At 38.1% G+C, this 144,179-nt stretch overlaps 3 protein-coding genes across 11 annotated transcripts; 1 reads left to right on the top strand and 2 right to left on the bottom strand.

The window, feature by feature from the left end:
• Nucleotides 1-44,044: 44,044 nt before the first annotated feature.
• CLHC1 (clathrin heavy chain linker domain containing 1) lies at nucleotides 44,045-100,521 on the bottom strand. Of its 6 annotated transcripts, none has more exons than XM_072635542.1 (12): nucleotides 100,434-100,521; nucleotides 88,244-88,511; nucleotides 85,079-85,266; nucleotides 82,965-83,098; nucleotides 76,436-76,637; nucleotides 76,220-76,335; nucleotides 75,731-75,815; nucleotides 69,718-69,824; nucleotides 65,085-65,259; nucleotides 58,350-58,552; nucleotides 47,877-48,056; nucleotides 44,045-44,354 (listed from the first exon to the last, which is right to left on the bottom strand). In XM_072635542.1, exons 2-12 carry the CDS (start codon nucleotides 88,424-88,426, stop codon nucleotides 44,161-44,163), a joined length of 1,767 nt encoding a protein of 588 aa, XP_072491643.1. In that variant the 5' UTR covers nucleotides 88,427-88,511; nucleotides 100,434-100,521; the 3' UTR covers nucleotides 44,045-44,160. The 6 variants fall into 6 exon arrangements, with proteins under 6 accessions (XP_072491643.1, XP_072491642.1, XP_072491646.1 ...); XM_072635541.1 differs by having other exon boundaries at nucleotides 100,188-100,442; XM_072635545.1 differs by lacking the exon at nucleotides 85,079-85,266.
• RPS27A (ribosomal protein S27a) lies at nucleotides 100,439-103,366 on the top strand. Its single transcript, XM_072635547.1, has 6 exons — nucleotides 100,439-100,910; nucleotides 101,005-101,069; nucleotides 101,595-101,649; nucleotides 102,338-102,423; nucleotides 102,634-102,765; nucleotides 103,185-103,366. The coding sequence occupies exons 2-6, from the start codon at nucleotides 101,022-101,024 to the stop codon at nucleotides 103,332-103,334; spliced, it is 471 nt and encodes a 156-aa protein (XP_072491648.1). The 5' UTR covers nucleotides 100,439-100,910; nucleotides 101,005-101,021; the 3' UTR covers nucleotides 103,335-103,366.
• A 1,808-nt stretch (nucleotides 103,367-105,174) lies between these two features.
• MTIF2 (mitochondrial translational initiation factor 2) lies at nucleotides 105,175-142,735 on the bottom strand. 4 transcript variants are annotated; one of them, XM_072635537.1, is made up of 14 exons: nucleotides 141,789-142,735; nucleotides 140,425-140,656; nucleotides 139,681-139,801; nucleotides 134,820-134,991; nucleotides 133,841-134,001; nucleotides 132,729-132,905; nucleotides 130,321-130,460; nucleotides 127,167-127,291; nucleotides 123,880-124,084; nucleotides 122,670-122,922; nucleotides 122,106-122,246; nucleotides 120,580-120,744; nucleotides 106,848-106,988; nucleotides 105,175-105,378 (listed from the first exon to the last, which is right to left on the bottom strand). In XM_072635537.1, the coding sequence occupies exons 2-14, from the start codon at nucleotides 140,647-140,649 to the stop codon at nucleotides 105,206-105,208; spliced, it is 2,199 nt and encodes a 732-aa protein (XP_072491638.1). In that variant the 5' UTR covers nucleotides 140,650-140,656; nucleotides 141,789-142,735; the 3' UTR covers nucleotides 105,175-105,205. The 4 variants fall into 4 exon arrangements, with proteins under 4 accessions (XP_072491638.1, XP_072491639.1, XP_072491637.1 ...); XM_072635538.1 differs by having other exon boundaries at nucleotides 141,829-142,735; XM_072635536.1 differs by having other exon boundaries at nucleotides 142,402-142,735.
• Nucleotides 142,736-144,179: the final 1,444 nt, after the last annotated feature.

The following is a 144,179-nucleotide window of genomic DNA, read 5'->3' as shown; positions in this document are numbered from 1 at the left end:
CTCTAGGCCCTGCCCTTTCCAGATCTCGATTACTTTCAATCAGTGTTTTTTATTTAGTGAGGAAAAAATGTCTATTCAATTTTAAAGTATTTCTCATTTATCTCCTATGTGAGAGGCGCTGCCTGTGCATAATAAAGACAAGCCCTAGCACTAAGATCTCTGCTTCTTGGCAAACTACCACTTAACAACTCCCAAAACAATTTCCCACAACACATGCTCTGACACAATCAGTCCTGTTTCAAGCTCTTCTCATGTTCCCAATTCATTCTCTAAAGATGGAAAGAGAAGTACACAGTGATGAGTCCAAGCAGTATCCATTTTATACAAGGTCCTCCAGCATGATTTAGCAGTCTCCATTCCTGCTCTGTGCCTCATTTGGCATGCAAGGCATCCGTATTTGCTCCTCTAATTCTGGTTCCTTTTGAAGCCACACCTTTCCTATTAATCCAGACCAAGTGATGAAGTACAAATGAGTGAATTAAGCAATGGGGTTATTGCAGAAAATAAGGTATCTTAACTGTGAGTGTGCTGAATCTCCACACCTTCACATTAGTCTACCTTGTTCCCTATTTTATTTGGTAGATTATAAAACACGTTCCCTATTTGGTAGATTATCCCTCTCTATTTTCCCTCCTAATCCCTTTTATCATGCAAATCTGTCCTTTCAAAATAAGACGAATTGTGGGAAAGAGGTTGAAACAAGTAGCCAGGTAGTAGCTCAAAAACATTGCGGACTTCAATTTTACATTCTCTATCTATTCCATTGAACAAATAATACTGATGGTTGTGGGTGTCACTATAGAGAGTATAAGTGGCTGGGCAATACTCATCACTGCCCTTTCCTCCCTACCCCCTTTTTCTCTGGGGATTTAATCAGCCGTGCCCTATTACAACATTGAGCTATTTTTTTAACCTAGGGGCAATATAATGACTCCTCAAAAGAATACCGCCATTTTCTTTGCTGTTTTATGGACTTTGAATTTAAAGAAAAGTTAAAAGTACAATCACAATAGTTCAGAGCCCCCAGTTAGCAAATTCCTAACATTAGTACAGAGATTTGATTCACCATCCTAATTTGAATTTATGTTTATCTCTGAGCTTATCTTTATGGTTGAAGAAAAAAATACAGACTATCAGAAATGTTAGGGTAAAGGAAAAAGTAGAATACGTTGACAATGTCTCTTAATGGACACTAGAAGGATAAATTTCTCCTTAGTCTTTGAAGGGGTAAATACAATCCATAGCTTCAGCCTGAGTCTTCTGCCATGAAATGTCTGTTAAGGAATGATGGCCTCAATTTCTCCTTCTTTGCCAATACTTGGCTCTTACTTTTTCTTTCTTCTGATTGTTGTCACCCCTTCTGATATCTTCTAGCCCTTCTGCCTCCCTGTCTGTCTCTTCAAGGCTATATGTGTCTAAGAACTCCAGGTCATCCCTCAACCAACTCTGCCTTCTAACTCTGAGATCTCTCTAATCCCAAAGAACTTTCAGGGCTAAAAGAGAATGTTTATCCCTTTGGACTACAAATTTCAAAATGCCAATGGGTTCTCAAAGTACAGTTACACAGATCCATAATCTCTGTCATGTAGAGATAATCAAGAGTAGAGTACAAATCATTACAGAAAACCTAAATGTGTGAAATTGCCTCTTTAATCTGTCTTGATAGAACCCTGATCTGCTGAATTTAAGAGAATATATGTGGGTTTTTTGAAACTCAGCATTAAGTTTACATTATTCCTTGCATGTAGTAGGCGCGTAGCAGAAATTTAATAAATGCTTATTTTACTGATCCCTATTACAGTTGTCTTTTGTTATCTTAATATTTTCCTATGTGTACCTTGGTGTATTGATAATGCATTTTTTGTTTTAGTATAACCAAGTACCTCTGATTGAATAGTGTGATTAAAGATCTTCACCACCCATTAATGGGTCTGGGAAGATTTGTAGGAAGGCCCACACTTTTTGTTAATGACTAACTGGTTCTCAAGGGTTGTGATATCCTCTGGCTCTGAAAAATGTACAAATACGCTGAGGTGTGGGGTTTTACTTTGGGGCTGAGTTTTGGAAGAAAGTTTGTGTGCCAAGGAAACTGCCAAGCAGCTCCCCCCACAGCTTTGAAAACCCAGCCATTGGTGCTTCTCTCTCTGGTAATTATGTATGGTTAGACAATTATCTATTGATTTGTGATGTATGTATTGCTTACTGTCAGACATCTGGAAGTTCTGTCTGTTGATTTTGATTTCTCTGTATTTTCTCTGAAGTTCAGGGTGCTGACTTTTGTCCCTGAACTAAGTCAATGATACATATGCTCGATTAAAGTGATTGTTGACCCCCGCCAAGCTGCCTTTCCTTTTAGAAATGAAGATCTAAGAACCTGTCATAGCAGGCCCTTCTGTGTATGCCAGGGTCCTTGATGATACACTTGGGTGATGGCATACAAATATGTGCAATTTTAAAGAACTCATATTAATATTTAAAGTTTATTTAGAGAACTTTTGGATTTTAGTGCTGTTCAGGGCCAGCAATGGGAACTAATATAGGGGCCAAAATTCATTTAACAAATGGCACAAGGATTCCAGTTGCTGTTAGAAAATTCAGAGAAAAGAAAATAAAGTGCCTTTTTTCCCTAAAGTTCACATAAGTCATATGTCAAAAACAAATAAACCACACCGCCAAAACTATTAGGTTGCAAAAATTCCCCCACCCTCTTCATAGTCACAAAGCCCATAGTTATAACTAATGGTAATGAGTATCAGATACTAAAGGAAGTATAATCTTTATACTGAAGAGACTTATTTTCAATTTGCCATCATTGAAATAATTTCTTAATCCATATATGATTTCTTGGAGTTCTTTCTAGTTTTTCCAAGTTGAACTGGCTGCAAACAGTATGGCTCCTCTTTCCTACACATTCCTCTTGACAGTGCTCATTGCAAATGTTTTGCTTTGGACTTAATCTGCAGCTTTACAAAGATTATGTCCTGAGCACACGTTTGTTTTCAAATGGGTCGCTGCGTTGGTTGGACCAATTTTTTTTATTACTATTTTTATAATTGTCACCATTGGCTTCTCTTTTTCCATTCTCATAGGTTTTTGGATTAGGGTTTTTGGGGGGGGTTCTTGGGGAGAGGCAGAGAGATGTGGAGATGGAGGTAGGCAGCAAAGCGTCTAAGTCTCTTAAAAGCAAGCATCACGTCTTAATATTTTTGTACAGATGCCCCCACCCCCACTCCACAGGGCCTAGTAAGTAAGCATATTATACAGAGCTGGTGCTAAGTAAATGTTTGTTGCTGCTGAATAAATAATTTAATGAAAAGTAATGAGCAAATAAAGATTTTTCAGACCAAGAATGGTGAAGACCCGGCATAGCACTAGGGAAGAGATTGTTATTACCCTGATCAAATATCCCCCAAGCTAAATCTCATCAAATGCTTTGTTCCTATTCCCAAATCCTTATCATGGGAGTATATATTCTGCCTGCCAGAGAGATTTGCAGTTTTTTCAAAGAATATCTGCTATTTTTTTTGTATGCTTTGTACACTTGCTCCTTGCCCCACCATGCCTAGAATAGACCTGCCCAGAGTAGACATTCAATAAATAGTGTTTCAGTGGTTCTAGGATACAAACTCTGGAACCATATTGTACTACTTGAAATACCTTCCTGGTCTGTGGAGACTTGGAGATAGAGCTAACTGGGGTTGGGTGATTGGAGTTTTGTCTCAGACACCAAAACGTGGAGGGTGTTGATAATGCAGCTTTGGGCTGATTCCCACTCATTCCTCAGTTGCTACACTCAAGGGGAACTCTTCCTGATCTAGCACCACCCTTGACAGGCAATGGTTTCCTCTTTCTTGCTCTTATCCTAAGTCCTGTTTCCTTCACCCATTAACTGCACCCTCCTCTGACTTACCCTGCCCCCAAATCTCCCTGGTAGCCAGGGAGATCTCTCCTTCAGCATGTGAAACGAGGCACCTGTAACACACAAGAGCAGACTGCCCCCCGCCCCCTCACCTTCTCCTGTTTCTCCTTGCCCTAGGAACAATTCCTTATTATAGCTCTGCTTGGAGTAATTTCCCACTGTCATTCTTAGGAATGAAGCCAAGAGCTAAAACTCTCTTTGGATTCTATCATTTTTGTCTTTGACTGTGTGTCTCTTTCCTGCCTGCCCAACCATACTGTGAAGTGGATGAATTTCTAAATCCTGGAGTGTCTGCTAATTTACTAACTGCCTGGATTTTCTCTTCTCTAGCTGAAAAGAAAATGCAATTCTATAAGGGCAATGTCGTACTCAATTAGATCTCAAGTTATAATCAACCTCTTCTCAATTAAATGAATTCTTAGACTGCTCAACTCAGATAAAGTGTGAACCAAGCCTCACCACTAACTACTTAACTCCTAGAGGCTTCACTAATATAAAATTCCCAATCTAACAATACACATAGGCCAAAAGTTCTCCTACAAAGGGCCCTGTATTTAAATTTTTTAATGTAAACTTGTTTTTAATAATAATTACTCTTATTTTTAATATTTTATTATCTTTTTTACATAATCTAGATTTTCCCTTATACCTCTCCTACTTCACCCACCTCTTATCCAGAGAGCCTTATCTTATAACAAATAATTTATTTTAAAAAAGATGAGAAAAATTTCAACAAACTGATCAATCAATACATTGAAAAATTCCGACATATGTAATATTCCACACCTGTGGACTGACACCTCTCCCTAGACATATCTCTGCAAAAGAGTTGAAGAGAGTTAAATTTTCTTTGAGGGGTCTGTCCGTCTAAGGACATAAAAATACAGCCAAGGGTATCTGGGACCCAGCTCAAATCGCTGATCCTTAAATTTTCAGTGCAAACATTACACTTCAGAAATCAGCAAATGCTACAAATCAGAATTAATCTATTGTTTTTGTTGATTGTCCAGCCTTAAGAAAGTGATGGGAAAAATGTCAAATATGCAAATTAAACTTGAAAGGCACATTCCCCCTCCCCTGCCCCAGCTAAGAGTTAAACTTCTACCAGCACACTCCCAAATACCCTGAGGCACAGAGTGACAAAAAGACCTTGACACTGGAAAGGGTATAACAAACACACAGACATGGGGAAAAAGTCCCCATGGCTACAGGGGCCATGTGTCTTTCAAGTTCTTGCCTCTGCCACAATCATTGCAGGCCGAGCCTAGGCTAGTCTCAGCATCAATACATTGAATCCTCTCTGATCACCAGCAATAGGTGGGACTCATCTGGAGGTCTTTACTGTGTCAGTTGTTGGGTGAATAAGCAGGCACTACCACACTAGATTTTGGTAATAGGTATCACCAACCTCCAAGCAGTACTGCCTACAGACTGACAACTGCAGCTGTCTGCCAGGGTGGCCAGATGTCCAATGGAGTCATAAGAGCAGGCTCAAACCTGTCAAGTTGAATATGTACCTACTGATATCCAAAGTAATAGTGCCTGGAGCACTGTTGGGCAGGGAAATTCTTTGTGAAGCTCTTTGTCGGAGAGAAAATTCTGGGCAACAGGAACGTAGCATGAAAACACAGCTCTCATCATAGTAGTCTTATTGGATTTCTGTTTAGGCAAAACCGAATCAAGTCCAAGGTATCTCGAGGTTTGTTCTAAGATTAGCATGTCTTCCCATAAAATTCTACCTGCTTCCTGGTGGGAAACTGCAATTCCTCAGACATTGTCCTACCATCTACATTGTAGTGAATTAAGCTAAGATTTAGGGCTAATGGAGCCTGATGCCATCTGTCCTAAGCTTCTGGGGCATTTTGGTGGCACTATAGACAAACTGTGCTACTTAGGCTTCCCTTCTTGGATTTCCAGGACATTACTCTCTCGGTTATTTTTCTAAACGCATGGTCACTCTATTTCTAGGAGTCTAGATTTAAAGCTGTAAAGAACTCTAGAAGTCATCTAATCCAACCCTTTCAATTAACAAAGAAAAAATGAAAACCCAGCTAGATTGTGACTTGCCTAAGGTAACACAAACACAGCAGAGCTGGCATTTGAACCAAGGTTCTATGATTGCAGATCCAGAGAATTTCCTGTATTATTCTGCCATGCTACCTCTCTGCAGTCTTCTCTGTTGGTTCGTCATCAATATCTCACCCCCAACTGTGGGTGTCGTGAGCCCTTTTCTTTCCTCTTTCTATACCCTTTATTTTGGTGAACTAATCAACACCCATAGGCTCAATTAGCAACCCTAAATAAATGACTCATCAGTCTATAAATCCAGCCCCTATCCTTGTCTTGATCCCTAGTTCCAAATCACCTATGTCTTCTGTATGTCTTCATTAACTGGGTTTGCCATAGGCATCTCAAATTCAACATGTTCAAAACAGAACTCAGTATCTTTTCTCCAAACCACCCTTCTGCCTAATTTCTCTATTTCTGTTGAGGGCACCAAGGACTTCTTTCTGATCTTCCTATTTAATCTGGCTTTTCATGCCCAAATCTGTTACCCTTAACCTAGCCTAGCCTTTCACCCCATTGCCTCCAGCTCTTTCCCACCCCTGATCACATCAAAATCCAACTCTGTGGTTCTGACCTCTACTCAGCCCCATCCCATTAAAATCATCCTTAGACTCCTCCTCAAGACCCTCCCTAAACCCCTCTTCCCATCACCCCAGACTACTAGACTACCCCCAGATCCCTCCCAAGTCTTTCTGTATATAAGATCCTTCTTGCCTCCATGAAGGTGCTGTATCAGTAAGCACCTCAACATGCACGAGTGGGATGGGGGGAGGGGGTGCTGCTATCACAGGTTCTTAGATCTGCATTCATAAAAGGAAAACAACTTTCAAGGGGTTAACAATCACATTAATCAAGTGCATGTATCATTCCTTTAACCAAGTACATATATCATTCAGTTAGTTTGAGTCAGCACCCTGAATTTCAAAGAAAATACAGAGAAATCAAAAAATCAACAAATATGACTTCCTCTGCCTGAATTCAACAAGACAATTAGACCCCAACTGCCTGACCATTAGAAGCACGATCACAACCCTTGAGAACCAGTGCCTCATTAACAAAAGGTTTGGTCCATCCCACAAATCTTCCCTAATCAAACCGCCCTTAATGGGCAAGCCCATTAATGAGTGGGGAAGATTTTTAATCACATTAAAATAATTAACAATATAAATACTATACAATATTTAACAATATTGTATTGTGAAACAATACAAACATATTCTATTTCTAGTTAAAGAAACTCTTGTTTCTGTACTTTACTCCTTGTAAAGATTCTTGATTGATAAAGGCAAGATTCAATCAGAGGCACTTGATTATACTAAAACAAAAACAGCAAAAGATCCTGTTTTGATTGCCATTACAGGTGCTCGGATTCAATCTAGCTCAGATTCTATCTGACGCACTTGTGAATACAAGCTTTATAAATGGTGAGGCTTCTTAAGAGTCAACCCAATATAGCAGATCTTAAATAGACTTTGTTTTTCTTTGGCTAAAAGAAGACTTGAGTTGAATTGACTCAGGCAGGACCTGAGGTGTTGATATTTTGGAGTTCCAAGCACCCCAAACTTCAACATGATGGTTTCCTGATCTCAACATTTCCAGTCACCTGGGTTCACAATCTTTATGTTATCCTAGACTCGATTCTACCTTACCCCCTCTCATAATCAATTTGGTACCAACTCTTACTGAGTCTACCATCACAAGTTTCTGAATTCAACCCCCTTCTCTCCATTCATATGACCAGCAACTTAGTTTAGGCTTTTGTCAAGTCTAGACTGGACTATTTCAATAGTCTCCAAACTGGTCTCCCTTTTTCTCTCCAAGATCTCCCCTCTCCAAACCCTCTTCCACATAACTCACAATTATACTCCTAAAGGATGGATCTGAGCATTCCAATACCCTGCTCAAGAAGGTTCAGTGGCTCCCTATTACCTCTAGGATAAAACATGAACTCCTGTTTAGAATTTAAAGTACTTCATAGTCTGGCTCTGACTGATCTTTCTAGATTGCTTTCACAATATTCCCCCTACTTGCTGAATAACAGGTATGTGATACTTCCCTTCACTCTGGGTCTTTGCACAGATTGTCCCTCATTCCTGAAACATATTCATTCCTCACTCTTGCCTCTTAAAATTCCTAACTTCATTTATAGTAAAATACAAAGACAACAAGGAAATTCAGAGGAAACTCAAACAAGCAGGACAATTTTAAAAGTAATATGTTGAATTTATTATATGCTTTTAAAAATATACATAATAAGATTCATGGTTTCATATGCAATCTTCTTTATCTGTTCTATTTGGTAAGTGAGAATTTTCTTTTGGGATGAAGTGTTTGTTAAATGCAGAATTTCTTTTTTAATCACAAATGTAATCAATCTTCATACACAAAACCTTTCCTGAATCCCCCCTGGATATTAGTGCTATACCCCTCAATTGCTTTGTGTTTTTAAAAAATTTTACTTTGTATTATCTTATCTACCACATATTTTTCCCCAATAGAATGTAAATTCCTTGAGAGCGGGGATTGTTTTGTTTTCATCTTTATATTCTCAGCATCTAACACACAGGGACTACTTTGTAAATCATTTTTGAATGAATGAATTATTCTGCTAGCTGCCAATGGAGTGATCAAACTCTTTGTCCCAGACCAAAGGAAGAAATCTACCAAATCCAAAACACTAAGTTGCATCCCTTGTCCCTCCTAAAAGGGACATAGTATACACCTGACCTTGATAACAGAACAATATCTGCTCTTTTCCCTACTGTGTCATCCTCTGACACATCCTCACATGGAGGGAAGAGACTAGGAAAGAAGGAAAGAAGTTTCTTTCTCATTACTCGTTTTGGAACCTCTCAGATCACAAGGGTGGGGATGGGGTGGAACCAGAGATATCCAGGTGAATCCCAAAAGGCTACACAAGAAAACAAACAAAAAATTGTCACCAATCATCAACTGAAAATAAAAATTCTTCTTGTCAGATGAAACCTGTCTGGTTCCAAAACTCTTTAGCCTAAAGGAAGGGAGGGGGTAAGAACAACTCATCCCCCAATAACCTGAGCCAAACCAGCAGAACAACAAGATCAGAACTGTGGTTGTGTGTGGTTGTATTAAAACACATCATGAAAGAGGGAAATAGTATGGAGACACAGAAGCAAATCTTTCCACAGTAGTGAAGAAGAGTCACCTACCCCTGAGCAGGGGTCTATCTTTCCAGACAGGCCTAGGTTTTATCTCTGAGTAAAGAGAAGCTTCAGAAAATCTAGTTTCCTGTGACTTGCTGTGAACATGTCCCATGCTGACACCTGCAAAAATGACCACAGCAGTCTTCAGGCTTTAGGACTTTTGGCTTGATTCCCTTCAGGGACAGTCCCTGGTGGATATACTTCATCATTAATTCATTAGAATTTTTTCAGGGCTTACTATGTATGTGCCAGGCACTGTGCAAAGTGCTGGGGATACAAAAAGAAAACCCAAGGCAGTCTCTGCCCTCAAGAAGCTTATATTCTAAGGGCGAGAGATAACACATATATAGGGGAATGGTGACCTCAGAGGGATATTTATTTTGTTTTGAGAAAAGTCTCAGAAGCGGTGGGTGGAGCTATAGGGAAATGGGTTGACATACCCTTTCCAGTAGAGTGTTCCAAGGTCTCCTCCTTAGGTCCCTTTTTAAACGCAAAAGGAAAGCAACAGCTGAGTCCCCAAATCATAAAAATCCTAAATTTGGAGGGTAGGGGACAGTGGTTGAGAGAAAACAGAAAAGAAGCATCTATTAGATCAGTAAATCCCCTGAGAGGGGTGGATAGCTCTTAAAATCTTCTAACATAGGTAACAGGGCTTCACAGTGCTGGAAACTAGCAACTCAACAGACTCTCCAAGCAGCTTCAAGGTCTTAGGGCTAGGGGAGTTCATTGCATGGATTCCTCTGAGGAAAAAAAAGTCTCATGCATAGTTCTTAAGGAGAGAGTGAGAAGATCTTTCCCAGTACCTTAGAAGATGCCCCACCCATTGGAGCTAAAGAAAGAGAAAGAATGAACATGATGTCTATTTTAGGAAATCTCTCTGTCAGGGTAGGAGCTGCCCTTGAGCCTCAAGCCCGCCTTGCTCGGGGTGAGGGTGAGTGGGATTACATAAGGAGTTTTGTAACTGGAGAGTATTTAGGTTGTAAGAGCCAGAAGACCTCAGCCTTTCCTTGGAGTTTCTATACTTCCCTAAGGCAAGACCATCAAGTCTGACAGCTCTATTTTATACTCTGATCTGATTTTTATTTAATCTCTGCAGAGAAGTAACACTACTCTTAGGTGTAAACCAGCCATAGCATTATTATTCTGAGACCCCTGGAGTAGGAGTTCTTAACCTAGGGTCCATGAACTTGGATGAGAAGAAAAGAAAACCTACATGTTTACTTTTACTAAGTTTTGGTTTCCTTTGTGATCCCATGTATTTCATTTTGTGCATTTAAAATCATTAGTCGAGATGGAGTCCAGAGGCTTCACCAAAAGGAGTTCAACACACACAAAAATTAAGAACCCTTGCTCTGGAGAGAGAGGGATGATAACAGGTGTGGCTTTCCCTCCACTTTAACCATAAATCTATATATTAAGGAGAGAATAGGTTCCAATTCACTCTCTCCCCAAGGGGTATAAACACATCCTAACTTTGCTCTTCTATTTTCCCTTTATCTCCCCAGTATTCGAATGAGTAAAGATTGAGAAAGGAAGCTTAGTATATATACCAGGTTGGACCAGATCACCCCTGCTCCCCATAAAGACCATTTCCTCCTCCCATTCCTTTGAGCAAGGAGAAGGCAGCTACTCTAAATCCAGCACTACTATAGAATTCCTGCCTTTCATCTTCCCTGTGTGCTGATCACGAAGGAAAGCCCTGATTGTACCCCAAGAAACACATATGCCTTTCCTTTTTGCTATGGAATGTGCCCATTGCTGGATAAAAGAAAATTTGAGCAAGCTAATCTGAGTTTGTGGTGTTTCTTAGGAACAATAAAGAATGGGGAAAGAGATCCTCAAGTCTGGAATAAAAAAGCTACAGACTCATTCAGTACCTCATGGGGAGGTTGGAAAAAGAGGAAGCAGCTGCCCAGAAAGTATGGCCCTGAGAAGTTCCCACCAGTTGGCATTCCCCAGGCAAACAACCTTTATCTAGTCCAATGTGAGAAGGAAAGAGAAATAAAAGCAGAGAGACCTTAATTTGAAGCTTTATAACCAAAACAAGTAAAGAATATTTACTGTCAAGTAGAAGGTTATATTATTACAGTGTCATACTATATAATATTGTATTATATTATGTTACATTATATTTTGTTGTTATAGTGTAGTATGTCATTATAATGTTATGTCATGTTATGTTTTAGTATAGTATGTTATATTATTACATTATGTAATTATGTTATCATATATCTTATGTTACATTGTTTCATATCATAATGCATCATATATTTTAATGAGTCCCAAAAACAAGGACAAAACAGGGCTAGAAGAGAGGTAACAAACCAAGAAGGCTTTCCTGATCTCTCTATGCTCAGCACTTAGGCCTGGGCTACACTTACACAGGGTGTCCAAAAAGTCTTAGTACAGTTTTCAGCTTCAATTACAAAATTGTACTAGGACCTTTAGTACCCTCTGTATATATCCTCATTCACTCTCCTGTTAAACTGCTTTCAAATACATTTTGTTTCATGCATTGCATTTGAATTCCCCCGTACCTAGCATAATGCCTGGCACATCATATTCACTTAATAAATACTTATTGATTGGCCACTGACTCCTATATGGCTCAGTCCTGTGGCTCTCCTTTGCTGTGGATAAACTGGGGGTACTGTTTGAGGCCAGGAAAGACCTAGATAATTAGTCAACTTTGGAAATGTGGGGAAGAGTGATCATTAACAGTGTTATTTAGTGTGATAACATATTACTCTGTCTCCTTTGAGGATGACAAAGGTAGAACCTGTTTCTTACCTTATTTTTAACATGCAGAAGTTACAATGAAACAGATTTAGGCATGATGAAATAATAATGGCTAGTTTTATATAGTGCCTACAATGTGCCAGGCACTAACAAATTCTTTACCATCATTATCTCATTTGATCCTCACATCACTGGGATGTAGATGCTACCCATTTTACAAATGAGGAAACTGAGGCAAACAGAGGTCAAGAGACTTGCCCAGGGTCATCTTGCTAATAAGTATCTGAGACCAGTATGAATAAGACTTGGGTCTTACTGACTCCAGGCCCAGCACCCTCCCTATGTAGCTTTCTCACGGAGCTATTCAGATGTGGAATGGGCTGCCTCATGAGAGCTGGTTTTCAAGAGAAAGCTGGATGACCCCTTGTTGGGCTTGTTATAGAAGGGATCCTCATTTACATATCATATGGACTAGACAGACTCTGAGGTTCCTTCCAGCTCTGACATTCTTTGATAATGTGGCCCATCTAATGTCATACAAGTTAGTGATAGAACCCAGATGTAGCTCCCAACTGTCTCTGTAGCGTTCTACGTACCATACAGCGTAATCATAAATCTATGGCAGTGAATGAATCTTGAGGTACGCTCAGACACCTCAAATATTTTGTTTATCATCCCTTATAATTTTCCCAATACCCCCCAAATACAGACCAACAACATATATTTAGAGTACAGTACAGAGTACTCATAATAATATACATTTAGAGGCAGTAAGCAACATTTGTTAAAAAGACCCTCAACCCTCTTGGCTAACTGGAAAAGAAACAGGTCTCCAGGGAAGAGAAGCCTCTTCTTTTGTGGGCCACTTGGGTGAAATCTGTGCTAATTTGGGGCATAGGTACACTCTTGACCCCTCCCTGTCTGTCTCTCACCCACATTTCCTGTTACACTGCTAAATTCACATGACTCAGCACACTCTCCTTTGTTCTGCAGGATCTCTCAATTTTCAGGGATGCATTGGGTCATTTTACTACCCAGAGGCCTCTGCTTCAGGAAACCAGTTACTGTCCACAGGCCCTTCCCCCTCAGCCTGCAATCTTTAATTCTGCAGGGCTTTAGTTCCGCTGTACGCACAACCCTGAGAGTTTTGGTGCAAAGAAGAAAGCTGCAGGGCTGGGAGGGGCAGCTGATATCTGCAGCATTTTAGAAAATGTAGTGGGAGGACAAGCAGAGCATGTCCCTGGAAGGAATTGTTGGTGCTTAATAATCATGATATTCATTAACCCTCACCAACATTATTCATGAGATACTAATTTAGCAAAGAAAGATTTAGCTGACAGACCTGAATTCTATATCCCAGAGTTTTTTGTTTTCTTCTTACTGACACGAGCTCAGATTATTATTAAGCAAGTTTTATGTCTGAGTGAGTTAACTTGTTTAGGGAAGCTCCACAGCTCCAACAGTTCTGCCATCAATTCCCCTAAGATCAAAACTGATCCAGAATTGCCAGGCCATGGAGTTGTCAGTGCAGGCATTCTTTGCTTCGTGGCCCTTTTAAAAAGCTCTGCAGCAATCATCAGAAAGGATATCAGTGACAGCCTATGGACCCCTTGCAGATGCCGCAGGTCCACCCCAAGGAGAAGCATCAGCAGATTCCAGAGAAGCCCCAGAGGTGCTTAAAGCCAGAAGCTCATAGCAGGGCACTGGGCCAAATCAAAGCATAATGCAGTGTAATCACAGAGAACAATTTAAAAATCAGTCTCAGCCAGGCAGCTAATGCAGTGTCTATGAAAACGGGTGCAAAATGGGACTCTCCTCTCTTATGCTGTCAACCACTCCCTCTAACAACCCAGTCAGGCAAATTTACTCACCCAAAGTGGTGTCCCCTAAAAGGGAGAGGAGATCATTAGGTGTGATACGAACCAAAATTCTGCAAATCCTAGAAGAAATCTTTATAAAATATTTGAGGTGTCTGAGTGTACCTCAAGATTCATTCACATTTAAGATTTATGATTATGCTGTATGGTACATGGAATGCCACAGAGACAGTTGGGAGCTACATCTAGGTTTTATCACTAACTTGTATGACAGTAGATGGGCCACATTATCAAAGAATGTCAGAGCTGGAAGGAATTTCAGAGTCTGTCTTTATAATGGTGATGCTGAAGACGGTGATAAAAACAGAATGTGTATTCTATGTTGGGCAACTATCTAACTGAACCCAAACTGCTTACCATCTAAAGGAGTTCTTAATCTGGAGGGGTCTATGAATTTGATTTTTAAAAAATACTTTGATAACTACATTTCAATATAATTGGTTTCCTTTGTAATATTAAGTATTTTATTTTATGCATTATTCTGGGAAGGGGTTCATAGGCTTCACCAGGCTGCCAAAAGGTCTAAGACACAGAAATGGTTGAGAACCTCTGTCTTAGGGTACTGAAACAGTCAAGACATACAGATCTGCATGGGGGCAAGTGGGGGGAAATGGAGGATAAGGTGACGAAAAGAAAGGCAGAAAAGAGGGGAAGAAAAAAAGAGAAATTCTTTCATTACTGTGGGAAACAAGGAAGCAGTTCTGTTTCCACAGCTTTGAGTGATCCAAGTTGCGTCCAAAATTCGTAACAGTATAAAGCAGCTTGGGTTGGTCTGAACAAATTATAGTCTTCCTATAGCCTTACTTGGAAGCTACTCGTTCATTCAAGGGGAATGAACGTAGAAGGCACTCCCTCCTCCTCAAGACAGGTGGAGTCAGCTTTGACCAAAGTGTTCAATTCCTCTGAACTCTACTTTAATAAATTTTCCTTGATACCTTTTTGTGTGTCAAGAGGGTCTCTAATATTAGTTAGCAGGACATAATTCAGAGCAAGCTAGACCCTATTATCAAATAATGTTCCAGGACCTTGTGCAGAATCCTGTTTAAAAGATGATTGTTTGGACCTCTGCAGATTTCTTTTTACTGGCAATCAAAGGAGAAGAGGTCATTTTTAATGAATCAAAGGAGAAATCAACACTGGGGCAATATAGATTTTTGAAGGTCTAACTTTCCTAGTACCCAGCCCAGACCCTAAAGCAATGACTTCCATTCCTGTAATCTTTGAGCTGAGAACACATTTTTTTTTTTTAAGTTCCCATCAAGAGGTTAGGTGGCATAATGGATAATATGCTGGACTTGTGGAATCAAGAAGGACTGAATTCAAATCCAACCTCAGGCACTTAATTGTGTGGCCACAAAGTCATTTAAGCCAATCTCTCAGCCTCATCTGGAAATTGTAGATTAAAAGCACCTACCTCAAGGGCTGTTGTGAGGATCAAATGAGATAACTTATGCAAAGTGCTTTACAAACTTTAAAAGAGCTATATAAATGATTAATGTGATTATTGTTATTTTTACTCAGTAGCACAGTAGATAGGGCACTGGACCTGGAGTCAGGAAGATCTTACTTCAAATTTAGTCTCAGATACTAACTATATGACACTAAGCAATTCACATTACCACTCTGGGCCTCAGTTTCCTCATCTGTAAAATAGAGAAAAATTATATCATCTACCTCCCAGGATTGTTATAAGGACCAAATGGCAAAATATTTGTGAAGTATTTTGCAAACCACAAAGCAATTTATAAATGTACATATAAGTAAATATACTTTAAATAAAAAAGAATATATAAGTAAATAAAGCCCCCAGCAAGTACTCAGATACTAAAGGGGATAGAAGGTTAGCCTTGGAGTCAGGAGGACTTGAATTAAAGTCTTGCCTCTAACACATAAAAGCGTGTGATTCTAGGCACGTCATTTAACATCCCCGTAGCCAGGCAACTGTCCTAAGCTAAAAGTCATTGGCGGATTGCTTCTCTGTTTCAGTGGAGAGAATCTATACCAAGAGTACGCTATGCCTCTGAAATCACAGGTCTAAACAATACAAAAAAGAAAAAAAAGGCAGCGAGAAGGGGCAACCAATCTTCCCTGGGATCTGCCAATTTGGAACCAGCCTATTTTCACTTGTGGTGATCCAGACTCTGTACCACCCTTCCCCTCTCCTTTTCTCCTTCAATATTCTATCAAGAGGATTAATTATCAGTTGAAACGAAAAATAAAAAAGCAGATTTACAAAGTGCAATTATAATGGATACAAGGCATAGGAACGTTGCACAGCTCTCTAATACCAGGTCAGAAAGAACACTCCTGAACTCCCTACTCCCTGAAAGTCCAGAATCCTATCCTGCTTTCAGTTCACTTGAAAACAATGTCCCAGACTTCAGTGGTTCCAGGCAGATGGCTTATGTCAGACTACATGTTGGGGTGCCCTGACAGAAGAAGCAGAGCCTTCCTCACTCCCTGCAAATTGAGATTCAATTCAAAGTGAGAAATCATACGCAATGCAAAAATCCATACCTGGAAGCCTATGCTACTGATCCCCCTCTTTCTCCACCCCACCTGCTTTCCTTCCTCCAATTTAAATTGTAGACTATGTCTTCTTTTTTTTGCTGAGCCTCTAGGAATGATAACTGATAGGACTGAGCTGCAACCTGGCGTGCGCTGTGCTATAGGAGCCGCTCATCGGTTGCCATGGCGCCCTGCAGGGCTGTCTCCCTGCTCAGGCTCCTATTACACACCAGACCTTCGGCTTCCAGAAAAACAGAATGCCCATCAGCCTGAGGGGATAAAGGAGAGACAGCTGGAAATCTTACTCTGGCTAATCATGTCAACCTTGTAGCTCAACAACCATCTCACTAAAGGGACTAGCTAAAAGAACTGTTTGTTGAACATCAGTTGCACCTTATTTTTGCTAAGGGTAGGAATCAAAGATTCCAAGGGCCCAGACAGCCCTGTGCAGCAGAGATGAGATTTGTGCATGATCTTAGGACCCCAAAAGATCTTTTCTGACAGAAAATGATTGGTAGTAATAATAAGGCCCTTCATTTATTTACATGACAAAGGACACTTTTCAAAAATGCTTTATGTTACTTCATTTAATTCTCACAACAACCTTGTGTGAGAGGTAGGGCAATATATTATCACATCCACTTTAAAGAGGAGAAAAACAAGCAAAAATGGTTTAGCCACCTGCCCAGAGTCACACTTTTAACAGACCAGGGGTGGAATTGAGGAGACAGCTCACATTTCCTGACTATTAGCCTTGGGCTTTTGCAGACTCTATTTCTTAAGTATAAGTCGTTAAAAGGAAACGAGCTCTTCTTGGTGGCTTAACCAGTGATATCGTGCTTCCCCTTTTCACACTGGAGGGGACAGTTGGAGATCTGAGAGCTGGGCCACAGGATTCAAAGACAGGCACAGTAGTCCTGGGCACATGGTTTGCTCAGCTGAGACCCAAGTGTTGCAGTATTTATGCAGTGATAAGAGCTTAGCATTCAGATTAAATGCCCTCTTCTGCATAGATTATTTTACAGTAAAATGGGCCTAGTGTCAACATGTGTCTTCCTGCTGCCCCTCAAGTTACTGGAGTATACATTATCACGAAAGGTTCATTCATTTCTGTTTTCAAAAGGATCCCTGTTTGCCTTCCTCTACTTCTGTAAGAAACTTGTGCTGTCCTTGCAGCTGGCTGATGGAGGGACAGGGAAAAAAAGATTATCATCTTATTTTAGGAGAAGAAACTAAAACCCAAAGGAAATACCTCTCTGGCTCTTTCAGCAGTATTGTGGCAGGATAAGGACCAGGAGTTCTGTCAGTGGTATCAATTCCTGCATTCTAAGCAACCAAAGGAGCCAGCCTGTGGCTCTTTGGGTGATGCTGAGAGCTAGGAAACAAAGCTTTTCCACTTGAGCTCTCTCTCAGCTTGTTTCCATGTTCCCTTTCCTTGGTCCAGAAGCTAGGTGAATGAACTCAGCTTTCTTGTCTTCTCTTTTCATCTTTCCAGAGGCAACCCCTTGGCTGCAAGTTGCTTGAAAAGTTCCTCCGAATAGATTGCCAGCAATCTGACCTCAACAATGGAAGAATACTGAGACCTAAAGGTTTTGCATTTGCTGGAATCCAATGATTCTATTGATTCTCTGATGCTTGATGATAGCCATTTCTATTTCAAGATGGTTAAATCACTCTTCTGTTCATTCTGCCTCGTAACTAGGGCACGTGCTAAGATGGTTGTTGGGGGTAGGCGTCCTTTCTTTTGGCCCTGTGGAGTCAATCAACCCACTCAGAAAGGGCTTGGTCAGACTTCTGATTAGCCTAGTCTCGAAATGGCCCCATCTCTAAACCTCATTTCAGGAGGCACTCAGAATAGCATAGCCCCCAGCAGTTGTGTTGTGGGGTTTTTTTTATTTGACATTTTTGTCTCCCTCCTTTATCCCCTTCCCCAATTGAAGAAAAGAAGAAAAACAAAAACCTTGCAATAAATATGCACGATCATATCTAAAAATATTTGTCTCCTTTTGCATCACCTCCCAACAACTCTTACAGTCTCTTACAACTTCTGATCTCCTTTTATTTTACTCACTACCCCCACGCACAAGCCAGAGATTCATAGCCGGCTGTCATTTAGGGTGAGGCAAAGTTTCTTTCTTTCTCCTCCTCCTCCTCCTCCTCGAAAAAAATCTCCATCTTCCCAGAATTCCAACATTAGTTTACTTGATTCAATCACCTAGCAACAACTCTGATGTTCCTTTACTTTCTCACACCTGGCTCTCCTTCCTAATCGTAAACTTTCTAGGGCAAGGATCAGGTTCTGGGCCTAACCCATTTTCCACACTGTGGATGATTCATGAATAAATAACAGCATGTTGAGTCACCATGAGAAAGTGCTTTGATATCCTCTCAATCAGATCCTTTCCTCCAGCAGCCTTTTTGTTCCATCTTTCACCCCCTTGGTCCACATGAACTGCCAATTTATTATGAACTTCCAATTTATTATGAACTTATTTATTATCAGTTTATAATTATTTCCTATGACTGCCATCATAGGGCCTTTTTTAAATTCCCTAAAGTTCATAATATTTTTCCTTTTAAAAATATGTTTATTGATTTTCATTTTTATTGATATCTTTAACTTTTTATGTCATCATCAGTTTCAAATATATCCTTCACTCCTCTCTTACCCAGAGAGTTTCCTCTATAACAAAGAAGATCAAAATGAAGAAAGAAAAGCAGTTCAGCAAAATTAACTGATGCCTCATCTAACTCTAACAATATATACACTGTTCCATGACCAGGGTTCCTCACCTCTGCAAAGGAGAGAGGGAAATGCATTTTCTCTTCTCTGTGGTCAAGACTGACCATGATAATTACATAGTGTGTGCTTCTGTTTAGATTTTTCTTTTTCTAAAGAACTACCTTATGCAAGTCTGCTCAGTGCTCACTTGGTTCTGGGTTCCACAAAAAGTAGCCTTGAAAGTTCCTCACACTACCAGCATAACCCAAACCCTTATTAATGGCTTAGATGAGCAGGGTAAAATGGAATGATGCCTTCTGCTTAGTTTCTCCTGCAAAGGAGAGGGGGCTTCCCTCTCCTTATTCATCTCAGACTCATTCTCAATGTAAAGATTAATTCAGTTTCTACCACCTCATGCGGGAACCTCCTAGACACAGGTCAAATACAGTAACAGAACTGACTGCTTAAGAAACCCCTTCTGGCAATTTTCAATTCCCATAGGTTTACAAACTGTTCAGGAATCCCACTCCATTCCCAGAGAAACTTTGGGGCATGATATGACCAAGATTCTTTTTTATAACCTGTTTTTCCTGGAAAGGAAAAACTGGGGATTGTTTGGAAGAATATCATTGTTACATAGCAAGCAGAGATTCTAAATAAAAATCTAATTATTATCATTAACTATAATACATTTAAATAATGCTTTAGGGTTGACTACATGCTTTCCTTACAACACAATTAGGTAAGTATTACTACTATTCTTCCAATTTTACAGATGAGGAAAATGAAGCTCAGATAATTGAAGTGACTTTAATAAGGCCACATGATTAGAAAATGACAGAACTAGGTCTCAAAGCACATCCAAGTCTAATTTTAGTGCTTTCCACTCTGCCACTGTAAGTGGGCAGAGATGTTCCCCCTACTGCTTCCTTAATCATGAACTCCCAGTTCCTTCTTCAAAAAGTCTTTCCCTGGAAATTCGTTAATAATGTATTTGCAGATGAGAGAAGGTCCCATGTGACTACTAAGGAAATAATGGGATGACTCCAAAGAAGAAAACAGTCACCCTGGCACTTAGCTTGTTATCTAGGGTGGTACTTAAAGGGATCAAATCTTTAAGGGGCAGGTGAACCAAGCTGACTGAAGCTACCACAGGTGTCTGGCCAGGACTTTAGTCCCAAAAAGAAGAAAAGGAAACTAGTTTAATCAAAGCAGATGAAATTGAGTCTGACTGTGTCTCTTTAATCTTTATATGGAGGAAGAGGAGAAGAATTATTGGAAAAGTAGAAAAGAAAAATTTTAAATAAATGTCAAAGGCAAATCTTAAAGTCTAGGGAATAAACCTTAAAGTGGACCTCCCTTGTCTTAAGTCTCTCTCCACTCCAATCCGTCCTCCGCACAGCTGCCAAAATTATTTTCCTAATGAACATGTTGTCAGCCTGCTCAGAAATATCTAGTGACTTCCCGAGGCCCATGCTCTAAAATATAAATTCCTCAGCCTGACTTTTTAGGGCCCTCCACGATCTGACTCCAACCTAACTGCATGACTTCCGTGCACATACTATACATTCCAACCAAAGTAGACTAGTTATTCCCTGAACTCAATGTCCTATTTCCTACCTCAATACATTTTAACAAGTCATCTTGCAGGTCCCTTCTCTGTCTCCATTTGTTGAAATTCTTTTCCTTCAAAGACCAATTCAGGGGTCATCTCTTCTGGGAAGCCTTTCTTGAGACTTTCCCCCAGTTGAAAATGATCTTTTCTACAGATGTATTATCACATTCTGCTTTGCAGCATATATTTATTTGTGTACTTTGTAGTGTTCCCCCAACGCCACCTCAATCCCTCTACTTTGGGGCTTCTCATGCAGCATTCCAGGCAAGTGCATGGAAGTTTGGGCTGGGGAAGGATCCCCTCTCCCTGCTCTCACTTCAAAACACACATAGATGTTCTCTAGCATAGATTGCTAGCCTTGATGAGTCAGGGGTCCAAATTATGTTGCTATGAAAAGCCTTTTTTATTGACTACCAAGTCAGCCCTCTGAGGGAACACAACAGTGGACATTCCCCATCCCCTCAGGTCTCTTATCTGGTAACTTTTAAGGGAGGACTACTGTGAACCACTAGGTGGGCAAGGGTCAGCATCTGCCTTATCTCCCTACCCTGCCTGTAGACACACAGTACTCTCCATTTCTGTTGTCTTTTTTGGATTTATTCCTTCCTAATCTCAGATGAATGAGTGTCTGGAGATAGAACTGACCAGCTCATGACCTTGTGAGTTTCAAAAGATCAAAAGAACCATCAGAGGTGCCTTTCAGAAACTAGTCAATAGTAGAGACCCTCAGAATCCATAGCAATGGTACCAAACCAGGGAAAGAGCTAGTGTGGTAACTGAGAGTCTTGCTTGACCCAACTCAGCTATGGATTGACTCATTAGATGAGACATCACATAGTGAAAGAAAATAGTCTAGCTTAGCAAGGAAGAGATTTGTCCATCACCAATACCATTCCCTAAAGTGAACTTGGAAGGGACTGAGCAGAAACAGGAAAGGGCTCCTAGGACCAGAAGTTTCAAATTATTGGCCCCATATATTACTTACATGTGTCTTATGACTCCTGTTATAATGTAAACTCACTGAAGGCAGGGCCTATGTCATTTTTCATATTTGCAATCCCAATGTCTTGCTAGTTTCATACTTCAGGTATCTGTAATTTAATCACAATGGGCCCTACCTCCACTGGCAGATCACAGCTGCTCTACATTGTGATAGATATCCTTTGTGAGTTGCTGAGACTAAAAAAAAAACAAAACTGCTTAGTAATCAACCCTCTTGTGATAATCCACTCCAAATTTGGCACGGCTGGTCCTTGGACAAGAGACATATAATGACTGAGGTGGTATTTGGACCCTTTCTAGCTTATTATTATTAGGAATATGAGAGTTAACATAACATAAGCCTTTGAAAACCCAGGACTACCATTATCCCATAATGAGACATCACAGAAAGACTATGAACATAATAGAAACATAATAATGGTTTTTGAATTGAATTGAAGTTGATGGGGAAGCAGGGAGGTTTCAAGTTTGTGTATATACCTGTACTGTGCTATATATCTAAGTTAAGTGACACAATGGATAGAGAGAGTGCTGGGCTAGGAATCAGGAAGACCTGAGTTTAAATCTAGTCTCAGACACATATTGGTTGTGAGACCTTGGGCAAGTCACTTAACCTCTGATTGCTTCAACTTCCTTGAGTATCAAATGGGGATCATATAACCATTACCCTAAGAGTTGTTCTGAAGATCAAATGAGATATTTGTAAAATGCTTAACACAGCACCTGGCATGTAGTAGATGCTATATAAATGCAAGCTCTCATTATTGTTTCCCTTTCTTAATTTTTGGTTTTTTTGCTTTTTACATTTTTCACTTTCAGTTCCAAATTCTCTCCCTTCCTCCAATCCCTCCCCCATCCACTGAGAAAATAAACAATATAATCCCCATTATACATATCATGATTATTATTACAAGAGTCCCAGCAGGAGCGGGTGTCTGTAGAACTTGGCCAAGTAACATTAGCACCTGTGAAAGCAGCTGCTAGATCTGTCACTTGGGTTTTCTCTAGAGTTAGCAGAATGTCAGGATATAGATTCTCATTCACTCTGCTAATCATCCCATGCAGTCTGTGCTCTGAGAAACACAGGAGTGAGTATAGAACAGATTATTATAGTCTATTCTATCCTTATAACCAGTGTCAGCAAACTATGGCCCAGAAGCTAAGAATGGCTTTTTGCATTAAAATTGTAATGCACAGACATTAAAAATGTAATGTAATTTTTAATTTACAGGCCACATAAAAACAAGGAGTGACCCAGATTTGGCCCATGGTCTGCCAACCCCTGCTCTATAGACCTATACCTAACTTAAAGCAGCCTAGCAGATAGATACTCCATTTCAATGTTTAAATGATATTTTGACTCTGATCCTGAGGCAGGTGAATGCTCCCTTCAGTGAGACAGAGGACAACTTATTTATGACTTCTGATGTGGAGTGACTCTTAGCCACATCCTCCCCTCAGTTTGTTCCTTGGGCTCTGTCTGCTGGAGCCCTTCTGGTCTTTTCCTGACATAGCAAAGGTAGGAGTGGGGGGTAGGCAGGCTGTCCGCTGGCAATTCCTCACTCTTACACATGATTAACCCATCTTCTTTGTGGATCATACATTTCTTTGATCTCCTTTCCTTTGATTCTTCTCTGTGGTTCCTTATTTGTGTTATGTGTTGCAGCCTGCTCACCCTCATCAAGCATCTCTCCATTGCACTCTGAGTTGTACTTATTTTTAATGTTCTGAAAACTGTATTGCTTCATGGCTCCACCTCATGCAACAACACTGGTAGACTATTGGTGTTAATTTACATACATATGTATATGTGCATGTATATATATACATATATACAATGTGTATGAGTATGTATATGTGTGTGTATGTGTGTGTATATATGTACATATATATTTGTTTCTAGAGGCATTAAAAGTTTGTGGCCATTAAGAGAGCTTTGAAATTACCCAAAGGCTTTCTGGACCTCTTTCTCTTTTTGTTTAATTCTGGACCCAATTCTCTGTCCATTCACACTGTTTATGCAATTTATAAAGGCCAATGGGTAAGCATTATGAGCTGTCCATATAACTGCATGTTAAACATCAGGCATTCTTCAACTAAAGTTATCCCTTCCATATTGCAACTTTTCCCATTGAGGTTTCAATATATCACAGGGCAACATAAGAAATGAAATGGGAATTTTTGGGGAGTTTTGCAAAACCTACAGATGATACAAGAAGGCCCACAGACAACACAAATATTATTAGAAACTCAGAAATGCATAAAATATATGTATAGTATTGCATAATATAACATATTTTATCTTCTAACACCATAATAATTCAGACTTCTCTGGTATGAAGGGAGGGCCAAAAAATATTTTACACAAATTTTTCAGATTGGGGGTTGGGGGTGGAGAGAGTGCTGCACCCTAACCCTCATGATGTGGAAGGGATAACTCGGTTTTTCCTCTGTTCATGTCAAACCACTCCATTGAGGGGTTAATCAATCACCTCTTCCTAAAGGATCTCATTGTGTTTATTGCTTAGTGATTATTTGAAAAAAAATTTTAGGTGGAGCCAAGAAGGCAGAGTTGAAAGATGCATATACTCTAGCACTTCCCCCACAGCCCACAAAATACCTTTAAAAAATTGCTCTCAACAAATTCTAGAGCAGCAGAAGCCACAGAATAACAAAGTGATAGAGGTTTCCAGCCAAAGGTAACCTAGAAGGCTGACAACAAAGGTATATCTCATGGGACTCTGAGGTGAGCAGAGCCCAGCCCTAGCTGTGAGGCACTGGGAGGAACAGAATCTGAGCAGACCTCCAGGGCAGAATTCCTAGCAGAGAGGGTCCCAGATCCCTCAACCCACAAGCAACAAAGAAAGCTCCAAAGGTCAGGGTGGGAGGGCTTTCCCAGCTCGGAGAGAGGGAAATGGGGGTTCCCCAAGCACTGGCATCAGGTGGCAGCAGCAGGCGGAGGGCAGCTACGATGGCCACGGAAGCAGCCTGAGTCCATTGTCCAGGCAGCTCAGCTTAAAGCCTCTGGGGAAATTGAGCAGCTGATCTGAACCTCAGTCTTGAGCATGGTACTGGAGAGAGGAGAAGCACTAGGACCCTCCTCTTGACAAAGGATTCAGAAGTCAAGTAACTGGCTGGGAAAATGCCCGAAAAAGGAGGAAAAAATAAGACCATAGAAGGTTACTTTCTTGGTGAACAGGTGTCTCCTTCCATCCTTTCAGATGAGGAAGAACAAGGCATACTGTCAGAGGAAGTCAAGGCCTCTGCCTCTAATATCTTCAAAATGAATATGAAATGGGCTCAGGCCATTAGAAGAGCTTGAAAAGTGTGTCAGCAGCCTCCTAAAGGAGAACCAAAAAAATGCTGAGGAAAATAACACCTTTAAAAAGAGGCTAACTCAATTGGAAAAAGAGGTCCAAAAAGCCAATGAGGAGAAGGAGGCTTTAAAAAGCAGAATTAGCCAAATGGAAAAGAAGGTTCAAAAGCTCAGTGAACAAAATAGTTCTTCAAAAGAGAGAATCGAGTTCAGGGAAGCTAATGACTATGAGATAAACCAAGAAGTTAGAAAACAAAACCAAAAGTTTGAAAAAATAGAAAATAATGTGAAATATCTCATTGGAAAAACAACTGACCTGGAAAATAGATCCAGGAGAGACAATTTAAAAATTATGGGACTACCTGAAATCCATGATCAAAAAAAAGAGCCTAGACATTATCTTCCATGAAATTATCAAGGAAAACTGCCCTGATATTCTACAACCAGAGGGCAAAATAAATATTGAAAGAATCCACCAATCACTTCCTGAAAGAGACCCGAAAAGAGAAACTCCTAGGAATATTGTGGCCAAATTTCAGAGTTCTCAGGTCAAGGAGAAAATATTGCAAGCAGCTAGAAAGAAACAATTCTAGTACTGTAGAAATACAACCAGGATAACACAAGATCTGGAAGTTTCTACATTAAGGGATCAAAGGGCCTAGAATAGGATATTCCAGAAGTCAAAAGAACTGGGATTAAAACCAAGAATCACCTCCCCAGCAAAACTGAGTATAATACTTCAAGGGAATAAATAGTCATCAAAGATATAGAGGACTTTCAAGCATTCATGATGAAAAGACCAGAACTGAATAGAAAATTGGACTTTCAAACACAAGAATCAAGAGAAACATGAAAAGGTAAACAGGAAAGAGAAATCATAAAAGACTTTCTAAAGCTGAACTGCTTACATTCCTACATGGAAAGAAAATATTTGTAACTCTTGAGACTTTTCTCAGAATTTGGGTAGGTGGAGATATTATACACACACACACACACACACACACACACACACATAGACAGAGGGTACAGGTTGAGCTGAATCAGAAGAGATAACATCCATAAAAAATAAAATAAAAATTAAGAGGTGAGGGAGGAAAATACTTGGAGAAAGGGAGAAATGGAATGGGGCAGGCTATAACTCACAAAAGAGATAAGAAAAATCTTGTTCAGTGGAGGAGAAAAGGCAGAAGGTGAGGGGAAAAGTGAAGCTTACCCTCTTCACATATGGCTTAAGGAGGGAATAACATGCTCACTCAATTTGGTACAAAAATCTATCTTGCACTACAGGAAAGTAGGGGAGGAGGGGACAACTGGGGTGAGAGGGATGATAGAAGGGAGTGCAAATGGGAGAAGGAATTAACTAGAAGTAAACACTTTTGGGAAGGGACAAGGTCAAATGAGAGAATAAAAAAAAGAGGGGGGACAGGATAAGATAGAGGGCAATATAGTTAGTATTACACAACATGATTATTATGGAAGTCTTTTGCAAAATGACACATATATAGCCTGTATTGAATCGTTTGCCTTCTCAGTGGGGATGGGTAGGGAGGGAGAGAGGGAGAGAAGTTGGAATTCAAAGTATTAGAAACAATTGTTTATTATTATTGCATGTAACTAGGAAATAAGAAACACAGGTAATGGGGTATAGAAATTTATCTTGCCCTACAAGAAAAGAGAGAAGATGGGGATAAGGAAAGGCTGGGGTGTGATAGAAGGGAGAGTACATTGAGGGAAAGGATAATCAGAATACAAGGTATTATGGGGTGGGGGAAGGGGAGAGATGGGGAGAAAAATTAGAATTCAAAATTTTGTGGAAATGAATGTTGAAATCTAAAACTAACAAATACAATAATAAAAAAAAAGAAATTTTATTTTGTAGAGCAAAATACCACCTCTTGAAGGCTTTCTTCTAAAAAAGTAGTCTCCTATTCATACATCAAAGTTATTCTATTCTATTGCTATTGAAAGATATAACAATAACTTTGGTGATCTTTGGCCATTCATCCCAGGTAAGGCATGACCCAGGGAAATGGATATCCACCAAATATGTTTGTTGTCATCGTGGAGAAGATTGTATGCTGAGTCTGAATTAAACAGACAGTCCCTGTGCATGGGGAGGTTCTCAAAATACTGTTGTCTGGGGACAGCACTATGCTGGTTGTATCAGGAAGCCCCAGCTCTTTAAAAACTACAGCCATCCTCAGCATCCCCTTGCAATGTTTAAAAACTTTCCCTATTAGAAATTTTGCCCTGAACCCAAATCAACATTTCCTATTCTTCTGCTTATGCCCCTTTCCTTTTGCTGTGTCCTAAGCAAAGATAGAATTAAATTCAGTTAATAATAATAATGATAGTTAACATTTATATAATGCCTACTATGTGTCCAGTGTAGTGCTAAGAACTTTACAAGTATCTCATTTTATCTTCATAACAACCCTGAAAGGTAAGTACTGTTATTTTCATTTTATACATAAGGAAAGTGGGATAGACAGAGGTCATTTAACTAGTAATAGTAAGTGTGAGGTTAGATTTGATTTTCCTGACTAAATGTCAACATTGTATCCATGGTAATCAAATCAATCAATAAATATTTATTAAGTACCTATTAAGTGCCAAGTGCTATGCTAAGTGCTGAGCATACAAAAAGACACAAAACACAGTCCTTGCCTTCAAGGCATATTGGAGAGACAACATGCTAACAAATATATACAAAGCAAGCTATAAACAGGAATAATTGACAGAAGGATGGCATAGAAAATGATATTTTAGTTGAAGCTTAAAGGAAGCCAGAAAGTCAGTAGTAGGAGCATGGGAGGGGAGCATCCAGGGATGGGGGACAGCCAGAGAAAACATCCAGAGCACAAAGATGTACCACATAGCTGCCTCAAAAAACAATTATTAAGCATCTACTATCCCAAATACTGTTCTAGGCCCTGGGGACACGAGGACAAAACAAAACAATATTTGCCCTCAGAGAGGATACATTTCTATTGTAGGAGAAGGGAGGGGAATATAACATATATTAATATAGTACCAGGAAAACTGAGGAGAGCAGGGATCCGGGAAAGACTCCTGGAAGAGGTGAGTTGAGCTTCCAAGGAAGACAAAGGATTCTAAGTAGAGATCACAAGAGGACAGAGGCAGGAGGTGGAAGGCATGATGGGAGGGAATAGCTCTTCTGCTTTCATGACTCTTGATGGCTTCCCCCTTAGTCTTTTCCTAGTAAGGCCATGTTTTCCAACCCTTTCATTGCCTTTGTTCGCTTCATAAAAAGCCATTTCATTGGAGTCTCTTTTCAACCATGTATTTTAATGTCTCTCACTTTGATGGTTACTCCTTTTCCTTGCCTATTAAAGCCAACTTGGTCAGCACCTTCTGTGGCTGCAGTTCTGCTCTCCCAACCATTAGCAAGTTAGCCTTCCTTTGCTCTCACTCCTTGTAGCAGCCACTTCCCACATGCCACAGCTTGGACACAGAGGCAAGAATTCTATCCTAGGCAAACAGAGGTCAGATGGTGGGAGGAAGTGAGGTCGAGCCTGAGGCTGGGCAGCTTATCAGAACAAATAAACCCTCTCAGCCATGAGAACAGGGCGGGCCTCTCCAGAGCTGAGCCAAAGGTAGAGAACATATAACCACGGAATCTGGTTTTTTTGAGTGAAAGAAATCTGGATGCATTCATTCTGCCACTGCAGATGGGAATCACCAAGCTAAGTAGATTCCCAAGCTGAAAGAAAGTTAAGCTTCTTTACATTCTTTCCTGTGCTTCATTCAGAATGCTTATTTCTGATTTATCAAAACTCAAATGAGATAATATTAATAACCACTTAGCACAGTCCCTAACATATAGCAGGCATTTAACACATCCTAATTTCCTTCCCTCCAACTTCTCTCCAACTTGAACAATGGGCTTTAAAATTATAATTAATTGGAGGAGGAAAGCGCTTAGCCCTTAACTTCTGAAGACAGATGATCTGCCACTCAGAGGTGGCAACTGCCATACATAGATAAGCAACAAAGGAGACTCATTTCATTTCCTACCTGTGAGTTGCCAGGCAAGAGGACAAGGGAATCATTATTATTAATCATGGCCTGGTACCTTTGTGTATTTTATGGGTTTATGATCACCTGCTCCTTTTTCTCATTTCTTATTATTATCTGTGGTGCCACCTTCCAACCACTTTCTCATGTTAACTAACTCTCTCTTTGGCTCTGCTCTCTGCCCACATCACATATCCCATCAGTTCTCAATTCCTGTCAGTTCCAGATTTGTGCTGTCTCTTTTCAGTCTCATCCTCTTTATTCACACTAACTACAAACTAGGCTAGGCCCCTATTGCCAGCCATCTATACTACTGTAAAACCCTCCTAGCACGTCTTCTGATTTCCAGTCAATTCTTTATATTACTTATTGAATGATATCACTTCTTTTTAGAACTGATCAGTCAGTCAGAAGCAGCTAGATGATGTAGTGGATAGAATTCTAGACCAGGAGTCAGGAAGGTCTGAGTTCAAATCCTGTCTCAGATACTTACTATGTGATTCTGGGCAAGTCATTAAGTCTCTACCTGCCTCAGTTTCTTCATCTATAAAATGTAGATGATGATAGCACTTTCCTTCCAGGGTTGTTGGGAGGATCAAATAAGATAATTGTAAGATGTTTAGCAAAATGTCTGGCATATAGTAAGTTGTATGTAGATATTAGTTAATGTTATCTTTTCTTAACCTGTGCCTGACTCAGTTTCCTCATCAGTATAATATGGATAATAAATAATATTCACCTCCCAGGATTGTTGTATTAAATGAGATGATATCTGTGAAGTGCTTCACAAACTTCAAAATGCCATGTAAATACTAGCTGCTACTATTATTATTACAGCTAAAAATGTAAAGTGGTTCCCTAGTGGCTAATGAGTAAAGTTCATACTCTTGTCAAATATGCAACCAATCAACTAGCATTTATTAAATCTTTTATTACCAAGCCATCTACAATATGGCATTATCCTACCTTTCCAGCTTTGGGTCATTTAGCTGAGTCTGAAGGGACTTCAGAGGCCAATCTGTAGTTGAACAGGCAGGGAGAACCTACTCCTTCCTGAGGCAGCTGAGGCCATTTTGTGTTAGCTCTAATTGTCAAGGAACTTTTCCTTCATTAAACCAAAATTCAGCTCTTACCCATTGCTCCTAGTTCTGCCCTCTGGAGACCAGCAGAATAAGTCTTATCCCTCTTACACAATATAGCCATAGGGTAAATTTCTGAACAACTCTGGACCTCAGTTGTTTTCATCTATAAAATGAAGGGATTGGACAAGATGATCTCGAAGGCCCTTTTCACTCTAAAGCCATGATATGATCTATGGTTCAAAATACTGGAAGACAGCTCTCATGTGTGCCTCCTCCCACCCCCACCCCAGTCTCCTCTTCTGAAAGCTAAATAGTCTGACCTTTTCTAGGTTCTCCTGCTTCCTTCCACAAGTTCTCATATGTTATGATGTCAAGTCTATTCTCAATCCTTGTTGTCCTTCTCTGAACACTTTCCAGTTTATCAATGGCCTTCCTAAAATGTAGTACTCTGAACTGAACATGAACTCCAGATGAGGAGATCTGCCTGATCAGAGCAGGGGGCAGTAGGATTCTGACATCTCTAGTCTCAAATTCTATACTTCTCTTAATGCAGTTTTAAATCATATTAGCATTACGGGGCTGTCATATTACACTATGAATTCATATTGAATTTGTCTCCCACTAAAACCCATAGACCTTTTTCAGATGAACTGATGTCTAGTCCTATGTTCCTCCTAGCTATCCCTCCTAGCTTTATGTTATCTGAACATCTCACAAGCATTGCCCTCTTAGCTTTATGTTATCTGAACATCTCACAAGCATTGCATCTATACCTTTAACAAGTCACTGAAAAAAATTTTTAATAGCACAGAGTCAAGGACAGAACCCTAGTGCCCTCCACTAGAGACCTCTTTACAAGTTGATATCAAGCCAGTAATGGTCATGCTCTGGGTTTGGTTCTCCTCTATTCACTCAATCAAATCTGAATACACTGCACTCTGAATACACCCTGTTCTCTTAGCTTTACCATGTCTTTGTTCTTCATGCCTTCCTATATAATTGCCACCTTCCTAATTAAACCTTACCCCCTGACCTAGCTGTACCAGATCTTAAATTGTATTGTAAAGCATCAATCATCAAAACTACTTGGCACTGGCTAAGAAATAGAGTGGTGAATGAATGGAACAGGGTAGGTAGGTACACAAGACACAACAGTCAACAGACTATAGAAATCTACTATTTGATAAACCCAAAGACTCCAGCTTCTGGCATAACAATTCACTATTTAACAAAAACTGCTGGGGGGAGGAGCCAAGATGGCGGAGTAGAAAGGTACACATATGCTAGCTCCAAACCCACAGCCCATAAAATACCTGTAAAGAAGAACTCCCAACAAATTCTGGATCAGCAGAAGCCACAGAATAACAGAGTGGAGGAGATTTCTGTTCCAGAGGGACCTGAAAAACAGACACCAAAGGTCTGTCGTGCACCGGACCCAGAGCAGAGCCCAGCCCTGCCTTGGCCACGTGGCACCGAGGGCAGCAGATCCAAACAAGGTGTCAGGGATGGGATCTCTAGCAGCCACGCAAGTTCCTCCATCCACGGGTGCTAAAGGTCAGTGAGAGAGTCTTTTTGGCTCGCCAAGAGGGGAGCAGGGTGTCTCTATAACTCAGGCTCCCTCGGGAGGCAGCAGCAGGAGCTTGGATCCATTGTTGAAGGTCTCTGCACAAACCCCCTGAGGGAACTGAGTCCTGTGTGGATGCCCTGCCCCCACCTGAGCACTTGAACTTAAACTCACACTGAATAGCAGCAAAAAAATACCACCAAAAGCCCTGAGGCTGGGAAGCAGCATTTGAATCTCAGACCCCAAGCACTGGCTGGGCAGAACTGGAGGTGAGGTAGGTGTGGAGAGGACACTCAGGAGTCAAGTCACTGGCTGGGAAAATGCCCAGAAAAGGGAAAAAAAATAAGACCATAGAAGGTTACTTTCTTGGTGAACAGATATCTCCTCCCATCCTTTCAGATGAGGAAGAACAAGGCTTACCATCAGGCAAACACACAGAAGTCAAGGCTTCTATAACCCAAACATCCAGAATAAATATTCAATGGGCTCAGGCCATGGAAGAGCTCAAAAAGGATTTTGAAAATCAAGTTAGAGAAGTGGAGGAAAAACTGGGAAGAGAAATGAGAGAGATGCAAGAAAAGCATGAAAAGCAGGTCAACACCTTGCTAAAGGAGACCCAAAAATATGCTCAAAAAAATAACACCTTGAAAAATAGGCTAACTCAATTGGCAAAAGAGGTTCAAAAAGCCAATGAGGAGAAGAATGCTTTAAAAAGCAGAATTAGCCAAATGGAAAAGGAGGTTCAAAAGCTCACTGAAGAAAATAGTTCTTTAAAAATTAGAATGGAACAGATCGAAGGGCATGGAATATGATATTCCAGAAGTCAAAGGAACTAGGACTAAAACCAAGAATCACCTACCCAGCAAAACTGAGTATAATACTCCAGGGGAAAAAATGGTCTTTCAATGAAATAGAGGACTTTCAAGCATTCTTCATGAAAAGACCAGAGCTGAAAAGAAAATTTGACTTTCAAACACAAGAATGAAGAGAAGCATGAAAAGGAAAACAGCAAAAAGAAGTCATAAAGGACTTATTAAAGTTGAACTGTTTACATTCCTACATGGAAAGACAATATTTGTAACTCTTGAAACTTTTCAGTATCTGGGTAGTTGGTGGGATTACACACACACACACACACACACACACACACACACACACACACACACACACACGCACACACATACACGCACACACAGAGACAAAGAGCACAGAGTGAATTGAATAGGATGGGATCATATCTTAAAAAAATGAAATTAAGGGGTGAGAGAGAAATATATTGGGAGGAGAAAGGGAGAAATGGAATGGGGCAAATTATCTCTCATAAAAGAGGAAAGCAAAAGACTTTTTAGTGGAGGGAAAAAGAGGGGAGGTGAGAGAAAAACATGAGGTTTACTCTCATCACATTCCACTAAAGGAAGGAATAAAATGGACAGTCATTTTGGCATGAAAACCTATCTTACAATACAGGAAACTGGGGGAGAAAGGGGATAAGCAGGGTGGAAGGGATGATGGAAGGGAGGGCAATGGGAGGAGGGAGCAATCTGAAGTCAACACTCTTGGGGAGGGACAGGATCAAAAGAGAGAATAGAAGCAATGGGGGGCAGGATAGGATGGAGGGAAATATAGTTAGTCTTACACAACACGACTATTATGGAAGTCATTTGCAAAACTACACAGATATGGCCTATATTGAATTGCTTGCCTTCCCAAAGGGAATGGGTGGGGAGGGAGGGATGAAGAGAAGTTGGAACTCAAAGTTTTAGGAACAACTGTCGAGTACTGTTCTTGCTACTAGGAAATAAGAAATACAGGTAATGGGGTATAGAAAATTATCTGGCCCTAAGGACAAAAGAGAAGATAGGGACAAGGGAAGGGAGGGATGATGGAAGAGAGGGCAGATTGGTGATAGGGGCAATTAGAATGCTTGGTGTTTTGGGTGGGGGGAGGGGGATAATGGGGAGAAAATTTGGAACCCAAAATTTTGTGAAAATGAATGTTTAAAGTTAAATAAATTAATTAAAAAAAAAAAAAGAAATATGCAAAGGAAGCTAGGTGGTATAGTGGATAGAGAATGACCTTGGAGTCAGAACCTGGGTTCAAAGTTGACCTCAGATACTTACTACCTGTGTGACTCTGAGCAAGTCATTTAACCCCAAGTCCTTTTAAAAAAAAAAAAGGAAGAAAGAAATGTGCAGTAGTTAGTAAGTGTGGGTATATGTGGGGAAGGAGCAGGGTCTAGAGACCGGTGATGTCACTGGTGTGATTTCATATTCCTAACGTGAAAACTTCTTTCCAAGGATGCACACTAGTAACTCATCTGTAACTTAGTCTTAAGAGGGTTGCCTGGGGGCACTGGGGTGTGAAATACCATATCATGATGAATAATGCTAGAGGTAGAAAGGTCACAGGTCATTTAGTTTAACCCTCTATTCTTAGTTATACAAAGGAGAAAACTGAGCCTCAGACAAGTCATCCAGTAAGTGATACAGCCATGTCTTAACCTGAGATCCTCTTATCCAAATCTTCTCCTCACCACCATACTGCAGCTGTGTTAGAGGCAGAATTTGAACTCAGGTCCTCCTGATTCTAGAACCAGCCCTCTATTCACTAGGCCAGGCTGCCTCTCAAGATTTAGTAAATTACTTCTTTACATAATACTCAGTTACTTTGTAAAATAGAGATAATAATTCCTGATATACTTACTTCAGAGGGTTGTTGGGATGGTCAAATGAGATAATATATGTAAAACATACTGAAAAACTTAAAGCTCTGAATTAATGAAAGTTATTATTCAATAAATAACTTCTTTGGTGTTCTAAAAAAAACAAAAACAAAAACTCCTGGGAAAACAGGAAAATATATGGCAGAAACTAGACACAGACCAACATCTTACACCCTATACCAAAATAAAGTCAAAATGGGTACATAATTTTGATATAAAGACTGATACTATAAGAAAACTAGGAAAATAAGAAATAGGTAAACTGTCAGATCTATGGAGAAGGGAAGAATTTATGGCCAAACAAGAGACAGAAACATTATGAAATGCAAAATGGTTTTGATTACATTAATTTAAAAAGTTTTTGCACAAACATAGCTATTGCAACTAAGATTAGAAGGGAAGAAAAAAGCTGGGAAAGAATTTTGACAGCCAGTGTCTCTAATAAAGGCCTCATTTCTAAAATACATAGAGAACTGAGTCAAATTTATAAGAATACAAGTCATTCCCCACTTGATAAATGGTCAAGGGATATGAAGAGGCAGTTTTCAGAGAAAGAAATTAAAGCTATTTATAATCATATGAAAAAATGCTCGAAATCACTATTAGAGAAATGTAAATCAAAATAACTCTGAGAAACCACATCACACCTATCATATTGGTTAACATAACAAAATCGGAAAATGGTAAATGTTGGAGAAGATGTGGGAAGAGTTGGAACACTAATTCATTGTTGGTGGAGCTGTGAGCCAATCCAACCATTCTGGAGAGCAATTTGGAACTATGCCCAAAGGGCTATACAAATGTGCATACGCTTTGACCCACCAATATCACTTCTAGGACAGTATCCCAAAGAGATCATAAAATTAGGAAAAGGACCCACATATATAAAAATATTTATAGTAGTTCTTTTTGTGGTGGCCAAGAAGTGGAAATCAAGGGGATGCCCATCAATTGGGGAATGGTTGAACAACTTCTGGTATATGAATGTAATGGAATACTATATTGTGCTATAAGAAATGATGAACAGGCAGACTTCAGAAAAACCTGGAAAGGCCTACATGGACTGATGCTGAATTAAGTGAGCAGAACCAGGAGAACATTATACACAGTAAGCCACATGTTTAAGGACTGTTTCTGATAGACTTAGCCCTTCACAGCAATGCAAAGACCTAAAACATTTCCAAAGGACTCATAATACAAAATGCTATCCACATCCAGAGAAAGAACTATAGAGTCAGAATGCAGAATGAAGCAGACTATTTTTCTCTTTTGTTAAGTTTTGTTTGGTTTTTGTTTTTTCACATGGTTTCTCCCATTCATTTAAATTCTCCTGTGCAACAAGACTAATGTGAAAATGTGTTGTGTAGAGCCCATACAGAATTGCATGCCATCTTAGGGAAGGAGGGGGAGAAAATTCAAAATTTATAGAAGTAATTGTTGAAAAGTGAAAACAAATAAATTAATTTTTAAAAAAAGAAAGAAAAACTAGAAAGACTAATATGAACTGATATAGAGTGAAATGAGCAAAACCAGAACACTGTACACAGTAAACAACCATATTGTGTGATGACTGACCCTGACAGGCTTAGTTAGCCCTTCTCAGCAATGCAAGGATCTAAGACAAATCCAAAAGACTAACAATGGAAAATGCTTTCCACATCCAGAGAAAGAACTGTGGAGTCTGAATGCAGATGGAAGCATACTATTTGCTCTCCTTTTCTTCTGCTGTTTTGCTTTATTTCTTTCTCATTGTTCCTCCCGTTAGTTCTAACTCTTCTTTACATTATGACTAATGTAAAAGATATGTTTAATATGAATATGTGAGTAGAACCTATATCAGATTGCACACCATCTCAGGGAGGGGAGAGGAGAAGGTGGGGGACAAAACTGAAAACTCAAAATCTTATGAAAGTGAATGTAAAAACTAAAAATAAACTAATTTTTTAAAATTTATTTATTTTCAGTGTTCCATAACCACTACCATACAACTTATATTTTTCTTTCCCTCCCTCCCACTCCCTTCTCCTTTCCTACTCCCTTCCTCCACAAGACGGAATAAAATTTTACATAGGTTCTACACATACATTCCTATTAAATACATTTTCACCATGGCCAAGTTGTATACAAGAATTAAAATGAATGGGAGAAATCATATACCAAAACATAATACAAAATAATACAAAAGAAAATGATCTGCTACAATCTGTGATTGAATTACATAGTTCTTTCTCTGGATGTGGAAGGCATTTTGCCTTAAAAGACCATTGGGAATTTTTTAAGTCCTTGCATTGCAATGAAGTTCCAAGTCTACCAGAAAAAAACTCTTGCACACTGTGGTGGTTTCTGTGCACAAAGTTCTCCTGGTTCTGCTCCTTTCACTCAGCATCATATCATATAAGTCTTTCCAGGCCTCTCTGAAATCTTCCTGTTTATCATTTCTTATAATGCAATAGTATTCCATTATATTCATTAACCATAATTTATTCAGCCATTCCCCAATTGATGATAAACTAATTATTTTTAAAATTTATTTTTAGTTTTCAACAGACACTTCCACAAGATTTTGAGTTCCAAATTTTTTCCCTTTCTCTCCCCTCCACCCACCCCAAGAGAGCATGCATTCTGATTACCACTTCCCCCAATCTGCCCTCCCTTCTATCACACCCCTCCCTTCTCTTATCCCCATCCCCTCTATTTTCTTGGAGAACAAGATAGATTTCTATACCCCACTGCCTGTATATTTTATTTCCCAGTTGCATGTAAAAACTATTTTTAACATTTGTTTTTAAAACTTTGAGTTCCAACTACTCTCCCTTCCTCCCTCTCCACCCATCCCCACTGAGAAGGCAAGCAATTCAATATAAGCTATACGTGTGTAATTATGCAAAACACTTCCATAACATTCATATTGTGAAAGACTAACTATATTTCCCTCTATCCTATCCTGCCCCTCATTTATTCTATTCTTTTGACCCTATCCCTCTTCAAAAGTGTTTACTTCTAATTACCCCCTCCTGTCATTTGCCCTCCCTTCTATCATCATCCCCCCTACACCCCACCCCCCACCCCCACCCTGCTTATCCCCTTCCCCCTACTTCCCTATAGTGTAAGATAGATTTTCATACAAAACTGAGTATGCATGTTATTCCCTCCTTAAGCCATATGAAATGAGAGTAAGGTTCACTCTTTGCCTCTCACCTGCCCTCTCCTCTCCTCCGTTGAAAAAGCTTTTTCTTGCCTCTTTTATGTGAGATAATTTGCCCCATTCTATTTCTCCCTTTCTCCTACCAACATATTCCTCTCTCACTCCTTAATTTTGTTTTTTTAGATATCATCGCTACCTATTCAACTCACTCTGTGCCTTCTGTTTATATGTATATAATCCCTCCAACTACCCTAATACCAAGAAAAATCTCAAGAGTTACAAATATGATCTTTCCATGTAGGAGTGTAAACAGTTCAATTTTAGTAAGTCCCTTATGATTTCTCTTTACTGTTTACCTTTTCATGCTTCTCTTGATTCTTGAAACAAATTATTAGAAAAAAATAAGCTTTCCCTAATATCTCTGAGAAAAGGGAATAAGTATTTATTAAGTACCTACTATATGCCAAGCATTATATAAATATTATTTCATTAGATCTTCACAACAACCTTGGGAAGCAGTGTGATATTATCCCTGTCTTTCAGTTGAGGAAACTGAGGCAATCAGATGTTGAGTGACTTGCCCAGGATCACACAGCTAGTAAATGTATCGTCAAATTTGAATGCAGGTCTTCCTGTTTCCAGAGCTAGCGCTCTACCCACCATGCCACCTTTTAAAACTCCCAAGGTTGTAGGCTATTATGTCCCATTTCTAACATTGTTTCATAGAATTTCTCATCTTCTTTGCTTGAAAGTCACTCAGGGTGGGGAGGGAGAATATGAATGAAAGAGAGAGAAGAGGGGGAAAGAGAGAGAAGGAGGAATAAAGAAGTAGGGAGAGAGAATAACTACTATAAGAGAAAAAGGGGAATGATTTCAAGAAGAAATACCTAAATATGAATGGGGGAGGGGCCTGAATTGAGTTTGTTTTCTATAAAAGGGCTACCCACATTGAACTGTGATAAGTCTAGAAAAAACAATGGTTAGGTGAAAGTGGAAGTAATGATCCCAAAAAAGCAAGTGTTGAAGTCTGGTTTGATCCTTTGAGTAAAATAAATCCTATACTAGGGAAGGGGGTACTTTTGTGAAAAGTATTAACTTAAAAGATCACAAAAACTTAACTCTTCACTGATTGGGCAGGAATAACATTCCTCTCCAAGTTATCAAACTAAAGCTGTCAGCAATAAATTGTTAAAGAAAAACAAGGCCCAAAGGTCCATAAACAACTGAGATAATTTCCTATATCAAACTATTTTCATAAGGATAATGACTTTTGACTTGAATGGTAGTTTTAACTATACAACTTTTAGATAGCCTTGTTCTATTTACATAGGTCATTGATCATTACACATGTATTCTTTATGAACACTGCTGTAAAAAATATATAAATATATTTTAATGACTTGCCAATTTGAATAGTGAACAATAGCAAAACCCGTAAACTTCAATAAAAATGATGGATCTTCACGCAGAGCCTCTGAGGACTATGTGATAATGTACACTTAATCATTTCAAAAAAAATTTTAAGAATATACATGTATACCAAATATCTTTTTTAACGATTTGCAATGTTTTATGACTGGAAATTTTTTTGTACAAGGCACTTGAATAAATGTTTTTATTTTTAAAAATAAATAAACTTTAACAATAGAAAAATGGAACCATGAAGACCTGAAGGGTCATTGTATGGTCCCTAGCCTTAGGGAGCAGTTAGGTGGCACAGCAGGATCACAGAGTCAGACAGGGCTGAACCACCTGAACATTAAAGGCTTAAGCTAAATATTGTGACAGAGTATGACAAGGTTGGTCCTCAGGAACAAGACAAACTAATAATGAACAACTATTCATTGAGTTTTCACTGTATGCTAAGACGCTGACATATAAAAGAGTCTGTATAAGGCACATAGTCCCTGACCACAAGAAGCTTAAGATCTAGTTGGAGACCAGATATACACATAAAAAAATACTTAATAATTCAAAGTAGCATAGAAAAAAGAGTAAATGAGTAATATAAACAGTAAGAAATATAGGATTTGAAAGAGATACATGTGAGCTGGCCAGGATGATTGTGGAAGGATTCACCAAAATGGTATCTGAAATGGGATTTGGAGAATGAGGAAGCTTTAAATAGGTCATAAGAAGTTGAGAAGGTACTTTAGATAGAGAAAAATAAAATCCTTAAGATAATCAATATACAAAACATTCTTCATGTAATTGCATATTTTCATATTGGCTAGACACAAACAGATATCCTAAGATGTTCTTAAATCCCTGACTAAGGATGTCAAGAATCACAATTTTTTAAATTTCTACGAACATCAACCTAATTGTTGGTACCCTAAGTATGAAGAGTCTAATAACCATTAAACTGACATGCTAAAGGAAGAACTGAATCTTATTATCATCATCTTTACTATTACTTCATAAAGAAAGTTACCTTGTTCTTATTTGAAATTTCTTAATTTTAAAATCTTTTAACACTTATTTGTGGACCATATAAGAATCAATTTTTTGGAGCTCATCTCTTAGCTAAATCCTAAAATAGGTTTCAAGGTAACAGAGCTTTGAAATAGAATTTTTAAGACTTAACAATCATACTCAATGTTTCTCATATCATAGTTCATCCAAGTAGAGGTTGAGACATTCCTTATTTCTTGAAGTGAAGTTTTCATTTAAAAAAAAAAAACAAACTTTGAAAAAATCCACAGTACTTAGAAATAAGTTACCTGGAACTCCTTACCTACTAGAGCTAGTTCACTGCCCTGAACCAATCTTATTTTCTTACGATGAGACCAATTTACCTTGTTTAAAAGTTATTTGTTGATCCTAACTCTGACTTCTGGGATCACAAAAAGTGAGTCTAGGGGGGCGGAGCCAAGATGGCGGAGTAGAAAGACGCACATACACATAGCTCTGAACCCACAACCCACAGAACGGCTACAGGGGACCAACCCACGGTGAATTCTGCACCCAGACGCCACGGAATATTGGAGCGAGGGAGATTTCTGTTCCGGAGAGACCTGCAAACCTCTCGCGGGGGGTCCTTCGCGCTGCGGACTAGGCGCCGGGACTGGGAGCTGAGTGCAGCCCTGCAGCGGCCGTGACACCGTGAGGAAAAGATCCGAGCGGGCTACGGGGACGAGATATCCTGCGGCCACGAGGGTCCCTCCACCCACAGAGGGACCTGCAAACCTCTCGCAAAAGGTCCGTCGCACTGCAGACGCGGAGCCCAGCCCGGACCTGCGGCGGCCGCGGCTCCGAGAGGTACAGATCCGAGCAGGCTGTAGGGACAGGATCTCCAGCGGCCGCACAAGCTCCCCCACCCACAGGTGACGAGGGTCGGTGAGAGAGTCTCTTTGGCGGGTCGAGAGGGGAGTGGGGTGCCCCCATGGCTCGGGCCCACCCGGGAGATAGAAGCTGAGAGGCAGCTGCAGACAGGGGCTCCCCAAGCGGGCGGGAGCCTGGATACACTGTGGAAGGTCTGTGCATAAACCCCCTGAGGGAACTGGGCCTGAGAGGCGGCCCTGCCCCGACCTGACCATCTGAACTTAATTCTCACACTGAATAGCAGCCCTGCCCCTGCCAAAAGCCCTAAGGCGGGAAGCAGCATTTGAATCTCAGTCCCCAAATGCTGGCTGGGAGGACCAGGAGGCGAGGTGGGTGTGAGGAGAATATTCAGAGGTCAAGCCACTGGCTGGGGAGAATGCCCAGAAAAGGGAAAAGAAATAAAACTATTGAAGGGTACTTTCTCGGAGAAAAGACACCTCCTCCCTTCCTTTCTGATGAGGAAGAACAATGCTTACCATCAGGCAAAGACACAGAAATCAAGGCTTCTGTGTCCCAGCCTACCCAATGGGCTCAGGCCATGGAAGAGCTCAAAAAGAATTTTGAAAGTCAAGTTGGAGAGGTGGAGGAAAAACTGGGAAGAGAAATGAGAGGGATGAAAGAGAAGCATGAAAGGCAGATCAGCTCCCTGCTAAAGGAGAACCAAAAAAATGTTGAAGAAATTAACACCTTGAAAACTAGCCTAACTCAATTGGCAAAAGAGGTTCAAAAAGCCAATGAGGAGAAGAATGCTTTCAAAAGCAGAATGAGCCAAATGGAAAAGGAGATTCAAAAGCTCACTGAAGAAAATAGATCTTTCAAAACTGGAATGGTACAGATGGACGCTAAGGACTTCATGAGAAAGACAGATATCACAGAACATAGCATGAAGATTCGAAAAATGGAAGATAATGTGAAATATCTTATTGGAAAAGCAACTGACCTGGAAAATAGAATCAGGAGAGACAATGTAAAAATTCTGGGACTACCTGAAAACCATGATCAAGAGAAGAGCCTAGACATCATCTTCCATGAAATTATCAAGGAAAACTGCCCTGAGATTCTAGAACCAGAGGGCAAAATAAATATTCAAGGAATCCACAGAACACTGCATGAAAGAGATCCAAAAAGAGAAACTCCTAGGAACATTGTGGCCAAATTCCAGAACTCCCAGGTGAAAGAGAAAATATTGCAAGCAGCTAGAAAGAAACAATTCAAGTATTGTGGAAATACAATCAGGATAACACAAGATCTAGCACCCTCTACATTAAGGGATCGAAGGGAATGGAATAGGATATTCCAGAAGTCAAAGGAAGTAGGACTAAAACCAAGAATCACCTACCCAGCAAAACTGAGTATAATACTTAAGGAGAAAAAATGGTCTTTCAATGAAATAGAGGATTTTCAAATTTTCTTGATGAAAAGACCAGAGCTGAAAAGAAAATTTGACTTTCAAACACAAGAATGAAGAGAACCATGAAAAGGTGAACAGCAAAGAGAAGTCATAAGGGACTTACTAAAGTTGAACTGTTCACATTCCTACATGGAAAGACAATATTTGTAACTCTTGAAACATTTCAGTATCTGGGTACTGGGTGGGAGTACACACACACACACATGCACACACGCACACATACATAGAGACAGAGTGCACAGAGTAAATTGAAGAGGATGGGATCATATCTTAAAAAAAAAATGAAATCAAGCAGTGAGAGAGAAATATTGGGAGGAGAAAGGGAGAAGCTGAATGGGGCAAATTATCTCTCATAAAAGAGGCAAGCAAAAGACTTATTAGTGGAGGGATAAAGAGGGGAGGTGAGAGAAAAACATGAGGTCTACTCTCATCACATTCCACTAAAGGAAAGAATAAAATGCACACTCATTTTGATAGGAAAACCTATCTCATAATACAGGAGAGTCGGGGACAGGGGCACAAGCAGGGTTGGGGGGAGGATGGAGGGGAGGGCATGGGGAGGAGAATGCAATTCGAGGTCGACACTCATGGGGAGGGAAAGGATCATAAGAGAATAGAAGTAATGGGGGTCAGGATAGGATGGAGGGAAATATAATTAGTCCTATACAACACAACTAGTATGGAAATCTTTTGCAAAACTACACAGATTTGGCCTATATTGAATTGCTTGCCTTCCAAAGGGAAGGGGTGGGGAGGGAGGGAGCTAAAGAAGTTGGAACTCAAAGTGTTAGGATCAAATGTAATGTTCTTACCACTGGGAAATAAGAAATACAGGTTAAGGGGTCAAGAAAGCTATCTGGCCCTACAGGACAAAAGAGAAGACGGAGACAAGGGCAGACAGGGAGGATAGAAGAGAGAGTAGATTGGTCACAGGGGCAATTAGAATGCTTGGGTTTGGGGGGGGAGGGGATAAAAGGGGAGAAAATTTGTAACCCAAAATGTTGTGAAAATAAATGTTAAAAGTTAAATAAAAAAAAAAAAGTGAGTCTAATCCCTATGAATATGTAGTTAGGAGGTACTTCCTTAAGATACTTTTAACACCAAAACTACAAACTCCAACAATTTCATATGACAAGGCTCTGACCTTAAACTTATTCTCCAACAGAACTCTCTTGTGAGTAAGATTATGGGTAAGAGAAAAATTCAGCAGTAAATTTCACAAGTAAGTTTCTCATTTTCGAGAAAATAAATGTGGAAACTTGCAACAATATGTATACCTGAAGTATTCCATAGTGAGAAAAATATATTCATTCACATTACTCAGTTCCTAAAGACTATGTAGTTATTTTAAATTTCATTCCTAAGATGTACCTGTACCACTCAAACCACCTTTCTGTCCAGCAGCATTTAAATGTTGGTTTACACTAGATAAACTTTACATGAGACAATAACATGAAGCATGCAGAGCAAACTGTTGTCAGGGCTTGAAGAGTTCTCTAGGGTTCCTACAAGCTCTAACTGACCCTATCATTTACTGAGAATTATCTGAAGGAAAATGATTAAAATTCTATCACTATAACATAAAAATATAAAATTATACATGGTATTGTGTTAGGCATTGACAAAAAGAAATGTGTATACACATAACCCTGACCTGTCAGATGGATAGCCCTAATGTGGTTCTGTGTATATGCCTGCGTGAAAAAGAACAGAATACAAACATTAAATAACGTTTGCTTCTATGGGAATGGGAAGCAAAGCATTACTGTATGTAACACTATGTAGATTCCAAGGTCACAATAAAGGACTAATTTGTTTCTGGGGATATACAATTTGGATTTATTCATAGTTACTAATCCTTAGGCTGTTTTTCTCAACTAGCACACAGGGAATATTTAGAGCTCCCTCAGCTGTTCAAGAGGTGGAACTACCAAAAAACATGTTCCATTACGTTGAATTCTCCATCTGGAGGAATTTCAGAAACTCCTTCCTGAGATGTGAGGATGGAAATGATGTCACTGGACAATTTGCAAAAGCCATTCTGGACACACACATCTGCCAGTTCTTGCCAGTCCGCTAAGGAGCAGAATGGATCAGTTGTCATAAGTTGTTCTGTTGCCTCTGAGAAGGGAAAAAAACAAACACCAACAGTTTATAGTATCTATCCTTTATTTAATATCACCTGCATTGATTTCTATTCTGGGCCCACCAACCCCCTGCCCTCACTGCCCACCCCAAGCTGCATGTCCTGGATTGGCAGGAGTCCTTTAGATCCACTAGGAGAAGATCCAGGCTCACTTCATTCATTTTGCCTGCAGTTTGCTATTGTCACTGCCAAACAGCTAGCTGAAATCCTAGAGTTCTAGCTTCAGCATATTCATAACCTTTAACTTAAGAAATATTTCTTTAAACTAATAATCCTAACTCTGAATAGAATGCCGAGAATTTCTAACTAATTATTTTCTAAAAGAAACAAATACAAAAGAGTTTCACTTGCTAGAGATGTTAATGATCATTAAATCATGAAAATTAAATTGCTTCTCTTGGCAATATGTAATATCTGAGTATTTCAGGGATTCTTCTCTCCTGGACCACCAATTATATCATGTTTTGCTTCTTGCATCACAGCCTTTACATAGGTACTAGAATACCCTTTAAAAATCTATTCTACTAAAATGTTCTTTCTATGCCCAACACCTCCGTGTGTACAAAGAATGGTAATTTCAAGGTAGAAAAATCAACTGTAACTATTGCTGCTTCATGCTTGCTCTATTGATGGATTCCTTTCCTGCTGCCTATAAACACACCCAAGTCTCCCTCTTCCTTAAAAAACAACAACAAAAGAAAAACCCTTAGAAGATCCTGGAATTCCCATTACATAGCATCATATCTCTTCTTCCTTTCTTAGCTAAACTCTGGGGGAGGGGGGAAGGGGGGAAAGGGAGAGAAAGAGGAGAAAACATGTATATTTGGTGCCTCCACTTCCTCTCCTCACACTATCTTCTAAACTTTCTGCAATCTGGATTCTGACGGCATCACTCAACTAACACTGCTCTCTTCAAAGTTACTAATGATATATATCTACCTTCATTGTCAAGGCTGATAGTCTTTTCTTAGAACTCATCCTTCTTGAACAGTCTGAAGCATTCAACCATCCTCTCCTCTTTTTTAACTCTCTCCTTTCTGGATTTTCTTTACATTGCTCTCAGGAGCAATGGCTCAGGTGTCAGAGAACATGGGTTCAAATCCCAACTTTGATACTTGTGATCTATGACCCCGGTGAAGTCACTCAATGTCCCTGGACCTCAGTTTCCTCATCTATAAAAAGATGGGCTCTAAGGTCCGTTCCAAATCTAGATCTATGCTTCCATGATTCTCCTGTCTGACAGCTCCTTCTCAGGTTCTTTTGCTTGATCTTCATATGACATACCTACTAACTTTGGCTATCTCCCAAGGCTCCATCCTGAGCTCTTCTCTCTATACTCTCCTATTTGGTGATTTCATCAGCTCTCACAGGTTCAATTATCATCTCTATGCAAATGACTCCCAGATGTATATATCCTGCCTAAGTCCCTCTGTTGACCACATTTCCAACTGTCCACTAGATATTTTGAACTGGATGTCCAACAGATATCTCAAAATTAATATGCCTAAAATATTTCATTACCTTTTCTCCCGAACCTACCCCTCTCTTCTAAACTTCCCTATTATTGTGGAGGGCACCACCATCCCTGCAGTCATCCAAGTTCACAAGTTCTGTGTCATCTATGACTTCTACTCTAACTATATATATCTAATCAGTTACTACATTTTATTTGACCAGAACTAATTAAGGTCACTGAGATGATTTAAAGTAGATGCTTAACAAATGCTTCTTGGCTGATTAAAATGATTTTCATAAACTTTATTGCCTTATGATCATGCTTTCTTTGATTACACAGATTAATCTTTTTTATATTTTATTTTTTCTAATTACACATATAAATGCTTAACATTTAGGTTTTTTTATATTTTGAGTTCCAAATTCTTTTCTTCCCTCTCTTTCCTCCCCCTTCATTGAGAAGGCAAGTAATTTGATACAGATTATGAATGTGCAGTCACACAGAATATATTCCCATATTAAATCATATTGTAAAAGAAAATACACCCCCTCCTCCTCCACTCTGCATTCAGATTCTATCAGTTCTTTTTCTGGAGGGGATAGCATTTGTCATCATGAGTCCTTCAGAACTGCCTCAGATCACTGTACTGCTGAGAAGAGCTAAGTCATTCATGGCTGATCATCATACAATATTGCTGTTACTGTTCTCCTGGTTCTGCTCACTTCACTTTGCATCAGTTCATTTAAGTCTTTCCAGATTTATCTAAAAGCAACCTGCTCATTATTTTTAATAGCACAAAGGTATTCCATCACAATCACATACCACAATTTGTTCAGTTATTCCCCAATTAATAGGCATCCCCTCAATTTCCAATTCTTTGTCGCTACAAAAAGAAATGCTATAAATACTTTTTGTACATTAAGCATTTTCCTTTTTTTCCCCCTTTTCCTTTTTTAAAAAATTTCTTTGGCCTACAGACCTAGCAGTGGTATTGCTTGCGGGTCAAAGAGTAAGCACAGTTTTATAGCCTTTGGGGCACAGTTACAAATTGCTCTCCAGAATGGTTCGATCAGTTCACAATTTCACCAACAGTGTATTATGTCCCCATTTTCCTATAACATCTCCAACATTTGTTATTTTCCTTTTCTGTCATATTAGCCAATGGGTATAAAGTGGTACCTCAGCATTGTTTTAATTTGCATTTCTCTAATCAAGAGTGACTGAGAACATTTCTTCATGTGACTATGTTATTAATTACATATATATTAATATATATGAATTGTATTAACTATATTCATCTGAAAACTGCCTGTTCATATCCTTTGACCCTTTATCAACTGTGGAATGTATAACATTCTTATAAATTTGATCAGTTCTCTATATATTTGAGAAGTAAAGTTTTTATCAGAGATACTTACTGTAAAATATTTTCCCCAATTTCCTATTTTCCTTCTAATCTTGGCTGTGGTTTTGGTATTCACAAACTAATCTTAAATTATTTTAATTGCTAACATCTTAATAGATCTATACTGAATTAGGACAAAAAATAAGGTTAGAAAAATATAACATTTGTTTTTGTTTCCCAATACTCATTCACCCATGTAATGCTTAATATCCTATTGGGCTGAAATTGTACTAAAATGTATAGATTTGCATAGGGCCCACAATGGGAAGAATATATTGTTTATATGGCAGAAAAGAAATAACACCATTGAAATGATTAATGTATATATTTACTTCCTTTTTCTCTGCCTTATGCTTGCTGAAGTTTCTAATTTCATCTTACTTCTCTGATGACTTCCCCAAGAAAATGTGTGTCAGATCTAGGTAAAGTCACTGAGATGGCAACCTCTTCATTTAAAGTCTTCTACAAGTTAAATCACATCAACAGAAGCTATGAGTAGTTCAGGTCTATGTTAACTAACATTTAAGAATCTTATTCCTCTACATAGTTGCAATGAACTAAATTATGACCAGTAACTTTATTTTTTTCTGAATAACTCCCACCATTCCTTCAATAAGAACATTTTGCTAAACTTACCCTTCCCATTTATATCTAGTTCCTGAAGTAGACTTATGCCAGCCTTTTTCATTCCAATGGAGAAGAAATGAAGTACAATAAGACAATAAGACAAAAATGGTGGTTTCCCCTTCCATTCACTAGTAAGACATTTAATTAATTCAACTTGTGGACATATTGTTATTATGTTCATAAGGTCATCTGAAAGCAAAAACAAAAAACTGTATCCATACATAATAATGTAATAAATAATACAAAAATCTATGGTTTTAAAGATTTAAAAATTTAAAGATAGAATAGAAGAAATGCATTTTTAGCAGATAAATTCAGTCTTCTATGTTCTGTACAGTGCTAGTATCTTATCATTTGCTCCTCAATTACTAGAAATAATGATTGAGAAAAACATCAAGACAAGACCAAAAAAGCTAAAAAAAAAAAAGACAGTATTATGACATACTAACCTTTCCTTCTTTCTATCACTCCCACTCAGGGTACATCCCTATTCTTGTCTAGCCTCAAATTTAACCATTTACTACATTCTTCTCAAACCAATCTAGACATGAAATTACTACCATTATTACAAAAAAAATTAAAATTCTCACTATAGGTCATATACAGAAATAGAGAAGATCGTGAGTAAAAATAATTATCATGACTCGCAACGCAACATAATTAGAAAAAACCCTGGAGTAGAAGTCAAGTAGATTGGATTCTCATCCTCTTATTTGTGAAATGCTATTATTTTGTGGGCTTGACAGATATTATCTCCATTCAGAAGATAAGGAAATTAAGACTAATGAGGGTCAGTGATTTTTTCATGGTCACACAATTAGTCACAAATTGTCGTAAGTTGTTCCCATGCATGCTTAAAAAACAGTTATCTTTAGGCTCCAAATCCTGCATTCTTTGCATTTTAACAGATATTCTTAAGCCTGGATCCATGAACTTGTTTTTCAATAGATTTATTCCAATATAATTAATTTCATCTGTCATCTGCCTCTTACAAAGCGTTTGTGATTTCACCGATATGGTTATTTCCTCTATCAGTGCAGATTGCAACCCATTCATGACTTCTAATCAGGTAAAATTTTTCACCACGTCCATCCATATATCCTTCACAGAAGACCCACCCAAAATGTCAGAGGTCTTCTTTTTAGGACTTTTTACATTTTGTGAACAAGAGGGGAGCCCTCAGGCTGTTACTCCTTGCTCTTGCTGCATAATCAACACAACTTGTTTACTTGTCATGTATTTCTTCCATAATATGTGCTATGCTAGTTTTTGTGTACAGGCCATTAACTAAAAATAGGTGACAGCTAACTTGCACCTACTATGTCAAATCCCACCTTCTGCATGACTCCTTTTCTGGTCTTCCTAGTGGTCCCTCTTAGTCTCTACTTTGTATATATCTGATATATACCTAGTTACTTACATATCGTCGCCACTGGAACAGGAGCTCCTTGAGGGCCAGAACTAATGTTTTTGCCTTTCTTTGTATCCCTAGTGCTTAGTGGAGTGCCTAATACATAGGAAGAGCTAATAAATGTTGAATGACTAACTTTCCATCTATTTCTCTATTGACTGTTTAGATGCCCTGTAATTATAATGTTCTAAATTTTTAACTGTACAACATCACTAGGGGAAAATGGGTTAAAAATATGAGTCTTCACAACTGGAAGGAGGATTGAGATTATTAAAAGTGCTGAAATTTCTCAGTTGCCATTCAGTCTGCTCTCTTCCTCTGATTCAATTCTGGACCTAATCACTGTCTATATTCAGTACATGATACAGATTTATGTTCAAATTCAGTGGGTAATAGACATTTTTCATCATTTAACTTCTGTGTATGAATTCTTAGGCCAATTTTTTCTAATTTTAAGAGGTGGGGGAGCTTACCCCTTTATGTTCTCTTTGGAAATTGAAGAAAACATTAGTCATGTTCTGTTTGGGAACTTATTTCCCAGGAACCTTTGCAAAGTTCACCAGTGTTGAGAGGCAATGTGGCAAAGGAAATGTTGGACTTGGAATAGAAAGGCCTAGACTCAAATCCTACCTCTAACACTTACTACTGTGTTACTTACCCTGAGCAAATCTACTTTCAGTTTTGTGGGAAGAGGTTGTAGGATAAGGAATAGGAAAAGAAAGAAGGACTTGAGTACAATAAGAAGAAAATCATATAGGTAAGTTGGATAGATCTGGATTAGTAAAAAAGGTCAGATGTCAGTTTTGGGAAAGAAATATTTGACAAAATTTGGGAGTATTGGAAGAAAATATGAAGAATAAGCTCCCTAGGTCCAGATACTGGTCTAGATTCCGCTTCTGAGTTGTAAAAGAAACAGGGCCAAGGACAATTAAGGAGGATATAAAAGGATGAAGGTGGATGAAGAAAAACAAAGGAGAACTGAAGAAATGAACCTTCAGAGGTAGATTTAAGAAGGATAAAGGAGAAAGTACATGGTTAGATAGGCAAAGGAAGTAAAAAAAGGTAAGTGGAATAATTAGAAGGTTAAGCAAATTGGTAAGAGTGGTAGGTGAGGCAAACCAGTGAAACTGGTGGAAAGGGCTAGAAGTAGGTGCAAAGCTAAAGGGAAAGTGAGTATGGCATTGGTCGTGGAGTTGTTGGTGCAAAGGTAAGGAATTTGAACGAGACTGTACAAAAGATTTAACCAAGAATGGCTAAGGTATAAACATTCGCCAGCAGTTTCAAATAACAAATTAGAAAATCTAAACTATTACAGAAGTATGGAAAATTGCATATTGACAACACAATTTTGTGTCTTGTTTGTATTTCTGTCACAGTCAAGTATCTGTGCTCCAAGTGTTAATTCCCCTCCTTGATGAAAATGTGAAGGGAACTGAAGAATACCTCTCCATGTCCCTAACTACGAGGGAAAATGAAGGAAATATAAGTAAGGATACAAGGAAAAGTAAATACGTGCTTGTCCATAAATGCTGCATAGATATCATCTTTGATTTGTCCTCCTAAGATTGATACAGTAGAGTCTCAGAAGTGATGGAGAGATTGTCTGCTGGAGGGCAGAGGAAAAGAGGAACAAGAGTAACAGAACAGTACTAGTAGTAGTGGAAGTAATAGTACTAGTAGTAGTAGTAGAATTAGTACTAGTACTAGTAGTACTAGTAGAAGTAGTAGTGGTAGTAGCAGAGTAGTAATAGCAGCACCAGCTGATGATTCCTTAACCAGGGGTACTGAGGTAGCTATTTGTTCACCTGATAATAACAATAAAGAAGTCTGTTGTCTTCCTGGAGCATGTATTCAAGAAATAACAGGGAATCTTACAAGTCTTATCAAAATGGATGACAACATCCTACTTCTAGGGATTCATGTGAAAACAAACATCTCTAGAATGAATATAAAAAAGTATATTCAATGATTAGGAAGCTGTGGACAAGAAATTGAAGACCATGGGGCACACGTTACTTTTTCTTCATTACTGGCCAATGAAGGAAAGGGATGCAGAAGAAAAAACTGATTTGGGAAATGAATAACTGGATAACAAATAAACAGTGCCAGAGAGTGGGATTTTGATTTCTGGATCACAGCTTACAATACAGGATTAATAAATTCCTGGCCAGAGATGGAATACACCTAACAAAGGCTGGTAAGAATGTATTTGCCAGGTGTTTTGTTCATCTAATCTACTGGATGTCCAGTAGATATCTTAAATTCAACACATTCAAAGTGGAATTCATTATCTTTACCCCTAAATCTCCCCTGACTCCTACCTTCCCTATTACTGTGGAGAGTAACACCATCCTCCCTATCCTTCAGGCTCACAACCTAGGAGTAATCTTGGATTCCTCATTGCCCCTTTCCCTCCACATCCAATCTGCTGCCAAGCCCTGTTGATTTCACCATTGCACCATTTCTCCAATTTGCCCTTGTCTCTCCTCTAATAGTACCACCATTCTAGTGTAGGCCCTCATCACCTCATGTCTGAATTATCCCCATAACCTCCTAGTGGATCTGCCTGATTCAAGTCATTCCCCACTCCAATCCACCCTCCATTCAGCCACTAAAGTGATTTTCCTGAAGCAGAGATCTCACCATGTCAGACACACACACACACACACTCACAATTCAATAAATTTCAGTGGCTCCCTATTGGCCTCTAAATCAAAGACAAAATGCTCTGTTTGACATTCAAAGCCCTTCATAGGCTGACCCCCTCCTACCTCTCCAGTCTTCTTATACCTTAGAGCCCCCTAAAATTATTCAGTCCAGTGATATTGGCTTCCTGGATGTTTCATGAACAAGACACTTCATCTTTAGCTCTGCCTATTTACATCCCAGGTTTCTTTTAAGTTCCAATTAAAATTTCATATTTTACTAGAAACTTTCCCCAATTCCTCTTAATTCTTGTCCCTTCCCTCTGTTAATTGTTTCCTATCTATCTGCCATCATTTGCTTTGCATATATTTGTTTGTATGTTGTTTCCCCATTAGACAATCTTTTGCCTCTTTTTGCATCCCCAGTGCTCAGCACAGTGTCTGGCACACAATAGGCACTTAAAAATGTTTGTTGGTTAATTGATGTACAACGCATAAAATTTAAGCCAACAAGAGGAAATAGAGGTCTTAAAACAAAGGGGAAAATTTAACCTCATAGGTATCACTGAGACTTGAAATGAAACCCCATCACTGTATTTACAGCTCTGTGTCAGTATACCTTATTTAAAAGAAATAGTATAAATAAAAGGGAGCAGGGTAGTTTTACATATTAAGATATATTCCCACACATAATTGAGAAAGATAGATAAACAGACAGACAGACATATTAATAAAAGATATACTCCTGTGAGGAAATCCAAGAACTAGAAGGGGAAGCATGATGGAGAGTATGTCAGTGAAGGTCAAAGGAGGGATAAAAATAAATGATTTTATCACTGGATTATACTACAAACCACTTGAAAAGAAAGAGAAGAGAGACAAGAAGTTTGAAAAGCTGATCACAAGCCTGATGCAGAGGTGTCATGAGAGCATGAGAACAGCATGCAGTCACGAGAGGCTTCGATTATCTAGGCATCTGCTAGAGTCATCTTTCTAGCAAAAGCAAGTTCTCAACTTGACTCAAAGACAATTGTATCCTTTAAAAAGTGGAAGAAGCAACAAGGGGGAATTTATACTCTGGATCTGATTCTCATTAACAAGAAGGAATGGATTATTGTGGTGAAAATGATAGGAACTGGGGGGCGGAGCCAAGATGGTGGAGTAGAAAGATGCACATACACATAGCTCCGAACCCACAACCCACAGAACGGCTACAGGGGAGTAACTCACAGCGAATTCTGCGCCCAGAGGCCACGGAATATTGGAGTGAGGGAGATTTCTGTTCCGGAGAGACCTGCAAACCTCTCGCGGGGGGTCCTTCGCGCTGCGGACTGAGCGCTGGGACTGGGAGCTGAGGACAGCCCTGCCGCGGCTGCGGCACCAAGAGGAAAAGATCCGAGCGGGCTTCTGGGACGGAATCTCCAGCGGCCACGCGGGTCCCTCCACCCACAAAGGGACCTGCAAACCTCTCTCAAAAGGTCCGTCTCGCTGCAGACGCGGAGCCCAGCCCAGCCCAGACCTTCTGCGGCTGGGCACCAAGAGAAACAGACCCGAGCAGGCTTCAGGGATGGGATCTCCAGCAGCCGCACAAGTCCCTCTGCCCACAGGTAATGGGGGTCGGTGAGAGAGTCTCTTTGGCGGGTCGAGAAGGGAGTGGGGTGCCCCCATGATTCGGGCCCCCCTGGGAGGTAGAAGCTGAGAGGCGGCTGCAGACAGGGGCTCCCCAAGCGGGCGGGAGCCTGAATCCATTGTGGAAGGTCTGTGCATAAACCCCCTGAGGGAACTGAGCCTGAGAGGTGGCCCTGCCCAGACCTGACCACCTGAACATAATCTCATACTGAATAGCAGCCCTGCCCCCGCCAAAAGCCCTAAGGCTGGAAGCAGCATTTGAATCTCAGTCCCCAAACGCTAGCTGGGAGGATCAGGAGGCGAGGTGGTGTGAGGAGAATATTCAGAGGTCAAGTCACTGGCTGGCAAAATGCCCAGAAAAGGGAAAAGAAATAAGACTATTGAAGGCTACTTTCTTGGAGAACAGGCATTTCCTCCCTTCCTTTCTGATGAGGAAGAACAATGCTTACCATCAGGCAAAGACACAGAAATCAAGGCTTCTGTGTCCCAGCCCACCCAATGGGCTCAGGCCATGGAAGAGCTCAAAAAGAATTTTGAAAATCAAGTTAGAGAGGTGGAGGAAAAGCTGGGAAGAGAAATGAGAGGGATGAGGGAGAAGCATGAAAAGCAGATCAGCTCCCTGCTAAAGGGGACCCCAAAAAATGTTGAAGAAAATAACACCTTGAAAACTAGCCTAACTCAATTGGCAAAAGAGGTTCAAAAAGCCAATGAGGAGAAGAATGCTTTCAAAAGCAGAATGAGCCAAATGGAAAAGGAGATTCAAAAGCTCACTGAAGAAAATAGTTCTTCCAAAATTAGAATGGCACAGATGGAGGCTAAGGACTTTGCGAGAAAGCATGATATCACAGAACAAAGAGAGAAGAATGGAAAAATGGAAGATAATGTGAAATATCTCATTGGAAAAACAACTGACCTGGAAAATAGATTCAGGAGAGACAATTTAAAAATTTTGGGACTACCTGAAAGCCATGATCAAAAGAAGAGCCTAGACATCATCTTCCATGAAATTATCAAGGAAAACTGCCTTCAGATTCTAGAACCAGAGGGCAAAATAAATATTCAAGGAATCCACAGAACACCGCCTGAAAGAGATCCAAAAAGAGAAACTCCTAGGAACATTGTGGCCAAATTCCAGAGTTCCCAGGTCAAGGAGAAAATATTGCAAGCAGCTAGAAAGAAACAATTCAAGTATTGTGGAAATACAATCAGGATAACACAAGATCTAGCAGCTTCTACATTAAGGGATCGAAGGGCATGGAATAGGATATTTCAGAAGTCAAAGGAACTAGGACTAAAACCAAGAATCACCTACCCAGCAAAACTGAGTATGATACTTCAGGGGAAAAAATGGTCTTTCAATGAAATAGAGGATTTTCAAGCATTCTTGATGAAAAGACCAGAGCTGAAAAGAAAATCTGACTTTCAAACACAAGAATGAAGAGAACCATGAAAAGGTGAACAGCAAAGAGAAGTCATAAGGGACTTACTAAAGTTGAACTGTTTACATTCCTACATGGAAAGACAATATTTGTAACTCTTGAAACATTTCAGTATCTGGGTACTGGGTGGGAGTACACACACACACACATGCACACACGCACACATACATAGAGGCAGAGTGCACAGAGTGAATTGAAGAGGATGGGATCATATCTTAAAAAAAAATGAAATCAAGCAGTGAGAGAGAAATATATTGGGAAGAGAAAGGGAGAAATTGAATAGGGTAAATTATCTCTCATAAAAGAGGCAAGCAAAAGACTCATTAGTGGAGGGATAAAGAGGGGAGGTGAGAGAAAAACATGAAGTCTACTCTCATCACATTCCACTAAAGGAAAGAATAAAATGCACACTCATTTTGGTAGGAAAACCTATCTCACAATACAGGAAAGTGGGGGACAAGGGGACAAGCAGGGTGGGGGGGATGACAGAAGGGAGGGCATGGGGAGGAGAATGCAATTCGAGGTCGACACTCATGGGGAGGGATAGGATCAAAAGAGAATAGAAGTAATGGGGGACAGGATAGGATGGAGGGAAATATAGTTAGTCGTATACAACACAACTATTATGGAAGTCATTTGCAAAACTACACAGATTTGGCCTATATTGAATTGCTTGCCTTCCAAAGGGAAGGGGTGGAGAGGGAGGGAGGTAAAGAAGTTGGAAATCAAAGTGTTAGGATCAACTGTAATGTTCTTACCACTAGGAAATAAGAAATACAGGTAAAGGGGTATAGAAAGCTATCTGGCCCTACAGGACAAAAGAGAAGACGGAGACAAGGGCAGAGAGGGATGATAGAAGAGAGAGTAGATTGGTCACAGGGGCAATTAGAATGCTTGGTGTTTGGGGGGGGGATAAAAGGGGAGAAAATTTGTAACCAAAAATTTTGTGAAAATGAATGTTAAAAGTTAAATTAAAAAAATAAACAAATAAACAAACATTAGCCTAGGTTACAGATAAAAAAAAAAGAAAAGAAAAGAAAATGATAGGAACTTATGAAGGAAATGACCACTCCATCCTAGATAACTGGGATCTCGTGGACTAAATGGGAGATAATCAAGAATTAAATTCTGAAGACACAAAAAGAAATAAATAAGGAGGAAATATGGAATTTGAATAAAGTAACCAAAGTAGATGTACAAGAAATTCATCAACCAACTCAGACTTTAAAAAGAAATATACAGAAAAGTTAAATAAGATTGTGAACCAGTCCTGTAAAAATAGTGTGAGGAATAGGAAAACTCACAATGAATTGAGACTAGAAAGGGAAACTAGGAATAACCCCAAAAAAGACATTTTTAATTCTACTGGGAGAGAAAGGAGTTCAGAGAAGGGACAGGACTTTTGCTCTGGGTGAATGGGACAATGATAATTGATACCAGAGAGAAGAGAGAAGTGCTATTTTTTGTTTCTGTTTTCTCTGCAAAGAAGAATCACAATCACAAAAGAAACAGGAAAATAAAAATCACTTCCTGGGAGTTGACACCCCAGGTAAGTAAGGGGAGACCTGCTCTTGATGAATTCAAGTCATTCGGCCCAGATGAACTACATTCTTGGTCCTGAAAGAACTGGCAAATGGGATTGTCAGAGGTATTTGAAACCAGAAAACAGGAGAAATAGCACAATTTTAGAGAAAGTCAAATGTTGATTGTTTTTTTTTAAAGGGGGAAGAGAATAGAGTCTACAAACTTCACACTAGTGAACACAACTTCAATTCCTGTGAACATTCTGGAACAGGTCATTTAAGAAATAGAGAAGATTCAGGAAGAGAAGCAGTGATTAGAAAGAGCCAGTGTAACTTCATTAAGAATTGGTCATGCCAAACTAACCAACTAACCTCATTTTTTTTTGACAGGATTATTAAACCAAGCAGGTGAAATTCAGCAGGGATAAATGTAAAGTCTCTCACTTAGGAACAAAAACAAAATTAACTTCACAAATACAAGCTGGGGAGAACATGATTAGGCAGCAGTTGTTCCTAAAAAGATATGAGGAAGCTTTAATTTATCTTCAGCTCAAGATGAGTTTTCAGGGTGATGTCATGGTTTGAAAAGCTAATGCAATCTTGGGCTATTTTAGAAGTGACAGTCCCACTGTCCTCGTCAGCCCTCATCTGGAGGGCTGTGTTCACTTTTAGACACCATGGTTTAAGAAGGACAGAGACAAACAAGAGTGTCCAGAGGGAGCAACTAGGATTGTGAAGAGCCTTGAAGAGTTCAGGATATGGGAATCAGTTGAAGAAACTGGCCATGTTTAGCTCAGACTAAAGAATTCTTGGGAGAGAAGAAAATGAATGATAACTGTCTTCAAGTAACGAAAGGGCTATGATATAGAGGAGGAATTAAACTTGTTAACTGGCTCCAGAGGAATAAACCAGGAGCCATGCCTGGATAATTACATGTCAAGTATGTTATGAGCTGTATATAGGTTGGACTAAATGGCCACTGAGTTTCTTTGCAATGATTCCAATTCTGTAACTTTATGATGTCATTTAGCCTTTGTCAGTCTCAATTTCCTCATCTGTAAGATGAGGGAGGTTGGCTAGATGGTCTCTAAGGTCCTTTCAAGTTCTAAATCTCTTATCTTACGATGTAATTCAAGCACACCCAGTAGGAAAAGATGGGAATTTCAGTGTGGGAATCTGAGTGGCAGACCACTAGCCTTCTGATAATGAACTACCCAAAACTTAGGTAAGACAGACTCAAACAACAGGCAATACATCCTCAAGCAAGTACTAAAAGTATCTCCAACTAGAAACTGAGAACAAATATGGTCAAAGGGAAAGTGCTCTGGTTTTGAAGTCACAGGATCCGTATTCAAATCCTGCTTCTACCACTAATTCCTTATATGAAGTCTGTTTCCTTATCTGTAAATGGAGAGGGTTGTACTAGGTGACTATTAAGTCCTTTTCAGCTCCAAATCTATGATCCTATGATTGATCCTATGAGAGCTTGTGCTCTGGTAGTATAGCATTCTAGAAGCCAGGATCACCACCACATCAGAATGAGAAGTTAGGGAATCTCTTTACTAGAAAAAGCATATCCATTAAGATTTATTTTTTAATTATGCCCTTAAAAGACTAACTTATTGTTATATTATTATTGTATTATTAGTAGCATTAAAGACTGCTGATTATGCACAATAAACATTCACTTAGAAAAATAAATTTGTTCCAATTTAATGTTTGAATTGCTTAAAATTCATTCTATAAATTAAATCCAAATATCATCTGTTGTCTTATAATTAGAACCCCTAAAATAAAGATTACACATGAAAGCTGATGAAGTGTTTGCTGTTTACCATAAGAAAATTCTTTGAATTGTCGTATATATTCCATGGCTCCATAAATCTGACCCTGTTTACATAGGCAAAGAACAGCTTTCTTGTGCAGACCACATTCATGGTAGATAATCTGGGCTAAAGCAAGGCACTTGGACTTGTTGCAGGGATTCTGTTCCCCATATTGGCAAATTACATCCCCAGCTCTTTCAGAAAATGTTATTCTGGAGAAAAAAGACATCAGTAAAACTCATATTAGAGGTTTGCCGGGAAATATACAAAACTCTAAAATTTTTTACAATCCAGTAAAATAAAACCTGATTTTCTTTTTTTGTTTGTTTTGTTTTTTAACCTGATTTCCTACAGCATTTTGTATCTGCTCACAAGTATTCTTCGGATTAAGCCAATGCATCAGAATCTGATGTGTAATGGTGCTTTTATTTTTGTTTTTGTTTTTTTAGTGGGGAAGGAGATGTTTCCTTTCATAAAAATATTGGAAAGTTAAAACTTGTAAAAAAAAAAAACAAACCAACAACTAAAACCTTACATTTTCTGGTAAGATTTAAACCACCAGGCAGCAAGGAACTCCCATACGACAGGAATCTTCCATAGTTTTGGACATTTCATTAGACTTTGTTGCCATGTCTCAGGCACTTAATAAATATTGGTTGATGATAATGTGACTCTATACCTCAGTTACGAAGCTCATGAATTTTATTAGCTTTTTCTACAAGTCTAGTTTTTGGTACTTCAAATAGTATTTTCCTTGTTTATTATAAGACAATAGCAAAAGCAATAAGTTAATATGAGAATAAGGATATAAACTAAAATAGGACTTGAGAACTGTGTTTAATACCCCGTTCTTCCTCTGATTTGGTTTTGTGACTTTTACCAGAAACTTCTATCATTGTATCAAAGTTTACAAGTAAAAATTAATTACCACCAGAATGATGAAAGTATCATCAGTAGGATAATGTCAAGAACAATGAGCTAACAAGAAAGAAAAAAGTATTGTTTTTTAAAAATCTGCTAGAGATAAAGAAGCAACAGAAAAAAAACCGCCATTTCTTTGTCTTAGAGTGAAGTAGTTTCAGAAGGTCAGACGATTAACATAGGTTTTTATTTAATGCCATGTGATTATAAAGGAGTTGTTTTATGAAGGTTAAATCAATAGTTACAGTAATGTTACAGTTATGTTAACCAAATAAACACTTGGAGTTTTTTTTAGAATTAATGTATCAAATTTCAAAAGACATTAACTCCAATTCTTAGTTTTCTACAAATTATGCTCTAACAATAATTTATTTATATCTACAAGAAGTACATACACAATATCAGCTTCTATAAATAAGTGACAGTACCCAGGAACTAGATATAGTTTTTAAGTAGGCAGAATGAGAGAATCATAGTTCATGCTCCAATAACAACAGTCTCAGAAGATCATTAGTAAGCTAGCTACAGCTGCACCCAAGCCAGAAGAAAGGAATTCAAAGCTCTTGACATTTCTTTAATGCTAGCTGTCTCCTGGTATTGCTGGAAGGTTTCAGAATCCCAATTGTTACATTTTCCAAAGCTCTTATGGTGTATTTAATTTTTGCACTTCCTGAATATAACTCCAATGCAGTTGAAAGTAATAAAAACTGAACAAGAATGTTAATTATTAAAGCAAGATCTTCCAAGAAATTAATGTTAGGTAATTGCTTTGCAAAATCAGAATAAGAGAAAGATGCAAGTAAAATGTAGTATGTGTTCACCATGTAGCAGTAGCTAATAAACTACATGTTGCCCATCTTAGAGTTCCATACAGTACTATCCCAATCTTAATAACTTCAACTTTTTTAACTACAAATTTGTTTTTTATTAGATTAGTGATAAATAGAATAAATTTTATCCAGAAATATTTTTTAAATGATCAACTTGTTTTATGGGAAATCTTCTAACTACTTTATTTCCCAGCATTGTATTAGCACCATCAGAACAAAATGCAATTAAGTTTACTGTCAAGTACATATTCATTAATAAAGCCACAATCATTTAAAGAAGAAATCACGTATGTACTGAAAATGCAAATTCTTTTAAATCAGTACATAACATTCCTTGTTGTAGAAGCTGACTGAACTGAGCCCTGGAGACAAATCTCTTCAGTGCTCTTTTTTGAAATTTTATTTGCCCTATCAATTATGATACAGATATTTGAGTTCTTTTCTATAATACAATTATATATATAAATAATGCAATACGTTCTGCTATTAATAATAATAGTAGCATTTATTTGGTGCTGTAAAATTTGCAAAGCACTTTGCAAATCTTATTTGCAACTGGAAGGCAGATGTCATTATTAACCTCATTTACAAATGAGGAGACAAACTAAATCCCTTGCCTGGGGTCCCACAATTGGCTAAGTGTCTGAGGTCTTCCTGACTCATGAGGTCCCTGCTCTATCCACCGTGGCACCTGTCCATTCTCATCGCACTCTATTATGTAGCTAAACAGCTCCCTGTATCTATTCTGCTTTTTCTTGAATTTCTGTTGTTCCCTCAGTATTAAAGGCCTATTACATTTGAGCACATTGTAAATGGTATTGAAAACTTCTGATAGAATCTTTTCATAAATCTTTTAGTAGGGGCTTTAGAAATACTGTGTTCCCTATTTTTTTTTTTTTTTTGCAGGGAAACCTGCCTAGGAGTTTTATGATTCCCTTTAGGAATTGTGAAATAGACACTCCATTCCTTGGACACATGGATATGCTTTCCAGCTGTCACTCCTAAATGTTGAACTGTTGAACAATGCTTATATCTTAATTTACCTTCTTTCATTTCAAGCTTTTGTACTTTTCTGAAAACATAAACGCTTGTTTTTCATTCCAACAACCTGAAAGTATGAGTATCAATTTCTTCTTTTAAAAAGATGATGGTTTTCTTCAATGACTGGCCATTCAACAAACTCAAAATTTGGTTCTGTTGGCTTTGATGCTCCTCCATGATTTCTGTTGTTATCATTTTCTGTTTTCATGTTCTTCACACACACATATACACACAAAAGCTCATAGCTGTTTTGGCATTTTAGGGAACAGAATCTTTCAAACACTGTGGTGCTTCTTCTCTCTTGGTCATGACCTTGAGTCTGATGAGAACGTCATGGCTCATTACCATTTAGTTTGTCAGCTGTAGAAGGAACTTCACTGAAGAATTTATCCTTGCAGAAACATTCCAAGAAACAGTAAGAAAATAGATCCAGATCTCAGGGCTAAAAACCTTTGATGACTTTTTCCCATAAAACATTAGGATAAATCTTTTCAACAATGTTGAAGGACTTTCTGAAGATCACCTAATCTGTGTCTCCTTATGGTAAAACTGGAAGAAAACATGAACACCTAGTCCATGAGAACAAATCATCTGGGAAAAGATTCTGCTCCTTTCTTCTTCAGGTTTAAAATGGGAAAGAGCTATTGCCACTGGTCTGAGACAAAATGGTCTCTCCTCTACTCTTGAGTCCATCATCCTATCACTGACCATGCTCTACCAAGCCCCAACTTTGAATCACTCCCACCATCCTCTGCCTTTTTTTTCTATTCCTGTCCTGCTAAACAAAGTTGGAGAAAATTACAAAACCATGCCAATGATATTAACGACAAATTTATACTACATTATCACAACTGGGCCCTCCTTTTACAGCCCCTGATACATTCATCACTGAGACTTTTCTCAACTCTTTCATCCTTTCTCAGATCTCCCAGAGAATACCTTCTTGCCAACTTCTCAGATGGGATCTTTGTTTCATATATCATTGAAAAAATTGAGGCTGCTTGCTAAGAGCTCCCTCTTCTCTATTCCTCCTCATCTTCTATCACTCAGATGTCTTCCCCACTATCTCTTTCCTTCATCCTTATCTGACAAGATGTGGGAGTCATTCTCTTTGAAAAGGTTAATCCCTCTACATTTCCCTTTGATCCCATTTTATCCTGTCTCCCCCAATTTCTCCTGTCTGCTGTATCCCTGCGGCCTACAAACTTGCCCATATATACCCCTTCCTCCAAAAATACCTCAATAAATTAGACCATTCCTGTTTGCTATGGTCCCATAGCTCTATGTCCTTTCTTAGCTAAACTCCCTTTAGTATGGCTTCCAACCTCATTATTCAACTGATACTGTTCTCTTCCCAAATACTTGTAAAGCACTTACTACACTGCCTGACACAGAGGATGGCTATATAAATATTAGCTATTATAATCCTTATCATCATCATTATCACTATTATATACCAATGACTTAATTGTCAAATCTAATGACCTTTTCAATCCTCATACTTCTTGACTTCTCTAGCCTTTGATACTATGAACACTCTCTTCTCTTTGACATTCACCTCTGGTGAATGTCTACTCTTTCTCAATCTGCTTTGCTGGATCTTCAGCTAAATCTAATTCAATCCATTAACTATGGGTACTGTCCAAGGCTCATACTAGACCCTTTTTTCTTCTCCCTCTATACTGCTTCACTTGAAGATCTCATCAACTCCCATGGATTCAATTATAATCTGTATACAGAAGATTCTCGGATCCATTTATTTAGTCCTAACCTGTCTCCTAACCTCTAAGCTCATATCCACAACTGCCTATTGAACACAAGAATTAGATGTTCTACAGACATCTTAAACTCAACAAGTACAAAACTGAATTTATTATCTTTTCCCTGAAATGATTATTAAATAACCAACTGTCAACATTGGAAAGATCCAGGATTTTTTCTCTTCCTCATTTGGAGGTTAAGTCAAAGCTTATATCTCTGAAAGGCAGGGCAGATAATAAGATGAAATCTTGGAATTGTTGCCCCATCCAACTACAGAACCTTACAAAGAATTTAACCTAAGCTGAAATTTGGCCTATTATGTTTTAGTGAGCCATGGTTGAGCAGAGGTGGACCCCCTTCTATCTAGAGTGCCCTAGGTAGGGGTAGTCTGGATAAAAGATAAATCTCTTTGGCCAAGACTAAATGATCAGTCTCCCTCCCAGCCCCTCATTAGAATAAGTCCACTTCCCATAATATTCATTCTCTCATTACTTGTTAACCAATCAGAGTCAACTGCACCCTCAGGAACACCCAAGGGTTCCCAAGGGAACCCTGTTCCAAGGGTTTATAAGCACTGAATGAGTTCCATGAGGGGTCTTTGGCATTTGAGAGTGCTACTGACCCCTTTTATTAATTATCTGCTAGCGATGGAGTCTACCCACTGCCCCCATCCCCAATACCCCAACTTCTCCGTATGCCTCACTAAGATAGCAGGCATGTCCATGAACTCAACCAAATCCATCTAGTTTTTGACAAGATCACAACAGTCAGCTAATAAGAAAGCAACACCAACAGGATGCTGAGCAGGATCTTTGATCACAAAATCACAAGGGAACTTTTCCTATGTGGACAACTGCGCAGAAATAGCAAAGACTATCCTTTAGGTGAACTTTTGACATAGAGAGGCTTACTATAATATTATTTTCTCACATTAGTACCACTCTCCCCTCCCCTCAGTGAGTTATGCATTCTGGATAGTTGCATGTGCAGTTCCACCAAGGCTAGGACCCCTCCCCATATTAGCAAATCCCTCTTATATTTGAAAATTCATATATTCTGTTACATTAATGATGTCATTTGCTCTATAAAAACCCTGTCTCGTTTTGCTAGGCTACTAGTTCCTCTAAGGAATCTAGCTCACTGAGAGAGCATAATCCTCAATAAACGCCTTTCCTTGGTTTGGAGTCTGTGAATTCTTTTGAAATTAACCTGCAACACACCTTGCTACCACAACACTAGCATGATTAATAAAATGATTAATTATTGAGAAACTACGTCTCTCAAACTTTTAATAAGTCACATGCCAAACTGTCTCTTCTTCTGAACTTCCCTATTACTGTTGAATGCACCACTGTCCTCTCAGTCATCCATGCCTTAACCTCAGTGTCAACCTCAACTCCTCACTGGCACTCACTCCACATATCCAATCAAATACCAAGGCCTGTTGATTTTACATTCATAATTCATAACATTATCTTCTGACATTGTGACCATTTTGGCATACCTCATCATTTCACACCTGGACTATCACAGTAGCCTTCTACTTGATCTATCTGCCTTAAATTCCACCCCACTTCAATCCATCTTCTATTCAGCTGTCTCACTGATCTTCCTAAAGATCAAATCTAACCACCTTTGTATTCAATAAACTCTAGTGGCTCCCCATTACCTCCAAGAATAATTATAAAATCCTTTGTTTGGCTTTTAAAACCCTACACAGTCTGGCCCCTTCTTACCTTTCCAGTTTTTTACAATTTATTCTACTCCAAGTACCCTATAATCCAGGGACACATTCACCTTCTTGTTATTTCTCACCCCCCACACTCCATCTCCCAACTTGTACCATTACCTGGCTATCCCCCTTCACCATCTCTTATCTCCCTGCTTCCCTGACTTTCTCTGAATCTCTGAGATTTTTACTAACTTGATTTTACTTCTTGTCCTTACCTCTCTTGCTGTCCTCAACTTGCTAATGATCTAACAATGACTCCATGGTACTCAGTAAGATTTTCTCGGCTTACTAATTGTTAGCCTAATAAAGGCCTAAAGCAAGAACTAAATTCATTATTTAGTAATCAAAATTTTGGGTTGAAAAGAATTCTCTTAAAAATGTGAAAATAAACATTTTAAGGACATTAGCATGTAATCTTTAAAAACCATGTCAAAATAAGGTTAGCCCTGTTTCACTTACCTCTGTTGGGTCACCCAGTGTATAATTAGATCCAACCGGTTTTCAGATAATCCACATTTAATTCCTTCCAGAGTCAAATGAGCATTAACAGATTTTTTAGCAGCACGACTGGTGGTGAAAAGAGCCTCAAAGAATAACAGTAAAGGAAGAGTTTTCCCTTTAATTTTACCAACATCTAGAGAGGAAAAAAAAGAACTGTTGAGTCAAATGTTTTAGCCAATATTATTTACTTATTTCATTTCATAATTTAGTTGTGTTCTTTTAAAATTTGTGAAGATGGTGAAAAATGCTACCTATCTCCAGAAAGAGAACTATTAAATCCTGAATGCAGAATGAAATATATTGGTTTTCACTTTCTTTACTTTTCTGGCTTTTTTTTTGGAAACATGGTTAATATAGGAATATGTTTTGTATGACTCCACATGTATAATGGGTATCATACTGCTTGCTTCCAATGGGTAGGGTGGGGACTGGAAGGAAGATGGGAATTTAGAACTCAAAATTATAAAAAAATGAGTTATAAATAAATGAAGAGATAAATGAAAGAAAAAATAAAATAAAATTTGTGAAGGAATTTTATGGCTTAAGAATAATTAAACATTCTAATTTTCAAGAAAAGTCTAACATTTATTCTACAATTTAGACCACAACTGATGTAAGCTGATATTTAAAATGACTAGTCATTTTAAAAATATATTATCTCATTCCACATCCTCATCAAACTTATTGAACTATTCAATTTCACCAATATATATTAAACAAGGCGCTAAGTTAGATGCTGGAGATATGAAAACAAAAACAAAAAGCAATTATTGTACTCAAGGAGTTACATTCTTCTGAAGAGATAAAAATGTGCAGTGATAAATAAACATGAGATAAATTAAGGAGGGCAAGAACCCAAATGATTGGGGTAGCAGGAAAGGGTCCCCATAGAAAGTAGCACCTAAACTGGGCCTTGAAGAAAGCCAGGAATTCTAAGAGGTGGTTTCAGACATGGAGGACTGACTGCCTATGCAAAAGCATGGAGTCAGAAGAGTAAATGCAGAGTTCACGAAACTACAGCAAGTTTGCTGGAAAATAAGAGTACACAAAGGAGAGACTGAAAACAGGGAAATTATTTGAAACTATGGGAAGTGATAAGATCATTGAGTTAATATAAAAAAGAGGAGAAGAGGACCTAGGACAGAGCCTTGGAAGACACCCACAGTTGGCAGGTATGACCTATGGGCCAATCTAGCGTGGTATCCTGAAAAGAATCAATTGACAAGTAAGAGGAGAATCAGGAGAGTACTTTCACGAAAACCTAGAGTGGAAAGAATATCCAGAAGTGATGAATGTGTGAAAGGCTGCAGAAAAGTCAAGAAGAATGAGGACTAAGATAAGCTATCAGATTTAACAATTAAGAGATTACTGACAAACACTTCTCAAAAGAATTGCAAAGTATTAACAACCATATGAAATAATGCCCCAAATCACCAAAATAAGAGGAATGAAAATAAAAACATCCTTGAGGTTTCACCTTACACCCAGCTAACTGATCAAGATGATAAGATGGCAGCCCGTGGCACAGTTGGTAAAACTGTGAATCAGTACAACCATTTGAAAAGCAATTTAGAATTATGCAAATAATGTGACTGAAATGTCTACATCCTTTGACTCAGAGATTCTATTATACCCCCAAAGACGTTATTGATAAGAAAGTCCCTCTAAAAAATATGCCAGAATATTTAGAGCAAAACTTTTTTGTTGGTAGCAAAGAATTGGAAACAAAGTAGATACCAGCTCATTGATAAATGGATAAACAAATTGTAGTGCATGAATGTAATAAAATATTACTGCGCTGTGAAAATGGTAAATGTGATGAATACAGAAAATCATGGAACAATTTATATTAACTGGTGAAGTATGAAGAAAACAGAGCCATGAAACAGTACAGAAAAGTACTTCAACAATGTAAATGGAAAAAAAATCCCACAAAACAATCAAAAGTGAATGCTGCAAAATAAAACAAAAAAAAAAAACAACAAACAAAAAATGGCCCCAAAGAAATAAGAAGACTCCCCTGACCCACCCAACTCCTCTGGGGGGGCGGGGGGAAGATGGCAAATAGTGTACATGTTTTCATACTTTTTCAATATATTGCTATTTTTAATTTTTCCCTTTTTTTCCTTGAAAATGTTATTTGTTATACAGGATGCCTCTATGGAAGAAAGAAGGGAGAAAGAAATTCTTTTGGTGTACACACACACACACACACACACAAGATATCAATAAAAATCCTTTTTAAAAAAAGATCCTTGGTAACTCAAGATATACTAAATGGTCATGAGTCATATAACATCATAGTCTTACAAAATTCACAATTTTAAGTAACCCAAAAGATAATATAAAGGCATAGGGAGAGACAGTGCAGCCCAGTGGATAAAGAGCAAGTGCCAGAGACAGAACAATCCAGGTGTAAGCCTAAACTTAGACACATCCTGGTTTGAGGCCCTTTTAAGTCATTTAAACTCTCAGGAGACATTTCAAAAAACTCTCTTAAGACTCAAGGTGACAATCTGCATTAGTAGAGAATCTACTTAGAGGATCACTTCTGGGGGAAAGGATTAGACAGAGAAGAAGATAAACAGGGGGAAACAGTAGGTGGAAGGAAATACACAGTAATCATAACTATGAATGTGAATAGGATGAACTCACCCATAAAACAAAAGTGGATAGCAGAGTAGATTATATGATTTAGATAAAGAGTGATACCATAAGCAAATTATAGGAGCCTGGAAGAGTTTACCTATCAGATTTATGGATATAGGAAGGATTTATGGCCAAACAAAAGACAGAGCACATTACAGGATGTAAAATGATAATTTTGATTACATTAAATAAAAAGTTTTGCACCAACAAAACTATTGCAGCCAAGATCAGAAGGAAAGCAGAAAACTGGGGGATAATGTTTACAGTAAGGTTCTTTGATAAAGGCCTCATTTCTCAAATGAGTCAAATTTTATGGTCAAAGAATATGAACAGGAAGTTTTCAGATAAAGAAATCAAAGTTATCTACAGTCATCTAAAAAAAAATGCTCTTAATCACTATTGATCAGAGAAATGCAAATTAAAACAACTCTGAGTTATCACCTCACACCTATCACAATGGATAATGTGACAGAAAAAGAAAATGACAAATGTTAGAGAGGATGTGAGAAAACTGGGATACTAATGTACTCTTGGGGGAGTTGTGAAGTTGATCCAACCATTCTGGAGAAAAATTTGGAACTATGCCCCAAGGGCATATGCTACCTTTTGACCCAACAACACCACCACCACCAGGTCTCTATCCCAAAGAAATTCTTTTTTTAAAACGGAAAAGGACCTACATGTACAAAATTATTTATAGCAGCATTTTTTTGTGGTGGCAAAGAACTGGAAATTAAAGGGATACTCATCAATTGGGGAATGGCTAAACAAGTTGTAACACTGGTGTTCATCCTTCATTTTCAAAGAGGTACATGACTGCGGTGAAATACTATTGTGCTATATAAAATAGCAAGATGATTTCAGAAGAGCCTAGAAAGACTTACAGTAACTGACACAAAGTGAAGTGGATAGAACCAAGAGGAGAAGCAGTGTACACAGTAACAACACTGTACAACGATCCAGTTAATGACTTAGCCATCTCAGCAACAGTGACCCAAGACAACTCGGAAGGACCATCCATCTCCAGAGAAAGAACTGATAGAGTCCGAATGTTAACTGAAACATACTTTTTTGACTTGATTTTTCTTGCAGTCTTTTTGAGGGGTCAGTGTTTTCTTTCACAACATGAGTAATATGGCAAGTTTTGCATGACTGCGCATGCAATAACCTGTATCAAACTGTTTGTCTTCTCAATGAGAGGGGAAGGAAGAGAGGAAGGGTAAAAATTTGGAGCTCGAAATTTTAAAAAAGAATATAAAAATTGTTTTACATGTAATTGGAAAAAATAAAATGTTAAAGAAGAGTAACTTGAACATACTAATATATTGTCTCAAAAACTTTACCTTTGAGATTTATGTCAAATTAAAACTAGGCTTTATACAGGTTTTCCAAGACAAAATACATTTAACCAAAAGTCAAAGGTACTTACAACTTTTTTTTAAAAAACTGAACTTTACCCACCTCAGTATCTCCAAAACTTAAAGTTTAACATTGTAAAGGACCTTAGAAATCATTCAGTCCAATCCTCTCATTTTACCAAAGAGGGAACGTAGACAAAAAAAAAAAAAGCTAATTGACTTGTTCACAACCTTGCTGTCCTCTTGGATAAAAAAGAAAGGGAATTTATAATAATGTTTATACATATATGACATTCCCATGAGAGGCAGCAAGGTATAGTGAATACAGAGCCAGCACTCAAGTGACACTACTTTGGTTTAAGTCCTTTCTCTAACTGCTACGTGCTGTGTGACCCTGGGCAAGTCACTTAACTTCCAGTATCCCAGGCATCTCTCTAATACCATAAACTGCTAATTTGCATTGATAGAGGGAATATCAGCATTGGGAGATCCTTCTACTAATGAAATCACAGGTGCATTCATTCCCCTCTCCTCCCACATCATCATTCACAAAAAAAAAAAAAAAATCATATAGAAATCTTTACCCTTAAATTTCTTCATAGTTCCTACATTTCGAAGAATTCCTCTGGGACTGTTCACCGCAAAAACAGCTGCAGACTCATATTCACCATTTACAAACAATTCGTTGAACCTATTATCATTACATTTTGTAATGTCCACGCCCCCCAAATAAAAAAAACAACTGATTAAATGGTCTGACACAGATTAAGCATGAAGTAGAAAATAATATAATAAAGAATGCAAAGGCAATTCTACTATTACCATAATCATGTCCATGCCCTCTAATACTGTTTCTAAGTCTAATAGGTAACATAGTGGATACAGTATTGGACCTGGAGACAGGAAGACCTGAGTTTAAATTTTATATCATATACCTATTGGCTCTGTGACTCTGAACAAGTCAGCTAATCACTCTCTGACTCAGTTTTCTCATTTGAAAATAAGGATAATAATAACATCTACTGCATAAGATTGTTGTAGGGATCAAAGATAATGTGAAATAATATACGTAAAGCATTTTGAAAAACTCAAGGTGCTATATAAATACTAGTGACTATTACTGTAATATTATTATTAAACCACTTCCTAGCACTTTGTTTCTTTAAGGAAGTTAAGATGAGTGTCTCAAGTAATAAATGAATTTACAAGATACTTGCCATTATTTCTTTAATAACACCAGCAGTAACTTTTGGAAAACAAAATGAAAAAGACAGTATCACCCTTCCTATTCAATAGGAATAGTGACTCCCTATTACTTTCAGGATCAAATATAAAATCCTGTTTGGCTTTTAAAGCCTTTCAGTACCTGGACCCTTCCTACCTTTCCAGTCTTCTTACACCTCAGTCCTCTCCCCTCCCCTCCACATTCTCGAGGGCCAGTCACTGACTGGTATCTTTGCTATTCCTTGCACACAATTCTCCAGTCCCCAACACCGGCAATTTCACTGGTGGTATCCCATACCACCTCATTTCCATCTCCTAGTTTCTCTGGTTTCTTTCAAAAGCCCCACTTTCTGCAAAAAGCCTTTCTCCGTCCTCTTTACTCCTAGTACCTTCCCCACACAATAACAACCACATCGTGCAATGACTAACTTTGATAGACTCAGCTCTTCTCAGCCAGGCAAGGATCTAAGACAGCTCCACAAGACTCATGATGGAAAATGCCGTCCACATCCAGAGAAAGAGCTCTGGAGTCTGAGTGTGGATGGAAGCAGACTATCTGTTCTTTTGTTGTTTTGTTTTGTTTCCTCTTTCTCGTGGTTGCTCCCATTAATTCTAACTCTCTCTTCTATACATCATGACTAATGTGAAAATGTTTAATATGAATGTATAAGTAGAGCCTATTATTAGACTGCACACCATTCCAGAGAGGGGGAAAGAGATGGAAGGGGTAAATTTTGAAACTCAAAATCATATGGGAGTGAATGTTGAAAACTAAAAATAAATAAATTTAAAAACTAAAAATAATCTTAGTACCTTCCCTCTGAAATTATGGCCAATTTATCTAATATATCTTGTTTGTACATAGTTGTTTGCATGGTGTCTCTCCCAGTAGAATGTGAGCTCCTTGAGAACAGGGACCATTTTTGCCTTTCTTTGTATCCCTGGCACTTAGCACAGTATGCCTGGCATATAATAGGCAATTAATAAATACTAGTTGACTGACTTACTGTTAGATGGAAGTTAATTCAAAACAGTATTTTTAGGCGACGAGATATTTATTGGTTTTGGACCAAACCTGTGATTTTACTGGCATAGAGAATTCTCATAGGATATTTCCTTTACCAATACCCATCAATACTTGCTCTACAACTTAGGGTCTTAGACAACTGCCTAGGGTATTGAGGGGTTAAGTAATATGGCCAGGGTCACAAAGATTGTATTATCTTGTCAGAGACAGACTTAAATCCCGGTCTTTCAGAGCATGACGCTAGCACTCTATCCATTTCCCTATTTATATTCTAAGAAAAAAAGGTTTCCTGCCCAGAGGACCAACTTTGGGAAGAAATCTAGTAAGAGATAAAAGATCTCCCTAGTATTTAGGATTCCAGGCAACAAATACTCAATGGAATGTTTAAATAATATCATAATTCAGATGAAATGCTAATGAATAGTAAGTATCTGTTCTCTCCTTTCACAGTAAAAAGAGCTCTATATTTTTACACAGTTACCTGAAATGGAATACACAACTCTCAATAAAAGTAAAAGAATCTGGCAGGATTTAATACTGTTGTTGAAAAGAGATGAAAATGAGAAATGATAAAATGGATAGTTTTGGAGGAAATACAGAGTGAAGACAGAAGAACTGTGCGAACAATTTACACATGATGACATTAAGAGAAAAACATTTTTGAAGTCTTTAGAACTCTGATTAGTGCAATGATAAACATAGGACTAGAGATGAATTATGCCAGAGAGGGATGCAAAATTCGGAATGAGACATGCATTTTTGGCCATGTTCAATGCAGAAATTTGCTTTGCGAGACTATTTGTGTTTGCCGTGAGGGTTTTTTTAAAACGCTTAATGGAAGGGGAAGGACTAGAGCAGTGGAAGGAAAAAAGAATAAATGTTATAAAATAAATATTTCCAAAGAAAATACATAAATAATATTAAATAGAAAAAACGACAAAATTCTAATTTTAGGTATAATCTTAAGGATGAACCATGTGTAGAAGAGATGATGACAGGGAAGTCCAGTGACAAAGGACATCTCAATAAGATAAACAAGGTGATAGGTTAAAAAAAAATAGGAAGGGAAAGGTCTAATAACAGATGACAGGACTAAGAAAGACTTAATATGATATAATAAAACATGCAAACATAATAACATAATTCAAAACTAAAAGTAACTTCTAACCCATAGAATTAATATTCTTGGGTGCTCAGCAGTAGAAACTATGAATAAGGCTAAGGAAGCACTAATAGAGTGCAAAACCAATCATGAATAAACCACTCAGTATGTGTTTGTTAAGTGTCTGTATGTGCCAGGCACTATGTTCAGTGCTGGAAATACAAGAAAGTAAAAAATCCAATTCCTGCCCTTAAGGAGTTCACGATCTAATGTAGGAGAAACATGAAAATAACTCTGGACAAAAAAAAATTACATTTAAGATAAATTGGAAGTAATCCACAGAGGGAAGACCTAGGAATTAAGAACCACTGGGAAAAGTTTCTTATATAATGTAGCATTTTTGCTGGGACATGAAAGGAAGCCAGGAGGCAGAGATGAGGAGAGCAATCGTTTCAGACATAGTGGACAGTCAGTGAAAATGCTAAAGCAATTAGGCCGGTGTCGCTGGTTTGAAGAGTATGTGGGGGCTGTAAGATGTAAGAAAACTGGAAAGGTAAGGTGGGGATGAGGACAGGTTATAGTATGCTCTGAATACTAAACAAAAGACTTTATATTTGTTCCTTAAAATGATAGGGAGCCATTGGAGTTTATTGAGCAGGAGCCTAGGACAACATGGTCAGACCTTATTGGTCAGATTTTCCCCTTTAGGAGAATCACTTTGGAGGCTAAATGGAGGATAGACTGGAGTGGGGAAAGACTTGTCACAGGCAGATCAACCAGCATGCTATTGCAATAGTCCAGGTGTAAATAAATAAAGGTCTATCTCAGGGTGGCAACAGAATCAGGGGAGAGGAAGGGATGAAACAAGAGATAATGCAAAGGTGAACTCAACAAGTTTTAGCAACTGATTAGAGGGGTTAGAAAGAGTGAGGATAACACCTAGGTTGCCAGCCTGAAGTACTGAGAGAACAGTGCTAACCTTGACAGGAATAGGGAAGTTTGGTGAGAGGGAAAGGATTAGTGGGAAAGATTATGTGTTCAGTTTTGGACATGTTAAATTTAAGACGTCTACAAAATATTCAGCTCAAGATGTCTGATGGATAATTGGAGATGAGACATTGACTGGAGGTGAGTAGAAGGAAGAAGAAAAAGGCCCTAGGACAGAGCCCTGTGCAATAACCAGAGTTAGCAGGCTTGACCTGAAAGAAGATCCAACAAAGGAGACTGAGAAGGAGGAATAAGATAGGAGAACCAGGAGAGAATAGTGTTCTTATGATCTAAAAAGAGTAAACAATAAGAGCCTGATTAACAGTGTCAAAGGCTGAAAAGAGGTCAAGAAGGATGAAGGTTGAAAGGCCAGTGGATTTGGCAATATGCCACCGTATCACTGGCATATTTAGAGAGAGAGCAATTTCAGTTGAATGATAACATTGGAAGCTGGAATGTATAGAGTTAGGAAAAGAAGAAGAGAAAAGAAGTGAAAGCACTTATCTTAGATGGACTTCTCAAGGAGTTTAGCCACAAAAGGCAGGAGAGAAATGGGGTGATATGGAAAGAAGGATCAAGTGAGGTTTTTAGGGGAACGGAGGAGATATGGGCATGTTCATAGACAGTACAGAAGTGGTCAAATAGACAGAGAGAGATTAAGATAAGTGAGAGAATGGTGATGACAGAAGGAGCAATCTGATGAAGGAGATGGGTGAGAATGAGATTAAAGGTATATGTTGAGGGGTTTGTCTTGGCCAGAATGACCACCTCTTTATGTGATACAGGAAAAAAAAGGAGATAATGGCAAAAAGAATCTGAGTGGTACAAGATAAGAAAGAAAAAAGAATTCTTGGCAAATAGCTTCAATTTTTTCCGCAAAATATAAGGCAAAGTTCTCATCTGAGAAGGTTGGTAAGGAGTCATGGAAGGTTTGAAGAGGATTGAAAAGGGTTAGAAGAGATGTTGTGGTGAATAAGATAATGAACTAATTAGTAGGGTCTAAAAGGATTTCCTAGCAGCAGCGAAGGTTCAGTTGAGGTTATGTAACATAAATATGTGGTGAACCCAGTCAGAACAGTTGAGGGACCTCTTCCACCTTTGCTCAGCAGCATGTGTATAGATAGGATCAAAGACAGTGGACAGTGAAAGTGATCAAAAGCTGAGGTTATATTGGAAAAAACTGGCAATATAATAAGCAAGTTGGTGACTCAAGAGGACAGTGTAGAACTGAACTAGTTTAACTGGTGTCAAAACAGGGAAAGGAGAGGGTAACTGAGTGAAGGGGTGATAGCCTTAGACAGGTCAAAGGAATGGAGGTCTCAGTATGAATGAAGAACAAGGTTTGGTATTGGATGGCAGAGGTAAATATGGAAAGCTAATAGATTGTGATCAGATAAGAGATTCTCAGAGTTCATAAACATAGAAGTGGTACATTTGTAGGTGATGGCAAGGTCAAGATATGCCCATCTTTGTGCGTGGCTTAAGTGAAGAAGAAAAAGTACGTTGAGGAACTTGGGGATTATGGAGTTTGAGATATATACACACAAATACACATACACACACACTCAGATATGTATGCTGGAATCCCCTAGTATGAGGGTAGGTAATTATAATAACGATGATAATGATGATAACAATAATAACATCTGGTAACATAAAACAAGTATTTCTCTCGTATCCCAAACTGGGCATTCAAGGGAAGATAAGAGAGTAACACATTTTAACTCAAGTAATATAACATAGCTTTTTTTCCTGTTTTTTGCATTCAGTAAATTAACAGCTAAAAACAGCAAAATGATATTTATCCTTAACATCATCTTACAGAATGAGGTTTATTAATTAGTTAATGAGCCCACATTTATTCATTATTTTTATAGAGTTTACTAGGCAATATCTCCTTAAACCTCCTATGCAGTAGGAAGATTAAGGCTTTAGGAAGAAATGTGTCTTCTTAAGTATTAAGGCCTGAGCATGATGAAAAAAGCAGCAGCATTAACCAAGACAGTAGGATTCTGGATGGCTTCGGGCCTGGAGAATGGGCTGAAAAATGTAAAAAAAACAAAACAAAACCCACTTGCACTAACATTACATCAATCCTGAAAAATCTAAGCTCTCAGTCTAGCAATTTCTTTGCATTGATTTATTTTTAAAAATAAATATTCTATAAAACATTAATTTGCCAGCTAGAAAAAAGTTTAAAGTTTCAAAACTGAACAATAGCCCATTAATTGGCTGCATGTGAGCTGTTTCTATTTGCCTTTCGATGTAGTCAAGTAACACTTCAGCTTCCTTAGCTTTGTTGGGGTCTTCTTCAAGTAACTCCTCAACAAGGTTTTGATCACCTGAAATGTTACAAACAGGCACAGATGTTTAAAGATATATTTAGCCCTGGAAACCTATCATTTCCTAAATATAGCCCAATAAGGATACATTTAACTCAAGGATTTTATACAATCGTGGGATAACATAACATCATCCTTGTCCCCACAGATTCCCTACCATCTCCCTCTTTCTTGATCTAATACAATTCCAGTGTTCTCCTCCTCAGGTAACCTCCTCTGATTACTTGAAAAGTTAAAGCAACAGACTCACTGGTCACAGACACTGGTAGCAAAGCTAAATTCAATTCTGCAGCCTCTGGACATATTTTAGGCCCATTCCTAAGCTTTGTATAATTAAAAATGACCAAGTCCTTGCCTTGGAGTTGTGTCTTCCATGATTTATATTATTTTTAAAAATATGTTACCTTGTAAAAGTCTTTGAGTTTTATTAATTTGGATTATGAAGTCTTGAAAAGAAATACTCATGTCAGATTTTATCCAGGTAGAAAATGCACTTAAAACCATTTCTGTTTTTCTATGACTATAAAGATAAAAATAATCAATGTACTAGATTCCAAACCATGTAATATTAAATATAGCAAAAATACATATTTCAAGCTTTTTACAGAATAAATTCATACCGAAATCGTAATTCATTGTTTAGTGCTTCAGCTATATCTCGCCTCTGCAAAGCCCGGATCTTTTCTTCATCTAAGTCAGTCTTTCTTACATGTGGGATGTATTTTATCATCACATGGTGTTTAATTTCTCTATATTTTTCTTCAAGACGAGCAAGATATTTATTAAGAGAATCCAGATTGACAGAATCTGCTAGGGTCATACCTATTGAAATGGCAAACAAAATTACACAAGCTATTTACAGAATTTTTATCGTGTCAAACATAAAGTATAAAGAGATATTAAACTGTTCAATTTTTTAAAACACGGAAAAGATGACATAACCCCAATAATAACAAGACAAATAAAAAAGACCATAGAGTAATATCACTAATTAAAAAGTTAATATATCAACATATCAAAATCAGAAATATATCTGAAAAATAATTCATTATGATCAAAGACACATCAGAAATCAAATTGATTAAATTTTATGAAAACAAGTTTTAAAAACAATCTATGGGTACCACAACTAGGAAATAATTCAACAAACTGTGACATGAATGCAGTGGAATTACACTATAAGTATTACACCATAAGAAATGACAAATATAAGTAACAGAAAAACATAAAAAATACAGAAGTAATACAGAAAAAAGAAAAAAACAATAGTTGGCATTTATATAATGTTTTAAGCCCTGCAAATCACTTTATATAAGACGTTGCAAAAATTTCCGTATAGTTTTAAGTTTGTACCTTAAAACAGCAAAGACTTTTGGGATACCCTATGGACATGATTTTATTTGATCATCTCAACCACTCTACGGAAGGTACTCCAGGCATTATTAATCATATTTTACAGATGAGGAACTAATGCTCAAAGAGGATAAGTGTGCTGCCCAGAGTCACACTTGTCAGAAATGAGATTCAAATTCAGATCTTGTTTCCAGTCTCTGTTCTTTCCACTACACCACATGCCTCACTGACTATGATTATGTAAACAATAACAATACACTCTTGACAAAAATCTAGAAAGGTAAGAAAAGATATTGATACGGGGAAATAGAAATAAACAGGACAATTACTACTATTCCGTTAATGTTTAAATATTTGTAAATGTTTTAAATAAACTACAAATTATATGCTTGTTTCTATGTATTTTTATTGTTCTTATATGTATTTTGAATGTTAATTTTTCTTGATAGTGAAGCTTATAATTTAAAAACTTATAAATAAAAATGTGACATGGGGAGTTTACTAAGCATAAATAGAAAGTGCTACAATTTTTTATTATGATTTGCCAATATGCTATATCATCAACAGAAACAAAGATATTTATCAATAAAGCAGAAAGTCAGGGGATGCCCGTTTTGATGGGAACAAACATCAGTGATCTCTGGGAGGGAGAATGAGGGAAGCAGCCTCCCACTTAATGCTATGAGAGGGACAACTTGTCCAAAGAAAGGAAGGAAAGGAAAGGGAAGGGAGGAAAGGGGTATTACTTTTAATGTGACAAAGAGATCAATTATTTACTGAGTTGAGATGATATCTAGGCTCCTTTGGTTTCCTCATTAAAACATAGTATTTACACTGGTTAAACTTCTTAAGATGGTTTTCATTTGTGTCAGTCATTTCTCCCATCTGTTTCCCATTTTTCAACATCAAACTTCTACCCTACACTCTACCATATACTCTATGATCCAGTAACACTGATCTTGCTGCTGTTCCTCAAACAAGATACTCCATCTCCTGACTCTGAAAATCTTCACAGGCTATCCCTCCATTCCTGGTGCTCCCTCATCATCTTTGCCTCCTAGCTTCCTTAACTTCCAAGTCGTAGCTAAAATCCCACCTTCTACAAGAAGTCTTTTCTAGTCCCCCTTAATTCTAGGGCCTTCCTTGAGTATTTCCAGTTTGTCCTATATACAGCTTATTTGTACATAGTTCTATGCATGTTGTGTCTTCCATTAAGACTATGAGTTCCTTGAAAGTAGGAACAGCCTTTAACTTTGCTTGTATTCCAAGCACTTAACACAGTGCAGGCACATGGTAGGTACTTAATAAATGATTACTGACTGACTGAACAGATCAGGTTCAAGCTACTTTAACTGCATGCCATCTTTGTTTTTTCATTTTTATTTTTTCTTCTAGTTTGTATTAGTGTAACTGGTTTGAAGGGCCAATTGTAGACTCCTACAGTGGCAAAGATTGATTACTCAATGCCCCACACCTGCATGAAGGCCTGGCAGAGTTGTTGAAAGTGGGAGAGAAGAGTCTAATCAGTTTCTTTGGGGTTTTTTTAGCGTCCAGCTCAATAGACAAGTTGAGTGATGCCAATCTGTCTTCAGATCACTGAAGAAAGATAAAGACTCTGGGAAGAAACCCAAAAGAGAGGAGCTACCGGTCTCTGTCATGTCCCTCTCTCTAGCTTGATAATCAAAGTCTTTGGGAAATTTCCCTCTGGATGAGATCCAGGACTCTCCCTTCAAGTAAACTATCTTGCTCCCAATGGTGGAAATAATTTGTATTTTCTGGTATACATTCTCCTATGTATACTTTCTCAGGTTTCTGTTTTGCTATCAATTTGGATAAATTAGTTTCTTTGCTTTTTGCTATACGTGTTCATTATGGAACTGGTATCTGGTGAGAAGAGAGCCAAGTCTTGAATATAAAGCTTGAGGTCCCATTTTCACTATTTTTCTTATTCATGTAATTTTTTTTTTAAAGCTTAATAGTATTTTATTTTTCTGTAGTTATATGTCAAGAAAATGTTTAATATTCATCTTTACAAGATTTTGAGTTCCAAATTTTTCTCTTTTCCTCCCTCACCTCCCCTCTTCTCAAAATGGTAGGCAGTTTGACATAGTGTACACTTGTGCTACCATGTAAAAAATATTTCCATATTAGTCATAGTTGTGAAAGAAGAAACAGATCAAAAGGGAAAAAAACATAAGAAAAGACAAAGTAAGTGAAAAAAGCATTCTTCAACCTGCATTTAGAGTCCATCAATTCTGGATATGGTGTCAGCATTTTCCTTCATGAGTCCTTTGTACTTGTCTTGGATCACTGTGTTGCTGAGAAAAGCTGAGTCATTCAAAGTTGATCATCATACAATGTTGCTGATACTGTGTACAATGTTTTCCTGGTTCTGCTCATTTCACTTTGCAGCAGTTCATGGAAGTCTTTCCAGGGTTTTCTGAAATCTGCCCGTTCATCATTTCTTATCGCACAATAGTATTCCATTACATTCGTATACCCCAGCTTGGTCAGTCATTCCCCAAAAAGCAAACCCTCAATTTCTGATATTTTGCCACCACAAAATCCTTTTTCACTATTAATGCATACTGATAAGAAGTTTAGCTTGAACCTTAAAGTTACTTCCCCTACACTAGCAATATTTAAGGAATCAGACAGAAATAGCTCTATCCTGGTAACCCTTCCTCTAAGAACAGCAGAGAGTAGACCCTCAAGATAGGGCCCCAAACTTATACTTCCTCTCCTGAAAGGAATTAAAGTCTTTCTTTGAAAAAGGTGGGGGGAGAAGATGGCAGATAGGTCTATTCTTGACTCTCTCTGAACAACACATGACAACCCCTTACTAAAGAGTAAAGGCTTTATCTCTTTGCACTAATAATTCAGTAGGGTGAATATATACAGAAAAATGATTCAGGAATGACTTCAAAATCAATGATGAGGTATTTCTTGTCTATTAAAATACAATCAATCAATCTCTTTCTCTTTTTTTATGTGATGTTAGTAGCCTCCTTTTAAGGTCTAAAAAACTTTTTCTCAAGGATTTCATGATGTGGAGGTATGAGATTTCAAGGCAAAGTATAAGCAATTGGCTTCTTTCATTTCCTACTGCTAAATATATTTACCTACATGTTTTACCACAGTTATACCCTATACCCACTTAGCACCAAAATCAACAAGTACTTAAGGACATGTTGATATAACATGGGAGGTCCTACTGAGTTCTTGAATTTTCCTATACCCTCTATCCTCTGCAACAAAAACTGATAAAAAAGTTGCAGTTATTTTTAAAATAATATTTTGCAAATGCCTATCACCATAGTCTGGCTTAAGACACCATCACTCATCTGAAACTGCTCTCTCCAAAGTTACCAATGATCTCTTAATTGCCTATCTCTAACCAGCCTTTCCTCAGTCCTTATCCTTGATCAATATTCAGCATTTGACACAGCTGACCACCCTCTACTCCAGGATAATCCTTTCTCTCTGGGTTCTTGAGACACTGCTCTCTCGGTTCTCTTCCTATCTAACTGTAAACTCCTTCTCTAGACTCTAAATGTGGGTGTCCCCTGAAGCTCTGTCCTCTTCTCTCATCACCATTTCTTTTGGTGGTTTCATCAGTTCTAATGTGTTAGATATTACCATCTCTATAAAGGTGACTGCAAGATCTATATAACCAATTTCTCTCCTGAGCTCTAATCCCAAATCACCAACTGCCTATTGGATAGTTTCAATTTCAAACTGGGAGTCTCATAAGCATCTCAAACTCAACATATTGAAGACAGAATTCACTTTTCCCTACTGGTACCTAAACCACCCCATTTCCAAACTGTTCTATTTCTATTGATGGCAACACCATCCTTGTAGTCATCCAGAGGTAAACAACTTTGGAGTCATCCTTTACTTCTCACTCTCCCTTCTCAGCCACACATCTCCCACATGACGCCTTCTCTCCCAGCTTTTATCACCTTTCACTTGGGCTACTAATTGGTTTCCCTACCTTAAGTTGCTTCCCTTTTCCAATTCCTCCTCCACACATCTGCCAAATTAATATTCCTAAAGCATAGGCCTGACTACAACACTCAACAACATCCAAGAAGCTCCAGTGATTCTTCATTTCCTTTAGGGTTAAACTCTTTTGTTTGGCATTTAAAGTCTTTTATAACCTGGTTCCAATCTCACTTTCCAGGATAAACCAAACTGAACTCCTTTCTGTTGCCCATATACAGTATTCCATCTCTCATCTTTGTGCCTTCACACAAGCTGTCCTCTCTGTCTGGAATACACTTCCTTCTCATCTCCACCTTTTAAAAACCCTAACTTCTAAGCTCAGGTCAAATGCTACCTCCTACACAATGCCTTTCCCAGTCTCCACCCAGACTCCCACCCAGTTTGCCACAATAAAAATCTGTAATAAAGAGAAACTGTTCTGAGCATGATAAATTTATTAGCAAGGTTAGTAACTGCTAATAAATAAGATCAATAGATCCTCAGTAGCGAAAGACACATCTTGACAAAGCAGCTTTTTTACATTTAGTTATACAAGGGTAAGTGATACAGACTAAACTAAGACTGTAATCTATAGCAAAGGTAAAAGGTGTGCAAACATTTTGCTTAATCATGCTGACTCCTCATGAGGGGTTGCCAGAATCTATGATGATGGAAAAAACAAATTTAATTAACATCCTCTAAAAATTCCTGTGATAACTATTGCCTAGCACCAAGAAGGCCCAGAATGAGAGAAAAATATCTTATCACCAGATGACTCATCTTCCTTTTTTCCCTCCTCCTTTTCAAAGCATTGATTCCAACAGAGTGAGGAGCATAAATTCTTACAGACTCTATAAACTAAAGCATATCAAGTCTAAATCTGATCGGTAAATATTGATTCCAGTGATTAACTACAACCTTTATTCAATCAATCAATAATCTAAATTTCACAGAACCCATTTTATATTAATTCTGTATGTCTGTTTTATTTACTTGTATGTGTAGATATCAATTTGCCAAATGGACTGCAAGCCTTTTCTGCTCCTGATCTAAAACTCTAAGTTTAGCCCTAAGTGGCTTGGGGGTCCTTGGATTGAAAGTAAAACTCACTGCACATTTGAGCCATCAGCTGGCCTGTGGAAGGGGTGTGGATGCCCACTGTGCTGCTTCCGGTTGCTGTCTGTCCCCCTCTCCTGGCTGCCAAATGGGGAAGGGGGAAGGTTGGGTCTCCAAGAACAGGCCTCCTCCACTTTTGTCCTGCAGTTAATATTTTTAGACATTCTAAAAACCAAGCAATTTGTAGCAACCTCTGCTCCTTTTTCTTTTAGTGTCATCACCAAGTAAGGAAGTAAGGGGCCCTTACAGGCCTGAGAGTAATTCTGCATTTTCCTTATTTTATAGGTTTATCAGGAGTCTTTTTAAATGTGACATCTTGGAGTTAATGTAATACTGAAGACAGGGATTAAGTGCAACATATTTCAAAATCAAAGATATTTCTCCCACAATATATTCCACTACTACTGCATTTTTATAGGTTTCTGTCTTATCTTTGCAACCAGACTATACACTCGTGAAGGGTTTGCCACATCTTCTAATGTTTTTTGTTTCCTCCTAGAATCCATTAAATAAAATGGACACTCATGCTTGCCAAATAAATGTACACTTTTTTTTAAGGCAAATCTATATCCACCCAGATTAATCCTAAATCACACAGAATTTAATCTAGATATATGTGAATATAACACATTATAAAGGGAAACAGTTCAAACATCTCTCACTCTCTTTAAGATATCAAATAAAATACTGTACCTGGAATGGGCCTTGAAGGATTTATGGTAGTTGTTAGATAGTTTACTTCTTTTACAATGTCCTTTTTCCTAACTTGTCTTAATTTCTTTAGTTGCATTTGAATCTTTGAGGAATTGGCTTCAATAACCCTTATCCTGAATAAAAGAAAGAAAAAAGAAAGGATTTCTTTCACTTCCTCCAAATCACTCTGGATCACCAGAATTAGTTAAACAACATTGGTTAAATAGTTACTTTTATTCTGAATTGTCATCCTATTCAAAGTTACCTTGACTTTTAGTTACTGGTTTCAGATAATACTCAAGATTATTTGATACGTGGGTATTCACTAAACAGTGGCCTGAAAAAGTGAACTCACTTCATATTTTCTCATTGTAATTGTTACCAAAATTTCATACTGGGCATGATTACAATACTAGAAAGCAAGAATTCAAGCAGTTAGTATTTTTAATAAATAAAACCCTTTCTACTATTTATTCACAAACTACAGTCTAATCATGCCCACTATGTGCTTTCCTCTCTCTGCTCCCCTTTGGATGAACCGTGTGCTGATGTCTTGGTAATTTACAGCTATATAGCGTCACCAGAAGCACAGTGGTGTGAAAAGATGGTCTTTTATCAGAGGAATCAACAAGACTTTGTTTCCTTTTGTTTGCTAAACCAAAACTATACTTTCTGACATAACTTTTGCCACCTTTCTGTCAATCTTTGCAGTGAGTTCACGGAGTATCAAAGTGTATGTTAACTTGGTTTGGGAGGCATCAAGCTTTTCACAGAAATTCTGTACTTGTTTATCTCCTTCTACAGATGACACATAAGCTACATGAATCTTCATGTCAGGTCTTTTGTTTATTTATTCTCACCACGAACACTGTAAGACAAGGCCACCAAGCATCTCAGGAAAGGCGTTTTCTTACTGCCTTTGGTTACACAGAACTCTTATTTTTCCTCTCCAAGGAGTCGGGCTTCCATTTAGCAGTAGCTGTCCTTTATATTGTGCCTCAAGGTTTGCAAAGCACATGATGTATTTTATCTCATTTGGTCCTCACAATAACCTTAGGAGGTATTATTCTCATTTTACAGATAAGCATCCTGAGGCAGATAGCTGTTAAGTTACTTTCCTAGAGTCATATAGCTATTAAGTGTCTGAGGCTGAATTTGAACTTAGGTCTTCTTGGTTGCAGGTCCAACACCCTGTGGTACCACTATGGTGCCTATATAGTGCCACCTAGTTGTCTACCATTTGTCTTCTGCTTTCATTCATTGTTAGAACCTCAGTAATGAAATGTGGCTCAATTTCTCCAAAAGTATGTCACTGGATAAAGATTTCATATTTATAGTACTCAGACTTATGTTAGTCAATATATGAACTAAAAGCACTTAATTCTTAGCATCTTCAGACTTATTTTCTGCTATTCTACCATCAATGTGGAAGTAGAAGTCAAGCCTCACAAAACAGATTCATTTAAAATTTTTCCTTTGTTAAATAAAGTTAATACAAACTTAAGTATGATGGTAAGAGTGAGTTTTCCCAAGCTGCTTGCTTACCCATTGAATGCAATTTTCCTCTGTGACATGGCTAAGTATGAGAAGGGACAATGGAAATTCTGCAAACTGGTTCAAGATTTTCAATGCTGATTTAAAACTATTTACAAAGCTGATTTATTGGCAAATTTCTAGAACTCAAAAAAATCTGAGAAAATTTTGCAAGAATGAGCATTGTGCCACCTGACTGTATGCTATTAACTTGTGCACACTTCAGGACTAAAGCCCTTTCATGGAGGTAGTACAGCCAGGTTCAGAATTATAACTAATTCAAATATGTGAAAAATTACCTACAGAAAGCAATGATTCTCCAGAATACCTTACCTTATTTTAAAGAGTATTATAAAATTCTCAAAATTAAAATAAGTTAAATTTGCTTTAATTTAAATAAATACATGTATACATACATGGAATGTACTACTTTCATGAGATAGATATGAACTCCTGAAAAATCAAAGATATAACAATAATACCAACAGAAACATAGAGAACCACTAAACTACAGTTGTGCTGCCTAATTATTATGTAATCATTAATTCACATAATCCTTTAATCTAAACTAATATACTTACTTTGATTCAAGTTGGACTACTCTTTTCCTATGATATACCAGTGTTGTGGGCTCTGCTGCCAGAACTTTCAGCTTTCCATGAAGATAAAATGCATTTCTTTGACCCTTCTTTATTGTCTCAATGAATGAATCATATTCTTGTTTGATTGAAGTAAGAATAGTTTTGTATGCGGTGACATGCTCTATTATCTGAAAACATTATTTTCCTGACTATGGTACTAAATTCATTCTAAGAGAACATAAAACAAAAGCCTTGCAAACAGCATCACAAATCACTTTGAAATGATATGAGATTATAATTAAAATTGTGCACGTAAACATTTAGCAAACTTAAACTACAACTGGATTTTTAAATTTATCGCCAACATTTGCTGAGCACCTGGTGTGCAAACTATGTGACTAATAAATACGGTTGAGGGGGTGAGAAGAAATGCAAACAAGATAAAACAGTTCTTATCTTTAAAGATCTTAACATATGCTGGGAAAACTGGATATATCCTAAATATCGCCAGCTGAAGCTGATATCAGGCTAAGTTTTCTGAATTTTAGACAGTAAATCTCACTTAAAGCATGTTGATTTTTCTTTCCCCAAAGAATGGCATTTTATAAAATAAAAATACAAAAAGTAAAAGCAAAATCTAGGTGGGGCTCTTCTTTTCCGAAGCTGTTACAAGCAAACTCATTTAAAATATTTTAAATCTGAAAACATGCAGTGCCTGGGTTGCTAAACAAGAAGCAAAAATAAGTCTGTTGATGGATGTTCAGCATTTGGGGATTTTAACAACAGCAACAACAAACTTTAAAGACTTCCAGTGCTACTGTTTCGGTTAGGTGAACTATATAACCCCTAAAGTGTTTTCTTTTCTGCCTCAGCCAAAAAAACCTAAGTTGTTGTCTGAATGCTGGAATCTGTTCACCTGAGATACCTGAAAGCCTCGTTCTATCTTTCAGATACATTTTGTTATTTTATCCTCAAATCAAATTTTGTTTTGTAATATATTTTAATCTGTAAGTTCAAAGGGAGTTGTCTTTTGACAGTAGGCAAGGTATAATTCTTGAATGAATAGATGAAAACTGTATTTGTGAACCTAAAAGTATCAAGTTAAATGTCTGGTTATTTTACAAGTCTTTAAAAAATGTTGTCTCTGTGTGTGATAGGCAGGTAAAAATTAATCCTACAAATCCAGAAACTTCTTTTTGAAAACTTGATCTAATTATCACAGTCAATCATGTACAGTAATGATGTCCTGTCCAACTGCATAATACATGAGAATAAGTCAGATGCACCTAAGTAATGGTGACTGAAGACAATAGTGGTGTTTTGTTGGGGTTTTTTTTAATATGGGGCCTCCTTTAATCATGAATAATGGGATCTTTTAATACTGTCCTGGCTGCACGGTGTTCTCCTTGATCAGTATTAGGTTAAATGAAAGCTATTCTATCTATATTTAATAATATTCAAGTCAATTCAACAAGCATTTATTAAGTGCCTACCACTCCCTGGGGCAGCTAGGTGGCACAGTGTAAAGAATGCCAGGCTTGGAGTCAGAAGATTTGAGTTCAAATACAGCCTTAGACACTTACTAGCTTTGTGACTCTGGGCAAGTCAGTTAACTGTTTGCCTCAGTTTCCTCATCTACAAAATGAGCTGGAGAAGAAAATGGCAAACCACTTCAGTATCTTTACCAAGAAAACCCCCAATGGGATCACAAGGAGTCAGACATGACTGAAACTGAACAACACAAACAGCAACCACTTCCTCTCCTTGATCTGTCTACTATCACCACAAAATAATTATTCAAAGAATTAAATTTTTTAATTCTCACATGATTTGAGAGGCATAGTGGACAGAAAGCCAGTCTTGGAACCAAGATGATCCAGGTTCAAGTTTTACCAATGATATACTCTGGCTATGTGACCCTGGAAAAGTTGCCTAACTTCTCAGTTCCCAAAGCAATCCTCTAACTAGCACTACTGTTGTTGTTAGCACCATGAAGCAGCAGAGGAGGTGCTGACCAGAATTGGGCTGGGGATGGGGAGGAGCCTTCATCTGGGAGCTCCCTATGCTAATGAGCTCACAAGTCCCTGTCCCTTTCTCCTGCTATAAGAAAGGAATTGAGCTGGATGCTAGAGATACAAAACAAAATGAGTAGACCCCTGCCTTCAAAGAATTTACATTCTACTGGGGAAGCATCTCATCCACAGATAAGTAGATACTGAGCCCAGACAGCTCTGGAGGAGAGAGTGAGGCTAATGACCTAGCATGGCCCTCCCTCACTCAAATCCAAGTCAACTGCAAGTCATCATTCCCTGATGTCATGGTCCATCCTCAAGAATGAAGGACAAACACAACCTGTGACCAACAGTTTCTCTTTTGGCCAGCATCCCTCAACTCACTTCTCAAAGAGGCCTATTCACTGAATGGGTCTTACCTCACTCAAAGAGAGAACCTAAAAAGACCTTACCCTAAAAGGGCCAGGGTCTCCCATTGCATGCTGACTCATCTCCAGTCATTCTGATGAATATCAGGCCACTGGACACAAATGACTCTTGAGGAGAAAGTGAGGCTGGTGACCTTGCACAGCTCATTCAAACCCAAGTCAACTGCAAGTCATGTCATCATTCCCTGATGTCATGTTCCTCTTTAAGAAAGAAGTGCAAACACAACCTGTGAGATACTGAGCAATCTCAGGGGGCACCTTCACTGATGTAGGTGGGAAAGATCGGTAAAATCTATTGTAGGAGCTGGCAATTGACTTGAGCCTTAAAGTTTCCTGAGCCTGGGATTTCCAGAGGTGGAGGTAAAGAAGGAAAACATTTTAGGCAGGGAGATGACCTAAGCAATGGCACATAACTGGTACTTTCGAGTAAAAAAAAAAATCAGAATGAAGCTGGCCTATATAACCAGGTTCTGGTCTAAGAATCAAAATTGACTTATTTGAGGGAGAAATAATTGGGCTTAGGCTGAGTTAACAAGTACATATTTATAATCTACACTTATACTATATTGCATACCTATCTGTTCTAGAAACACTATACAATTTCCTTGAGTAGAAATAGAATCTATTTCACTAGAGACAGGTATAGTATTTGGAAGGTCAGAGAAGGACAGTCTCACACCGTCATTTATAAATAAATTTTTCAAATTCTTAAAGCACTATATTACCTTGTCAAATACATTTCTGTATATGATGAAATATTCATCGGCTGGTCCTTCATCAGTACAGCCCACTCTTTCGGTTTCTATAATTATATATTTTTGCATTCTTTCCAAAAACTCCTTATCATAATTACTAATTATAGGAGGGAGAATTGGATGTTTATTTATTGCAATCTCTGGAACAGACATTCCTTAACACTCTGTGCAACTGTTCCCGGATAAAAGTTTAACTCTGATCCTGTTTTTGCAACAAAGCCAACACTTTGCTCAAACCCTGAAAGAGAGAAAAAAAGTCATCAGAATAAAGCTTAATAGACAGCAACATAATCAAATTAATGCCAATTTTCTAATCTTTTTCAATTCATGTCAGGAAATTAAAATACTCATTTGTAAATGAATGCATATGGATGTCTCTGAGTCACAAAATCTATAATTATTGCACTTTTACGTATGGTCTAATACGTTCTTTTGGTGTCTCCCTCTAAAATCTTTCTCAAAACTCTTCCATCCTCTCTATTCCCACTATCCGCATTCCAGAAGAGGCCCACAATACTGAGGGATGTGGTACTGTTGCAATGCCTTCGAGCAGGTCTTGTCAATTCTACATTTCACTCTCCCAAATCCATCCTTCACACCTCTGTGAGGCTTTGCTTCTTTTGGTATCAGTGTCATACCTCTGTTTCATTGGCTATTTCCTATGAAGTCATGATGGCTGCCATATATATAATTTATAAAGTGTTATTATGGACAAATTTTACCTCATTTGATCCTAACAACTTACACTACATAACAAAGTACTATATTGTGGGACAGAAGTGATGTGGGTTCTCAAAGGCTATGTCAAAGAAACACACTCTGGAGGGCCCTACCAAACTAGGAACACCTGAAGTAAAGGTTCAGTGATGCACTGCATGTCTGCTGTCTGAGGACCAGCCTAACAAAGTTGAGAGAGACTTATCATCAGCTTATTTGCAGGATAACGAATTTGGGGCAGTATCAACTCTTGAATAATGAATGAAAAGTATTTATTCAGTACTTACTAAATTTAGTGTTGGGGACACAAAAACAAAAGCAAGAGAGTCTCTGCCCTCAAGGAATTTATATTGTAGTGGGGGAACAGCATATAAGGGAGTGGTCCTTTGGTTTGTGAACTCATAGGAAAGGTGTGTGGAACCAAAGGGAACACAATAATGTACCCTTTCCAGATGTAAGAGGCAAAAAGTGAGTGTCTCAGGCTGGGGTGTAGGAGAGAAGGTGGGAAGGGAGAAGACGGAATACAGGAGGGTGACAAGGTGACCAAGGTAAACAAACAGGTATAAGGGCAGCAAGGTTGCTGGTGAGGCTGTGGAGAAGGTCAAGGCATAGACCAATGCCTGACACCATACACAAGAATAAAGTCCAAATGGGTACATGATCCACTTATAAAGATTGATACCATAAACAAATCAGTGGAGCAAGGAGTAGTGTATTTATCATATTTATGAAGAAGGGAAAAATTTTTGACTAAACAAGAGATAGAAAACATTATGAAGTACAAAATGGATAATTTTGATTACATTAAACTGAAAAGCTTTTGCACAAACAAACCCAATGCAACCAAGATTAGGAGGGAAGCAGAAAAATGGGAAAGAATTTTTGCAACTAGTGTCTGTGATAAAGGTCTCATTTCTAAAATATATAAAGAACTGAGTCAAATGTACAAGAATATAAGTCATTCCCCAATTGATAAATGGTCAAAGGATATGAACAGGCACTTTTCAGAGGAAGAAATCAAAGCTATTTATAGTCATATGAAAAAATGAAATCACTATTGATTAGAGAGATACAAATCAAAACAACTCTGGGATACCACATCACACCTATCAAATTGGCTAACATGACAAAACAGGAAGATGATAAATGTTAGAGATGTGGGAGAGTTGGAACCCTAATTCATTGTTGATGGAGCTGTGAGCTGATCCAACCATTCTGGAGAGCAATTTGGAACTATGCCCAAAGGGCTACAAAAATGTGCATACCCTTCGACCCAGCAACATCACTTCTAGGAATGTATTCCAGAGTTCATAAAAATGGGAAAGGGTCCCACATGTACAAAAATATTTATAGCAGCACTCTTTGTGGTGGCCAAAAACTGGAAATCAAGGGGATGCCCATCAATTGGGGAATGGCTGAACAAGTTGTGGTATATGAATGTAATGGAATGCTATTGTGCTATAAGAAATGATGAACAGGAAGACTTCAGAGAAGCCTGGAAAGACTTGTATGAACTGATGCTGAGTGAAAGGAGAAGAACCAGGAGAACTCTGTACACAGCAACAGCCACAGTGTGTGAGGTCTTTTTCTGGTAGACTTACAACTTCATTGCAATGCAAGGATTTAAAAAATTCCCAATAGACTCTTGTGGCAAAATGCCTTCCACATCCAGAGAAAGAACTATGGGATTCTATCGCAGAGTGTAGTAAATCATTTGCTTTGGTATTACATTTTGGTTTATTTTATGCTTTCTTCCATTCATTTTAATTCTTATGCAACACGACTATGGTGAAAATGTATTTAATAGGAATGTATGTGTAGAACCTATATAAATTTGTATGTTGTCTCAGGGAGGAAGGGGGGAAAGAGGGGAGGGAGAGGGAAAAAATCTAAGTTATATGGAAGTGATTGTAGGACACTGAAAACAAATAATTTAAAAAAAGAAAAAAACAACAAAGAAAAAGATTTAGGTAGTTTCCACTGCTTAAAAAATATTGCCCATTTTTAGTGCTGCCTCTTTCTCTTTGATCCTTTTTAATTGGGGGAGAGGAATCAAAATTTTTTTTTAAATAGTGTTTGTTATTTAAAAGGTCATGGTATATACACTGACCTTTGATATTCAATGGCAAAGTGATAAGTAGAAAAAAAATTTCCTAAATTTCATGAAAATAAAGTATATGAGAGTTAAAAATAATAATATGCATACATATAAGCAAATACAACATAGGTAGAAAGGCAATTTGGGGAAGCTGAGATTTCTTAACAATTGGAGGTATCAGAAAAGTCTAATGCGAGAAAATATACTTTTCTGGTGACTTGAAAATACAATCAAAAGCACCTTAAACTGAAAAAGGCAAGGAAGAAAAATAGCACACATGTGTGTATACACGTACATATATTACTAGATTTGTGTATATAGTTGGTTGTTCTCCATTCTAGAAGAGGACCAAAATGATATCACTACATTGGGGTCAAGGTACAGTATATCCAACTACAGATGATCAAATATACAAGCTTAGAAGGCTCTACCACAGGTAAGGCACAAATAGTCCATATGAACATTTGGAGTGGAGATGTCTCTAAATTTGCACATCACACATTTCTTTTGAGTTACTGCAATTCTGCTTCACTCAAAGCACACAACACCTTCTTTGATGCAGACATGCCATGTAGGTGGTCTTTTGCCAGTGTCTCCCATGTCATGCAATAAGTTCCAAAGTTCTTCAGAGAGACCTTGAGAGTGTCCTTGTATCACTTCTGATCTCCATGCGAGCACTTACCTTGTGTGAGTTCTCTGTAAAAGTCTTTTAGGCAAACATACATTTCGCATTTGAACAACATGGCCAGCCCGCTGGAGCAGAGTTTAAATGCTTGGCAGTTTAGCTCAAGAAAGGACCTTGGTATCTAGTATCTTATCTTACCAAGTGATCTTCAGAATTTTCCTAAGACAATTCAAATGGAAGTATTTATTCTGCTTCCTGGCATGTCGCTTGGTAAACAGTTCAGGTTTCACAGGCACACAACACTGAGGTCAGCACAATGGCTCTGTAGACCTTCAGTTTGGTAGGCAGTCTAATACCTTTTCACTCCCACGCTTTCCTTTGGTGTTAGCTCTGGCAATGCATGAGTCAACCTCATAATCTATGTGGACATCCCTGGAAAGTATACTGCCAAGCATACCCATAGCATTCAAAATTAAACCTGCTACAATCAATGGTTGCATATGTGGATGGTGTGGTGCTGGCTGGTGAAGAACCTGCGCATTTTGGGTTTTGGGGTTTTTTTTGGTGTTAGTCCAAAATACGCAAAAGCAGTAGAGAATATCATTCCTGACTTTATTGTATCTCGGAGGCTGTACTGAGTGCACAATTATTGCAAACAAAAACCAACTCTCCCCCTGCTTTACTTTTGGCTTGTAGCCTTTTCAAGTTAAATAAATTACCATCAATGCACTTGCTGACCCTGATGTAGTTTTCCTTCTTGTTGAAAGCATCTGACAAAACTGCAGAAAATGTACTAAAATGCATGGGAGCCAACATAAGCCCTTGTTTTACTCCACTAGTGACTGTGTAAGTGCAAGAGCTTACTTGCACTTGCTATGTTTCATTGAGGCTAGATAGCAAGATACTAGAGATGAAAGAGATGACAAGTAGAATTATGCAAACTACAGTCTTACATACATATGTATGACTGCATGTGTATGTATGTGTGTATACATATATGTATGTATGTGTATATGTATATATACATCCAAGTTTAACTACAGTCTTCTTTAGAGTGGGGGGAGGGAAGGGGAAAAAATAAAGCAAAAAGTATACAGCAGAGAACAAAAGAAAACCTAGAAGGAAGCAAAAAATGCTGGGTAGCTTTGAAAACAATGTGTAATATTTATCATACAGGTTTCCTTGAAATGGAAATTTATTGTTTTATACTGAATCATTTCATGTTCTGCTGGGTACATGGAAATGTTCTTATTTTTCTTTTTCAAAGACAATTAAGAAGAATTTGGGGGGGGAAGAAAAGCAACCAAGCGGGACTCATAGGAAGACATAAGAGAAGATACCCTCAACATACCCTTGTGAGGAGATAGAAAGTCCCCAGGAATTACACATTGCAATGTTTTTGAACTTTTTCCAATGTATCAATCATTTGTGCTCACTTTTTTCTTTCCAAAAATAATATTTGTCATATGGAATGGCTCTTTGGGAGAGGAAAAGGGAAGGATACTGTAGCAGCAAGCACTCTAGCATATCCAGGATGGCTTGCTAGTATAGGTTCTTGGATCTGCTGTACTAGGAAAGCTGTTTAAGGGGTCAGCAATCTCTTTTAATTACATTCAAAACAGAGAAAATATAAGCTGAGAAATAAAGACCAACATACTGGGATTCTGTTTGACCATAATCAATATATACATCAGAGATCAACAGACAGATCCAACTCTCTGACCATTACATACATACATAGTTACCAGAGAGTAAAGCATCTACATCTGGGTTTTCAAAGGGGTAGAGGGTTTCTTAATGGCTACCCAGAGTCTCATCTGGCATACAAACCTTCTTCCAAAGAGTAAGCCCTCAAAGCAAAATCTCACCTTACAGTACATACAGAGCCAGAAGGCCTGGCTTCAGTGCCTAATTACCAAAAGGTGTGAAAGCCTTCAAGCAAGCATAACTCCCCATAAGCAAACTTTCCCTTTAAACAAGTTCCTTCTGCAATGGGCTCTACTTGAGGCCTAGTAATGGACAGGAGAAGATCTCTAACTCTTATTACAGATACACAGGATATAATGGTGATATATGAAGCAGAAAATATCATTAAAGCTTCTAATAAAGTGGGGGAAATACAACTGGGAAATGTTTAACAAAATAAAAATACAATGAAGATAATGTTAATTTGTGATTTTTTAAGTCAATATTCAGTCTACAGGGTCTGTTTCTTATTTGAGTTTGATACCACTGGTCTAGATTAGCATAATAAATTATTTTCTCCACCAATGATAATGGATCCACTACATTTGACCTCTACTATCACATTCTCCAGGGTCATGTATGAGGAAGTCAAAAGAGCACTGTTGATCAGTTGTTTCAGTTGTGTCTGACTCTTTGTGACCCCATGTGGGGTTTTCTTGGCAAAGATACTGGAGTGGTTTGCCATTTCTTTCTCCAGGTCATATTACAGATGAAGAAATAGGCAAACAGAGTGAAGTGACTTGCCCAGGGTCACACAGCTAATAATGTCTTTGGCTGGATTTGAATTCAGGTAGATGTGTCTTCCTGACTCCAGGCCCAGCACTCTATCCACTGCATCACCTCAATACCCGAAAAGAGCACTAAGGAAAACAAAAAAGATGGTAAGAGCTGTTGAACTAAACAAAGTAGGGAGTCCATTTCAGAGATAATAGTTTCGAGGTACTGATCTTCAAGCTATCTGAAAGCGGGGAGGATATCAACTGGAAGATTTCACAGACATTATTACCACGATAAAAACAACTGAGAATATATCAACAGCTACTGACCCCAATCTGCCCATTTTCCCATCCCCACAAAATCGTTAAGGATGGGAAGGAGGGGATCATTGAAGAAAGTATGAGACAACTTTTGCAAATTATATTCTTTACACACATATAATTGACTGAAACGCTCACAGCTAATAAGATCCCTCTGTGTTTACTGGCTACGAAAAAGCACTGGATTAAAGATGGTTCTCCAACAAGGCGTCTCTCATGTATACATGAAAATCATCTCAAAGTCTTTGTGGTTTACATGAGTTCCTAAAGGTGAAACAACAGAAATAACTTTGACAATCCTCTAATTATATAACTTGAGGCACTAAATAGAGAGGTATATTTACGCATTTATCAATGACTTGGAGAATAGCTAGCTCAAAGTTCCTATGCATGGTAAGCTTCTCCAAATGATATCTATAGATAATATTTTAAGGATGTCATCAAGCTCTAAAACATGAGAGAATCCTAAATGAGAACCACAACCCTTCAAAGGAGTTTGGAAAAACCAAGTGAGTGAAAAATGATTATTGTCTATACTATGATGTGAATTGTATGGACAGCCCACAAAGCTCTTCAGTATATCAACCTTGGACATTCATTGCAACTGGACAACGGAAGTGGGTGCAACATTGATTAGGAAGAAAATGCAACATTTTTAACATTCATATTCTTCTGGTGACATTGGATAGCTGCAAGTATTGGAATGTTACAAACTTGAAAAAGTTAAAAGTTGTGCATACCACCACAAAAGATGGATTATATGAAGAAGTAGACCAGATACAAAATGAGAGGAGAGATCACAGATAAAGTTTATGTGCTCCACTAATAAAAATATGGTATCTAGAGGAAGGCCTGAGAACATTAAGGGAACTCCCCCATGGAGCATTTTTAGGAAGATACAGACAGGACTTCATTGTGGTACAAGAAAAAGCACACTGGATTTGATGTTAGAATACATAGGTCCAAGTCTCAGCTTTGCAATTTACTCTGTGTGACCTCTTTAATATTCTGGGCCTCAATGTCTTCATTTTTTGGTTTGTTTTTTTAAGAGGTATTACATTGGAGGAACTCCTTTGCCATCTAAATTTAGGATTCTAAGAACTTTGAATAAGAGAGCAGGGATAAATTGCAATACTCAGAGTTGTAATAACTACCCACATTGATGAGATCATTTGTAGTTCTGTTGAAGTATATGCATCATATCTCCCTATGTGCATATTCTATGAGTATAGAGACTATCTTAACTAAACTTCATATTAAACTCAAAACCTAGCACAATGCTCCTTGCTCAAAATAAGTACTTTATTTTTAAAAAAATTTGGACTTAAAATATTGTTTCCCTTCCAGGAATGCAGTTTCTCTTCCCCTCCATTAAAATCCTATCTTGTTCTTCAAAGGTCCTTCATAAATTCTACTTCCTCCATAACTCCAGGCAAGATAGAGCTCTCCTCTTCCTGAATGGCTTTAGTATCTACTGTCTACACTATACATTTTGGTACCTTACTACATTTAGTCATCTTGTAACAGAAAGTAATATTAATAATAGCTCACATTTGAAAAGTTTTTTAAGGTTTACAATGCACCTCAGTCAAAATGAGACCTGGGAAAGACCTTAGTTTAAAAAGGTCAAGGTCTCCCACCACATCCTGGGCTATCTCCAGCTGTCCTGATGTATAGCTAGCCACTGGACTCAGATGGCTCTGAAGGAGAAAGTGAAACTAGTGACTTTGCACAGCCCTCCCTCATTTAAATCCAATTCACTTGCAGGTCATTGCATCACCTCCCTGAGGTCATGGTCCTCTTTGAGAGTGACAGACAAAAAACAGCACTTTATGTAATATCATTATTATCCTCATTTTAGAGATGAGGTAACTGAGGTCAAGAGGATTTGAATTCAGCTCTTCCTGATTCCAGGTCCAGAGCCCTATCCCACTTACACTATGTGGCCCGCTAGTCTTTAATATTTTTCAAATGTATAAAATCTTATCTCCTCAAAGAAGAACCTAACTTCATTAGAAGAACCTAACATAAATAGGCCTCTGCATCCATTCCTAACCCAAACACCTAGCCACAGGGCTAAACTCCTCACAGGTGAACAAACAGTTATTCTCATTTTTAACATTAACATACTAATAGCGAAGCTAGGCAGCTGGTCTTCTGCCAAATTTAATGATTAAATATTAAACAAATTTGGGACCCCAAAAGTCTTCATTTGGCATTAAAACATTCTATATTCCAAAATTATAGAGATTATCATCTGAACAAGAATTGGGCTATGATGCTAGTTCCTGGGTCCTATGTGAATAACCCCAAATAATCCCAATAGTTGTCAATTTCAAATCTAATATCTTTTAATAGTATAATGGATTGTAATATCCTGAAACCCCTAATTTAACTTTGTAAATCTTCCCAGTGAGTTACCCAGTAGCAGTAGTGGATTATGCCTAAATAACACCACTAAGTCGTTTAAACCAGCTCTTACCAAACAGGGGTAAAGGACAGTTAATTACTTCTTCTATACAAGGGACTAAAAAGCCCTGCTATCATTTTTTCCAACTCTACACATAAACTAAAAACCAGAACTACAGTACTGTATTCTATCCATTGCACACTGGCTTGCAAAGAGCTATTTTGTTAAATACTATGTCCCAGCTGAAACCAATGGAGCTGTCACTTTATTTAATATGGCCAGGGCTGCTGCCCCAAATTACATTCAGGTGCCACGTTTGTCTAACATTTTGTCAGAAATGTTTTTTTCTCTTTTTAAAAAAATAAATACTCTGAAAAAAGCAATTTATTGTATTAAAAAATGGAGAGATGTGAACTAAATGATAATACAACTGGATAAATTTATCACTGGTTGAATGGTCAGACTCAAAAGTAAAGTCATTAATTGTTTGAAGTCAACCTGGAAAGGGATTTGTGCATGTGTTGATGCTTCTTAATATTTTTATCAATGACTTAAAGGCATAGATGACATCCTTATCAAATTTACAGATGACACAAAGCCAAGGGTAGCTAACACATTGGATGATAGAATCAAGATCCAAAAAGATCTTGATGGAACAGAATGAGTTAAATAAAACAAAATTTAATGAATACTGACGCAAAATCATACACTTTGGCTCAAAAAATTAATTTTATTAAGTACAAGATGGGGACAGTATGAATAGACAGCAGTTCCTCTGAAAAATATAACAGTTTTATTGGACTGGTATCTTAACATGAATCAGTGGTGTGCTATGACAGCTGAAAAAGCTAATTCAATCTTGGGCTGCTTTAAGAAGTATAGCTTCGAGGAATAGGAAAACAATAGTTCCTTTGGACTCTGCCCTGGCTAGACAACAACTGAAATCTTTTGCTCAGTTTTGGGAACCACATTTAAGAAAGAACATTGAGCAGGAAATTACAAGAGAGTGAAGGGCTTCTAGTCCATGCTGTAAGACGTACAGCTGAAGGACATGAGATGTTTAACATTTAATAAATGCTTACTGATGGGCTGAGAAGAAGCAGCTCAGTACACTTGAAAGGTTTATCCGTGGAAGATTGAGAAATCATTTCATTAATGAATCAATAAACATTTACTAAGTGCCTAATATGTGCCAGGTACTGTGCTAAGCACTGAGGATAAGAAGAAAGGTGAATGATCACCTCTACTCTTAAGGAGCTCACAATTTAACTGGGCAGACAATGTGCAGATCACTATGTACAAACAAGTGACACAGATAAAACTGGAAATTATCCACAAAGAGAAGGCAATAGAACTAAGACATGAAAAGGCTTCCTGAGGGCAAAGATGAGGAAGGAGATCGTTCCAAAGAGGGGAAAAGGCCTGTAAAAATGCTTGGAGGCAGTAGCTACAATGTCTCATCCATGGAACAGCAAGCCGACCAACTTCATTGGACCAAAGACTATATGGGGAAGGAGAATATGGTAAAAAGGGAGAGGGGACCAATTTACGAAGGACTTTGAACGACAAAGGATTTTACATTTGATCCTCTTGATGAAAGGGTCCCAGTAGAGTTTATGGAGTAGGAAAGTGATGTGGTCAGATCTGTGCTTTAGGAACATCTCTTTGATGGCTGAATGAAGGATAGATTGGAGTGGGAAGAATCTTGAGGCAGGCAAACCCACCAGCATGCTATTACAATAGTCCAGGCTTGGGGTGATAAGGGCAGAATTCATGAACATGGAAGCAGGAGCACTCCTGGCTAATGGCACAATAAAGGATATAACCATCTCTGTTTTGTAGTTGTGGTCCAGTGGAGTAGGTCATGTGAAATAAGTTGAATAACTATGAGGTTAGGATACCTAAGGGAGTACCAATATAGATTTTGAAGTCCCCTAGTATGAAGATAGGAGTTGTGGAGGAGAAAAAGATTGTGAGCCAGGCAATGAACTCATTGAAGAAAGAAGGGGTGAGTCCTGGAAGTCAGTAGACAACAGTTACCAGAATTCTGATTGGGTAGGGTAAGGGAAATAAGCATTTATAGAGCACCTACTATGGGCTAGACACTACGCTAAGTACTTCACAAATATCTCATTAGTCCTCACAACAACCCTATGAGGCAGGTGCTATCATTATACCCATTTTATACATCTGAGGAAAAACTAAGGCAAACAGAAGTTAAGTAACTTGCCCAGGGCCACAGAACTAATTTGGGACCAAATAAGAACTCAGGAAAGCCTGACTCCAAGGCCAGTACTCTATCCACTTCACCACCTAGAAGTACACATGGATTGGGTGAACCTCAGTGGAAAAAAGATTAAGGAGCGATGATAGTAGAGGCAGAACTCCCAAGTGGCAATGGGAGAAAGGAGTATTTCAATTATCCATTCCTCAACCAGTGGGGAGGGTTGGACTGAGTGACCAGTGCTGGAAAGTTCAGAAAGGTTCATCAGGAAAGAACCAAGTCTCAGTAAGAGCCAGAAGATGGAAAAAATGGGGAAGGAAAAGATTTAAGATGGATCAGATGTTTTGTTTGGCTATAGAAAATGGCAACGTTAACAGGAAGTTGCAAAAAAGCAAATTTAGTCCTGATGTCAGGAAAAGAATTTTAATAATTAGAGCTATGGTATTCCTTATTTGGAGATCTTCAAGCAGGAACAGATGACCACTTGGATATGTTGGACAGGAATTCTGCTTCAGGTACTGGTCAGACTAGATAATGAAATCCTTACTTCAAGTAATCTTTTCAAATTTGTGTTCAAATCACAGATAACAGAGAGAGGTACACAGCATAGAGGGAGGAAGACCTCAGTTCCAATCCTGCCTCAAACACTTGAAGTCATTTTCCCTGGGCAAGTCACTTAACCTCTCTCAGCCTCAGTTTCCTCGCCTGTAAAATAAGAATGCTAGCACCCACCTTGCAGGGTTGTGATGAGGTTCATTTAAAACAAACAAATACAAAAAACCAGCACTACGTAAAGACTGGTTATTGTTATTAAAAGTAGCTGTCAAACGAAGACTGGACAAAGCTGCCCTTTCCCCAACTTTAGAGGGTTCGGGTGAACCGCACCCACTCTTCCGGGGATGATCAAGGAATTCACGTGCAGGTTCTACCGATTTACCACGGTTGTTTACAAGGGGGCGGGGGCTGCAAGGCCTGGAGCCAGAGTTGCTGGATCGGTAAAGGCACAAAATGGGGAGGGCCCGGAGGTTACGGATTTCCAGATACTGCACAACGTTACCTGAGCTCTGGACCCAGGAGAAACCTTTCCAAGCGGGGCTCTCTTCCATCCATTCGGGCCCCTCTGCCCCGGTATTCTCCGGCCCTCGGACACACTTGACTCGGGCAGCGACCCCTTCAGGCACCGCCCGAACCCCTTCTCCTCCTCCCTCTCGAGGCCCTCCTTCGAACCCCGTTCCTCTACTTCTTTCTGCTTCTCTCTTCTTCGCTCCTCCTGCCTTCTACTTATTCTCTTTCTGCTTCTCACCTCAGATCGCAGGACGCTGAGGGCCAGTAACTGGAGGCGGAAAGAGCTTGTAACCTAGGATCCCGGATTGCTTGAACTGCATCGTGGGAAGAGTAGTTCGGACCGAAGCAACCATCGAAGGAAAACTACAATTCCCAGAATGCCCCTCTCTCGAGACCTCCGGACCTGACAAAGGCCCTTCTCCTTCTGCCTGCTCCATCTCAACCCTTTAAGGGCCTTTAATTATAATAATAGCTTTTGGAGATGTTTCCTTAACAGAAAAAAAATTTTAAAGCTACTGAGTCAAGAAGGTAAAGAAGATTTAGGTTAAAAAAAGAGCGTCCAAAGTAGGTAGTAAGGGAGGGGGAATGGAAACACATTCTGGCATTTTAATCAGGCATTTAACAGCGCCACCTACACCTGAGGGTCCTTGACTGGGGCTGTAGGAAACCCCGTGAGTTGGCGGGGCGCTCTCTCTTTTGGATCCGCCATCAACGGGTGAGTGTGTGCACGCGTTGCGCTCCGTGGCGGAGCCGCCTTGCTTCTCACCCACTGCCTTTGACCATCCCTTTTACCTTTCCTCTGTCCTCAGGTGGACCTAGTGCCGCGATGCAGATTTTCGTGAAGACTTTGACGGGGAAGACCATCACCCTTGAGGTACGGACCGCCTTGGCCTGAGGGGGTGGGGAGGCCCGGAAAGGGGGCGAGATCCTGGAACCTCGTTTTCCGGCCTGGGTCCGGGTTCGGACGCGGAGCCTTGTTCTCGGGCCCGGAGCTTTCTGAGGCTCTTTCTCGGGGCCGAGGCCTGCGGTTAAGTCTGGGAGGGAGCCCGGCTTTTTTCTCGAGGGCTGAGACCGGGAGCCCCGGGTCTGGGACTCCGCCCTCCCCCGCCGGAACTTGGCTCCCTGGGCCTGGCGCGGGGACGGATCCTCTACCGAAGAGACGCCGGGGCTTCGAGCACGTGCGACCGGCCGGTTCGATCCTGGGCGGAGTGGGGCCGCGGGCGGGCGTGCTTCATGCCCTGGGTCCTCGAGACCCGGACAGGCGCCGCGACGTGGTTAATGCAGATCAGGTGTGCACAGGTAGTGGGTGTTCACCTGCCCGGAAGGACCGGGATATGTAGAAGGGGGTGCCTATTTCCTACGGGAAGTGGTTTAATCTAGAAAATGATTGTATTTTTAGGTTGAACCGTCGGATACTATTGAAAATGTCAAAGCCAAGATACAAGATAAGGAAGGCAAGTTGTTTTTTTTCTTTCTTCCCCCTTTTTGTCTACCCGTGTCAACTCGGAGACTAAGTTGTTTGTAGAGGATTGCATCCAAGTCATCACTTTTGAGCTCCTGTTACGCACCAGCCACTGTTTAAAGCCCTGGGAATACAAAAAAGGGAGAAGAAAAAGCCTGTGCTTTCAAGGAGCTCACAGTCTAAGATGGGGAGAAAGCGCATAATTAATGTATTTTACTAAATTAGAAACGATCCCAGAAGAATGCGCAGTAGTGTCGTGGTGACTAGGGAAGGTTTCTGCGTTAGTTGAGGCTTTATTTGGGATCTAAGGGAAGCCAGGAGGCAGAGAATTCCAAAAGGGGTCAAGATGGGACAGCCAGTGGAAATGTCAGATAAAGTACCTTATTTGAGGAATGGCAAAGAGACCAGCGGGACTGGATCAGAGGACGGTAGGGGGACATGGCACTGGGAGATAAGGTGTAAGTATAGGAAAATTAAGAAGGAGCCAGCTGGAGACTGACTTTAAAAGCCAGATTGTTTAATCTTGGGGCATAAGGGGAGCATGTGGAGGTAGTCAACTCTGAGAGTGATAAAGAAAGGCCACGAAGTTTTTTTCAGATTAAGGGATCAAAAGGATTTTAATTTTGTTTGAGGTACTTGTTTTAAACATCAAGCAAATTTCTGGGCTTTGTCTTTATTAGGTATTCCCCCTGATCAACAAAGATTGATTTTTGCTGGCAAGCAACTGGAAGATGGACGAACTTTGTCTGACTACAACATTCAGAAGGTAAAAATTAAATACATTCAGTTGAAATTTTTTTCTAGCCCTGCAATGCTAAATTGCTGGAAATCTTAAGTAGTTCAGGCTTGTCAACATAATTACACCCATATTTATACAGTTCTTTTTTTTAGGGTTTATGCAGTGTCAGGAATAACAAATGATCTCTAGTGAAGATCAGGCCACTTAAAGTGTTGGTATGCTTGTTCTGTTGAATAGGAATCTACCCTTCATCTTGTTCTGAGGCTTCGTGGTGGTGCCAAGAAGAGAAAGAAGAAGTCTTACACCACTCCCAAAAAGAACAAGCATAAGAGAAAGAAGGTTAAGCTTGCTGTTCTGAAGTACTATAAGGTAAAAATAAAACATGTTCAGTTCAAAGTCAGCAAGAGAAATTTTATTCCTAGAGATGTGTGGTGCTTTTGCCAAATGAGTGGGGTCCATGCACGTATTTAAAAACTTAAGCCTACTACATGGGAACACAATTTTGTCTTTTAGATTGAAAGTGCTTTGCTCTTGGCCATTCATCTCAACCTCAATTAGCCACAATTTGAGAATTGGGTTTTGAAATGCGAAGCAAAAAAATAAACATCACCATAATGCGTGGAATTTCTGAACTTTGGGTGGTGTTGGGGGAATTATCACATAAGTATAATAGCATAAAGTCTTATCAAAAGGAATAACAATGAAACAAGATTTGAGTAGGTGAAACAGGCACAGGATTTTTTTAAACGTTAAAAAAGCTTTCTTAAACTTTTTTCTCACTTCTGTAGGTTGATGAGAATGGCAAGATCAGCCGCCTTCGACGAGAGTGCCCTTCTGATGAATGTGGTGCTGGAGTCTTTATGGCTAGCCATTTTGACAGACATTATTGTGGCAAGTGTTGTCTAACCTACTGCTTCAACAAGCCAGAAGACAAGTAAATGTATATGTGTTAATAAAAAAATCAACTATTCTTTGAGTCATTAAATTTATTCCATATTTGCATGTTAAATAGGTTTCTGTTCATTTAAATAATACTAAATAATCCTTACAACTCAAAACAGTTTCTTTACTGCTCTTACGTGTAGTGAAGGGAGTACCACTTTCCTTTAGGGGAGGGAGTAGTACTCTAATGAATATGGGACCATGCTAAGGGTGATAACATATCACTGACAAGTTGGCTCATTCTTATTTGAAGGGGCTATTTTAATAAAAACAGTTCTAGTGCTATATGAAAATTTTATTGTATAAACCAGCTTTTTATTAGCCCATGGTATTCACAATTCTAAAGAAGTCTGTCAGGTTGGACGTTGTCTGTACATGGCCAATGCTTGTTTTGCTTAACTACATGTTTGTTGAAAGGGTTTTGTTTTTCAAGGGGGACCTGTAGGTATATGCCACCTAACTCTTCAAATCCATCAAGAGTAGTAAAGGTCAGTCAGATGACAAGGTTAGATACGTTTCAGTTTCTCAAGAATCAGTGATCTCTACTTAGAATGAACTTTTGAAACATTATTTACTATTATTGGAATGGTCAGATTAATATCTTACATCTGAACCTTCCTTTTTTTGTATTCAATGGAGCATATTCTTGCTATTTAGATGAAAAATGCTTTGGAAGATTTTATAGTGGTCGTATTCTGGGTCTGCAAGTGAATTTATTTTTCTTATATTCCAGGCTTATGGTAAAGATGTTTCATCTAAAAATGAATAATTTGGATTAATTGTACTTGTCTGGCACTTAGGGTATCTTACGGTACCATAAATCTAGCACTTGATATGATAGACAACATGAGCACCCAGAAAGTTTCCAATAAATAAAGACCTTTGTCAATTATGAGGCTGTAAGGTGTGGTATGAAGTAATCAAGAGATGTGATTTTTGTTCTGTCTTTGTTGTCAAATAACTACTTGTTCCAGAGCTAACTACTCTGAGACTATAAGAAGGCTTAGACTGTTGTTTCTCAGTTGGTGTCCAGACTACGATGACCCAATTTGGGCTTCTTTTGGCAAAGATGCTGCAGTGGTTTGCCATTTCCTTCTCCAGCTCATTTTTGCAGATTGAGGAACTAAGGCCAACAGGCTTAGGGGACTTGCCCAGGGTTAAGCAGAAAGTAAATATCTGAGGCCAGATTTGAACTTGAGATGTGTCTTCCTGACTCAAGTCCCAGGGCTCCATCCACTATATTACCCAGTCATTTCTAATGTCCTTTCCTGTAACATTTTATGTATAAAGATTATCCCAGTAGCATTAAACTACGCTAGGAAACCCTGTATTTCAAAGCATCTTCACCTTTTTCCTCCCTTAAAATAAATGATGAGGCAGTTGATCTTGGAATCAGGAAGATCTGAGTATGAGCCATTCAATCCTGGCCAAGTACCTTAAGACTCTCAGTGCTTCCAGCCACTCCAGAACATAACAGCAACTAGAGAAAAGACTGTTGGACTTTTTAAAGTTGTGTACCAAAAAGGGTTTACACAGTACCCCTTTTAGTTGTACTTTGTCTCCTAGCACGTATAGTCTCCTTAAAATAATTTTACATGAAACATTAAGGCAATGTGAGAAATTTAGATAATAGTCTGTTTTGTCAAATTTTTTTCACTGAACTGACAACTCTTGGCACAATAGAAGGTATGATTTGAAAGTATCCAACAAATGTTAAATGAGTATAAAACAGCAAAGGGCTACAAAGTATTTAGTTATTTCCAGCACTTTTTTTCCAAAAGTATTAAAAGTAAATATACATGAAGGTGCTCTATAATAAATAAAGCAGAGTATTAATAAGTTCAGTTACATTTTTTAATGTAACAATTCAAAATCCTGGATCCCAAGAAGTCTTCTGTAAAACTTCCTTCTCTTCAAAGCAAATAATTTCATCTCCAGTCTTAAACTCAATTTGTGCTTCATCCAAACTTAGACCACAATCCATTCCAGTTTTTATGACTGAAACATCATCTTTATGATGCTTGAGTGAAGTTAACAACCCTAAAAAATAAAACATTCCAGCTATCAGAACTGATTTAAAACAGAATAGCTGTTTGAAAGGTTTATTTTGTTTCTAAGGCATAGGATTAGGTAGATTTTAACGGTATATTCAAGAAATCATCTTTGAAATCAGAATCTAGTCCCCATCTGAATTATGAGTGCTTCCTGGCATCAGGCATCATCCCCAACCCTGGGGTCCACCTGACTTTCAGTGAAAGGGAATTCATTACTTCTCAGGGCAGCCCATCTTATCTCACTCATGGTGAGCTGCTTTATCCACAGCTCCTAAGGCCTCTTCCACAAGATTGTTGGCAAATCAACAGACATTATATTCCAGACACTGCTCAACACTGGGGGTACACAAAAAGGCAAAGAACAGTCCCTATTCTCAAGCAGTTCACAGTCTAATGGGGAAGACAACATGCACAAGATAAGACCAGGAGGAAGGCATTAAGATTTAAGGTTTGGGAAATACTTGAAGACAGCTACTTCAGCTTGTCAAAAGTTCTTTATATGTGACTGCCATTACTGAAAAGCTTTCACTGGTCACTATGATTCCCAGGTCCTTATCCATTTATCTCTCATTCCTGTGCAACTGGTTTTTTAAACTCAGGTATAAGACTTTATCATCCCTATTAAATTTCATTAGGTTCGTCAATTTGTTCTGATTTGTGATTTGGGGGGATCCCAATTGTATCCAATCTATTACCAGTCTCCTTGCTCTGTCACCTGCATATTGAATAAGCATGCCACATAGGCTTTCATTGAATTCATTGATAAAGATACTGAATAGAATAGGGACAAGGATAAAATCAACTGACAATATCCCCTATGGTTGACATAAGTCATTTAACCATTAATTACCCATTAGATCTGATCTTTTAAAAAACAATCTGGAGGACATATCTATGTCTTTGAATAACTGAGGTATAGTAGAAACATTCCTACTATAAAGGCCAGGAAGAGAATTTTAACACTTCTCAAGTTCCTGACCTACTGTGTGACCTTTGGAAGTAAGTCATTTAACCTCTTAACTTTAACTTTAACCTCTTAACTTAGGTTATTTTACTGTCAATACTGAAAATGATTACAAAATCCAAACAACGTAAATACTAGTTATCTTCTAATGGTGATAATAAAAATTATTTTTGATATTTAATGAAAAGCAATATAACATTATACATTTCATACTAGAAATAGAAATTACAAAGGAAATAACCATCACAAGAAAAACTGACAAGATTTCCAAATCTCAGGAGATGAGATTATTTAAGGTTAAGTCCAAGACTAAATTTTATTATGACCAAAAAAAAAGATAAGTTCAATAGCTTGAGGAGAGTTATTAAAAGCTGTAATCATGAGAGTCATAAAAAGAATCTGAATACAATTTTAAAATTTGGTTCTGTACCACTTCTGTTGAATACTGCAATCCACCAAAACACATAGAAAAGGAAACAATTTTTACTTACCTTTCCAAATAACACATCCATTACGAATTAATTTAAATTTCATCTTTTTTTCTAATTGTCCCTTTTGGACTCTGCAGCCAGCTACAGGAACTTGTTTTTTTCCTACTGTCACAGAGAAGGTAGCCAGTACAGATGCTTCACCTTAAGGAAAAAAAAAATTTAATGCACCAAAATCTAAAAGCACTGATATATTGAGTTTATTGCATATCATCATTCTGCTTATTTACTAATAATGTACATGAATATTAACTAGTGCAAAAAGCAAGGCTTTGTTGATTTGTATAATAGACTAATAATGTGAGGATTATTAAATGATACCAATGGATTTTTTGGATGCTTTGGATGAAAAAGAACCATATTAAGATTATGTAGATGTTAAAAAAATACACCTCAATTTTTGCTTCAAGTCTTAAAAAATGAGTTACCCTTTTTAACGAGTACCACTATGTCTGTTAATTTCAGAAATTATAATCACGATTACTATCTAGGTTTCATGGCTTTCTCTTCATTAAAGATTATCTGCCTTTTAATTAAAAAAAAATTTTTTTTCTTCCAGTCATCTGTATTTACCCTGTCCCTTGTCAGTGATCCTTTCCAACAATGAGCTTTTCTTTGCAACAAAGAAAATAATTAAGCAAAACCAACTGAAACAGCTCGAAACTGATTTTATAAAACTCTCTCTCTCTCCCCCTCCCTCCAAAAAATAAAATACATTTTTCTCATATCTTCTCCAGAACTAAGACTGGTCATTATAATGACAGTGTTTAAAGTTTTTTGTTTGTTTATATTGTTCTTTTATACTATTTACTTCACTCTGTATCACTTCATACAGATCTCTCCATGCTTCTGTAAACTCTCCATAATGGCCACTTCTTACAACACAATATTCCATTATATGCATGCTCACAATTTTTTAAATATTCCCCAAATAACCATTACCTACTTTATTTCCACAAAACTGCCACAAAACAAGTACTACTATGAATAACTAGGTAAACACAAATCCAGTAGTGGAACCTCTGGGTGAAAAAGAATTAACAGCACAGTCACTTTTACCATATCAACCACAGTGTTCTTTCAATTTTTATTTTTCTTATTGTTAGTGATTTAGGCCATATTTCATATGGTTGTTGATAAGTTGCAATTCTTTTCAAAATTACTTGTTCGTATCCTTACATGACTTACCTATTGAGAGATCCATCTTTTAGTTTCTAACTTTGCTACTTAACTAGAACTTAAATTAGCTTATACTATTGATACTCTAAATAATTAGATTCAATAACTCACATTGTTGCCAATTTATTTAACATTTCAGTGCATATTAATCCTAAGAACTTGTGACATCTGTGACAAACAGAAGCAGTGTGGATGCTACTTGCTGCCTATGGGATTGTGAGCAAGTAACCTCTCCAAACCTTTTCTTTGTCTGTAAAATGAGGGACTTGACTCTAGCTGATCTCTGAGGTCTTTTCCAGGTCTAAATCTATGCTGTTACATAGTCTATAAAATAAGCTTCTATATAACCAGATTTATGAGTTAAAGTGAGGACTACCACTTATTTATGAGTAAGATCTAGAATAACAGAATGAATGGGTTTTCAAATGATCTCAGAATCACTGAAAAAAAAATCCTTAACATGGTGTGAGCATCAAAATGTCCTTGCTTTGCCCCAACTGTTTCTACTTTTATTTTTATTTCTGCTTTCTATAGGAGAAAGGGTGAGAGAAGTGACAAGGACTTGAGCTAAGTAAGTAGAAGAAAACTGTGTAGGTGACTTGGAGGTATTCAAAGTAGTGAAGAAGGTGGGAGGTTGAATTTGGGAAGGGGAGAGAAAAGTGAGGAGAGAAAATCTGAAGAACAATCTTTAAGCCCAGACTCTCAAGAAGGCTCAAGAATGAAGAATGTGAAAATATTAAAGAGCATTAAAGAAGATTAGTAAGTAGAATGTGAAGAGATAAAATTAATGAAAAGGAGAAAAAGCAAGAAAAGACAAGTTACGTAAGAAAAGTTAAATGAGCAAAATGGATAACTTTGATTACATTAAATTAAGAAGTTTTTGCACAGAAAGAGCCAATGCAACCAAGTTTAGAAGGGAAGAAGAAAGCTGGGAAACAATTTTTACTGCCAATGTTTTTGATAAAGACCTCATTTTCAAAATATGTAGAGAACTGAGTCAAATTTATAAGAATACAAGTCATTCCCCAATTGATAAATGGTCAAAGGATATGAACAGGGAGTTTTCAGAGGAAGAAATTAAAGCTAACTATAGTCATATGAAAAAATGCTCTAATTCACTATTGATTAGAGAAATGCAAATCAAAACAACTCTGAGGTATCATATCACACCTATCAGTTTGGCTTACACAACAAAACAGAAAAATGGTAACTGTTGGAGGAGATGTGGGAAAACTAATTCATTGTTGGTGGAGTTGTGAACTGATCCAACCATTCTGGAGAGCAATTTGGAACTTTGCCCAAAAGGCTATAAAAATATGCATATTCTTTTGACCTAGCAATACCACTTCTAGGGCCATATCCCAAAGAGATCATAAAAATGGGAAAAGTACCCATATGTGCAAAAATATTAATAGCAGCTCTTTTGTGGTGTGTGTTCATCCTTCATTGCCGAAGAAGACCATGCCATCACAGAAATGATGACATGACTTGCACTTGACTTTGTTTTGAGTAAGGGAGGACTATGCAGGTCACCAGCCTCACTTCTCCAAAGCCATCTGAATCCACTGATCAGATATTCATCAGGATGACTGGAGATGACCCAGGATAAGGCAATTGGGGTTAAGTGACTTGCCCAAGGTCACACAACTAGTGAGTGTCAAGTGTCTGAGGTGAGATTTGAACTCAGGTCCTCCTGACTCCTATACTGGTGCTCTATCCACTGCACCACCTAGCTGCCCTTCTTTTGTGGTGGCCAAGAACTGGAAATAGAGGGGATGCCCGTCAATTGGGGAATGGCTAAACAAATTGTGGTATATGAATGTAATAGAATACTATTGTGTTATAAGAAATGATGAACTGGCGAACTGCAGAAAAACCTAGAAAGACTTATATGAACTGATGGTGAGTGAAGTGAGCAGAACCAGGAGAACATTGTACACAGTAACAGCCACAGTTTACAATGACTGACTTTAACAGACTTCGCTCTTCTCAGCAATGCAAGGACCTAAAACAGTTCCAAAAGACTTACGATGGAAAATGCCACCCACACTGCAGAGAAATATGGAGTCTGAATGCAGATTGAAGCAGACTATTTGCTCTCTTTTTGTTTTGTTTTTTCTTTCTCATGGTTCCTCCATTTGTTTTAATTCTCCTATACAATATAACTAATGTGAAAATATGTTTAACAAGAATGTATATGTAAAACCTATATCAGATTGCATGCTGTACTGGGGGGGAAGGAGGTGGAGAAAATTTAAAGGTTATCAAAGTAAATGTTGACAACTAAAATAAATTTATTTTTTAAAATGCTCTAAATCACTGTTGATTATAGAAGTGCAAATTAAAACAATTCTGAGGTACGACATCACACCTATCAGATTGGCTAACATGACAAAACAAGAAGATGATAAATGTAGGAGAAGACATGGGAAAACTAGAATACTAATTCATTGCTGGTGGAGTTGTGAATTGATCTATTCTGGAGAGCAATTTGGAACTTTATCCAAAAGGCTATATTGACCAAGCAATACCACTTCAAGGGCTATACCCCAAAGAGATCATAAAAAGGAAAAAGACCCACATGTACAAAAATATTTACAGCGGCTCTTTTCGTAGTATTCAAGAACTGGAAATTGAGGGGATGCCCATCAATTGGGAAATGGCTAAACAAGTTGTGGTATAAGAATGTAATGGAATAATATCGTATTATAATAAATGATGAACAGGCAGACTTTAAAAAACTTGGAAAGACTCACATGAACTGATGCTGAGTGAAGCAGAACCAAGAAAACACTGTACACAGTAACAGCAAACTGTGCAACAGCCAACTTTGATAGACTCAGCTCTTCTCAGCAATGCAATGATCTAAGGCAATTCCAAAACACTCATAAGGGAAAATGCTGTCCACATCCAGAGAAAGAACTATGGAGTCTGAATGCAGATTGACGCAGACTATTTTTCCTTTTTTTTTTCTTTCTCATGGTTTTTCTTTTTGGTTCTAATTCTTCTTTACAACATAATTAATGTGGAAATATGTTTAATATGATTGTCCATATATGGCCTACACCACATTGCATACTGTCTTGTGGAGGAGGAAGGAAAAATTTAAAACTCAGAATACTATAAAAGTGAATGCTGAAAACTAAAAATAAATTTTTTTTAAAACAGGGTAAATGAGAAAGGAAAGGAGAAGAAAAATGAAATCAAAATGATTGGATTGGTGGGTGGGCAGACTGATGTTCAGTTGTTTGGTTTTTTTTAGTCATGTCTCTTTGTGGCCCCATTTAGGGTTTTCTTGGCAAAGATACTGGAGTAGTTTGCCATTTCCTTCTCCAGCTCATTTTACAGATGAGGAAACTGGGAAAAGGGTTAACTGACTTGCCTAGGGTCACGGATTTAGTGTCTGAGACCAGATCTGAACTCAAGAAGATGAGTCTTCCTGACTCCAGGTCTAGCATGCTATCCACGGTGCCACCTAGCTGCCTCCTAGTTTATTTTTTTTTTTACTAATACTATTTTATTTTTTCCTTAGTAACATGCTAAAACCATTTTTAACATTTTTTAAAAAAGCTTTGAGTTTCAAATTTTCTGTCTTTGACCCTCTATCCCTACTCCTGCCCTGAGATGGTAAGCAATCTAATATAGGTTATACATGTGCAATCATATAAAACATTCCCATTAGTTATTTTGTACAAGAAAAATCAAATGAGGAAGGAAGGAAGGAAATAAGAAAGGAAGGGAGAAAGGAAGGGAGGAAGGGAGAGGGAGGAAAAGAAAGAAGAGAAAGGAGGGAAGAAAGGAAGAGAAAAACAGTATGCTTCAGTCTGTATTCAGACTATCAATTCTTTCTCTTAAAGTGGATAGTATGCTTCATTATGAGTCCTTTGGAACTGTCTTGGAACATTTGATTGCTAAGAATAGTTAAGTCAATAATATTGCTGTTACTGTATACAGTGTTCTCCTGGTTCTGCTCACTTTACTTTGCATCAGTTCATGCATATCTTTTCACATTTTTCTGCAATTATCCCACTTGTCAATTCTTATATAGCTCAATAATATTCCATCACAACCACATATCACAACTTGTTCAGCTATTCTCCAATTGATTGGCATCCCTTCCATTTTCAGTTCTTAGTAACCACAAAAAGAACTGCTCTAAACTTTTTTGTACAAACAGGTTCTTTTCTCTTTTAAATCTCTGAGATATAAACCTAGTACTAGTATTTCTGGGTCAAAGGCTATACTAATATTATTATATATTATACTAATATAAGGAGTATATGTAGACAGAGGTTGTGACTATTACATGACTTTGATGGGATGATACTCAAACAAAATAAAGGGTTGAGAAAGAAAACTTCACTGGAAGGAGGAGGGGAAAAGACTGAATGGGGTAAATTATTCTACATAAAAGAGGCATGATAAAGCTATTATAAAAGATGTGGGAGCATGGCGAGCAAAGCTTAAAACTTACTCCCATCAAAACTGATTCAAAGAAGGAATAACATACATGCTCAGTTGGATACAGAAATCTATCTTAACTTATAAGGAAGTAAAAAGGGGATAAGAGAAGTGGGGCCAGAGGGGACTGATAAAAGTGAGGGTATATTGGGGAAGGCAGTGATCAGAAGTAAAACACTTGTGAGGAGAGAAGAGGTAAAGGTAAGAAAGGGGGGAAAAAGACAAACATTGGGAAAATAGTATGAAGGGAAATACACAGTCATCATAATTATAAATTTGAATGGAATGACTCACCAAAAAGAAGGAAACAGCAGAATGGATTAAAAAACAGAATCCAACAATGTATTGTTTACAAGAAACACATTTGAAGTAGAGAGATATATAGAGGACAAAAGTAAGAGGCTGGAGCAGAACCTATTATGCTGAAGCAAAAAAAAAAAAAAAGCAGGAGTAGCAATCATGATCTCAGACAAAAGTAAAAATAGACCTAATTAAAAGACATAAGGAAACTATGCCTTGATGAAAAGTACCACAGAAAATGAGGTCATATAAATACCAAATATACATGTACCAAATGATAAAGCATCTAAATATTTGAAGAAGTTGAATGAGTTACAGGAGGAAATAGACAATGCCCTCCTAGATGGGTCAGTTTTTGTGTAGGTGTCATGTATTGCTGAGAAAAAGGTATATTCATTTCTGTTCCCATTCAGTTTTCTCCAGAGATATATCATATTTAACTTTTCCAGAATTCTATTCATCTCCTTAACTTCTTTCTTGTTTATTTATTGGTTAGATTTATCTAGCTCTGAGAAGGGAAAGTTGAAGTCCCCCACTAGTAAGGTTTTACTCTCTATTTCCTCCTGTCATTCATTTAACTTCAGAAATTTAGATGTTATATATCATTTGGTGCTTCAGCTGAAGCATAACAGATCCTGCTCTAGTCCCTTACTTTTACCCTGTGTGTGTCTGTGGTTCAAATGTATTTTTTGTAAACAACATATTGTAGTATTATATTTTTAATCCATTCTACTACTTCCTTTTTATGAATTCATCCCATTCACATTTATAGTTATGATAACTGTGAATTTCCCTCCATCCTATTGTTAACTTGTTTATCTCCCCACTCTTTCTCTCTCACCTTCACCCTGCCCCTCTTCACATTTTATTTCTGATCACCACCTTCCCCAACCCACCCTCCCTTCTATCAGTCCCTGCCTCCTTTCTCTTATCCCTGACCCTTTTTAATTCCTTATAGGGTAAGCTAGATTTCTGTATCTAACAGAAGTGTATGTGTTATTCCCTCTTTGAGTCAATGATGAGTAAGGTTCAAGCTTTACCTGTCTTTCCCCCCATTTTTCCTTTCATTATAATAGCCCTTTCAAACTTCTTTTATGTGAGATAATTGACCCCATTCTATCTTTCCCTTCATTCTTTTCCCAGTGCAATCTTCTTTCTCACCTCTTTATTTTGCTTTTTGGGGTTTTTTTTGGCATCATACCATCAAAGTCACCCTACATCTGTTCCTTCTTAATTGCTCTTATAGTTATAAGGTTACGAGTTACAAATATTATCTTGTCATATAGAAATATGAACAGTTTAATCTTATTGATTCTTATGTTTTCTCTTTCTAGTTTCTTTTTTTTTGTTAACCTATTTATGTTTCCCTTGAGTCTTATATTTGAAGATCAAATTTTTTATTCAGGTCTGGTCTTTTAATTAGGAATGCTTGAAAATTCTATATTTTGTTAAATGTTCATTTTTTTTGCCCTGAAGACTTCCCAGTTTTGCTGGATAGGTGATTCTTCATTATAATCCTAACTCCTTTGCCTTCTGGAACATCATACATGATATTCCAAGTCTTCCAGTTCTTTAATGTGGAAGCTGCCAAATCCTGTGTAATCCTGACTGCAGAACCACAATATCTAAATTGTTTCTTTTTGGCTACTTGCACTACTTTCACCTTGAGCAGGAGCTCTGGAATTTGGCTATGATGTTTCTGGGAGTTTTCATTTTGGGATCTCTTCCAGGTGTTGATAAGTGAATTCTTTCAATTTCTATTTTGTGCTCTGGTTCTAGGATAAGAGGGCAGTTTTCCTTGATAATTTCTCAAACAATGTTGTTCAGGCTTTTTTTTTTTTAAATCACAGCTTTCAGATAGCCCGATAATTCTTATCTCTCATGGATATATTTTCCAGGTCAGTTGTTTTTCCAATGAAAGGGTTCACATTTTTTCTATTTTTTTTTTATTCCTTTGATTTTGTTTTATCATATCTTAATGTTTCATAAAGTTCTTAACCTCCACTTGCCCAATTCTAATTTTTAAGACATTATTTTCTTCTATGAGCTTTTGTACCTCCTTTTCCATTTGGTCAGTTCTATTTTTTAAAGAATTATTTTCTTCAATGAATTTTTGTATATGTTTCCATTTTTAATATTTCTTTTAAGAAGCTATTGACACTTTTTTCATGACTATCTTGCATTACTCTCATTTCTTTCCTCAATTTTTCTTCCACTTCTTTAATTTGCTCTTTAAAATCCTCTTTAAGCTCTTCTAGGAGTTCTTTTGAGATCTGAGATAAAGTTGCATTTTACTTTGAGGTCTCACATGTATCCATTTTGACACTGTTTCCTGTTCTACGTTTGTGCCTTGATCCTCCTTGTCACCACAGTAACTTTCTATAGTCAAGGTCTTATTTGTTTGTTTGCTCATTTTTTCTGCTTATTTTGTGATTTGGCATTTTTATGTGAGAGTTGGGCTCTATGACTGCACTGTCCCAAGTTTCTCGTGCCAGGGCTTGGGCCTTGCTGTTGTCTTTCATTAGGTTTCAGAGCCTAACTACTGGCTTGCACTGGGGGGCAAGGCCTCCCTGTTGGCCTCCCCTGGGTGTGGGATCTCGATGCTGGCCAGCCTCAGAGGTGGGGTCTCACTGCTTATCAGCAATGGGGGCAAGGCCTGGCTAATGGTCTGAACTGGGGGTGGGGACACTGGAGTGGGGCCTTGCTGTGCAGCACAGGCTGCTGACTAGCCACCAGAACTGATGCTAGTTTGCTGGGCAGTGGGGCATCTCTCGTAGATTACCCCAGGGCTTGGAGCCCAGCTGTAGGCCCCCTGCTGTGAGGCAGGCTGCTAATCTCACCTTTCCTGAATGACACCTTTCCTGCTAAGCTGGTAAGCTGCTTTCCACTCCTAAATCAATTCTGAGGTAGTTTTCAAGTTATTTGGAGGGGTACTTGGGAAGGCTCCAGGGAGTTCCTGCCTTACTACACCATCTTAGTACCAGAAGTCACCCCCTATTTATTTTACAAGATAGGAGGATATTCTTAAGCTGAAGGGTAGCTAGGGGTGGTTATGCAGGGAGTGGTTGAGACTAAGGAAGGAAGTTGAGTGGGAATGTCACATAATTAAGAAGCAAAAATTAATTAGAGATAACTGGTTGTAAAAGGTTTAACCAGATTTTTAAGGTTAAGATGTAAACACCTACAAGTAGATTTTTTTAAAAGGCTAAAAATTTTAGCTCTTATAAATATTAAGGAAACTGATGTGACATGTGTTGAGTGTGCAATATTTATATTTCTGCCAGAGATGAGTGACTGTAATCTTTGTTCCAAATGTAAGGTTGAAAGTGATGAAACATGAAAAATCTGCACATTCCAAGGAAACAGAAATTAAGGCTTCATTGGAGGAAAAAAAGAGATTTGAACAAAAAGAGAGGCTACATGTTACAGAATGACAGAGAAAAAAAGAGAATGAAACAGGCACTTGTACAATTCAATCCTAAAGAGAATTTGAGACTCTTCATGAAGAAGGGAGCTGGATACTCTGGAGGAAGAAGCTGCTAGTCCTGCAATAACTGACATAATAGAGAGCCATAAAGCTACCATTCAGCAAAGGCTGAAGCAAGGAAAGAGCAATTCCCTGCTCAGGTATTTAGAGTACTATTTATCAACCTGACAACCACACAAATGAAATGTCTTTCATGGGCAGTTATTTGAGATCTAACACAGAACTTCTTAAAACTTATTAAAATAGATAACAGCTCACCACTTCTGGTGATGTACAGGGGCACAAAAAGATACTGCCAGAAGGAACCTAAAGAATATTGCTAATAAAGAATCAGGCATAAATAAAACGAAGATCAAAGCTGTATTTTCCTCATTGTAGCACACTGAAGGCAAGGTATGTAGATGAGAAAAATGAAACTGGGAAATGAACAGCTGGCTAAGAAGGTGGTATCTGAAAATAAGATTTGGATTTCAGGACCACAGCTTAAAATAAAGAAATGACAGATTCCTGGCCAGAGATGAAACCAACCAGACCAAGGCTGGTGACAAGTATCACAATTCTAATCAAAAGTGCTTTAAGCTAAAAAAGATGAGGGAGGCCACCTATGTATATCTCCCAAGTTAAATACCACAGAGTACAGCTACAATAAAGGGAGAACAACTGAAACACCCCACGACGAAAATCCAGGGAGCCAAAAGTATGGCCTCAATTGTTTATATACAAATGCCCAACGTTTAGCCAATAAACAAGAAAAACTAGAAGTTTTAATGCAAGGATGCAAACTTGACCTCACCAGTATCAGTGAGACTTGGTGGGATGAAAGCGAGCCCAAAGGTATAGTACTGATGAGGAATTTCAATTATCCAGCCATCTGTTGGAGGGGAGAGGGAGAGAGAGGGAGGGAGGGAGGGAGGGAGAGAGAGAGAGAGAGAGAGAGAGAGAGAGAGAAAGAGAATGTGTGTGTGTGTGTGTCTCTGTTTCTCTCTTCACACCCCCCAAAAAAAGCACAGCACCTCACAATTTCTTCTTAAATACTTACTGATAAGTACTTTGAATTTCTATTTTGGGCAGAGCAAAAATGGCAGAGTGAGAGGAAACATTTGAGTCTACTTTTCTTCTCACACCTAGTCAACACAGGTCTAGAGAATGTGCCAGAATTCTGACTGGGAAAGTCAAAAAGTTACAGAGTCAGTTTTCCATACGTAAACTGTCCAAGGAGGTTTAGGAAGATACAGAGGTCTGAAGCTACTGCGAAGCTACTGTGTGGCCAGGAGCATTGGCTGTGCCACAAGAAAGTACTTTTCAGTGGTCAGGGGACTAGGGGACTCCAGGAACTAATTCAGCAACTAGGGACTGAGAAAAGGCCAAGACAGAACAAAAAGAAGTCCTGGGGGATCCCTAAGCAGTTGCAAGAATGGGCATCTTCTGGTAGCACTGCTATCCGGGACCCAGTGCTGGGTCACAAATCCAGAGCAGAGAAGAACAGTCTTAAGGGGGATATGGAGCAAGTTCTGGGAAGACCAAACGCAGCATCCCAGACCAGAGGGGATCCTGAACTTCCAGAGCCTCTCGGAGAGTCAAGCAGCAGTATAATGAAACTCTCAACCAGAAACAAGCCAAGAGACCCAAATCTGGGTCAGGAACTTGAAGAATTCAGACAGGGAAGGTTGTGAACAGACCTTGCCCCAGACACTCTGGGGGCACTGAAAGCTTTCAGGATCCCAGCCAGAACACTGAAAGCTGCAAAAGGACTTTAAGTCAGACCACCCTCACCTTCCTGAAGTGAACAGAGCCCAGCTCTAATTTAAAGTCCAAAGTCAAGAAGTAATCTGGAACAATGAGCAAACAAAGAGTCCCAACAATAAAGAGCTATTATTGCAACAAAGAAAACAATGACTCAAAAAAATCTATAAGCAAAGCCTCAAAGATAAATGCAGCCTGTACACAAGTCCAACAAGAATTCCCTGAAGAATTAAAGAGGGAGCTAAAAAAATTAAAAACCAAATGAAAACAGCAGATGATGTCCAAGAGGGCAACTAGGATGTAAAGGTCTTGAATCCATGTTATATGAAGATTGGTTAAAGGAACAGGAGATGTTTAATACTGGAGAAGACTCAGGAGGTCATGATAGCTGTCTTCAAATATCTGAAGGTCTATCATGTGAAGAAAGGTTCAAATTTATTCGAGTTGTACCAAAGTACAGAACCAGAGGCAACAGAAAGCTGCAACAAGAACAGTTTAAGTCTGATGTCAAGAAAGACTTCTTAAAAATTAACTGTTCAAAAATTAAACAGAATATCTAGAGAGTTGGTGGGTTCACCCTCCATGTTGGTTAACTGGTTGGTTGGTTGTTGCCCTTCATTCTTGAAGAGGACCAAAATGACATCACTATGTTGGAGTCAAGGTACAGTGTGTCTGACTATGGCTGATCAGACCACTACAAGCTTGGAACACTCTATCACATGTAGGGCACAAATAGTCTACATGAACATTTGGAGTGGAGATGTCTCTGAATTTGCACATCACATATTTCTTTTGAGTTACTGCAATTGTGCTTCATTCATAAAGCACACAACACCTTCTTTGATGCAGACATGCCATGGTAGGCAGTCCTTTGCCAGTATCTCCCATGTCATGCAATCAATTCCAAAGTTCTTCAGAGAAACCTTGAGAGTGTCCTTGTATCATTTCTTCTGATCTTCATGTGAGTACCTGCCTTGCGTGAGTTCTCTCTAAGTCTTTTAGGCAATTATGTTTGGCATTTGAACAACATGATCAGCACATTAGAGTTGCACTTTCCGTAGTAGAGTTTGAATGCCTAGCAGTGTAACTCAAAAAAGGACCTTGGTGTCTGGTACATTATCTTGCCAGGTGATCTTCAGAATTTTCCTAAGACATTTCAAATGGAAGCAATCCAGTTTCCTGGCATATCACTGGTATACAGTCCAGGTTTCAGAGATATACAACAATGAGGCCAGCACACCAGCTCTGCAAATCTTCAGTTTGGTAGGCAGTCTAATACCTTTTCTCTCTCATACTTTCTTTCAGTCTCCCAAACAGTGAGCTAGTTCTGGCAATGCGTGAGTACACTGCCAACTTAAATGAACTTATCCACAGTTTTCAAAATCTCTCCATTTGCTGTAACCAATGGTTCTATATGTGGATAGTGTGGTGCTAGGTGTTGAAGAATCTGTGGGGGGGTTTTTGGTGTTAGGCCATAATTAGTACAAACACCAAAGAATCAATCTATAATTTGTTGCATCTCAGCCTCAAAAAGTCATGCACCAATTCTCCATCCACTTTACTCTTGGCTTTTAGCCTTTTCAAATTAAATAATTTACCATTAATGCAATATCTGACCTTGATGCCATCTTCATTCTTGTTGAAGGCATTTGACAAAAAAAGCATGGGAGCAAGAACACAGTCCTGCTTCCCTCCAATGGCAACTGGGAAAGTGCGAGCATTACCCAGAATCCACGCAAGTATGCCATTATGAAACTGACATATAAAACTGATGAACTTCTCCAGGAAACCAAATTTTGCCAAAATTTTCCACAAGCCCTCACAATTGACAGCGTCAAAGACCTTGTTGTTGTACACAGACCTCTGTTCTACTCTTGGCATTCCTACCCTTCACATAGGTCTTTAAGCAGAAGCTAGACAACCTATGTTATATTAGAAATTCTTTTAGGGTATGGGTTCAATTAGAAATTTACTGTGCTCCCTTCTGATTCTAAAATTCTAGGACTGTAGAATCTTCATATCTTCATTAAGTCTCTGTATGTCTTTTAAACAATATACACTGCATGTACAATAGGAAAAAAATTATCTGTAAACATCATTTAAAAGCAAATAATAATATATGCTATGACAGCCATTTTTCATTTATCAATAGATAAAAAAGGGAATATTTCATAGCCTATAATGTAATACAATTGACCTAATGCTAATAAATGCACTATTCACAGATAATACAAAGTCGTGAAATTTTTAAATGCCCAAAGATTTTATAAAGGCTCTGTATTTATAATTTAAGAAATAGCAAGTGATTATAGCTGAATGGCATAGTAGCGAGAACACTGTATCTGGAATCAGGGAGACTTGAGTTCAAATCCAGCCTCAGACACTAGCTATGTGACCTTGGGCAAGTCACTTAACCGTAGTCTGCTTCAGTTCTATCTGCAAAATGAGGTTAATAATAGCATCTACCTTCCAGGGTTATCATAATGATAAAAATGAGATAATATTTACAAAGCATTTTGCAAACCTGAAAGTGCAATATAAATACTAACTATTCTAAATACTCACCTATTACATTTTCTTCCACAGAGGGAGTGAGTTTTCTACTCAGTTCTTCCTGCAAGTCTTCAACAAGTCGGTAGATAATGTTGTGAAGTTTAATTCTGACTCCTTTTTTCACAGCTAACTGCTGGATTACTTTGCTTGCATTCACACTGAAGCCATATACAACACCTGACAGGCAGAAATAGAATTTGATGATTAGCTCACACAAATACTGGAACATCTGTTTGCCTTTAATACAGAAAATAAACTCCTAAACATGTTCTTGACTTCACATGTCAACAAAAAGACAATATCAAGAGATAAGAAATCCTGTAAAACTCTTGATGATAATTACCAGGTTCTCAAGGGATTGGAGAAATCGACATGATTCGAATATAAGTTCGATTTCCCAGATACCCTGCTGAAGAAGATCACCTAAAGTACCATAATGTGGACTGTAGACACAATTTTACATTTGATGCCAGGCAAGTAACAGAATGAAGTATGTTAGGGGAAGAAATGAATTACAAATGTTACTGGTATGATTTCAAAAACAGTAAATTATTAATAAATTAAAATCTTCTTGCCCACACCTTTAATATGCTCTTGAATGTAAATCTGCCACAAAATACTCAAAGATGAAATGGCTTACTTAAATAAGCCAGGATTTTTCTAAAGAGTTCAAAAGTTTCTTGAAGTTAAACATTTCCTCTATACTTTTTTCCAAAGACCATAAGACAGAGGTATATATAACTATTATTAAAGCCCACTTGCTTTTAATAATACCTCAACCATTTAGAAAAAACACATGAAAGGCCCCTCAGAAAGGCTGTTCATCAATGTGTAAACAGATCACAAAGCATAAATTATCTATATTACCCAACACAGAGGTGGTACACAGTAGGCAAGCCATAAACATACTTGATTAGTGATCAAATAATACTATTAAAAATAATTTTTCCATATTCTATATATCGCTTATTCTGAGAGAGGAAGAAACATGTTACCCAAAGCACTTGTTTGTTTACAGTGCTGTACTGTTAGTATTGTACAAAGTGCGCAAGGCAATCTTGAGTTAAATTTATGATATGCAGTATATAGTTAATTTAAAAAGACATATGGTCCTTGTCCTCTTGAAGTTAAAAACTGTTCACACCAAAATGGCTGGCCATAAGTGAAAGATGGGGAAGCACCACGGTAGATCATAAGGTAAAAGGGGAGTTTTTACAAATCAATGAAAAAAACACAACAGGCAACTGTTAAACTCAGGCCTTAATAAGTGGGCTATTGTAGTAGTGGAAATCATGCCCCCACCTCCCAAAAAAATAACTAGTCACCTGTGAGTCCTTGGAAGAGCTCCCCAGTGAGAACATCAAAAGAGAGTGAAAAAGAGTCATGATTCTACTGAATGGATACTGGAGACTCCCTTGCTCTCTAGCAAGTAAGGTCTCAAGTGGCAACAGAAAGCCTGCAGCTAACAACGAAAACTGACAAAGGCTCACAGATCAATTGTATACCTATAAAGGTCACTTAAAAGATAGAAACTTTACCATTAAATGTTTCAGCAAGGTTAATGTCATTTTCATTAATATCACCTACTCCAAAATGTAGTAACTCCAGTTTACATTCATCTGTAGCATCATAGGTATCGATAACATTCAAAATAGCCTCAACCGAACCATCTACATCACCTAAAGAAAAGAAAAGTTTAGGACTACTGATGTTCAAAGGCTGAAACTCAAAAGTATTTAAATCTGAATAATCTAATGCAAAAAAACATGAAATGCCAGTTATAACTATATTCATTTTTCTTTACCTTGACTATATATATTATCCATTCAGCCTATAAAACCATAATGAATATCTGATTAAAAGTTTAAGTGGTCACTACGTGTATTTTAAGTGTATTTTATACTACAACTATAAATAAAATATTTGTACTAGGAAAATCTTCATGAGAATTAAATATCATGAATACTTTGTACATTAATCTTGCAGTAAATAATAAACAAGCACAGCTTCCCTCTGTGCCTGGCGCACAGTAAGCACGTAATAAATGTTTACTGATCCATTGAAAAAAAGTTCAAAAGCAAAACACATTAACAAACTAGCACCTTTAATAATTATAGGAAGAGTGTTCAAATCTTCTTCTGTTTTCTCTTTAGGTTTTATGTTTTGTAGTTTTTTAATTTCTTGATACTTTCTATATCCTCTCTCTTTCCAGTTCAAAGATCCTAACTTCTCCCGGGCTCTACGATGTGAATCTTGGTGTTCCTTTCGTTTCGTTTCAATCACTTTAAAATCCTCTTTCATTTTCTCTTGTGCTTCAGCATACTTCCTCCAATCAACAACTTCACGTGCTCTTTGCTTTGCAAAAAAAGATGGTGGTATTATTTACTGAGGGAGAAATCAGTGGCGGCTATGTTGAAAAGCTGACATGAGGCTTTTTTCATTATGAAAAACAGAATAGTGTCCTGGAAAGAGCACTGCACTTGATGTCAGAAGACCTGTATTTGAACCTCCTAGGATCACAGATGCAGACCTGGTAATGACCTTATTGATCATATATACCCTGCCCCCCCTCATTTCATATATTAGGAAACAAAAGCCTAGAGAAGTGAAGTGACTTGACCAAGATAATATAGGTAGTACAAAGAAGAACAAGTGTTTGAACCCAGTTTTTTTAATTAAAATCCAGGACTCCCAAGGTTGTTATGAGGAAAGCACTTTGAACACTGAAATCATAGAACAGCAGTAAAATCTTCCTACTATGAAACAATGTAAAAGTTACTTCCTTAGAGAATTTATGAAAATACCTTTACAAAATTTGAATTTCAGGAGTTTGTACATTGATACCTCAATGGATCTAAAGGACAAAATCAGCTACAATGTACTATCCATGTAGACACTCCCTTCACTGCAGCAGTTACCAGTCTATCCACCCCTTCTCAATCTGTCCAATTCTTCCAAGTTCTTCCACAAATCCTCCAAAGAAACTCTACCCAAGTCTGGGCAGCTTTCTTTTCTCTCCTTTTCCTAACATCATCTGGTCAGGAGTACAGGATTCAGACTGTCCAACTATTATCCTTCATGCCTACCCTATCATTTTTTAACACTGATGGGAATAAAAATACTTGCATATCTACTTAACAGTTTTACTGGGAAGAAAGTAAAGTAAAGTAAAGAAAGTAAGACTTAAAGCACTTTATAAATGTGAGTAATAATGAAAAGAATCTGCTCGTTTATGGCATTTTAGTTTATTTTCTGAAATAAACACACTCTTTTTGCAATATCAACAAAAGCATATTTAGCAACTTAATATACCTCAGATTCTACTTCAAGAATTTCATCTCCTGCAGAAGGAAGGTCCTTCCAACCTATAATTTCCACTGGCATGCTGGGACAAGCATCACTGATTGTTTTTCCATTCTCGTCAAACAGCAAACGGACTTTTGCCCAACTCTTTCCAGCGACCAGAACTGCACCTTTTCTCAAAGTTCCTCTTTTAATTATAGCTGTAGTTACTGGACTAAAAGGAGAAAAAAGTATTTTGAAAGGAAAACTCATACTGTCATAATCCATATGTAGTCAAAACGTTGTATTGCACCCAAAGATGATACCATTATGACTGTATACATTTATGTTTCCATGATCTCAGAAAGCAAATTTCAAGGAAATGCATCATGAGATACTTCTAAATGAGTTCAGGATTGTTCATGGAGGTCCATTATTCTAATCCTAAACCATTTCTCTCTATTTCAAAACTATTTCTTAAAAGGAACCACATCAGCATAATAAACAAAATTCTTTTAAAACTGTCAACAACTGTGATTTTTTTTTTAAAAAGTGGTCCCTGTCCAATAATCCAATGTTTCTGTTGTAATCCGTACAGAACTGAAATAAAAAACATGAGAAATGTCTGTCATAAACTTCCTTGCTGACTTTAGACATGGTATTACTAGAAATCACTATGTCTGAAACTACTAGGTCTTACTACTGCTGTGGATTTCACACAGGTAGGAACAGGGGAATGGAAATTTAGATGTTATGACTTTTGTAATAATAAGTGACAATTCTGAAGTGTTTAGGACTTTCCAACCTTTCATTCCTGAATTGTTCCACAATGACGTGACTACAAATACTGGGCTCCTGTCACCCCTGTACTAGAGGAGGATAATTAATAAAAACATATTGATGTGAGAGAGTTTGGGTGAAGTGAGTGAAATGGTTGGGAATGGGAAGAAAACTGGATGCAGAAGGAAAATCTCCATCTTTAGGAAGTAGTATCACAGAAAATTCATACGATCAAAGACCAGCCAAGAGAGCAGAATAGAAAGAAATAGTATGGACATCGTACATACAAAGAAATAGTGCTCTCCTCCACAACTACTCCACATAAAATCCAGAAAGCATACCAGATCAAGTCCTGATAAGGAAATCCTAGAAAAAAAATCATAATGAGACTTTTTTTGAGCTGGGGTTGGCATAGGGACTATTCCCAAGGACAGAAAGGTTACCTGTTATGACTTTTGAGAATAGTGGCAATCCTGAGGTGTTTAGGATTTTCCAAGTCTTCATTTCCAAACACAGAGGATGGGATCTAGCAAGACCTTCCAGAACTGGGACTAAACTGAACAAGGGCATTCCCAGGGCTGTACCAGAGTCAGAAAAAATCTCATATCCAAGCACAAAGATACTCAACACTATGCAGAGAACAGAAACAGGTGTCAGCTTTCAGCTCTGTCACTGACTACCAATGCAGGGTCATAGATGCATAGGTAGACCAAGAAGGAGACCTGAATTTAAGTATGGCATGCCAGGGAAGGAAGCAGCTATAGGCCTTATATTGTGCACTGTGGTACAGTGGTTAGAGCACCAGGGCTGAAGTTAGGAAGATTTGAGTTCAAATCCAGTCTGAGACACTTACTAGCTGTGTGTCCCTAGGCAAGTCTCTTAACCACTGGCTACTTCAGTTTCCTCATCTGTAAAAATGAGGACAATAACAGCACCTACCTCGCAAGGTTGTTGTCAGAATCAAAGGAAGGGAAAGGGAAACAAAGAGAATAAGCATTTACATAGTGCCTTCTATGTGCCACTATGCTAAGGGCTTTACAAATATTATTTCATTTGATCCTCCCAACAACCCTGGGAAGTAGGTGCAGTTAATCTCCTTTTTGCAAATGAGGAAACTGTGGCAGACAGATTAAGTGACTTGCCCAAAGCCACACAGCTGAGAGTCAAGGACGCATCTGAACTCAGGTCTTCCTGATTCCAGACTGACATACTGTCACCCAGGTGCCACTATCCAAGTATAGTGCCTGATACATAGAAGGCTCGATGATGATGATGTAGAACAGAAATAAATAACATCTGTGTGACAATGACCCTGAGACTGGACTAGGATCCGAGAGGACATAAACTAGGATCTAAGCTCACCTCAGACATTCCTTCCCCCGGCCCCGTATACACAGAGTCCAGAACTAACATAAAGTCATAGGTCAGGAAGAAGGCTGGAAGAATGAGCAAACAAAGAAAGAATCCCATCATAAAGAGCTATTACTGTGATAGACACAAACCCTGAAGAAGAGAATGCCTCCAAAACATACACAAGCAAAACCTCGAAGGAGAACACGTCCTGGATATAATTTCAAACAGAATTGCTAGAGAAGATGAAATAAGAATTTAAAAATAAAATAAAAATTATTTTATAAATAAGAGTATTAGAGGAAACAATTAGAAAAGAAACAGGTGCCTCCATTTGGGGGATGGTGGAGGAATGGAAAACAAATGAAAGAATTAAAAGGATAATCAACAGCTTAACAAAGGGAAGTATAAAAAGCATGAGAATGGACTAAACAGAAGTTAATAATTCCATGAGATAACAAGTAATATTAAAACAAACTCAAAAGACTGAAAAATAGAAGTATAAGATATCTCTTATCAAAAACAAGAGACCTAGAAGAAATCAAGGAAAGATAACTTGAGAATCTTTGGACTACCTATGAAGGAAGATGCTATCTACCTCCAGAAAAAGAACTGATAAATACAAGTACCCACAGTATGATTTTACATATATTTATAAATCTGCATCAAATGGTGCCCTTCTCTAATTCAGGGTGGGGAGGGAGCAAGAGAGTTAGGAACTTAAAATGTTCCTAAATTAATTTTTGATAAAATGTATCACTGGACAACCTGAAAACCATAACCAAAAAAAAAAAAAGAATCCAGACATTCTATTTCAAGACATCGTAAAAGAAAACTGCTTATATTTCTGAGAAGGAGAAAAGTGAAAACAGAAAGAATCTACCAACTACTTGTTGGTGATGCAGCGATAAATTAAAAATTGAGGTGACATAAAAACTAAAGATACCAATAAATTTTTTATAAAGTAGAAATGTTTAGCCAAAAAAGGAAAATCGTACCATAACCAAATATAGTAATAGTAAATCTAGAACACAAAAATAGAGCCACATAATATAATTACTACCAAGCACTGGCTTAATTAGAAAGTATAACCGATAAAAAGCAATATATATGTACGTGTGTGTGTTTGTATAGATATAGATATATCTGTATATATATAATTTATATATCTATATTAGTAATCCTACCCTTTTCCTTTATCTGTTCGAGACTCTACTACTATTGCTTCTACAAGACCAGTGGGATCTCCTCTCAGCTCCAATATCTCCGCAAGAGCAACTGTTGCCTCTGCCAGAGCCATCAGATTGTCACCCTTGAAAAGCAAAAAAAAAAAAAAGTATTACTAAAAATTATTTGTGATGCAATTACTCACTATATACCTATACTTAAGAGAGAAAGTACACTAATCTTTAGTATCTTCATTATACTTTTTCCTCTTAAAGTGTATTCAATTAACTTTTAATTATAAGAACCAATTAAAAAGAAAATTTCTAGAAAGGTAAGTTAGCCCATGGTCAAAAATTTCAAAAAGAAGCCAGCAACCCATGCCACATTAGTCATTGTTGCTAGATCTCTAAAATTCACCACCATACATCTCACCTTTTATTTTTCTCTACTTTTTTATCTTCCTCTCTTTTATCCTTCTTATTCTCCTAAACCTGCCTTTATTAATCTTCTTTTTGTTTTTATATTCCTAGAACCTCACACTAGGTATTTAATAAATGTGTGTTGTACTGTTGAATTTTCTTCTCTCACCGTTTCTCCTAATAATGTTGTTTTACATCTGTATGGAATTTTATGCATTTTACACTGATATCTTTTGCTTTTTAAGTCAACAAAAACCTATCTCCTCTACCCTCCTCCAAACCCTTGAATAAGAAAAACAAAACCCTTGTTAAGAACTATGTATGAGCAAGCAAAAACAAATCTTAGCACTGATCATGCCAAAAATATGTCTCTATCGACCCTCTAAGTCTATCACCTCTCTGTCAGGAAGTGGGCTGCATGTTTCATCATGGGTCTTCTGGAATCTGGTCATTGTATTAATCAAGGTCCTTAAATCTTTCAAAGTTGTCAAACTTTTTACATACTTCTCATATGAATTTCACAACAATCATATGAGCTGGTAAAAGGACTAGTATTATCATTTAATATATGAGGAAACAGTTTCAGAGAGATTAACTTGCTTATGAATTAGTATAGAATTATAACAGGTTTCTTAATTCTTAATTGGATGCTCTTTCTACTACAGCACCTGACCACAGTGGGCAGATAGGTGGCACACTGGATGGCATTCTGGACCTGGAGTCAGGAAGACCTTAGCCACTTACTAGCTGTTTGACCCTCAACAAGTCACTTCACCCTGTTTGCCTCGATTTCCTCATCTGTCAAATGAGCTACAGAAGGAAAGAGCAAACCACTACAGTATCTTTACCAAGAAAATCCTAAATGGGATCACAAAGAGTTAGACACAAATAAAATAACTGAACAACAAAACCTGACCACAGTATGGGGTGATGACACTCAGGACTAACAAGACTGATGAAAAATATAAAATAAAAATAAAATATTTTTATAAAAAATAACTGGGCAAGAACTATGGGTAAATGAAAGGTATTTGTATTTTAGAAAGGTCTAAGTACTCGATATCAAAAAAACCTGTGGTCACATGCAGGTGCTGTCACTCCCCAGCTACGTGTTCTTATTCAAGTTATTTCTTTTCTCTGGGCTTCGTATGTAAAATAAAGAGGCTAAGCTGGGTAACCTCAAAGATCTCCCCAAAAAGACACTGATTCTTATGATTTGATTAATTCTCACTCAATACTCATAGTAAAAGAACTGCTTCTATAAGTAGATAGGCAACTGTTAATTTTCTTCAAAATGAGGGGCTCTCTGCTGCTACGTACTATGGAAAAACTAAGTCTCACTGCCAACCCTCATTGGAAGTCACCTCCATCATTCCCTAGTAGAGTCACATATCTGCTATACTTATCTAATGTGATCAGAGAAAGTCTTATATTTCCAGCTGCCCAAAGCTTCAAAGCCTCATCTCATCATTAGCTTGATTGTTATGCCTCATGCAGATCTAAAATGTACATCAGGGAATATAACAGGAAAACTAAAAATATATTATAGATATACGAGAGCTGGATTAGATAGTTTTAATATTAATATAAAAAATTATTTCTAAACACTTGATACCAAATTTTGGGCAAGTAAAGACAGAATGAGAATTTAACTGCACGAATATAACTCTGTATGTATGTGTTAGTGTATATGTTCAATGTTAGCTGATGATCAAAAAACAGATGTTTGCTATGGGCAAGCAGAGGGTCTTAGATGTGAATGAAGGAAACAGCTAATATTACTTAAAAGCAGTACCTGATGGATGGAATAACTATCCTTCACTGTATTTAAGGGGCAAGAAGGAACTAATTGGTTAAGTGAAAGGAAAACTATGGCATGGTCCAAACCTAACAGTTATAGAAAAGTCAATCAATAACGGATGAAGTAAGCCCACTATATTCTCTGATTTGTTTCAATCTTCCTAGAATTTCATAAAATATTTTTAGCCTATTATTTCTCTAAACCCAATGACAATGTTTATACCCTTCACGGAGCCATCACGACAACCTCTGAACAGGAGTCAGAAGACCTGGCCTTTAATCTTAGCTCCAGAAATAAGCAGTGTGACCTCAAGTATGTCATTTAATGTTTCTGAAGCTCATCTGCAAAATGAGGAAAATAAGATCAAAGGATTACAGATTTAGCATTGGAAGGAACCTCAGTAGCAATCAAATCCAAACCTCTCATTTTAAATATGAGGAAACTAAGGCTTAGAGAGATTAAGTGACTTGCCCGGGGTTGCACAGCAAGTAGTATCTGAGGTAAAATATGAATCCAGGAAGGTCAATGCAGTATTCCATCTACTACTTCATGCAACCTCCACACAATAATACCAGTTTTGCCTATTTTACAGATTGGTTCTGAGAATCAAACAAGATAACATATATTAAAGCATTTTCAAGGAAGTAAACCAATACCTCTTAAGCACCCACTATGTGCTGTGCACATACAAATATCATCTCATTTGATCCTCACAACAACCCTGGGACATAGGTGCTATCATTATCTCCATTTTACAGGTGAGGAGACTGAGTCAAACAGAAGTGAGGTGGCTTGCCCAGGATCTGACAGCTGGTAGATCAAATACAGACTCCAGGTGGAGGGCTCCATCTACTGTGCCACCTAACTGCCTTTCAAAACTCTGAAGGTTATACAAATTTAAGGTATTATTATCATTACCTGAATATGGTTATCGCTGAGTTACTTACAACCTACCTTAAGTGCAGAGATATGTATTGCCTGAACATCACCACCATACTCTTCACAAACGACATCATAAGCCAATAATTCTTTCTTCACTCTTTCAGGATCAGCCTCTGGTTTGTCACACTTGTTTATAGCAAGAATGATTGGAACTTTTAAAAAATAAGAGTTTCAAAAAGGTGAAATGATAAATGAGTTTACAGCAAACTTCTTCCTCTGTTACTTAAAATGATAATTCCTTATCCATACTGATTTTCCTTTATGCAGTGGCTTTACAACATTCACTTTGGGATCTAATGGTGACAGTAAGTATAAGAGTGAACAATTCTTTACTGACTTTAGCTACCATTTCTGTTATATAATATGTGGCAAAGATGTAAACCAGGCCAGTGTTTTCAGTGGGAAAGTTATTGAAAGTATGGCTATACCATCTGCAGGTCACTGATTTAACTTAGTCTCTTAATTACTTCCCTGGAAACTTTTGGGAGATTTTTGAGTATTTATTAAAATGACAAAGCATGCAAATGCCCTAATAAAAAGAGAATCACTAAATTTTAGAGCCATGAGGATCCCACTAATTTTACAGATAAATAAACTGAGGCCCAGATAAGTAATTAAATTTTATCAAGGTATTTTTTTCTTTTTGAGACTGGGTCTCTCCCTCTCTCAGACAGGCTGGTTGGACATATACAGCAGCCACTCATGGGAAGGTATCAATACTGATAGTCATGGAAGCTATGACCTGTTCCTAAGTGCCTTTCCCTCCACAGACAGACTGTCAGTCCTTCACTCCCAGAGGCTCACCACATTAATAAAGAACTTAGTGTGGACACCCAATGGATGTTAGCCCTCCTGCAGTTCAGAACTGAGATCCCAAGGCTCACTCAGTCTCCTTAGGTAGCAGGGATTAGGGGCATGCATCACCATTTCCACCCAACTTGATCAAAGTCCTAGAGCTCCTAATGGACAGAGTCAGCACAAAAGTCCAAGTCTCATATTTCCCAATGTATGCACTGGAGAATCAAATGCAAACCAAATGCAAAAGCAATGCAAAGTATGCAAACTCACAATGTGAGAACGGAAATAGTACTTAAAAGACTAAAACAGAAGCACATTTTTGACAATACATCTAAGTACAACTGAGGAATTCCTTACATGTCTTTAAAAATTATTTCATCCTTCTACCACTACTGTAAGACCCAATAGGGGATCAAAGGTGATAAGCTATGTGGAAAACGTATTATAAACTTTGAAGCTCTATTCATTTGTAATATATTTATCATTATCTAAGAGCTATAGGAGCAAAAAACATGTAAACATAAATGTGTGTGTATATATATGTATGTATGTATGTATCTATGCGTATATGTAAAATACACACACAGAGATAATTAAGTTCATCTAGACTGAAGAATGTGAAGATCTTCAAGCATTTTTGGCAACCATAATCAGAGACCTTTAAAAAGCTTTCATGGCTCTTTGTCAATCTCATCACTCCTACTGAGAGTATGGAACCTTTTTATTATAACTGCACTCAAGAATCTTAATCCTACAGATTTCAGATTAGTAGACCAAAGGAAAAGAGTCCATTCCTGTTTAGTTTATCCACTGCTTTAATATTTATTTGCCCTCCCTCATTCAAATCATATCATCATTTTCCTGATGTCATGGCCCTCTTCCAACAACCATCATCAGTAATACCAGCACTCATTCTCATATACCTGGCATAATGAATTCTCAATTTCATTAATGAAGGGAAGCATTAACAAAAATAATACAAAACTAAATGATCCAAATATCTGGCACTGAAATGTGTCTGGGGCCTTTCATTTTAATATGCCTGTGTCTCATGTAAATTGTATCCTACTATAAAGATCTGACAAGAGAAACAAGGTCTGATTATGTGAGACACAGTTTCTTCATATAAAGTAAATGCAGGGAGCTTAGCTGTCAATAAATCTATTAAGCAGACTCAGAGATAAGAATTAGCACCAGGTGCCTGAGATGTCAACAAAGTAAATCCATAAATACTAGAGAAAGAGTTGTCCCTAAATTTGGAAGCTTGATTTATGACTACATGGGGATTTGATAAATCCCACAAGGGACAATAAAGCAAGCACTGAGAGTCAATACTGCGAGAGCACTGCCTCCTAGAAAGATTCAATAATATTTTCACAAAACTAACTCTTTCTCAAAAGGAAAAAGTAGGTACCATTCCAATTTTACCAAGGGAGGAGTTATTTGCTACACTTTGCACAGTTAGTAGTAAGCATTCTCTCTGTTAAGATATGAAAATTCCTTTTTGGGATTTAGAAGAACAGATTTGTGACTGGAACTGCTTTCTTAAATTGTGCAAGGTCCATGAATACTTCTATATTTAATCAAATACTAAAGTAAAAATGGTCAGTCACACAAAATACCTTGAGCATTTTGGGCATGTTGAATAGACTCCACAGTTTGTTTCATTACTCCATCTTCTGCTGCCACAACTAATATGATAATATCAGTGAGATAAGCACCCCTGGACCTCATTGCTGAAAAGGCAGCATGTCCTGGAGTATCAAGAAAGGTTATCTTTTCCCCAGAAGGTAGAGAAACTATAAACACAGAATTCCAAAGAGACAAATTTAAAATGCATCATGTTTAATTTAAACAAACACAAGTGCCATTACTAAATGTATCCTACTCTGAAATAAGTACTGATTTGATTTTGTTTTTTTAGCAAACTACTGGCATTCAGAATAGAGATGACAAATTCACATTGAAAAAAGACGAAAAATCAACATCATCTTTAAACTGCACATGAAGTATCTTCTGTTATGCAGCATTCTTTAAATTTAAAGCTTACAACAAAATCCAAAAACATTCTTATGTATATTTTGGAGAAAAAAAAAAACCCTGAAAAATCAGGAATAAGAGAAAGAACCTATGTTTTGCAAATGTATACCATTCCATTTTAGAGAAAAGAAAACAGTGGCTACATCAATTCCCTTAGCAACCCTGTTAACATCTAGGAAAGTTACAAATAAATGATCCAACTAGAATTATGGAATGATTTTAAATTCAAAGTTTATTATAAATTTACCTAGACTAGAAAGATGATTAGAACACTAAATTTACCTCTTACAAAATGTACCTATTTCATGAGTAGCTAGAGAAAGGAATGTCAGATGGACAGTCCAAATACTGCACTGGTATGCAATGAGGATGATCATTTTTGTTGTTACTGTTGTTACAGCAACACTTAAATCATGAAGGATTTAAGGAAAAATCTGGACAAGAGTCACTTAAGATAAGAAGGCATTAAAGCAGTAGTGTTCTGCAGTGATGAAGCGGGGGGGGGGAGTGCCCATACCAAAGAAATTATGGATTTATCCAAGCATCTAAGCATATTTCATCTAATTCAGTAGTAGGTTTGTGCTTCAGTCTGTCCTCTCCATACTTTTAAATTGGAACACTGCATTTCATATTACTGACATGAAAATTATAAATGGAATTTCTAAGCACATTAAAAGATAATCTATATTCATACCAAGGAAAGCACCAATATGCTGAGTTATGCCTCCAGCTTCCATAGCTGCTACTTGAGTTTTTCGCAGTTTGTCAAGTAAAGTTGTTTTCCCATGATCAACATGACCCATTATGGTAACAACTGGGAACCTTGGGATTAAGAACGCTGGATCTGCCTCAGGCCTACAATTAATAGCAAAAAATTTTCATTCCAAAAATGTTAGAAACATTGTATATAGTGTGTTCTCAGTTTGCTCTTTAAGTTAACATAAGTTGTAGCATAATCATCACTTACATAAACATCATTATACTTCTTTTGTTCTATATATGAAATTATTCATGACCAAAATATATATTAAGCAGTTTTATTATTCAACTTGCTCATTTTTAGTTAGCATCCTTACAACTCCCAACACGGTGGTATATACTTAATAGGTATTCAATATATATTTGCTGAACCAAAGTTTTTTATTCAAGCATTAGCAATCATACATGGCAAACTGAGAAACACAATCCTCATTCATTTTTAACAATCAAACACATCTTCAAAGTAATAGCTGTTGCTTTAAAATGCTCTGGATACTTGAAATAAGAAAAAATTTATCTCAATACTCTCACAGCGTTTTCAAGATATAAAGCAATTCGTAAAGCATGTTTTAAATAGCCAAGCCTCGAATGTACTAACTACCTCATCAACTCCAACTCCTAGAATATCTAGTTTCCTTCAAAAGACAGCTCAAAGGCCATCTCCTACACACAATTTTTCCTGATCATCCTCCCTCAATTGACTAATGCTTTCCAGCAGAACCACCCTATCTTTTTGAATGTATTCCTCTATGTACATGATGCCTCCCTAGGCACATGTAAGCTCCTCGAGAAAAGCAACTTTCCCTATATCCCCAACATGTAGCACAGAAACCAACATATAGTAAGTACTCAATAAATCCTTGGTGATTCATTGGTGTTTCCATTTTTAAAAAATATTAAGCTTGAGTTTTTACCTTCTCACAGCATCTTTGTTTTCTCTGACTTTATCTTGTTTTAGTTGGACTCTTTTGTACTTCATGCCAGATTTTTTTAAAACTTCTTTAATCCAAACATCATCTAGGGGTGACTCAGGCTCAAGTAAGTCAACATCAAGAGTAGTGTTCAACAGGGCCTCGTATACATGATCTAGTGAAGGAGATGATACAGCTTTTAGGAAGAAGAATAGAGTATTGCTGTGTTCAATTTCACCAATACTGATTTTAAAAGTCCACAGACACGGGCACTGGGCTAAGAAGTGGGGAAGAGGCAAAGTTTAACCAAGACAAGGTCCCTACTCACAAGAATCTTAAGGTTGAGAAGGGAGATAAAAGACAAATGCAGATTACCATAACACACAGAGTTATTTGTTAAGTCCATTAGAAAGATAGTGAAAAAAATGTGTCTCTAGCAAAAAGAACATAAGTAAAGACTTTCTAGATGAGATGGCACTTGAGATGAGCCTTAATGGATAGGGAGAGAAATTCAACAGTCAAGAAAGGAAAAAGATGAAAATTCCAGTCATAGGAAACAACCTGAGCAAAAACACAAGAGAAAAAGCTTGGAGTGTATTCAAGAGTTAGTGAGCATTTTGGTTTGACTGCAGCACAGCCCCTGAGAAGGGGACTAATCTGAAATAAGGCTGGAAATCAAGATAGTGACAGATTGTGAAGGGTCTTGAATTCCTTGACAAAGAAATATGAACTTTACTTGGTAGCTGACAGAAGCCACTGGACATTTTGGGGCAGAAATCACATAATAAGATCTACGCATAAGCAAGATTTGTCTGAGCCTACATAAAGGATGGACTGACAAGAGGAAAGAGTAAAAGCTGGAAGATCTTTATACTATATGAGTTTGGTCAGGTGGTAAAGTCGACCTGGCCTGGGCTGATGACCTTAAGGAAGAAAGGAAAGGAAATTGGGAAAGGAATAGTATAGAGAAAAAAATGGGAATGAAGGATGTGAGAATTTATCCCATGTAACTGGAGTAAACATACAGAAGATTATACAAACAAGCAGCAAGAGCTAATGGAATCAAGTAACACTTGGACCTCACTTTTATCCAAAATGATCACAAAGGTGTGACAGAAACACACACACACACACACACACACACACACACACACACACACACACACACAGAGTTGGGTACAAAAATACATTTAACTCAACAGAGACACAGAAGGAAACAAGAAAGGGGCATAAGTATGTAGACTCAGAAATGGTTAATCATAAGTATATCTAACTTTGGAAAAAAGAAGGAAAATATTTAGCAAGAGAAGTTTTAAAGGAGGTAGATGGAGGAGTACCATTTTTATATAGTGCTTACATATGTAGTATATGTACATGTAATACATATTATATATCATTATAATAATGTGATTATGATATATTATACATAATAATATATATAACACATATATATTATTATGTATAATATATATTGCCTATAGAGCAAGGCACTGTGATAAGCTCTTTACAAATATTATCTCATCTGATCCTTACAAAAATTCTGGGATGTAGGGGTGCTATTATTATCCCCATTTTACAGTTAAGGAAACTGAGTTAGAGAGAGGTTAAGTGACTTGCCCAAAGTCACACAGCTAGTAAGTATCTGAGGCTGAATTTGAACTCTAGAAGATGAGTATTCCTGACTCAAGGCCTGACATTCTATCGTTTGTACCACCTAGCTGCCATAGATAAACAGTAAAACTATACTTTACTAAAGGGTAACAGAGATAATGAATTAATATCAACACTTAACATGAGTGCAAATAGTATAGTACTTAAATACTTAAAAGTTAACAAATATTTAACTTAAAGGAAATTCTAAATGAGTTACAGGGAAAAATATAAAGTAAAACCATAACAGCAGGACATCCCAATGTTCTCCTTTCAGACCCAGAGAAATCTAACCAAAAACACAGCCAACCAACAAGAAAGAAGTTAAAGATCTAAATAGAATTTCAATGAAGTGAGATATGACCTCTGGAAATTTCTGAATGGAAACAAAAAGGAAAAAGAGAGAGATTATTTCTGTACAGCATAAAAACCTCACAAACAAATGAAGAAATTCAGAAATAATAAACATCTTTCCTGACCACATTATAAGAATTCTATTCAAAAAAGAACCATAAGGAAAAGAACTAAAGATTAATTTGAGACTAACAATCCTAAAGAATTGGTGGGTCAAAGAACAAATTATAGAAACAAGAGATAATTTCATTAAATATTATTACGACAATGGGATAATATACCAAAATTATTGGGATGTGGCCGGGGCTGTCATTAGGAAAAAATTTATATCTCTAAATACTTTCATCAACAGGTAACAAAAAGAACAGATCAATGAACTGCTCACGCAACTTAAAAAACTAGAAAACCAATAAATCTTAAAACTCTAATTCACCACCAAAACAGAAATTCTGAAAATCAAAGAAAAGATGAACTTGAAAACAAACAAAAAAAAGAAAGCAGTGAATTAATAAATTAAGAGCTTTTTTTTTTTTTAAACTATGTGCATTGAGATGTGAAGCATTTCTAGAGCGGGGAACACAAAACTCCATCTCTCTGCTTATAGCAGTTCTACCAATCTCACTGTTAAATAAAATATTGGTTCACATTAAACTATTTTTAAGAAAAAGCTGTTATTTTAAGGTTTAGGTTTTGTTTCTTCCTATTTCAACAACCTGCATTATGAGTCACTGTTTTTCTATAAAGTCAGAAACATATCTGTGAAACAGTTTACAATTTGATTTCCTAACTTATTTTATCATCCCAACCATATGATTAAGATATTTTAATGAACATAATGCCAGAAAAGGAAAATTACAAAGCAACTTCTTAACTGGGAATCTGGCTCCAATGCTGTCCTTGCCAAGCAAAAACTACAAAACTATGTTATAGAAGAAAATGTTATTATAAATTTCTTCTGGTATTTCCAAAAACAAATCTATTACTGTCTTAGAGAAAGAAGTTTCCTTTCACTTTTCTAATGCTAACTCCTCTCTTATGTCCTTGGTCTCATGTCTTCCTGCCACTCACAGGACTTGATCTAGCAATTATCTGCTCTGTCTCAGTCTTCTTTAGTCACCCCTTCCCTGTGCCTACAGATATTGTCAAGTACCCTTTTCATAAAAAGGATGAACTTTCCTTAAACTCTGCTACCCTATCTAACTACTATCCTCTTTCCTTTCTTTCACCAACAAATGTCTCAATAGAGTAGTCATCACTTTCTGGTCCTACATCCTCCCTCCTTAATCCTTCCAAACCAGCTTCTGTCCCAGATCCTCCGCTGAAATGACTTTTTTGAAGGTCAATCATCTCATAATTGTCTTTTCTCGGATCTTCTTTGACCCTCTTCTCACAAAGATTTAACACTGTTTAACACTCTTTCCTTCTATGGCTTCTATTATACTATGCCATTCTAGTTCTCATCTTCTCTGTCTTTCCTACCTCTTCTTCCCTAATTCCCTAAACATAAGTATTGCACAATGGTCTGTCCTCAGCCCTCTACTTTTTCCTCTGGTGATCTCTACTGCTATGATTTCAAAATTATGTTCTTTCAATTGGTTTCCAAATATATAGCTTCACTCTTCACCTCCTGAACACCAAGCTGCCTTCTCTACATCTCCAACCGGATTGTCCTGCCACCACCTAAAATTTACCATTTCCATAAGCAAACGATTTTATTCCACAAACCAGACCTTTCTCTTCACTGCCCCATTTAGAATCTTAGCATTTAAAGCTAGGAAAAGTCTATTACTGCAGATATCATTCCCAGGCCTCTAGGCTTAAACTTAAAACTACAGAGACTCTGTAGAACAAAGACTCTTTCCTTTCCCTCCCCATCAATTCTGCCTCTGAAATATGCCTTTGTGCATCCCTTCTTTTCCACTCACAATGCCACCAAGCTAGGGCAAGTTGTCATCTCTGTGGCCTAGACTACTAACTGATCTCTTTTCAATTCAGACTTTGTGCAGTCGACAAAGTCATCTTTCAAACATGCAGTTCTGACCAACTACCTTCATTGTTCAAAGACCTTCATTAGTGCCTTATCCTGGTAGTTGAGTCTCAAGTTTTATTTCATATGAAAGCCAAAAAAAGAATAACCACTCCCATCCAGTTCTCTTCCACTTCCATATATATTTGCGAAGGTAATCCTTCTACCTACATTTGAAACACATTCCATATATGTATCTCCACATATTGATATCCTTTTTCTTCAAGTCCTGCCTTTTCCATGAAGCCCTCCCTGATCCTCCATCACTCTCATTAAGCAGTTACCCTTCTTTCCTCAATCTCTCATTGTTGTGCTCAATGAACTTCTCTTATGCACTTATCATATCCTCAACTGTATTACACATCTATTTGTGTATACCTCTTACCCCCATACTATTAGCAAGTTGAGGAAAAAAGGTAATGACACCTTTTTTTATCCCCAGGACCTAATACAGTTTATTGCACATAGTAGGTGCTTAATAAATGTTTATGGAATGTTGAATCAATGAAGAAAAAAATGGATAAGAGAAAAAGCATATAGGAATATCAAAGACGGTCTCTGGCCTCATTCTAATAATCTACATCAATTTCTGAGAAAGGTTAAATGAGTAAAAATTTATGTTTTTATTTTGCTAAAGATAGAAAACCATACATGGCAATCTGTTCCAGGATCAATTATGACCCATAACCTGAAAAAGACTAGAAAACACTTAGCATATTATTCTTCAAATGATACTCTATTCTTCATTCTTGATTGCCTCAATCTAATGCTAAATCAAACACTAGCTCTTCAGTATTCTTGGATTTCTTTTCCCTCCAAAAACATCTGGCTCACCTATGTCTTTATTCATAGATCTGGCAAGGTCTTCCACAGTCATTCCATTCCAGGCTTCTACCTCCTGTTGTTCCTTTTTAGAGTTCTTCCAAGGTAATTTAGATTTCTGTGGCCTTTCTCCCTATAAAAAAAATGCACATAGGAAGAAAGAAATCTAAGTGACACAATTAGATTATGTGTGGCTAATATTTTTTCATACAATAGCTACTTAATTCTTTTCAAATATACATTCCCACAAATAATTTGATCTTCAGGTTGAAAGTGACATGTGACATTAATAATTAGGACAATATACACTGCTCTTAATGTAATAAAACAGCAGCATGGTAGCAGAGAGTGCTGGACTTGGAATCAGGAGAAAACTGGGTTCAAATCCTGTTTCTGAAAACTACTGGCTGTGTGACCATGGGAAGGTTAATTTTCTGAGGTCCATTATTCTCATCTGCAAAATGTGAATAACCACTCTGATAATAAAAAGTTACTGAGAGAATCAAATGAAATAATACATAATGCTTTGTTAACTTTAAAGAACTATATTAATGCCAAATATTATTAGCATTACTGGCCCACTGAAATTTCTCTTCTTCCCCACATCCCCCCCAAAAAAAGATTACCTAATATGCAGCATTTAAAAATAAGAAGTCTCTAAATAACAAAGTAGTCAAAATTAATTACTAAGAATGGCACTGGGTACTTTTATCTTAGCATCAAAAATAAAGTGACTACTAAAAAGATGTTGAGTACCTTCTTTATACTTAAAAGCCTACACTGTGATAAAGCAACATTGATGAATGTGTCTATTTGCCAGGACTGTGGTACACACAGGGTAGTACACACAGGGTAAGTGGAGGAGGGTACAAGCTTCCATTGTACCAAACAAACTCTTCTTCGACAAAGAATATGCAGCTGCCTGTAAGCACTGGGAAACAGCATCAGATTTTCCAACTTCAGTATTATTCCTATGTTCATTTTCTTCCTACAAAAAATATTTTTAAAATCTTTAATACTGAATATTTCAATTTAAAAAAAGACAGTCAACAGATCTGAAATATCTGTTAATATAAGCAAAAGACATTTCTCATATATCAATTACAGTATATATTTATGCAGTTTCATTTTGAAAAAACATTTCTAACAAAAAACAAATTTCTAACAAATTTCTAACATCTATAACAAATATGATGACTCTTCACACTAAACAGACTTATTTTGGTAATTCATTTCCTTCTAGGTTCATTCTAAAACGATCACAAGTCACCACACTGCTTACTTCTGGATCTTTTTTTTTTTAACATAGCAAAAATACTAGGTTTTCAAAAACCTCCCACAGGATCCCCAACTCAGGAAACTAGCAAGAAATATCTTCCTTAATACCTAAGAAATGAAGCCAATTAAGATTTAGATTCATTCAGTAAATATATGAGAATATACAAACAAGAAAGAAGAACAAAATATGAATTACAAGAAAAATAATTAGGTAAGAACTGCACATGGAGGTGCCAAAGAGCTGTGGGCATTTCAGAGTGATCAGAGTAAAACAGAAGTAGCGGAAGAAGCCTTCTTTTAAAATAAGTTTTGGGGCAATTCTTGAAGAAACAAATTGTCACAGATTAGCAAAAAGAGAGAGGAAGGCATCTGAAGCAGGAAAACAACCCGATATAATCAAAAGATGTAGTCAGTATCTAGAAAACATATTCCAGAATAATAATAGCTAACATCTACATAGGCTCTTTTGTTTTACAAATATTATCTCATTTTGACCTCAAGGTGACATTAGGAGGTAAGTGCTATTATTAGCTTTATCATACAAATAACAAAACTGAGAAATACAGAGATAAGTGGTGTGCCCAAGGTCAGTGTCTGACGCTGGACTTGAATTTAGGTCTTCTGGATTTCTGGTGCAAGGCTCAATAAGCATTATAACATGACTGTCACCACAGAAATCTACTGTTTGGAAAGCATCTAAAGAATCAACTAGTCCAAAGGTTCTTTTTTTCTTTATAAAATTTTTATATCAAACTTTTTCATTTTTATTTTCAGGTCCACATTCTCTCCCTCTTTTCACCCCTTCCCCCATCCATTAAGAAGGCAATAAATATGAAACCCACTATACAAATGAAGAAACAAAAGGAAAATAAAAACAAATACACTTCAATCCGCTTTCAGAGTTCATCAGTTCTTTCTCATGAGTCCTTTGGAATTGTGTAGTCCTGGGTTCCTTAATCTGGGGTCTTCAAACCTGGTTGTTGTCTTTACTATTTTTGACAGCTGTATTTCAATATAACTTTTCTACTGCAATCCTGTGTTTTATTCATTTTTTTAAGCTATCCTGAGGTAGCCTTCACCAGAATGTAGTCAAAGAGGCATCCATGAAACAGAGTTAAGAATCCTGACCTAGTCCAACTGCCTCGGGTCACAGACGGGAGACCCAGGTGCTACAAGGGCAGCAGGACAAACGTTTCTGGACCGGCTCTTTACACACAACTATGTTCATTTAAAAGACAACAGGGTAATCTGGTTGGAAAACAGAGGCAGCAGAGCAGCGCAGGCCCCCCATCTGTAAAATGGGGCAATGGCAGACCTATTCCCCGGGGCGGGGGTGAGGAGCGAATGAGATAACACCGGTAAGCGCCTCGCAAACCCTCAAGCGCTACATAAAGGCCGAGAACAGAGATCAGGGGACAGTGTTCGGGACTTCGGTCCCCAGCATTTTCGTCTGACCTTAACGACCCTGGGGCGCCCGCGCAATTTGGGACGTGTGTGGAGCGTTCCAGGTAGGATCAGAGGCCGCTCCAGGGCCTGGGGTCCATGACGCGAAGTGACACTGATCGTGGGGTCAAGTTCAAGGAGATGCAGCCCGATGACCCGAGACCTCACGAAACGAGTATGGCTTCCGGCTAGGGCGGCAGCAGCGAAGCCGACCCTGCTCACAGGTAGATAGAGGAGGCCAACAGAGCGGTCCTGGAGCCGGGGAAACGAGCTCCAGAGATCCACTTCCGGCGCCCGAACAAGCTGCCAGTCAGTCCTTCATTCTGTCCCCAAGGCCTCTTCCGGCGGAAGCCGGAAGCTCCGCCGCCCTAAGGAGAGAGGTCTTTCCTCCCTTAGCCAGAGGGGGCGGGCGCCACCGTGTGCCCGTGACGCGCGTGCGCCTGCGTTTCCCTGGTAACCCCCACTGGCGGTGCGCACCTGCTCTTCACGTCGTCTCTCTCCTTCCCCCCCTTCCTCACCCTCCGTGGTCCTCTCGGGATCCGTTTCCTCCTCCGTGGCGTCTTCCCCATTAGACTGTACGCTTCTCGAGGGCAGGGATGGCTTTGCCGCTTCTTCCATTCCGCCAGGTTTAGCACGCAGTAGGCCGCTGCGGCCAGCGCGGTCCGGCAGGTCCGGGCGCTTCCGGGGCTCACCGAGCGAGGAGGAAAAGGCAGGCAGGGCCCAGCCGTCTGACTGGACAGACTGAGCCGATCAGTCAGGGCATGGGTGCTTATACGGTAAAAAACCGCAGGGGTAGCGATGGAGGCATGAAACAGAGCGGATCGTGAGGAGCGGAAAGGCAGGCCTCAGGCCTCTATTGAATGTTATCCTGTCTAGCAGGGCCTTGTTTCCGGAACTTCCACACCCGAATTCGAGGCGCGCACCTGAGAGCGATACAGCACTTAACTTCTCACGTCAGCCACCATTCTCCCTTGGAGGAGGGGAACTCTTGATAAGGGGCTCTTTCAAACCCCGCAAGGTTCTCTACAGTAGGCGTTTACTGAATGCTGGCGATTTCCACCTGGCTCCGCTCCTGGGGCCAAACAGAACCTCTGGCCCCACTTCCAAGTGACAGGTTTTCAAAAGAAAAAAAAAAGGAAGAAACGTTGACTATCCCCAACTCCTGGAACCCACTTTTAGAATGCATGATCTATATTCTGACTGCCTTCCTCATGACTCGCTTTACCAAACCGGGACTTGAATGAGCTGGAGGAAATCTCAGAGATCCCCTCACTTTGGTTGTCGACCTTCGTCTTGGAAGAGGACCAAAATGACGTCACCATGATAAAGGGAGGTTACAATGTGTCCGACTGTGGCTGATCGGACCAATACAGCTCGAATGCTCTACCGCAGGTTGGGCACAGGTAGTCCCTGTGAATATTTGGGGTGGATACTCCAGATTTGCGCATCCTACGTTTGCTTTTGTGCTGTCTCAATTCTGCTTTGCTCCAAGAGTACAGCACCAGCATGCTGAGCAGTCCTGTGCCAGTGTCTCCCATGTGGCACAGTCAAATCCAGAGTTTGAGAGAGACCTGAAGAGTGTTCTTGTATCACTTCTTCTGACCACCATGTGATCGCCTGCCCCATGGGAGTTCTCCATAAAATTGTCTTTTTGGCAAGCGTACATTTTGCATTCTTTACTGATCAGGGCCAGGAAGATGAAGTGATCAGATGGAGTTATCAAGGATCTTTTCTAAACTATGACACCTACACTTGAACCCGGCGCTCAAACTGTGGACTGAAAGACCAAA

The sequence above is a fragment of the Notamacropus eugenii genome, chromosome 1 (assembly GCF_028372415.1).
Source record: "Notamacropus eugenii isolate mMacEug1 chromosome 1, mMacEug1.pri_v2, whole genome shotgun sequence".
Lineage (NCBI taxonomy): Eukaryota > Metazoa > Chordata > Mammalia > Diprotodontia > Macropodidae > Notamacropus > Notamacropus eugenii.
This window is presented reverse-complemented; position numbering and strand designations above follow the sequence as displayed.

Bases quoted from the DNA above. Each gene is read 5' to 3' on its own strand.
- CLHC1 (XM_072635542.1), bottom strand. From the start codon at position 88,426: ATGTCTGTTCCAGAGATTGCAATAAATAAACATCCAATTCTCCCTCCT. The intron at 69,825-75,730 runs GCAAATAGAAAC...TAATGATAATAG, and splicing joins TTACTTGACTACATCGAAAG to GTTCAACGAATTGTTTGTAA. The intron at 44,355-47,876 runs GTAAGTTTAGCA...TTCCCTTCTCAG, and splicing joins ACTAGATATAAATGGGAAGG to AGGCAACAGAACAACTTATG.
- RPS27A (XM_072635547.1), top strand. From the start codon at position 101,022: ATGCAGATTTTCGTGAAGACTTTGACGGGGAAGACCATCACCCTTGAG. The intron at 101,070-101,594 runs GTACGGACCGCC...TTGTATTTTTAG, and splicing joins GGAAGACCATCACCCTTGAG to GTTGAACCGTCGGATACTAT. The intron at 102,424-102,633 runs GTAAAAATTAAA...TCTGTTGAATAG, and splicing joins CTGACTACAACATTCAGAAG to GAATCTACCCTTCATCTTGT.
- MTIF2 (XM_072635537.1), bottom strand. From the start codon at position 140,649: ATGAACATAGGAATAATACTGAAGTTGGAAAATCTGATGCTGTTTCCC. The intron at 139,802-140,424 runs GTACTCAACATC...TTTTTTTTATAG, and splicing joins GGCTTTTAAGTATAAAGAAG to GGAGAAAGGCCACAGAAATC. The intron at 120,745-122,105 runs GTAAAGTTTCTA...TCTGCCTGTCAG, and splicing joins CCTTGCTGAAACATTTAATG to GTGTTGTATATGGCTTCAGT.